We start from the raw sequence: 132,883 nt of genomic DNA on the forward strand, positions 1-132,883 counted from the left end.
TTTCCATTTGTGCAGAGATAAAAAAGTGGCAGAACAGAGTAACACTTGTCTTGCTGGGGTGGTTTATAGGAACGCTGTAACCAGACCTTTGCAGAGAGCTGTAAGAACAAAGGATTCTGGCCCCAATAAGTTTGTAATAATCACTTCCTCCCCTTTAATATAAAAGAAACCTGAATTCTAACCCATGGTTCTTTGGGACACTAGTCGATCATCTTCTTGGGGGTCTGTAGGCTTTCCAAATAAAGTGGTAGTCTTTGCCCCAACATCTTGCCTCTTGATTTATTGGCCTGCCAGGCAGCAAGAAATACAAACGTGGACTTGCAATAGTATTTCCAACAAAGACTTTCTTCCTGCAGAGTACCTGCAATCATCAAAATAAGGAAGTTAACTCTGCTACATAACTCCCATCTTATTTTCAGACTCTGATTTTTGCAAATTGTTCCAATAATATTCATTAGCCTGAAAGGATCCAGTTCAGAATCATGCATTGCATCCAGCTGTCATGTCTATTTTTTCTCCAGTCTGAAAAAATTCCTCAGTCTTTTCTTGACTTTCGTGACTTCCAACGCTTTGGAAGACCTTTGTGGTACGTCCCTCAAATTTTTTTTGGTCCTTATTTCTTCAAGATTAGACTCAGTTACGTATCTGCGACTGGATTACCACTTAAGTGAGACTGTTTCTTCCCGTTGCATCCTTTCAAGCGGCACAAAATTCTGATTTACTCCGTCATGGGAAAACGTTTACTATCATCAGTTAAGCCGGAGTTTTCTAGGCTTTTCCACCATAAAGCATTATTTTCTACCAATAGCGTTCACGAGTACTGCTTGATGGAGTTCAGGTGGGCCTGGCATCTCTGCGCCTATGTTCAGCCTTCTCTTCCTACCTAAAATGACCCTTTTCTTTCCCCATATTCTTCACATTCCTTGTTCTTGCACCAACGTCTGTAGCTTGTCTGTACTTAAAGGCCTAGTTACATTCACCCCACCCACCCGCCGAGTGAGAAGTCGTCTTCAGACGCCTTCTCCCCAGTAGCCCTCAGCCTCCTCCGCACCCTGGTCCCCTTTCTGTCACTCGTTAGCACCTCGCTCTGAACCCTTTCCGCTCCTCCAGTGCAAACTCTCGCGCACGCGTTCAGCGCAGTCTAACAGTCTCAGGGCCCACCGCTCAGCGAACCTGCCGCCGCCCCGCAGCCCGCAGAGCGCCAGCCGGGCGCCGTCCCGCCCGCCCCAGGGGCCCTCGCCCCCCGCGGCGGCCCCTAACGCCGTGACTCCGCCCCCAGCCCGCGCCTCACGGTCCAAACACAGAAGCCCTGCTGCCGCCCCGTAGCGGGGCGCGGGGCCTCTCCCACTTCCAACGGGACTTCCGCCGGGCGTAAAGCTCGGCGCCAACTGCTGCAAAACGCCTCACGACAGAGCTCGGGGCCGCACTACGGCCGGCAACCGCCCCAGCCCCCGCGTTCAACACTGGGCTGTCTGGAAGCCCGGCGAGGCGGCCGCTTGCGAGTTTGCCTTCCGCGTTCGGCCTTCGTTTCCCCGGGGGCGGCGAGGAGCCGCCGCGGCCGGCGGGAAGGTCCTGCGCCGGCGCCTCCCGGCCGCCATCATCCCGGCGTGCACCGCGGCGGCAGGCCGAGCCGTCCGCCATGTTGCGATAGTTTGTTGTTTTCTTCCTGCGGAGGAGCAGGCCGGAGGGCCCCCACCCGCCGGCCGCGCCGCCTCCCGCACCCAGGCCCGGCCAGCCGCCCCCGTCCGCAGTCGTCCCCGCCCCCCGCCGCGCGTCCCCGGGCCCCGGCTGGCCCGGCGGCCCCCCCCCAGCTGGCTTGGTGGGGCGAGGCTGAAGGCCGGGCCCAGCGAGCGCCATGGCGGCCGCCCTGGGAGCGGGCGGAGGAGCGGGCGCCGGAGGTAAATGAACGGCCGCGCGCGGGAGGCGGCGGCGGCGGGCCGCTCCCAGCCGTCGTAGTGCCCGCGGGAGGCTCGGGGTGTCGGGGTCTCTGGTGTCCTTGGCCTCGCGGCGCTGAGGCGTCGGGCCCACCTGAGGCGGCGGGCGGCCTGCGCGGGGGGACGCCGGGCGCTCCCGGGGAGGGTCGCGGCCCCGCTGGGGCCGTCCGGGCGGGCTCGGCGTGGTTCCCGGCCCCTCACTGGACCTGGCTGTGGCGCACGTACCTGAGGGAAGGTGTTTGCGGGGCATTTCGGAGAGTAAGGAGTCTGAAAAAATAACCTCCCGCGACTGCTCTAGTTTACCTGAACTCCTCAGTCGTCTGAATCCGGACCCATTAGCGCTTGGTTGTCAGCGTCTTGCAGAGGGTGGAACTGGGGTAGAAACGGTTTAGATACTGATGCGTTTCCTTCGGGCCGTTTTTTGTCTTGTCTTCCAAACATAGATAAGTTTGACAGAGCACCTCACTCACACCTTACCTGGTTTTTTTTTCAGGTAGAATCACTTTCTGGTTGAAATCACATTTTTGTTGACTGAGGGTTTTTTTGTTTTTGTTTTTGAGTAAAACACTTGGAAGTGAGTTTGCTGATTGTTCAGAAACTCTGATAAAGGGGACCCTTAAGGTGGAAAAGGGTGAACACCACCCGCATTCGGGCGGAGTTCTCATTATTGAAACGTTAGGCCATTCTGCTGTATACTCTTTAGTGATAATGCTGATTTAAGACTACATTGTAGCGATCCTGTCTAGGAATTTTGGCCAGAGTATCAAAGCGTTCCTGTGGCAAAATAGAAAAACCTAAGAGACAGGCGCTGAAATGCGACTTCAGGCAATATGATTCGGTGCTTGCCTTTTTTCTGTCACGTGGTTCCCCCCGCCACCCCGAGGCTTTCTAGTTAGAGTTTGAAAATATTTGCTTTATTTTCCTTATTGGTTACTTGCTGGAGTTTTGTATCATTTTCAAAAGGTAGGTAGTCTGCATACTCCTGGGTCAAAACTGTTTTCATTAATAACACTGATGTAGCTTGGCATGTCTCACTCTTGACTAGTGCAGTTTCCCAGAGGCTGTGTGTGTCACACGTGAAGACCTTATCGTGCTGATGGCTAATGTGATGTGTGCTTCCATATTTTTTCAAATTTCTCATGTTGTGAAAATGGCAAATACCATTGAATGCAGTTGACATAAACAAAAGCTGGTTGATGTCCTCTAATAAGTTTGAATCCAGAAAGTTTTTGCGAATTGCCATTTTAGAGGATTAGGCTTTATCCTTGATGATTTGAAGTTTTTCCTTCCATTTTGTCGTGCACATCTGTTCTCCCATTGTTAAAGCCAGGCTGCTTACCAAGGTTTGTGAGTTGTGCATGGCTCAGCCCCCCAGCCTCAGCCAACTCCTGTCAGCCAGCTCCTCATCCCCTAGGTCTCAGGCTCCCTGGAGGCCTTCCTTGAGCATTCTTCTTTGTGTCTGAAGTATGTCCATCTCTTGCTTATGTGCCGCCCTCAGATATCTTTATTCTGTGGCAACCTTGTTTCTTTATCCTGTGGCAACCTTGTTTCTGGAACATTTGTTGGAGTTTGTGATTGTATTTGGTTACCTGTTTGCTGCTTTTTTAAATCTCTCTTCCCTAGTAGCCTGTAAGCCCCTTGAGGACAGTAATGCTGCCTGTTTTACCTGCTGTGTATTCCAGGTTCCTGGCATGTAGTATATGTTCAATAAACACTTGGCAGCTACCCCTTTCTGTGCGTTTGTAAGTTGCACAGTTAACAGCTGTGTGGCCTTTTATGGTATGAATGGAGTCATGTGGTGGTCCCCAGTTTGCTTTGTTCACTGAATAGTTAGGTCTTGGCAATCTCTCCTGTGTTAGTAGGTGAGAGTTATGTGGTTCCACCATTTATTGATTAACCATATTATGTTGATGGACGTTTCAGTTATATGTCCTTTTTCACTACTGTTGAAGATTCTGCACTAAACATCTGCAGACACAATTGTGATGTGCTGAAGCAAATATTTATGGAGGATTGATAACTCTCGAAGTGGAAATATGGTGGTGTAAGCTGCATATATTTTAAATTTTGGTAGCTATTTTCAAGTTATCCTCAAAAAAATTGGTACCACTTTATCCTTCCAACAGTACTGTATGAAAGGACAGTTGTCCCATGCTTTGAGAATCTTTGATATAAGGCAGGAAAATAGCCTCAGTGTTGTAATTTGTATTTCCCAGATCTGTTGAAATTAATCATCTTTTCATGTATTTATTTTTCTGTGAATTGTTTATATAATTTTTTTATTGAGTGGTTGACTTAAAGAATTCTTTGTGTATCATGTTATGATTATAGACTTTTTTTTATTGTGCTTGCCCTATGAAAAGTGGAAGTGAAGTCCCTCAGTCGTGTCCAACTCTCTCTGACCTCATGGACTGTAGCCTACCAGGTTCCTCTGCCGGTGGGATTTTCCCACCAAGAATACTGGAGTGGGTTGCCAATTCCTTTTGTTTTTTTAAGCTTTTGATTACAGAAGCTTTAAAATTTTACCTTGTGAAAAATGTCACTTAATTTTTTTTTTTTTTTGGCTCCTCCTCATGGATTGTGTGATCTCAGTTACCTGAATGGGGTAACCTGAGGTCGAGGGAGTGAAAGGCTAGAATCATAACTACTAGGTCACCAGGGAATGGTGATCCCCTCTGCCCTCCTCCCGCCAAAATTTTTTTTATATGGACATCTAGTTGATTTACAAAGTTGTGTTAGTTTCTGGTTTATAGCAGAGTGATCCATTTATATATGTATCTGCTTGTTCAGATTTTTCTTGTCACTTATTTTCGTAAAATTTTTTTCCTAACATTGTCCCCATGCCAAGAGTTCCCCTGTGCTTTTAACATTTTATGTCTGTGCTTTTTTATGTTTAGCTTTTATTCCATGTGGAATTTTATTTTGGATGTGGTGTGAATTTAGGGCTTTTAATACAATTTTAATACAATTTATTGAATTATTTCTTTTCTATTTTATGATACATTTAAATTCTCATTCTTTCTTTTGTTGTTCAGTAACCAAGCCGTGTCCCACTCTTTGTGATCCCATGGACTGCAGCACATCAGGCTCCCCTGACCTTCACTATCTCCTGGAATTTGCGTAAATTGACGTCCATTGAGTCTTTGATGCCGTCCAACCATCTCACCCTCTGGCGCCCCCTTCTCCTTCTGCCTTCAGTCTTTCCCAGCATCAAGGTCTTTTCCAGTGAGTCGGCTGTTCCCGTCAGAGAGCAAAAGTATTATAGTGTCAGTATTAGTCCGTCAGTGAATATTCAGGGGTGGTTTTCTTTAGGATTGACTGGTTTGATACTCTTGCAGTCCAAAGGAGTCTCAAGACTCACCTCTAGCCCCATGGTTCAAAAGCATCAGTTCTTTGGTTGGTCATCCTTCTTTGTGGTCCATCTCTCACATCTGCACATGACTACTGGGAAAACCATAGTTCTGACTATATGGACCTTTGTCAGCGAAGTGATGTCTCTGCTTTTTAATACACTAGGTTTGTCATAGCTTTCTTTATTGAATTCTTTCTTTTCCATTTTGTGATGTATTTAAATTCTCATAATTTTAGAAAATTACTGTTTCATAGTGTGTGTTTCTCTATATATATTATAGATTTTTTTCAGAAGTTTCTTGATTAGCTCTGCATTAAAAAAAAATAAACTTCAGAATTGTCACATTCTATAAAAAATTCTGCTGAAATTCTTTGAGGTTGCATTGAGTTCATTAATGCAATTTGGGTTTCCAGGATGTTAAAGAATCCACTTGCCAATGCAGGAAATGCAAAAGATGTGAGTTTGATCCCTGGATTAGGAAGATCCTCTGGAGGAGTAAATGACACCCCCCTGCAGTATTCTTGCCTGGAGAATTCCATGGATAGAGGAGCCTGGTGGGCTGCAGTACATGGGGTTGCCAAGAATCAGACACGATTAGCACACACACAGTGCACCTTGGGGATGATGGATTTTTTTACAGTATGTATTTTTTCATCCAGCAATAAGAATGTCTCACTGTCAAGCTCTTTTTGGTCCATCAGTCATCTACCACATTTTTGAGTATTTCCTCCATGCTAAGCACTGATCTAAGAGGTTGGGATATATAAATATTGGAATAGAAGAGATTGCAGATACGAAAACAGTTTTACTAAGGTAACTTCCAGAGGAGAAGGGATCTCTGCCATCCGTCTAGTCAAAGCTATGGTTTTTTCAGAAGTCATGTACGGATGTGAGAGTTAGACCATAAAGAAAGCTGAGTGCCAAAGAATTGATGCTCTTGAACTGTGGTGTTGGAGAAGACTCTTGAGAGTCCCTTGAACTGCAAGGAGATCCAACCAGTCAATCCTAAAGGAAATCAACCCTGAATATTCATTGGAAGGGCTGATGCTGAAGCTCCAATACTTTGGCCACCTAATGCGAAGAGCTGACTCATTGGAAAAGACACTGATGCTGGGAGAGATTGAGGGCAGGAGGAGAAGAGGGTGGCAGAGGATGAGATGGCTGGATGGCATCATGGATCCAATGGACATGAGTGTCCATAGACTCTGGGAGATGGCGAAGAACAGGGAACCTGGTGTGCTGTAGTCCATGGGATCGCAGAGTCGAACAAGACTTAACAACTGAACAACAAATGGAACTTACCTTCGTAAGATTTTCTTTATGTAGTTCTTCTATATTTCTTGTTAGTGTTATTCCTAGATATTTTGTATTTGTTGTTGTGGATGGTATAATTTTTTTCTCATACAGTATTCTGGAGTTTTTTGCTGATTTGCTATAGAAGAACTGTTTTCTTCTTTTGGTCATTATATATAACTGGCTTATTGGAATTTTAATATTTGATGCTTTAGATTTTCAGACTGTTGTATCTGCAGTCTCCTCTATTTCAGTATTTATGTCTCATTTCTTCTTATACTTTTTGTTCTAGAAGTTTTCATTGTCAAGTCTTTCTATATAATGTTTGGTAGTGGGCTGATGACAGGCATCTTTATCTTGCCATCTTGTTAGGAGTTTAACGAGTGTTTGTTTAATGTTTTACCAGTGCGTATGGGTGTTTGCTGTAAGTTTCTGACAGTTATTGTTTGTTTAGCTAAAGATGTTTGTATTTTGGACTAGGGTTTTGATTTTATTAAATGCTTTTTCTGCGTCGTGATCATGAGGTCCCTTCTTTTTGTTTTTATTTAGTTTTCTGGCTGTGCCAGGCTTTAGTTGCGGCACATGGGGTTTTTGATATTCCTCATGGCATGTGGAATTTTAGTTGCAGCATGTGGGATCTAGTGTCCCAGGTGGCCAGTGGTAAAGAGTCCATCTGCCTGCCAAGCAGGAGATGCAAGTTCAATCCTTGGCTTGGGAAGATCCCCTGAAGAAGGAAACGGCAGCCCACTCCAGTATTCTTGCCTGGAAAATCCATGGACAGAGGAGCCTGGCAGGCTACAATCTGTGGGATTACAAGAGAGAGAGTCGGAAACGATTCAGCAACCAAGCAATGACGTGTGGGATCTAGTTTCCTGACTGAGGATCTAATCGTGCATTGGGAGCAGGTTGTCTTAGCCACTGGACCACAGGGAAGGCCCGTGAGGCCCTTCTTTAATACCTTATTGTAATGCATCTGTAGATTTCCAGTGCTGAATCAGCCACATGTTCTTGGGTTCCCAGTCTTCTGGTTCTTCAGGTCTTGTTCTTTTTGGTGTTTGGCAGCTTTTCACTTCAGGACTGTCTGATCATAGGAGAGATTGGCTTATACTTTCCCTGTATTTGTGCTCTTCTATGTTTTTGTGAGATTCTAACTACCTAGAATGAGTTGTGAAATTTTCTGGATATTGTAAAAATCTGTTTGCTAAATGTTGAAAGAACTCTTGTCTGCAAAGCCATTTGGGTCTGTTGCCTGCTTAATTTTCGGTTTCTTCTTTTTATTATTGGTCTGTTTAACTTTTTTAAATCCATGGGTCAATTTTGATAATTTTTTCTGGAAAAATTATTCTTTATGTTTATATTTTCAATATAACAAATTATAGAGGTAAAGGTTTCAGCTTCCTAAGAGTGGGTGTGTTGAAGGTAAATTTTTTGAAAACCCACGCATGTCTGCATGAATTCTTATTTTATTTTCAAACTTGATTGATATGGTCGCGTCTTCAAGTCTAGCTTTGACTTAGATTCCTTTTCAGAGTTTTGGTGGTACTGCTGTGTTGTTTTCCGGCTTCTAGGTCTGCTCTTGAGAAGTCTGAAGACATTTTCATTCTCTATCATTTGTGTGACCTTTTTTTCTCTTCCTGGAAGGTTTTAACAGTTCCTCCTCATTGTTACAGGATTCATTAGCGTAGGTCGTCTTATGTTTCTTGTACTGCATTTGGTGGATACTTTGGTCTGGAAATGTGTGTCCTTCGGTTCTGGGAAATTATCTTGTGGTACTGTTTTACTCTCTTTCTCTCTGTTCTCACTTTCTGAAATTCTTATTATTGAATTTTGATGCTTTATTTATATACAAAGCATGAGCATGATGAAGCAGTTCATTGAGAATCTTTTGGAAGGATAGGTAGGTACTTTGGCAGTTCACAGACTCAGAAAGAGCTGGGCAGCTCAGGCTGTGCAACATCAGGCGTCAGGGCTGTCTGGGCCCCGGCAGGCTTGTGGCTGCTGGCGGGGCTTCTCCGCAGGCTCTGGCTGCCACTTCCTCCTCAGTCCCTTTTCTTATGGATGCAGCAATGTTGTTCCTATTTGGCCGCAGGAATGTTGTTCCTATTTGGCTGGGTGCTGAGCATCTTCACTGATTTAGCTGCACCAAAGTGTGGGTCTACTTTCCAGATCTTTTGATAAGATTCTTTTGTTTTTTGAGAGAAGCTGTAACTCTGGTAGTTATATATAGTTACATTTTAAAATTGTTGAAAATCAAGTTGATTAAAAAAAAAGACAACGTAATTCAAAGATAGCATGATCCTTATAGGCCATAGGATTCCAGCCTGTAGGTTAATAGGTTAATAGTTGATTCTGCCTTCATGATTTTGTAGGTTCCATGGATTAGTGATCTTTCTACCTAAAGACTGAGGAAGTTATGGCTAGCTACCCTTTAATATTTTTATGTATCAGAGGGTTTGTTACTATGTGAAGTGAAAGTTGCTTAATTGTGTCTGACTCTTTACAACTCCATGGACTGTAGGACTATACAGTCCATGGAACTCTCCAGGCCAGAATACTGGAGTGGGTAGCCTTTCCCTTCTCCAGGGGATCTTCCCAACCCAGGGATAGAACCCAGGTCTCCCACATTGCAGGCGGATTCTTTACCAGCTGAGCCACAAGGGAAGCCCAAGAATACTGGAGTGGGTAACCTATCCCTTCTCCAGAGAATCTTCCCAACCCAGGAATTGAACTGGGGTCTCCTGCATTACAGGCGGATTCTTTACCAACTGAGCTATTAGGGAAGCCCCATTGTTACTATATAGTTGCTTCCTAAATAAACTCAAGAGCATGGTACTTAGTGTTTGGTAGACCTGAGTTTGAATCTGATTTTGCTGTTTCTTAATTTTTGGTTAGTCTTAGTTTTCACATCTGTAAAAGGAGAATGGGGATGGATTAAATGAGAAAATGAATATAGCTAGCTTGTTGAAGTACATTGAAGCTTCTCTTCAGTGCTTCAGGAGTGCTAGACTTATTTGAAGTTTTATTACTAGTCTTACTTCAGTTAGGAAAGAAGCCATGCTTTGCACTCCAAGTATGAAGGATTTTAATACAAGAGTTAGAGGCTTCTACAGCCCTTGGATAGCATCACCGGCTCAATGGCTGTGAGTTAGAGCAAACTCTTGGAGGTGAGGGACAGGGGAACCTGGGGTGCTCATGGACTCCTGGCAGGGGAGTCCGTGGGGTCGCAGAGTCTGGCGTGAGTGGGCGGCTGAGCAGCAGCATCACCCCTTGGTGGTCAGGAGTGCTTAGTCTGAGGACCAGAGCCTGACGGTTCAGAGTCCGTCTGGAGGCTGCTGGAACTGAAGACTCCTGTGGGAGTGCCAGTGGCCAGCCTCAGTCTGCAGCACTGGGTGCTGCCTTCTGAAGGTGTTGAGTCTCAAGAGCCCCTCTGTCACAGCCCCTCCAGCCCAAAGCCACGCATGGTTTTCAGGAGCCCGTTCTGGCCTCTGTGAACCTCGTATCTGTGAGGGGGTGTGTGTCTGTCTGTCCTGTGCCTGTCTCATGAGAGTAATTGAGATAATTGTGACTCAGACTTCTGTGACTGCCTTGCCTCGCGCTCTCTCACTCAGAAGTGCACAGGGAAGGAGGCTCTGGGAAGTGTGTTTCTTGCATTGCCTGCCCTGTTATGTAGAGGGATGGGGACCACGGTCTCAGCATAGCTGTGGTTCTCTCCGTGGAAGGAAGAGCAGCAGCTGCTGGAAGGACTTTCTCCCTTTCTGTGACATTTCTTTCTTACACTCCACGAAGTTAGCAACTAACCATCAGCATTTTAGAAGGTCTCACTTTTAGAAAGAGGGTCTAGATTTTTGGGAAAAGAAATGGGGCGTTGTTTCTTCTAGATTCTAAGTCATGATGGGAACGTTCAGTTGACTGAGCTCAGACCATTTTCCTTTCCCAGGTTCCTCAGGCTAACAGAGGACCTGAGAGTCTAGCTTTTATGGCTTGCATATCAGAAGGCAGCTGTCTTCTTTCAGGACTCACTCTGATTGATTCCCAAACACAGGAAGAGACATTGAGTTGTAAGACAGGCAAACAAATGGTCAGTATGTACCACACTTCAGAAGCAAAGTACAGAGTTTATTTTAGGGAAACCTGTCCAGGGTCCCATGCAAATAAGAGTTTTAAAACAAGACTACAAATTATTTTTCAAGCAACATGATGTGTGGGCTCTTTCTGAAAATTTCCCTGGTGGTTACTCAGAATTTGAGTTATTTTGTAGGACAAATACGCTTACTTTGAAAGTTAGTTTGATTCTTTTTTCTCATTACTATAAAGTTTAAATAAATACTGTTTAAATAAATACTGTTTAAATAAAGGGTGTGGATTTCCTCACCTATAAAATACGGAATTTTGAGTCAGTGATTCAGAATATGAGGTACATGAGAATGGTGTCGAGGCAAAATAAGGAAGGTTGAGAACCTTTGGACTAGAGCAAAGATAGGAACACTTTGTAAAGGGCCAAATGGTAAATATTTTAGATTTTGCAGGTCATAGGGCTTCTGTTGCAATTCTCTGCTCTGTGCTTGTAGCCTGAGAGCTGTAGACAGTGTGTAATTGAATTAGCATATAGTGTTCCAGTAAAAGCTTATTTACATAAATCGGGCAGTAGCTAAATTTGGACTAAAACAGGTGGCAGAACCTACCTGTCAGGGGGACTGTAGTTTGCTGATTCTTGGATTAGACAGTTGGTAGACCCCTGTTCCAGACTAGTATTGTATAAAGTTTCTAATCTTCAATTCCAGGTTCCTGGAAAAGATTAGGAAGTAATAAGAATGCCAAGTAGAGGACTTGTATTCATCATAGAGACCTAATTGCTGTGTAATTGAAAATTGTAAAAATTCCAATAACTGGTTTTAGTCTTGCTGATAGGGAACACTGATTCCCTTAATAGCATGTATGTCTAGTGTAACGTTTGGCCTTGGGGTTTCTAGATTTCAAGACACGGATCACTCTTGCCCTTGGAATCCAGGGTCGTGCTTTCCTCCTTTAAAACTTTGGACTAGTGTGGACGCATTGTGTTTTCTTGGTTGTACTCAGTATGACAAATAGAAACTTAAAAGGACTTGTTTACATTCTGAGAACAGAAGGAGAATGATGCAGAAAATGTAAGAATAAAAACAGGCGCACAGAGTTCAAGGTCAGTTTGTTTCTTAGGGTTTTGCGTTAGGGTTCTTTTTTATCTGTTTTTGCATTCCATACTCCAAGTGGAAAGAAAGGATGTTTTTGTTTTCTGCTTTATCAGGTGTGTGTGTGTGTGTGTTTTTTCCTTTGCTTATTGTGCTTTTGTCCAAGCACAAAGTCACCCACATTTGCAATCATTCTTGTCTCCTCTGGGGAATTACGGTGATTTTGCGCTTTAGGTATTTAGTTTCTCTCAGCAGTGTTTCATAGTCCTTAATTAACAGGTCTTTCTCAATTTTTTATTATGGTTATCCCTAGTATGTATTTCATATTTTTATGTTATTGCAAGGATTTGTTTTTTAATTTCCAATTGCTCATTCCTTGTATGTAAAAGAAAAAATTGTTGACTTTTAAAAACTGATCTCATATTGTGCAACCTAATTCAGTTCACTTACTAGTCTTCGTACTTTTTTTCCATAGATCCCATGTGGTTTTCTACATAGCTAATGACGTTTGCTGTGAAGAATGGTGGTTTTTTTGAGTTCCTTTTGTTTTTCCGTGTCTGGTTGCACTAGGTAGAACTTGGATTACAGTGCTGAACTGCAGTGTCAGGACTCACAGCCCCAGTCTTGTTCCTGATTCTAGAGGAAAGCACTGACTCTTTACTTGCAGTGGTTGCTGTAGTTTTTGCATACGGATGCTCTTTGATCAGGTTGGGCAAAGTCCCTTCTATACTTAAATTTGTTCAGAGTTTTTAGGAATGTGGCTATTCGGTTTTGATTAACTTTTAAATTGATTTTCCTCCTTATGTTGAGATGATAATGTAATTTTCTACTTTGTAATATGATCTGTTACATTGATTTTTTAAAAGTACTGATTTTTGAATGTTAAATGAACCCTTCATTCCTGGGATAAATCCATGTGGTTGTGATGTAGGATATCCTTTTAATATATTGCTGGGTTCTATATGCGAATTTTTAAAAAATAATTTTCATATATGTTTTGTTTTTCTAGTCTGGTTCATGTGCCTCTGCTCTAATCTTTATTTTCTTTTGCAGTCTTTTGGTTTAATTTCCTCTTTTTGCCTAGTTCCTCAGGATTTAAAGTAAGACTGTTGATTTGAGTTGTTCTTTGTTTGCATAGGCAATGAAGTTCCTTCCATGTATTGCCTTTGCTGCATCCCGTAAACTCCGTTACGTTGTATTTTTGTGTTTACTTTCCTCAAAGTATGTTCTCATTTACCTGGTTCTTATTTCTTCTTTGACTTATTGGTTGGTGAAGTGTGTTGTTTAATTTCCATGTACTTGTGAATTTTCAGTTTTCTTTCTAGGATTGATTTTTAGCTTTATTATTACAGTTGACCCTTGAGCAATGCAGGGGTCAGTTGCACCCCTCTAACTGTTCTATCAGCGAGCTTTCATGCCTAAGAATGTTCAATAAATTAATTTTCTTTAGGTAGATGTGTAGTTTAAAATATTTTAATTATTAAAAATGGCTAAAGCATTTATGGGCTTCCCTGTTGGTTCCTTGGTAAAGAATCTGTCTGCCAATGCAGGAGACGTGGGTTTGATTTCTGGGTTGGGAAGGTCCCCTGGAGAAGGAAATGGCAACTCACTCCAATATTATTGCCCGGGAAATCACATGGACAGGGGAGCCTGGTGGGTTATAGTCCATGGACCTGGCTTAGTGACTAAACAACAAACAAACAACATTTGTAATTGTTCTATATATGAAAGTTTAGTAGTTTAAAATATCCTTTTGGGAATCCTTAAAAGAAACAAATTGTTTCAGTATTTGAATGTGTCTGTTTAAATTGAGTAAGACTGACTCATGGCCTCTCTCTCACAGATGATGACTTTGACCAGTTTGATAAGCCGGGTGCGGAGCGGTCCTGGAGGAGAAGAGCTGCGGACGAGGACTGGGACAGGTGCGGACCCCCTTGGGTACATGCAGGGCCCTTGCTGACTCATCTCCTTCTGCCTCTAGGCCAAGCAGAGCTCTTTCCTAAGAACACTGTTAGCTGCCGATGCTCTTTCCTGAGTAGGTCTGTCCTGACTGGGCTAAAGAAGGGCAGGGGTGGGCGTTCCAGGCAGAAGGCGTTGTGCGGAGCTCCTCCCCTGGCTGGCGCTGCCTCCAGCTGCCAGTGGAGCTGTCTGTGTTTATACAGTGATGGTGTTGAGTTGGTGGGCACTTGGAGCTATTTGGAGTAATTCTGTGCCCGCAACAACAGCAGCAGAGCTCCTCCACGTGCTGCGTTGCTGCGAGGACCGCTGTCCAGTTGCGGCGTGTGGTTTCCTGTCGTGGTGGCTTCTGCTGCCGAGCACGGGCTCTCGGTGTGTGGACTTCAGTAACTGTGTCGCCCGGGCTCGTGGTTGCTGCTCCTGGGCCCAGGGCACAGGCTCAGTAGTTGTGGTTGGGCTTGGCTGTTCTGCCGCTTGTGGGATCTTCCTGGACCAGGGATTGAACCTGTTCCCCTCTGTTAGGTGGGTTCTTTACCACTGAGCCACCAAGGAAGCTGGGTGTCTTGTAATTTAGTTCTATATATTTCTGATGACTAGTAAAGATGGAAAAGTGTATTTGGAAATCATCTTCAAACCTACAGGAAGATGTAAAAGTAACACAGAAATTCTTGCAAGGCCTCCTCGATCAGACTTAGAGTTGCTTTGTGTCCCACACACACACTCACCCACCCACACACACACCCCCCCCACCACCACTTTTTTCTCTTCCTGCACCGTTTGACGGGAATTGGCAGGTATCATGCCACTTCTAAATCTGCAATGGTTACCCACGTTTTGTCAGTTGTCCAGATAATGTCCCTTTTAGCAAAAATGAGTTTCTTTTTCTCCTCCTTGTTTCTTCATCTGGAAGAATTCTGTCTTTAAAGGCTTCTGTAAAAGCTCTGTAAAGCCTTTGTGTTTAGTGACTTCTGACTTCTTTGAGGAGGGCGCACCATTTCCCTGTGGGCCGGCCCTCAGTGTGGGTTTGCTGGTGTCTCCTCAGGACCAGACTCAGGATGTGCTTTTGGTCAGGAGCACTTTTTGGTGACACTGTGGCCTTCCTGAGGGCACCTCTTCAGGAGGGGCATGAAGTCATCTAGCTGCTCTCTGCCTTACGTCGGTAAGAAATTCTTCCCTACTCTGTATTCTCTATGGTCCCAGGGAAGTTTTGAAGTGTGTGTATGTTTTTAATAGTTCCATATATAATCTACCTGAAATTGATTTTTTTTTTTAACTTAGAATTTGAAGTGTATATGAAAATAGAGTAGTACAGGGTAGGTAATGTACCATCCTTCAGCTTCAGCAGTGTCAGTATGTAGCACAGTTTTATCTATGATCTCTGCAGTCCTTCTCAAATCTCAGGCATAATTTCATCTGAAAACATACCAGATTGTATCTCTCTAAAAAATAAACAATTTACAAGTATAGCCATGATAGAGTTATATCTTAAGTCGCTCAATCTGAGTGTCTTATTAACGTTCACACTTCGCTGTCTGTCTCACGTATATATAGTTTCCTGGTGGCTCAGACAGTAAAGAAACTGCCTGCCATGCAGGAGACCCTGGTTCAGTCTCTGGGTCAGGAAGATCCCCTGGAGAAGGGCATGGCAGCCCACTTCAATATTCTTGCCTGGAGAATCCCATTGACAGAGGAGCCTGGTGGGTTATAGGCCATAAGGTTGAAAAGAGTCAGACACGACGGAGTGACGAACACTTTTACACTTTCATGTATATTACAAATACATACACGTGCAGTGTGGATATGGTTCTGTGCTCTCTCTCACGGTTTGGTTTGGAGTGCAAAAGATCCATATCCCGTGAGTGCGGGGCTCTGCAGTGCTGCCGTTGGCCGCTTGTTTCTGCAGCAGGAGCTTCACAGAGTCTTGCTGACTGCTTGTTGCCCTGCTGTCAGCCGTTACGCCGTCCAAGTGAGATGCTCTCGTCCTGTCACTCCTCCTGTTCCTGGTAGCTGTGACAGCTCTAACTGTGCTTGGTTCTTTTGAGGTATAGAGTAAGTGCTTGATTCTTTGCTTTTATTTACCAGTTTTCAAAATAATGGGTCAGTTCCTGAGCATCTTCCAGAGGTGTTTTGTTTTTGAACCATTTTGAATTCCTAGATCTAAGTACTGCATGTGCGGTTTTATAGCCCATTATGACTGTTATCTTACTAACGCTGGAATTGCCCCGACGTTTGTTCAGTGGGGATTCATTTTGGCTGTCGTGACGTCAGTTGGCTCTCTGCTGCGATGGAACTGGGTTTTGTTTGCAGTGAGACGGGGCTCCCTTGCCCTTCCCAGTGTGGCGAGCTCTCGCTCCAGTGTTGTTGATGAGCAGTCTCCTTTCCTTTGCTCGTCTTGAGTGTGTGTTTGCATGTGGAGGCTCAGTACCATGTGTATTTCTTTATTTGATTTTGCTAAAGCATAAAATAACCTCTTCCATGTACTGGGTGATAGAGGGTGAATTTTGAAAGCTAGGGAGAAGAAAGAGTCAGGAAATATAGCAGGCTGTATATTCACATAGGAAGAGCATGTTCAAAAGGTTTCCACTGAAGGTCATTTGATGACTGTTTTTTTAACGGGGTAGTGTTAAATAAGCAGGGAGAGTCGATGAGGTGTCCAGAATATAGCAGCCGGTCTCACAGGGGAGCAGTGGTGTCCCAGGATCCAGCTGGAGCCGCTGGCCAGCGTGGGTGGTGCTGGAGCAGTGCAGGTGGGAGGGAGCGGCCGTCTCCTCCGCCTTGGGACATTCTGTTCAGACCTCCATGGGCCAGGCCTATCGGAAGAAGAAGAGCCCCTCCGGAAGAAGAGCCCCTCCAGGGCCGGGAGCTGGCAGGGAGGGAGCAGCTGCGGTGGCCTGGAGTGGGGAGGCGCGTGGAGACTGCTCCAGTGCAGTGTTATCACTCACATCTCTGATTTTGAAAGGCTGCAGCCAGGTGAAAAAAAGTGAAAGTGTTAGTCACTCAGTCATGCCTGGCTCTTTGCCACCCCATGGACTGTAGCCACCAGGCTTCTCTGTGCCTGGGATTCTCCAGGCAAGAGTGCTGACCCAGGGATCAAGCCCTGGTCTCCTGCGCTGCAGGCTGATTGTTACCATCTGAGCCATGACTGCCTGCAGAATACCTGTTTCCTGAAAAGTTTCCCGTGTAATTCTGTCGGTTAGTAAACATGTACCTGCTCCCAAAGGTCTGATTGTCTTCCTCAACTAGTGATCGCTGGCAAAGCCTCTCAGGTGCTGTGCAGTGGAACGCAGAAAGCCGCCTCATCCGTTCGGTACTCCTGTCACTTTCTAAGTACCGCTATTGTCTGTGAGCATTACTGCTCACCCTTTTGGAAAGAGGCGGTTTGGGCCACTCACTCCCATTAACTCGTTGCTTTTGGTGACCCATTGGTGTCATTTTGGTAGTGTTTCATATTTTACAAATTTCTTCCCTTCTGTGCACCTCTTTATAAGGATCCTGCTTTATGATAACAGTGGAGAAGGACATTTAATTTTTGTGTGGTGTGTGCGTAGTAGGTAGGATTTGGACTCTAGCGCTAGACTGTCTCAACTCATCTGGTTTCTGACTTGGTAGCAGGGTGATCTTGGGCCAGTTATTTAACATCTTGAATCCTTGTTTTCACGTGTAAAAAGTGGAGAATGACGTATCTGCTTGATGGGGTTGTGTTCTGGTTACAGAGATGTATGTGTGGGGGGTCGGGCTGCTCACTGCTCAGAAGTCAGTAAACAAGCCAGGCTGGTGGAAAGGCAAGTTTGCTTTACTTCAGGTGCCGGCAGCTGGGGTGGGGAGGGTGGCGGACATCTGTGCAAAGGCCGACTCCTCCCCCCGCCCAAGAAGCAGCGAAGGAAAGCATTTATAGACAGAGTGGTGGTGAGGGGGGTTGCACGCAGAAATAGCACAGTCCTCTCTTAACAGTCATCTTCAGCTGGTCGTCAGCGGTCTGAGTAGCATCATCTTGGTTGTTTTAGGTACGCTTAATCTTCAGTTCTGGGTGTCAGTTCAGTTCAGTCGCTCAGTTGTGTCCGACTCTTTGCAACACCGTGGACCGCAGCACGCCAGGCCTCCCTGTCCATCACCAACTCCTGGAGTCCACCCAAACCCCATGTCCATTGAGTTGGTGATGCCATCCAGCCATCTTCTCCTCTGTCGTCCCCTTCTCCTCCTGCCCTCAATCTTTCGTTACCATTTCTTTGCAATCAGTTCTCAGAATTATGGCAGCTCAAGTCCTGGGTACAGTCTGGTCATTGTGTAGTTAACTTCTCCACCTGGGCTTTTAGTATCTATAAGACAGCTTACAAGATGTGGCTCAGAATATTATCTATAACCCTTGAGAAAGATTCCCCGGTGGCTCAGACTATAAAGAGTCTGCCTGCAATGCAGGAGACCTGGGTTCAATCCCTGGATTGGGAAGATTCCCCTGAAGAAGGAATTGGCAACCCCCTCCAGTATTCTTGCCTGCAAAATCCCGTGGATGGAGGAGCCTGGCAGGCTGTAGTCCATGGGGTCACAAAGAGGCAGGACTGAGTGATTTCACTTCACGTGAGGAAGAGCTAAAGGTCCTGACTGCTTAGTGACTGCATTGTTATCATTCAGTCTCCTCTGACTGCTTTCCTTTGTTTCAGCATTTCTCACTTCTCTGATTAAACTTACTCTTTGACTAAAGTTTTGCACAGGCAAAAGGCGGGCAGAGGGCATGGTAGGGGACGAGGGCCATGTGGTCCTGCTCGGTTTCATTGTGTCAGCAAAAGAGCGAGTATGTGTCCAACGCCGCCTAGAGTGATTCTTGCCGTGTAGTGTATGGAATGGACGTTAGTGACTGCTTGAGCGGCAGTTGATGCGTATTGTTATTTGTGCGGTTAATCTCTCCTCTTGCTTTCTTATTTAACGCTCTTTCTTACTACCTTTGTTAGTCATGGAAACAGCTCTTCATCTCTGTACACTCTGTTCATTTGTAGCTGATACAGTTTTCGTTTATCTTTTAAAAAATGCTCTTGTTTAGGAAAAATAGTCATCAAAGTCACTGATTGCCTATTTCCATCTATTTGTCAGCAAAAGACACCAACACTTTCTAGATTTTTGCTTATGTGATTACCAGCACCTGGTCATACTGTGGTTTTAAAGAGTTCTTCCCAGTTAGTGTCCCCTGGGCAAATGATACTACCTTCTGTTTTCAGTTATTTGAGTGATGCTCCAGAGGGGTGCTTATCCTCAAAGAGGTGCTTATATTTTTTGGGTCATCTAGAGTCAAATTCTCAAAAGCAGTTTTTGTAAATATTGTGACTAGCAAGCGTTTATTTCCTCACCATTGGGGAGTGAATGTAACAATGAAGATACAGAAATTGTATCTGAAAGATGATTAGATGATTTGAGGATTGAAAATGTTGAAAGAAGTCATACATTGTTCTCTGATAACTGTTGTATTTATGCAGGTCCATGAAAGATTTTTTCCATGGGCAAAGTTCTTGTCCCGGATTTGTCTCTGCTGTGTGACCTTGGGCAAATCATTTAATCTGTTGTCCCTATTTTCTTTATTTATAAAATGATGGTATAGGATATATGTAAGGTAACTTAATAAAAGAGATACCCAGTGCATGAATGAAATAATTTGTTGTTTCTAGTTCTAAGAGATAGTACATTGAACTTCTGTTGTAACTTCATATGTGCATTCCAGGATATTCTGTCATTCTGCAGAGGAGCGCACTAGAAGTAAACATGCGTTTTGGGTAACATAGTGCTCAAAACCTAGAGAACCTGTAGAAAGTTGTAACCAGAACCCTTAGGAACAAAGTAACAATTGCAATAACATTGGTGCAGTTGAGTCTCCATTGGCATTTGTACCTAGAATCATAGTCTAATTGTGCTTTCTCTTTCTAGATGTTAGTGCTTAGACATTTGCTTTAAAGGGACATAACTTAATAAGAATAAATACAAAAGTAAGAAAAAAAGGACGTAATTTAGTGGTCGCTCTCTTCTATCAGTTTAAAAATTTTAAAAAAGGAAACAGTGGGAAATGTCTCCAGGTTTCTCATCTGCTAAGGGTTTCTATTTTAATTATGAGAAAACCTGCTTTTGATCACTTCAAAACATGAGCATGCTGACCATAAATTGCAAACAGCTGACGTGACTTCGATGTTATAGAAAAATAATTCCTTTAGTTATTATGATACACTTGAATGTTCTCATAAGCATTGATTTTTCATTTTTAAAGTTTTTGCAGTTGATGAGTGTTAAATGGTCTCCCAGCAGTTTTGGTTTTAATTTTCCTAGTTAATGATACTGGGGCATCTGTCTGTTCCATAGGTTTTGAAAGGTAAGAGAAAGCATAGATATTATGTATGGTTTCTTATTTTGCTCATTGATGAACAAGTCCAAAGAAATGAAGATCTCGTATTGAGGTGAGAAACTAAGATTAGAAGTCTAGTGAGAGCCACTAGTTACAGCAAAGACTCCCACACTTAAAGGATCAGATGTTCCCTGTGTATTTGAAAATGTGTTTTCATTATTAATAAAGATAAAGGAAAAGATAGCAAACTTAATGTGAAAGTACCCTAACCCTAAAGTCCTGGGTAAATTTCCCCAGTGGTCTGCAAACTTTCCAGTGTTTAGTAGGAATAAAACATTGTCATGTCTTTTTTTTTCCCCCCACAGTGAACTTGATGATGACTTACTTGGAGAAGATTTGCTGTCTGGCAAAAAGGTAACAATACAGGACTTCCTGAAATTAAGTGTTATTTAATTGCACTTAATAACCAGTTAGGGTTACTGGAAAGTTGGGTATAGATTAAAATTTTGTGAATTGATTACTATTTATATACACAAAGAGTTGACTGTGTATCCGTAAATTCTGATAACTTGTAATTCAGGCAGCAAATCCTTTGAAGCAAATGCTTTAGTTTCTGTCATGTCAAGGCGTTTTAGCAGGTATTGAGTGTATGAAAGTTGTGACAGAACTACCACTTGCCTTGAAGGAGCTTCACATCTGCTGGTTCATATTTTGAATGTTGAATCTGAAATTTACTTTTTGAGATTCAGAGTAAAGGGTAAAATTATCCTCAAATATGAACTTCTTTGATCAATTAAAACCTTGGAAGCCGTTACCTCCAGTGTGTGTATTTATGTACCACGTGTTTATGCGTATAACGTATCTCTACCAGTATATTTTGAACATTATGAACATACATTAAAAATAGGAATAAAAAGCCAAATATTGAAGTGCAATACTAATTTTTTTGATATTAACAATTTAAAGACACTTGTTATTCTCATTAAATATCAAGCTAGCCTTGTATGCTTCAGTTCAGTTCAGTCGCTCAGTCGTGTCCGACTCTCTGCGACCCCATGAATTGCAGCACGCCAGGCTTCCCTGTCCATCACCAACTCCCGGAGTACACCCAGACTCACATCCATCGAGTCCGTGATGCCATCCAGCCATCTCATCCTCTGTCGTCCCCTTCTCCTGCCCCCAGTCCCTCCCAGCATCACAGTCTTTTCCAATGAGTCAACTCTTCCCATGAGGTGGCCAAAGTACTGGAGCTTCAGCTTTAGCATCATTCCCTCCAAAGAAATCCCAGGGTTGATCTCCTTCAGAATGGACTGGTTGGATCTCCTTGCAGTCCAAGGGACTCTCAAGAGTCTTCTCCAACACCACAGTTCAAAAGCATCAATTCTTCGGTGCTCAGCCTTCTTCACAGTCCAACTCTCACATCCATACATGACCACAGGAAAAACCATAGCCTTGACTAGATGGACCTTAGTCGGCAAAGTAATGTCTCTGCTTTTGAATATACTATCTAGGTTGGTCATAGCTTTTCTTCCAAGGAGTAAGCGTCTTTTAATTTCATGGCTGCAGTCACCATCTGCAGTGATTTTGGAGCCCCCAAAAATAAAGTCTGACACTGTTTCTACTGTTTCCCCATCTATTTCCCATGAAGTGATGGGACCAGATGCCATGATCTTCGTTTTCTGAATGTTGAGCTTTAAGCCAACTTTTTCGCTCTCCTCTTTCACTTTCATCAAGAGGCTTTTAGTTCCTCTTCACTTTCTGCCTTAAGGGTGGTGTCATCTGCACATCTGAGGTTATTGATATTTCTCCTGGCAATCTTGATTCCAGCTTGTGTTTCTTCCAGTCCACTGTTTCTCATGATGGACTCTGCATAGAAGTTAAATAAGCAGGGTGACAATATACAGCCTTGACGTACTCCTTTTCCTGTTTGGAACCAGTCTGTTGTTCCATGTCCAGTTCTAACTGTTGCTTCCTGACCTGCATACAGATTTCTCAAGAGGCAGGTCAGGTGGTCTGCTATTCCCATCCCTTTCAGAATTTTCCACAGTTTATTGTGATCCACACAGTCAAAGGCTTTGGCATAGTCAATAAAGCAGATAAAGATGTTTTTCTGGAACTCTCTTGCTTTTCCATGATCCAGCGGATGTTGGCAATTTGATCTCTGGTTCCTCTGCCTTTTCTAAAACCAGCTTGAACATCAGGGAGTTCATGGTTCACGTACTGCTGAAGTCTGGCTTGGAGAATTTTGAGCATTACTTTACTAGCATGTGAGATGAGTGCAATTGTGCGGTAGTTTGAGCATTCTTTGGTGTTGCCTTTCTTTGGGATTGGAATGAAAACTGACCTTTTCCAGTCCTGTGGCCACTGCTGAGTTTTCCAAACTTGCTGGCATATTGAGTGCAGCACTTTCACAGCATCATCTTTCAGGAGTTGAAACAGCTCAGCTGGAATTCCATCACCTCTGCTAGCTTTGTTCGTAGTGATGCTTTCTAAGGCCCACTTGACTTCACATTCCAAGATGTCTGGCTCTAGATTAGTGATCACATCATCGTGATTATCCGGGTCGTGAAGATCTTTTTGTACAGTTCTTCCATGTATTCTTGCCACTCTTCTTAATCTCTTCTGCTTCTGTTAGGTCCAGACCATTTCTGTCCTTTATCGAGCCCATCTTTGCATGAAATGTTCCCTTGGTATCTCTAATTTTCTTGAAGAGATCTCTAGTCTTTCCCGTTCTGTTGTTGTCCTCTTATTTCTTTGCATTGATCACTAAAGAAGGCTTTCTTATCTCTTGGTATTCTTTGGAGCTCTGCATTCAGATGCTTATATCTTTCCTTTTCTCCTTTGCTTTTCGCCTCTCTCCTTTTCTCAGCTATTTGTAAGGCCTCCCCAGACAGCCATTTTGCTTTTTTGCATTTCTTTTCCGTGGGGATGGTCTTGATCCCTGTCTCCTGTACAGTGTCACGAACCTCATTCCATAGTTCATCAGGCACTCTATCACACTAGATCTATCAGATCTAGACCCTTAAATCTATTTCTCACTTCCACTGTATAATCATAAGGGATTTGATTTAGGTCATACCTGAATGGTGTAGCGGTTTTCCCTACTTTCTTTAATTTAAGTCTGAATTTGGCAATAAGGAGTTCATGATCTGAGCCACAGTCAGCTCCTGGTCCTGTTTTTGTTGACTGTATAGAGCTTCTCCATCTTTGGCTGCAAAGAATATAATCAGTCTGATTTTGGTGTTGACCATCTGGTGATGTCCATGTGTAGCGTCTTCTCTTGTGTTGTTGGAAGAGGGTGTTTGTATGCTTAGTTTTTTTAAAGTCTTCAGTCTGTGATGGCTCCTTACAGTCAGCGGTTACACTCAAGCTCATTGTTGTCTTAGGCGACTGGGTCAGATCAGTTGTCTGATTGTCAGATCTGATGAGATTTTCCTTTTCGTCTCAGTCATAATTCGGTTGATGAAGGTCCAGTCCTGGCAGGAGTGCCAGCCCCGCCCCTGTCCTGTCTCTCCACTGCGCCTGCATCTGCTCTGAGACACAAGCTGCTGTAGCTGCTCTCCTTTCCTGGCCTGCCCCCAAGGCCTGCATGCGTCCTGGCTTTGGCTTCCCCCAGTCTTTCCTTTGTCATCCCCTGTGACTCTAAAGAAGAATTCCTTCTGTTACCTGTAAACCTGCATGGTCAGAATGACTGCAAGGGAAGAACCTGTGAGCATGCCCCTCAGCCTGCCCGTTTGTGAGCTCGGGCTGGCCTCGGGATGCCCATGCGTGGTATGATTGGGCGGGGGCAGACCCTGGGCCAGTCCTCCCATGGGGTGGTCACAGAGGGAGAGGGGACTGTTGTCTGCCTCTGGCTTAGTTTGCACCGCCTTAATGTGCACTCGCTGTATTTGGGAGTTCACATCCCTTAAGGTAAACACATGTTTTCCTTTGTAAGTATGTAAAATGCGTTTGTGAGGGATACCAGTTAGATGCGAAAATGTCTAAATGTAGTAAAATAATTTTACATGCAGTTGGAGCGCTACTCTTGGGCAAGCCTGATGTAGTTTGCCCTGTGTTTCTGTCAGGGAGCCCACCTGGCCCTAATGATTTCACAAGTGTTCACAGCCAGTTTCTCACTCTTCTTGCCCCGCTTTCCTGCCGGCCACCCTGAACAGAATCCTCCCTAGCTGTTCCCCTCCTGCCTGAGGAGACGCCATTCCAGGTCATCGGGACAGAGTAGTTAGGAACCAGTTGTGGCCTCAGGGCTTAGTGTGGCCCTCCATTCCAGCTTTTCAAGTAATGTCGGTGTTTCGGTCATTTTGATCATTATTCTGTGCCTCCTGTGTCTGTTACTCATTAAGTTCAGAACCGACATAGAAAGTTGAATCCTCAGAACTCAAAAAAGTGAGATTTGATCACCATCAGAGCCTACTGCAACATACACTCTTCTTTGTTTGGTGTGTGATTTAATTGATTTTGACCAATATTAAGAAGTTTTACTAAAAACCTGAAGGGAACAGCCTGTTATTGAATGAAATTTTGCTTTATTGAATTGTTATTTTTTAAAGATTTCTTGTGCTTTTATTTAGTGGTCCTGGGCAGCTAAATTTGAGTTCTCCCATAGCAGGCCCGGGCTTCCCAGGTGGCGCTAGTGGCAAAGAACCCACCTGCCAGTGTAGGAGACGTAAGAGACTGGAGTTCGGTTCTTGGGTCGGGAAGACCCCTGGAGGAGGACGTGGCGACCCACTCCGGTATTCTTACCTGGAGAGTCCCATGGACAGAGGAGCCTGACAGGCTACAGTCTGGGGGGTTGCAAAGAGTCAGACATGACTGAAGTGACTCGGCATGTACACGTGCAGAGCAGGCCGGGCTCATCCCGTTAATGGATGACAGGTTCTGTGGGAGACTAATAAAAACTACAGATAAGATGGATATTTTTTGGCTTATATCAGAATTACCTTAAGGAAGAGTAAATAGAGGTATGGTTGAGAAGCCTAAGTTTATAATCTATAAAATGGCAGGAAAAGATTGCTGGTTTATTTCTTTCATCCTTAGGTAGAAAATCAAGTCTTTTTCTCCCCCCTTGCGTGCATGTTGTGGAGGAGTAGTAATTTATATATACCATAGAAATAATTTTAATAAGGTAGGAAAGTGTGAAGTTCCCCATCTTAAATCTAAGATACTGGTATGTATTTAGCTTAACAAAACGTGTCACTTTAGAAATTTGACCAGTTGGCACACTCAGTAGACTGCCTCTGCTTACTCATAATATGAGTAGACAAACCTGTCAGGAACAGGAGAGAGAATCCAAATTGTACTTATTTTCATGTATCCATCTACAGGACTAACCAGAGTTTTATTTTAGTCTCTTATCATTTCAGTTGGGCAATCTAGTTATCTAAAATCTGCTTTTTTCTAAAATTCCACAATTTTTTTCTTTTGTTTACATTAAATTTAATCAAGTCTTAAGGATACCATTTTTTTGGTATGATAAGAAAAAATTGTTTATATCATACTACCAAAGGACTTGTCCTTTTTTTCTCCTTTGTTAGAGTTATAATACGATCCTTATGCCTGTTCCTTCTATATTTACGTGACTGAGCATCTAAAAATTAGTCTGGGTAGTTAGCTAGTATGCCATATGTAGAACCTTGACTGTCACTGGTTATGTCAAACTGAGAAAACTTTGTGAATGGTAAATGTTTTAATAACAAGGTCAGAAATAATCCAGTCAACGTAATTTTGCACTTTTATAACAAGTTTTCTTATGGAAGTGACATGCATTAATTAGATTTCTTGCTTTAATTAGAATCAATCGGATTTGTCAGATGAAGAGCTAAATGATGATCTCCTACAGAGTGATAATGAAGACGAAAATTTCTGGTACTGAATATTATCTCATTAAAAATGTTCTTTGTTTAAATTTCTAGTAACTGCTTTATAATTATAGTGGGATATGAATGATAATGTACTGTATCTTTACCATATGATTATATTCTAATATACCTATATTAATAAACTATATCACTATATTAATATAACTGATGTGGAAGCCGTATGTCTTTTACTACAAATAGATCAACTGTTTAACATCATTGCTGGTCCTACATTTAATAACCTGTTAACTGTGTTGAGTGCAGGTTACAGAAGTTCCAGATAGGTTTGTACTGCTCTTTTAGAGAATTCCTTTATTTGGATGGGGCAGTGGCCTCTGACTCAGTAATGTTGGTTGCAGTTTGATGTTGCTGCTTTTGTTTTCATTGTAGACATTTTTTAATTATGCATATCAATTGGCTAAATTGTCATTTTGGAAATTCCTTTGGACTGTGCTTTTTCATGGCTGACTATCTGGATATAACTGATGTAGTCAGTTTGGGCTGCCATAACACGATATCATAAACTGGTGGCTTGTGAGCAGCAGACACTTCCTTCTCACAGTTCCAGGGTCAAGGTGCCAGCCTAGTTGGGTGTCAGTGAGGCCCCCGGCCCTCTCACTGTGTGCTCACGTGGCTGGTGGGTGTGCGGGAGCCCTCTGGGGTCCCTTTTATAGGGCACTGATCCCATTCATGAGCTTCCACCCTTGTGGACTCGGCATCTTCCAACGGCCGCACCTCCAGACACCATCACACTGGGTGTTAGAACTCAACACGTGAATTGTGGGGGATACAAATATTCAGTGCATGGCAGTAGAGAATATCTTTCTCTTGACTAAGAGCTTATAGTAGTAAGCTCTGTTATAAAAAGAGGAAGAGGTATTTACTATACTCTTGTTAAGTGAAATAATTTTTTAAAATTTTATGAAGAAACATTTTTTGTGAAAATAAAGACTTCTTGTGTATAAACGTAATTAACAAATCCATGCTCTTTATTATTGCGCTGTAGACGTGTAATGGATGGTTTTTAACATAAAGTAGTTTTTGTGGGTGACAGTATTAAATTATTTATTCTACCAGTTATTTGTTTCCCAATTTCATTCTCTGGTATCATTATTAGATTTTGATCTTTTGAATTACGTTGCCCTTGAAGTTTACTTTTTAGGAGTTTTTAGCCATGTAGTATCTTTATGTGTATGTGGAATGTTGAGTTTTTTTGTTAGGATTGTATACTTAATGGGTCCAAACTTAGATTTAGCCCTAAAACCTTGCCCTTTAAATGTTGTTATTATGGATCTTAATTGTTTGACATTTGGCTGTTGTGATTTAACAGGTGGAATATGATTTCTTTTTTCAGTTTTAAAATTGCCTTTGTTTATTTCACTCAGAAATTAGCCAGTTTTTAAAAAATTTGAGGCTAGTATAAACTTGATTTAGTTAAACATTGAAATGTATTTACATGCTGACTTTTAATGTTTTGAATTTTTAAAATACGAGTTTATAGTGTGCATCATAGATTTAGAAAAGCTCTTAAAATTCTATCGGGGTGGGGAGGATATATGTAGACTTAGGGCGGATGCATGCTACATGGCAGAAACCAACACTGCACGGTAAAGCAGTTATCCTCCCAATTAAAAAAAGTGCAATATATGAATTTCTATTTATAGAGTAGTACTCCTAGTTTTGGAGAAGGAAATGGCAGCCCACTCCGGTATCCTTGCCTGGACAATCCCATGGACAGAGAAGCCTGGTAGGCTACAGTCCATGGGGTCGCAAAGAGTCGGGCACGACTGAGCGACTTCACTTTGCTTCACTCCTGGTTTTACTTGGATGTCTTAGAAAATGGATACCACCCTCATTCTGAAAGATAGAATGAAAAGTGGTCTATTTTCAGTCCTGGACTTTGCCAGGTAGACCTGTTTCTCACAGTTGGTCTGATGGTCCTGCTGGGCCCCTGGAGTGATGACAGAGCGGGCGCTCAGTGCGGCAGGAGTCTGGTGCTGGCTGAGTGTGTAGCACATGCGTTTCACTTGTAGAGTCACTCTTGTAGTCAGTGTGCATTGATCAGTCACTGGATTAGCATTTCACTGGTCTCTGATAGTAGTTAACTTACGTGATGATTGAGTTTTGAGCTCCACTCCAGTTGCCTGCCTTTCTGTGTGTTTTTGTCCTTTGTAGTACTCAGGATGTCACGATCAGTCTGACTGCCACGTCAGACATGGTCACATCATTTGAGATGTCTGACACTAACGACCAGTCTGCAGAACAGGAATCCGAGTATGAGCAAGGAGAGGACGAACTCGTTTATCACAAATCGGATGGGTCTGAACTGTATGCTCATGAGTACCCAGAAGAAGGGCAGTATGAAGGCCACGACGCTGAGCTCCCAGAAGACCACATTGAGTACGTGGAGGAGCCCGAGGAGGAGCAGCTGTACAATGACGAGGTCCTAGACATCGAGATCAATGAGCCTTTAGATGAATTCACAGTGAGTCTTTCTCCTTTGTATGGCTGAAGATAACATGGCTGCCTGGGCATAGGTTTCTAGACTGATTTGAAATCTATTTCCCTCCCCTGGGAGGGAGGGAAATTAGACCTTATTATCACTGTCTGCCAGTTTCTTTATCTGAGCTATGACAAAGTTTGTGTTGACAGCTTGTTTGGCCGGAGCTAATGCTCCTTTGTCATTCTGGAAGGCTGCACAGAATTGTGACCTTGAGGATTGCACCCTAAGGAAGAAAACAGCTTTGTGTGGTGGAGATACACTGTCAATTGTTGGAAGTACTTAATGCAGAGCTTTTATCCAGGCTTTAGACAAGATCTGATAAAGTCCTTCTAAGGTGAAAAGATTATTGACCTGCTAAAGACATCTTTAAGGTGCTAATATTCCCGAGTGATTGATGTCCTGCTCATTCATCCTTTTTTCTAACTGAGAACTGTCTAAACATGAATAAAGAGATTGGAGGTTAGTTTAGGAAATGTCACACACAATTTGTTATCTGTAATCAGGAAGCAGAGATGGTGCTGATTTTTATTTCAGAAGGGTGGTTTTAGTAGGTAGGTTTTTTTTTAAGGTTGAACAGTCAGAAAGGTATTAGTGAAAGATCATCTGTCTTAATGATTCATTATTGGGAGAGATTTGTTTATGAAATAAGCACTTAGTGAAATTTCTGTTGGAAGGGCGAGATCTCCATTGATGCAGTGGAATCTTAAGCTTTTCAGCATATTGGGCTCCTGTGGTGCCATGTTGGGGGCTGCGGGGATGGGGTGGAGGTCAGCAGATTTAGGGCAAGAATTCTGCCTTTATGTTTTCATTCAGAGTAAATGATTTTTCATTTGAGAAGAAAATTTGTGTGTGTGTGTAGTTTTGAAAGAGATTGTTTACATGGAGCCTTAGAATATTTAGTTCCAGACACAGTTGTGTTTCCATATCTCAATAGTTATTTTTAAGGTTTGATTCTTTTTGAATGGTTTCTGTTTAGTAGACATAAGCACGAAAAGATGTGTGTAGTTTTGGTAAACAGAATCGTATAAAAGGCATTGTGAGTCCTTGTTCTTTGGATAACTCTGTAATGGTTTGTTTTGGTAATGTGGACTGGTGATCTCTGGTTTACAGTGTGTTCGTATACCGTGTTAAACTGAGACACTGTAGTTTAAAATGCTCCTTAAAAATTAGGCCAGAATCTTTTAAAATTGTGCCCAAGTATCTGCGGGTTAGTATTGTGTTATTTCTATTACTCATCCCTAAGATGAGGTGGTTAGTCATATCCCTTGTAAGTTCAGCATTTCAACAGATCTTTATCAGTGTGGAAGCAGTGGGGCCATGAGAATTGTTGAAACATGAAGCATGGCCCATGCCTTCTTAGAGCTTAGAATTTTGCGAAACAGTCACCTTCTGGGAAGTGCTTGGTAGTACCTACACATGGTCACGGAAGAGGCCCCCCTCTCTGGTGTTCACGCAGAGTTTGTTGTAAAGATTTCTAGCAAGTGAGGAATTTCTCTCTCTTGTTTTCCAAACTTGAGGTTACATTTAGGCTCCTCATTGTATAAAATCCAACTTAAACCATCTGACATCTTGTGCCTAAGATTCAGGTATTGGGAAAAAAATGTGCAAATTCAATACAGTCACAGTACTTTTCTACATTAAAATTAATTTTTTCAGAATTAAAAAAATCTTGAAGTTTACTTAAGAATTCTGAATGTATCTAAATATTTTTATAGAGAGTTATTAAGTTTAAAGGTGAGGTGAAGGTCAGTATCTTTCTGGAGCAGTGTCAGCCACCCTCAGGATATCCAGGTTTATCATCATGCTCTTTCTTTTCTTCCCTGTTTAAGATTACCAGTTTCTTCTTATAGTTATCACAGTGGTAGACATGGGCACTGCCACTTCTTTGCATGGGGAGCGAAAAACACACTTAAGCTGTGAAATACTTCTCCAGCTCTGCAGTGAGGGCCTCTTCCTGTTTTCTTAGGCTGTCACTGGTGCACAGATTAATTAATTATTCATTATTAGGCTAACGGACATATGAGTCGATTGTGTCCCTGTATGTCCCAGAGGTTATTTTAGTTTATTAAATGGTTTATTTAACTGTGATTCGTGTCCTGGTTAGGCCATGTTGACTCATACACTGGAGCTGGAATTGAGCTCTCTACTGATCCTGAGTATGTTCTGTTTGAGTTCACGCAGGCCAGACGGAGGATTCTGTAACTGGGAGTAGAATTATAATATTGCAGAATGTTACAGCCAGCAGGGACGCTTACCTAAAAAGTTGATAGTAAACTGTAGTGTTCTTTCCTGTTGTACTCAAAAGCAGTTTTTTGACTTTTGCTGTCCTAATCTTGAGAGTGAATTGAGATTTGATGTAAACTTGTATTCTTACGTTAGGGAGGGATGTAAATTCTTTATTGTTCAGCAGGGTGCTTGAACATTGTTGGGTGATTTGTACTTCTGAGTATAACTGGGTTTACTTAGTGCCTTTAAAGTTAACGTAGATTGAGATTTTGTAAAGCAGTGTTCTGTGAAAACGGCTTTAGATTGGTACCTTGTGTAACAGCGGATTTTCGTTTCCTGGTGAGAGCCCCGTGGTGTGGACTGTTCTCCCTTGTGTGTTTGCTGAAAATGCTGCCCGCCTCTTGCGGCTCTCTCTGAACTCTGACAGCTCTGCTCTCAGTGAGTCTTGGGCAGCGATGGTTGCTCCTTTGGGTGGGATGGCTGCAGTTTCCTTGGGGAAGCAACTGCGGTATGCACGGGCCGTCTTGAGAGACGGTTGAGGGGCCTCAGGCAGTCCACGCCGTGTGTGCTGCTGCTGTGCTTTGCGGCGAGACTGCTGGGCCCCGAGCGGTGAGCTGCGCAGGCCCCGCAGCTTGCCTGCTTTCCCCCTGCCTTGCAGCTGCTGATGGCTCACTTCAGCTGATGGCCAGGGACGCTGGGAAGTCCAGCTCCCCTGGAGGGGAGCGGTTGCACGTAGTAATGCCTGCAGTTGCTGTTTCTAGCCAGCTTGCCTGTTTCCTTCCCTGTGCTTTTAAGAGCTGCCTGCCTACTGCCATGCTCCTTATATTCCATGTGAAGCTGAGACTGTCCTTCTAATTGAAAGGAACGGCTGATGGAGAAACCAACCCTAACATGCAGTTTTCACACAGCTCCTTGTTGAGCTGAATTGGCCCTACTTTTGTTGTCTTCTGCGGCTAGAAAATAGTTCAGGTTGGGCATGATTCCAGCCCCAGTACTGCTGCTGAGCTGCTCTGTGCAAGCACACGCACGCTTTTTTTTTTTTAAGATTACATCTCCTTGTTGTTGATTTTGAGAAGAGCTGTGTGTCGGGGTCCTCGGAGGTGAAGGCAGAGTCCGTGTCATTGCCTGTATTGACCAGGTTGGCATACTGCACTTTGCTCTCGTTAACACTCGGGAGGTGCCATTCTAGTTTTGTGCTTCGTGCTTTTCTGCTCAGTCTGGTAATTGTCGTAGAAAAGTGTGCTAATATAGCCAAGCATGAGTCATGAAGGTGAAAAGTGCTTAAAAGCCCCAAAGCAATAAGAGAAAAACTTATTTTCTGTTTAATGGCTGTTAGGATGAAGAATACTTGCAGGCTTGTGGGCAACAAGGGATGAAAGAGCAGGAAGACTGTGTTGCTGAAGAGGAATTAGATGAGATTACTGATTCCCAGGTTGATCCAGAAACCGAAGAGGTATTTGTTCATCTTTTTAAAAAGAGTCCAAAAGTTTCCTGTTTTTTTTTTTCTCTTCCATATTTAAAATGAGCATCTTTTTGATGTTGGTGAAAAGTGAATACATCTCCTCTTTGAAGTATGAGTGTAGTTAAGAAAGCGGAAACCGAAATCCCTGAGCTTGCAAGAATCTTTGGACAGTGACTTCTGGTGAGCTGTGGTCTCCAAATAGATGTCTGCCTTTTGGGTGTTAGAATGTCTTCAGTGTTCTATGGGGTGTAGGTAGGAATCTTTTGAAATGCGTAGTATATGTTAGTGCTTTGAAAGAAGTACTGGGATTATCTGAAGTTAATTAGCATCAGTTAAATTTGACCGTTATTCAGAAAATACCGCAAACTCCCCTGGATTTAGGCGCAGTGTTAGGTGTTGGAGAAGCGGATGATTGAGAAGTTGGTTCTGGTGCTCACGGAACTTGCAGGCTAAAACAGGGGAGAGAAGACGAGCGCCCGTCCTAGTGAGGGAGAGGCAGAAGGCCTGCCGAGGGAGGCGCCGGGGCCTGCGCCGGGGCCTCCCTGGCTAGGCGTGTGTCTTGAGGGTGGGTTGGGGTGTTGAGGCTTTATGGAAGAGGTGGCCTGTGAAGCACGTCCGGAGGACTCTGTGCTTTCGGGACAGATTGGGGTGTGCTGTGAGGTGGAGGCCAGTGAGTTTTGTTTCCAACCCTAGAACTTGTCTCATGGGCCAAGTGTGTAAGCCATAAAGCCATTCTGTACTCTTAGAATTTGTTGGTTTAAGATTTTTTTTTTCTTCTTAATGTTTTTTCTCAGTTATTTTTCTTAATACTTCCCCTCTCTTTTCCCTAAGAGATCATGAAAAGTGGTATTTCACTGGCTTAGGTCATTTACTTTAGGTCTTACAGCAGTGCTTTATGAACTCAGTATACAAAGCATTACCCTTTCTTTCCCCTAATACAGTGGGGTGACAGTGTGTGGACATGTACAGACACTTTCTGGGACACAGGACACATCCTTGCTCTTCGCCAATAAGCTAGATTTGATTTTTGTGCTCTCTCTCATTTGCTCTTTGAAATATCTGAAACTTAGAGGAAAGGTAGCAGAGCAGTAGAAGGACCGCTTTGCCCAGATTCTTCAATTTTAGATGCATTTAGCCAAAGGAACTGAGACAAAGCTAAAGGAAATGGTAAGAAGTGGTTCTCCTGCTGATAGCTTCCCTGTTCTGAGAACTGACTCCTGCCGAGAGGTCCAGGGAGGCTGATTTACGCGGGTCATGCTTAGCACCGTATCCTACGTGCTCTTTGCCCAGTGCAAGGCCAGTATGAGCCTCGATTAGGTCAGACTTGTGAAGGGGTGGTTTTGGCAAAAGATGTCTGAGAGAGAGCGAGCTAAAAAGTCATTAAAGGATGGTGTGTGGGTTGGTGGCTGACGGAGGTGGCTGTGGGGGTTAAATGGTGGTAGTGGGTGAGGGGCTGACGGAGGTGGCTGTGGGGGTCATTCGGGGTGAGTAGTTGAGAGGGAAGCTGAGGAGTCTAGCGCCTGTTAGTCAGTTCATGTCCTCTTCATTAATTTGTAATACTTTGTAGTTGGAAAATTAATTCCATTGATTTTTTTTTTTTCCTGTAACTTACTCTTTTAGTATTCTAGGTAGTACTTCTCCTTACTGTGATAACATATTGTCTTTGTAGTATATTTTAGAGTGAGAAAAGGTTTTGTAGGTTTTAATCTTTAGATGATCTCTGGAAATATAAACTATTTTATTGTAAAGCAGGTAAATAATAAGCATTCTAATCGGCGTTACGCTTTGGCTTGAGTGCCTTCTGGAGCTGGCAGAGGGCATGACTTGTAGATTTAGATGTTTCAAACTTCCGTTCCTGAGCTGTATTCATTAAAACATTGAAGCAAAAGTGGGTTATTATTTAAAAATGGTAATCGCTCCTTCCATTTTCAGTGTCTTCTGAACAGAGAGATTGAGGGAGAGAGAGAGGTGTCTTTGGAGGAACATTAATGATCAGTCCCAGCCCTTAAAGTAAATGAACTCGTGACATGTATGAATTAATATGATAATATCTCAGATATATTAATACTTAGGAACGCTTAATAACTGGGACAGAAGTTAGACCCCTTTCTTGAGCCTTATGCCAGTATTGATCTGAGATTAATTAATGCTAGATTTTATATGTATTCAAATAAAATGTTTTAATAATAGTGTGCTAGCTTTAGGCTGACCTACGAGACAAAAAGCTCACCAAATAGTACAAGTTTATTTCTCACTAACGTAAAAAAATTCCCCAAAGTCTTTCAGATCTGGTGTGGCCTCACTAGGCAGCCAGGTGCCCAGGCTTCTTCCAGACTTCCATGCAGTCCCAGGGCTCTGTGCTTGCCATGGTCCACATCCAGGCAGTGGATTGCAGCGAGGCTGAACAGGCCCGTGCCCACCATTGGAGGGACATCCCAGAGTTCTCGAACAGCACTTCATAAACGTCTCATTAATTATGCATTAGTCACATGGCTGTACCTCACAGCAGAGGAGGCTGGCGAGTATAGTGTTTTAGTAGGTGACAGCATGTTCAGCTAAAATTGGGAGTTTCATGGTTAAGGACGTCCTAGGGAACAGGGGACGATGATGATGCTGTGAAAGTGCTGCATTCAATATGCCAACAAATTTGGAAAACTCAGCAGTGGCCACAGGACTGGAAAAGGTCAGTTTTCATTCCAATCCCAAAGAAAGGCAACGCCAAAGAATGCTCAAACTACCGCACAATTGCACTCATCTCACATGCTAGTAAAGTAATGCTCAAAATTCTCCAAGCCAGACTTCAGCAGTACGTGAACCATGAACTCCCTGATGTTCAAGCTGGTTTTAGAAAAGGCAGGGAAACCAGAGATCAAATTGCCAACATCTGCTGGATCGTGGAAAAAGCAAGAGAGTTCCAGAAGAACATATATTTCTGCTTTATTGACTATGCCAAAGCCTTTGACTGTGGATCACAATAAACTGTGGAAAATTCTGAAAGGGATGGGAATAGCAGACCACCTGACCTGCCTCTTGAGAAATCTGTATGCAGGTCAGGAAGCAACAGTTAGAACTGGACATGGAACAACAGACTGGTTCCAAACAGGAAAAGGAGTACATCAAGACTGTATATTGTCACCCTGCTTATTTAATTTCTATGCAGAGTCCATCATGAGAAACGCTGGACTGGAAGAAACAAGCTGGAATCAAGATTGCCGGGAGAAATAGCAGTAACCTCAGATATGCAGATGACACCACCCTTATGGCAGAAAGTGAAGAGGAGCTAAAAAGCCTCTTGATGAAAGAGGAAAGTGAAAAATTTGGCTTAAAGCTCAACATTCAGAAAACAAAGATCATGGCATCCGGTCCCATTACTTCATGGGAAATAGACGTGGAAACAGTATCAGACTTTATTTTTGGGGGCTCCAAAATCACCGCAGATGGTGACTGCAGCCATAAAATTAAAAGACGCTTACTCCTTGGAAGAAAAGCTATGACCAACCTAGATAGTATATTCAAAAGCAGGGACATTACTTTGCCGACTAAGGTCCGTCTAGTCAAGGCTATGGTTTTTCCTGTGGTCATGTATGGATGTGAGAGTTGGACTGTGAAGAAGGCTGAGCGCCGAAGAATTGATGCGTTTGAACTGTGGTGTTGGAGAAGACTCTTGAGAGTCCCTTGGACTGCAAGGAGATCAACCCTGGGATTTCTTTGGAGGGAATGATGCTAAAGCTGAAACTCCAGTACTTTGGCCACCTCATTCGAAGAGTTGACTCACTGGAAAAGACTCTGATGCTGGGAGGGATTGGGGGCAGGAGGAGAAGGGGACTGGGGGCAGGAGGAGAAGGGGACGACAGAGGATGAGATGGCTGGATGGCATCACTGACTCGATGGACGTGAGTCTGAGTGAACTCCGGGAGTTGGTGATGGACAGGGAGGCCTGGCATCCTGGGATTCATGGGGTCGCAAAGAGTCGGACACGACTGAGTGACTGAACTGAACTGAGGGAATGGGGAACAGATGCCCGCCAAGTTGTTTTGGTTTTACTCTACTGTTCTTGGTATTACGCCTTGTTAAGCCATAAAGGAAAAGAATGATTTGATCATACACAAATACCCCAAAACAGTATAAACAAGTTCAGAGAAATGGCAGTATGGGGAAAGAATAGACATATAAGACTAAGAATTAATGTATTTAGTAAAGTTAACATATTCAGTGTGTTCTGTATATACAGACTAGCACTCTTGTAAAAAGAAGGGCAAAAAATGTGAGAAGGTAATACAAAAATAAGACAGATGATTACTAAGTGTATAAAATATATTTAATAAAATTAAGGCAGTTGTGAATTCTAACCTATCTTAATATTGGCAGAAATAAAAATACTGGTCAGGTGTGGTTTATTCTGTTGGAGGACTGTCTTGGAGATGGGAGACAGTCTTCCACGACTCTGTCATGTCTGTGCATGTTTGGGGAGCAGAGCACAGACTGCCCTTTGTTCCGGTCTTTTCAAGGAAAGACGTGTCTTTCTCTGGAGCAGGGGTCAGGCCTGCTTTCTGCTCCTGATGACAGTGCCCTGAACTCAGGTCCCCTCATTACACAGCTCCCTCTGTGCAGGGTCAGCTGGCTCTCTTCGTCTGGTAGCCTGCTGGTAACTGGGGCTCACGGAGCTGGCCCCCACATGACACTGCTGCTGTTAAAAGTAGTCAGTTGTCCTCGTCTGTGACTAGGAGTGTTGTGCCTTCTCACAGCCTATGTGAAACAGTGGCAGGCTTACCTTATTAGCCTGCAAGAAGGGTAAAATTGCAGACCCTTCACTGTTTGTGACAGTATCAAAAGCCTGAAAGTGCTTTGGCTCAGTAATTCCAGGTTAATGAAGTTATCCAAGAGCTAGCCTAAGATGTGCTCAAGGACACATGTACCAGCTGTTTGTCTGCAGCCTTGAAAACAAGTGGGCCCACTTGTTTTCTGCAGGGTTAAATGAATGATGGCCAGGGGGCTACACGTTCCTAAAGGATGCCCTTGCCCTCTTGGACATGGAAAGAGACGTGTGATGTGTGACGCGAAAAGAGCAAGCTAGTGGGGTTTCTCCCCTAGGTCCTCCATAGCTGTGCATGTATAAATGTGTGTGTGTGTGTGTGTCTCAACACGTGTCTGGGAGGATCAGGACAAATGGTGAGAGTGGTCACCTCTGGATGGTGGGATTATTATATATTTCGTACATCAAATACTGTAAAATATTTTGCTGTGAATAAGATAACTTTTGTGAACAGGGAAATACAGAGTGGTTAAAACTTGACCCTTGGTAATTTGGAAGGCAAAGAACTGGGGTGCAGTTGTTTAATTCCTCCTGTGATTTCTAGTTGATATTAACGCTAACTTGAAACATCTTAGTGGTGGTTTTCTGTATGTACATTTTTATAGAGAAGAGAGTAAACTCTCAGCCAGATTACATAGTTTATCTTTTTTATGCTGTCTCTTAAGAGGTATATTGTTTGCTTTTTCTTCTAAGATGTATGTCCCATAGTTTTAAACAAAATATTTCAAAGTATTTTTTAAAAAGTCACGCATTTCTCTTATGCTCTGTCCTTGATTGCTGGTGTGTTTACCTGGTGTGTGTTGCTTGGTTTTGTGCTAATGGAAGCTTCTTCGTCTTGCCCTTTGCTCTCAGGTCTTATTCGTCCTTCTTGGAGGCAGGTAATCTGCTGGGCTTCGTCCTGGCAACAGACATCTTGGTGGTGTTTTCTTCCTCATACTGGTATCACTGAATGTCCCTCAGATAGATCATTGTTGAGAACTTGTATGCGTGGTATTTTTGTAGGTGCTGGGAGTGAGTGTTACATATTATTTCGGGACCTTTTGGTAGGCTTCACTTTTGGAGGGCTGTCCTCCCACCTTTTTCAGTCATATAAATAAATTATATAGTCCTCGTGGGAGAGCAGCAGTTTTATTTTGCCATGTACACCTGTGTTCTGGTGTCTTTCTAGTCTTTTGACTCATGTTCTTGGGATAAACTGTAGGGGTTGGGGAACCAAACCTTTGCACTCCACCCTGTGTTGTAGTGTGCATGCTCTGGTTGCTTTAAATGGAGTGGAAAGCGTATTGCAATTTTTCAGATAACTTCTTTCTCACAGTTATGTATAAGTACACATTAGAATCTGAATTGTGGAACTAAAAAGAAATTTCTGTTGAAAAGTCTATTTTCGATGACTCCTTTTATTTAACTAATGTTCCTTCTTGGTTAATACAAAAAGAATCACTGTATTTGGAACAAGTTAGAAAGATCTAATTATGAAACTGACTCTTGAGCCTTTCTAATTATACAGTCTTGTCAGTGCCAGTGATGCTTCTGTCTTCAAACGTGGTTACAAAGGTTTGCTATTTGATAGTTTTGGCTTGTATAGAGGAACAGGTGAGAAGTTTAAATAACATCTTTGTACCATTTAAATTTGAAATACTTTAAAAATTGTGGTAACATTTACATTCAGTGGTATTTACATCTGAGGTATACAGTTCAGTGTATACTTGAAGATCAAAAAAGATCTTCATGACCCAGATAATCACGATGGTGTGATCACCAACCTTGAGCCAGACATCCTGGAATGTGAAATCAAGTGGGCCTTAGGAAGCATCACTACAAACAAAGCTAGTGGAGGTGATGGAATTCCAGTTGAGCTGTTTTAAATCCTAAAAGATGATGCTGTGAAAGTGCTGCACTCAGAAGCCAACAAATTTGGAAAACTCAGCAGTGGCCACAGGACTGGAAAAGGTCAGTTTTCATTCCAGTCCCAAAGAAAGGCAATGCCAAAGAATGCTCAAACTACCGCACAATTGCACTCATCTCACACGCTAGTAAAGTAATGCTCAAAATTCTCCAAGCCAGGCTTCAACAGTATGTGAACCGAGAACTTCTAGATGTTCAGGCTGGATTTAGAAAAGGCAGAGGAACCAGAGATCAAACTGCCAACATCTGTTGGATCATCGAAAAAGCAAAAGAGTTCCAGAAAAATATCTACTTCTGCTTTATTGACTATGCCAAAGCCTTTGACTGTTGTGAACCACAACAAACTGTGGAAAATTCTTTAAGAGGTGGGAATACCAGACCACCTCACCTGCCTCTTGAGAAATTTGTATGCAGGTCAGGAAGCAACAGTTAGAACCGGACATGGAAGAACAGGCTGGTTCCAAATTGGGAAAGGAGTACATCAAGGCTGTCTATTGTCACCCTGCTTATTTAACTTATGTGCAGAGTACATCATGAGAAACGCTGGGCTGGATGAAGCACAAGCTGGAATCAAGATTGCCAGGAGAAATATCAATAACCTCAGATATGCAGACACCACCACCCTTATGGCAGAAAGTGAAGAAGAACTAAAGAGCCTCTTGATGAGAGTGAAAGAGGAGAGTGAAAAAGTTGGTTTAAGGCTCAACATTCAGAAAACTAAGATCATGACATCTGGTCCCATTACTTCATGGCAAATAGATGGGGAAACAGTGGAAATAGTGCCAGACTTTAGTTTTTTGGGCTCCAAAATCACTGCAGATGGTGACTGCAGCCATGAAATCAAAAGACGCTTACTCCTTGGAAGAAAAGTTATGACCAACCTAGACAGCATATTCAAAAGTGGAGCCATTACTTTGCCAACAAAGGTCTGTCTAGTCAAAGCTATGGTTTTTCCTGTGGTCATGTATGGATGTAAGAGTTGGACTAGAAAGCTGATCACTGAAGATTTGGTGCTTTTGAACTGTGGTGCTGGAGAAGACTCTTGTGAGTCCCTTGTACAGCAGGGAGATCCAACCGGTCCATCCTAAAGGAGATCAGTCCTGAATATTCATTGGAAGGACTGATGCTGAAGCTGAAACTCCAATCCTTTGGCCACCTGTGCAAAGAACTGACTCATTGGAAAAGACCCTGATGCTGGGAAAGATTGAAGGAGGGAGGAGAAGGGGGCAACAGAGGATGAGATGATTGGATGGCATCACCGACTCAATGGACCTGAGTCTGAGTGAACTGCGGGAGTTGCTCACGGACAGGGAGGCCTGGTGTGCTGCAGTGCATGGGGTCGCAAAGAGTCGGACACGACTGAGCGACTGACCTGAACTAACTGATACAGTTCAGTAATTTGATAGATGTGTACACCCAAGTTACCCTCATCCCCGAAGATCCCCCCTTGTTTCTTTCGTCAGTGCTGACTCCTCTCAGAGGTGAGCCATGTCCGTAGTTCTGTGTATTTAGTCTTTCCTGGTCTAGAACTAGCATTGGCGACTCAGCAGGTGTGAATGTGAGCAAATGTCAGGAGGTAGTGGAGGACGAAGGAGCCTGGTGCAGCGCGCAGCCCATGGGGTCGCCAAGAGCCAGACAGGACTTAGCAGCCGCGCAGGGCAGTGATGCTCTGCTGTCTGTCTAGCTTCTTTTGGCCACCATAATGGTTTTTGAGGTTCACCCAAATAGTCATTTATGCCCATAGTCAACAGTTCATTCCGTTTGATGGACATACCTTGTTTGTTTTCTCTTGATAATAGGTAATGTTTGGGTGGTTTTCAGTTTTTCTGTTATCATGAATAATTAAAAGAGCTTATTTTACTTATTTTTCTGTGGATATATCTTTTTTCCCTGTAGCATTAGGTAGAAGTGGTACTCCTGAAACAGGGTAGAAGTATGTTTGATGGTGTAAGAAACAGCCAGATGATTTTCTTGTGTTTGTACCGTTTATACTGCCACCAGTCATGTATGAGTCTCAGTTCTCCCCTTGTCTCTCTAGTGCTTGTATCCTTTTTTGCCTAAAGGCTTCCCCTCCGCGTCGAGTCCCTTAGTGCTGTGTGAGGCTCGGTTGCCGGTGGCGTCCGAGTCTCTCTCTGGAGCCCCCTGTGCCCCATCACCAGCGCTGCGCTGTCTCGGTCACCGTGGCGTGAGATTGGGCAGTGCGATCCGCCAGTTGTGGTGCCCTTTCAGGGTTGTTTTGTCAATCTAAGTCCTCTGAATTCTGTATATAAATTATGTAATTGACTTGTCAGCGTCTGTTAAAAGTCTGGTTGGCCTTGTTTTTGAACATTGCATTGTATTTTTAGTCCAATTGGGGGGAAACTAGCATCTTGATAATCACGTTGCCTGTTAATAACCACAGGCTTCCCTCATGGCTCAGCTGATAAAGAATCCGCCTGCAGTGAGGGAGACGTGGGTTTGATTCCTGGGTTGGGAAGATCCCCTGGAGAAGGGAAAGGCTGCCCACTCCAGTATTCTGGCCTGGAGAATTCCATGGACTGTGTAGGCCATGGGGTCACAGAGAGGCCTGACTGAGCGACTTTCCCTTTCAGTCGCTTACTGATTCTTGGCATTGGGCAGGCCACTTACTACTCCATTGCCTTAGTTCTCTTTTCTGGAAGAGTTACGACCAGTCAGTTAATACAGTTCACGGATCTGGTACGTGTGTACATCCCAGTTACCCTTGTTATCCTCAGAGCTCCCCCCTTGTTTCTTCATGGTCAGTCCTGACTCCTCTCAGAGGCGGGCAGTGTCCTTAGTTCTGTTTAGTCTTTCCTAGTCTAGAACAGGAAAGTTAATAACCACAGTTTAATGGTTCTCACTTGTCTTTTTATTTCATCCGCTTTGCCTTGTTGACCTCCAGTACTGTGTAGAATAGAAACATTGAAGGCATTTGTTTTTGCTTCAGTCTTCATGGTTCAGTTCAGTTCATGGTAGGGGTGAACTACTCAGTATTTTATCAAGTAAGTAATATAAGCCACCAGAGGTTTTTCAGTCAGATTGAAGAAGTTCTTTTCTATGTCTGGTTTGCTGAGTTTTGTTTGTTTTTTTTTTTTAAAATCAGAAATGAGTGTTGAATTTTGTCAGTGCTTTTTCAGTTCCTATTGAGGTAATCTTGTGTCATCCCTTGTTTGTTTAATGTGCATTAAATTGACTTTAGAAACTATGACCTATATTCCGGACTGAGCCTCTGTTTTGCAGATCTTCCCATTAATGTCCTCTTTCTGTTCTGGGGCCCAGTCCAGGGCACCGTGTTGCTGTCCTGTCTCCTCTGGCCCGCGGCAATTTGTGGGTCTTGCCTTGAGGTCCACAACCATGACAGTCTAAAGAAGCGTCCTGCCCGGGTGTCCCGTGGAGTGTCCTCTAACCTGGCCTTGCCTGGTGCTCTTCTCACAGTTAGACTGGGCGGTGGGAGTTTTGGAAAGAATGCCGTGGAGGTTAGGTGTCCTCATCCCGTCCTGCAGCTGTGTGCAGGGCCTCCCCGGCAGTGTCAGCCGTGGGCCAGTGCTGAGGTGGCCTTGGCCAGTGAAGATTGCCGTTCTGTGAGGCTCTGTCTGTCTTGTCTGTACTCTGTTCTCTAGGAGCAAGTTACTAAGTCTAGTCCTCGCCCACGGAGAGCGAGAGGCCTCACCCACGGAGAGCGAGAGGGACGTAAGCGCCACCTCTGGGAAAGGAGAGTGTGTGTACATATATTTGGAGTTCTTGAAGGGAGATTTGTTAAATTGACTGGTTTTTGAATGTTAAATCAACCGTATGCTTCTGGCTAAACCTTCACTTGGTCATGACATATTTTCCTTTTTTGTGGGATTCCATGTGGACAGAGAAGCCTGGGGTGCTAGAGTCCACAGGTCGCAAACAGTCGGCTACTGCTTAGTGATGGAACAATATATACTTTTATTTTATTAAGCAATTTTGTGTCTGTGTTCAGGAAGGAGATTGGTCTCTAATTTTCTTCTCTTGTAATTTTTGCACAATTTATTAATAACTGCTAGTCTTTTCAGTTTGTAAGTTTTAACTCTTGGAATTAGAATCGATTTTTATTTATGATATAGATATGATAGTATAGAATTATTCTCTATCAAATATTTTATAAGCACTAAACACTTGTGGGAAGCTCTCAGAAGCAGTGGTCTCCAGAGCCTTCTATTCCAGAGAGCTGCCCAGTTCCCTGCCCCACCCCCTTAGATGTGGGATGGAATATTGAAGTTTCTTTCAGAAACTGAGATCACAAGTTCATTTCAGAGTTAGCTAATGAATGTAACAAAATATATAAGTCTGGGGCTTGCTGCCTCTTAGAGTTTCTATTTATGTATGTATGTATGGATGGATGTTAAGACTGGTGGACTTGTCTGTTTTATAAAGAACTTTCATGATGATTTTCACATGCATCCTCTGTTAAGCATTACAAATAACATCTTTTAGGTTTTTAAGATAATTAAATAGCTAAAAATCAAACCTTTGGATATTTTTGGCAGTGTCTATATAATGAAGTCAGATATTTACATACAATTTAAATTCTTACAAAATATAATCAGGGTAACTTGATTTTTATATTGTTATCCAGCACTGCCCTTCAGTGGAATTTTACTTGTGAATGGGATATTGTGAATATTCCATTCATAAGTATTTCTCTGCAGAGAAAGTCAACATTATGGCAGATAGGTAAGTTAATTCTATGTCCACGGCCAGAGAAGATGCCCTTTTTTTGAGCCTAGTATTTAGAGGAAGAGGTAGTGACCAGTGGCTGAAAGAGTGAGTCTAACTTAGTCAGTGTTGCCAGGTGACCTATACTTGAGGCAGCTGATGCCAGCGATTTTTCAGTTTCAGCCCAGGGCTTGTATAATCCTTGATGAAGTTCACGTGGAAGTTGACCCTGAGTGTGAACCAGAAGTTTGCATCCTAGGATATTCCGTCTCTCCAAGAGTTGACCTTGTGCCATCCTTTTTGTAGTCAGGCCCTCCCTCCATTCCTAACCCTCGGTAACCCGTGCGGCTTTGTCTCTTGGAGAGTGTCATATGTGTGGCATTGTCGCAGTGTGTCCCCTTTTGAGTGACTCATTGTGCCTTTTGACTTGTGCCGTGCGGCATGATGCCTTTGTGATTCCATCCCGGTTTTTGTATAGTTCCTTCCTCTTCTATTGCTGAAAGAGCGGTCCATAGTTTGGATGTACGACAGTTGTGTATCCATTCACTGGTGTCTCTATTTTTGGTCATCCAAAATAGAACTGGAACAGTTTCCCTGCCGGTGTTCACATGAGCGTAAGTGTTCATTTTCCCTGAGTGCATGTCCGGCAGTGGTGGCGCTGGGCCGTAGACTGGTACTGTTCCTCGATTTGTCTCTGGTAGCCTGTAATATCTGTTTCAGAGAAACAGTTCTCAGCTTGTCTTTGTTATATTTGGATTTCTTAGATGGAGAGTGTGTTTAGAATAAACTGTATTTGTTTCAGTACTGTCATGTTTCACATTAAACTTGTTTGTAAAGTGTTTGAACTGTAATTATTGTTAATGGTTGAATTAGAAATGACTACGGTAATAAAATCTTTGCTTTCTTGGTAACGATTTCTTTTCCTCCTCTGGCCTTGCTGCTTAAAGTGTGGGCTGTGGACCTGCATGTTGGCTTCACCTGGAGCTTGTTGGAAATGCAGAATGTTAGACCCCCACCTGCAGAATCAGAATCTGCATTTTGGCAGGATTCCCAGTGATGAATGTAAACCTTCAATTTGAGAAGCACTGCTCTGGAGATTAAGAGGTGGAGAAGAGTCTTTTGTAAAAGAGCTGACTTTTTGCTCGGCGTGAGTGTAGTGCAGCACAAACGTAGCTGGGCCCATCTCACGCGCCATTCCTGTGTGGTCTCCGATGTTCAGTCAGACAGAAGTGATGGCATCAAACCAGCAAAACAACAAAATGCCAACGTTCTGGTGCTTTAAAATTCTACAGTATACTGAGTATCAGAATACTGAAAGGTGGTTTTGTGATCAGTAGGCTAAAAGTTATAGTTTATATTCAGTATTTTATTTTCAGGCATTGATTCTCTACCATAGGGTTTATAGCAACGAATGTGTGCATTTTTTACACAGAAAATGTTGGGGAAAGAGCCCAAAATGATTGTATCATTTTCCTTCCCTTGCACATTTTCTGGTAAAGTGGTTCATTTTTGTTTCTGTTAAGAGTAAAGGACATGTAAGAATTATGAGTGATGAGCCTGAAGGAGCAGTTTTTAAGTTTGCAACAAGCATAGATTAATCTAGCAGGCATAGGTGCCTATCTTATTACCTAACAGTAGGTCACTGAGACCTAACACGAGATGAAAGTGATTAGTGTCACAAGGGACATGAGTTAATACAGTAAGAATTGTTGATAAATGAATTAGTTTAGTTTGGGACTAGATTAAATAAAATTTTTGTAGGAATCCTGATATAATGAAATACAAGATAAAAACTGGTTTTAGGGACTCGGCTGGTGGCACAGTGAATAAGAACCCGCCTGCCAATGCAGGGCACAGAAATTGCAAACCACTTGCTGCTGGTCAGTTAAGCCCAGGCACCACAACTGCTGAGCCTGTGCTGCGGGACCTGTGAGCCGCAAGTGGCGAAGCCCGTGTGCCGTAGAGCCCACGCTCCATAACAGGACGGGTGTGTATACTGCAGCAGACGGACAGCCCCTGCTCACCACAGCTAGAGAAGGCCTGTGCAGGGCAACGATGACCCCGCACAGCCATAAATAAATGAATAGAAAGCAAACAAACCCAAAACTGGTTTTAGTGTGAAGTGAATGAAAAAAAATAGTCTTCTGGTTGATAGTGGTTGATAGTCTGAACCAGAGGTAGTAACTCACAAACCTGGACAGTGGGATGAAGTAGAAAGGGGTGAGAAACGATGCAGGAAAGATTGTACAGGCTGAGAGAACCAGAGAAGCCAAGCAACCCAACAGTGGATTTGGAGCACTTGGCTGCTTTGAAAGTCAGAGTAGATGGGGTCAGGAGTGCCAGGAAATGTGGGGCCTCTTTAGTGGGAAGGAGTGTGCTGTCATCTAATGGGAGCCACAGGGTGGCTTCTGTGCCTAAATCAGGCTCAGGGACTCTAGGGTTAGTTTAATTAACATACTGAACTTTGTTTAGATCTGAATTAGAGGCTAGGCCAGCACGGGTGTTTGGAAATCACGTTTGTTCTCTTAGAAGTATAAGCAGTTACAGTGTATAAGACTGTGTGTATTAACCAGGAGTAGAGTTTGGATTTTTTCTAACATTGTTAATTTTTAATATTAGAGGTTTTTTCTCGTAGCATCAGTCTAATGTTTCTCATGGCTTTATAAATGGGACATTGTGCTGCATTTTTACATCTTAATTATAAAGAGCTTTTCTGTGTGTGTACACATACGTGTCTGCTGACTGCTGTTCAGCATCTAATTCAGAAGGCATGGGCTCACTTCCCCCTGCTCTTTTGTCTGTCTGCCGTGCAGGGAGGTATGGAGGCTTTGGAGCTGCAGAAGGACGTCAAAGAAGAGTCGGACGAAGAGGAGGACGATGACGAAGAATCTGGACGGCTGCGCTTCAAAACTGAGAGGAAAGAAGGGACAATCATCAGGCTCTCAGATGTGACTAGAGAGAGAAGGAACATTCCGGAAACGCTGGGTAACGTTTCTCACCTGTCTCACACCCTCTCCACTCCCATTTCAACCTCCTCTATAGCACTGTCACGGTTAGCGAAGCAGGTGAAGAGCAGCTGCCTTTATAGACTGCTGGCGTGGTGTCCAGAAGCTGGATGGTCTGAATGAGGCGAGAGCTGAGTTAATGGTGCTGTGAAAGTCAGTCTATAAAACGACTTGTCTTCTGGATTAAAAAATGCTTGAATAAAATGTCTGTTTTTTGACATAGTTTTCCTTTTGTAGTCTGTGACTTAGGCTTGCTCTCCTGCATGCCGTGTGGTTCTGCTGGCTCTGGGAACATGGCGTCCGGGTGGTCCAGGGGCGTCTCGCCTTTCCCAGGTTGCCAGGGCTCCTTTTGGGCCAGACTGGCTTCCTTTTGAGCCTTTTAGTGTCGTGACAGCCGTGTCTCCGGTGTGGGTTTCCCTCTGTGCTGCCCCGCTCTGCGCTCAGGGAGACGAGGGGGCTTGTCTGTCACGTCGTCAGTTGCACGTCGTCATTTGCACGTCATCCTTGTTGCAGACCCACAGCAGGCTGTTGCTTATGAACAGAGCCTTTTCCAGTGGTGACCCTGCCCACACTCTTCTGGAGTTCTTTCCAGTGCCCACTGCAAGGAATAAAGCAGTGGTTCTCAAATTTGAGCAACAGAATCCCCCCAGAAGACTTGTTAAAACACATACTTCTGGATGCACTCTCAGCTGCTCTGATTCAGTAGGTTTAGGGTAGGGCTCAAGAAAGTTGACTTTCTGATGAGTTTGTAGGTAGTGTTGTTCCTGTTGCTCTGAAGTCCATACTTTCAGAACCACTGGGGTACTGTCCTGTATTCTAAGGAGTAGGGTGGGAGGGTGGAAGAACAGAGTTATACCTGTTCTCTGGTCTTGGTCAAAGTAAAATCAGTTACTACCTTCATTACTTCGTAAAACTGTTATTTGTAGCCACTTGCCGTTGGAAGCCTGAGCATGTGTCTGAAATGACTTCTCTGTGAGCACACCACGCTCTCAAGGTGCCCACCATAATGGTAGTGAGCCCGTCTTGCCATGTGACATCCCCAGGTGATGTTTGTGGAGAGATTGACCTGGAGTCTTAGTGTTCTCTATGTCTTTCCCTTCTGGTTTCCTGCTTCTAGCTTTTGGCCCAGGCTCTTCCCTGGACTTTGCTCAGGCTATAGTATTAAGTTGCTTGTTGGTGTGAACCAGTACAGCATAGGCTTCTAAAAAAGAGCTGAGAAGTTGGCCTTGGGTAAAAGGAGATGGAGCAAGCTTAGGTCTTAAAACGGGGGAATGGGAAAAAATGAAAAGTATTGTCAGCAGGAGTGATTGGCCGCGTTACACAGTGAGCACATTGGAATAGGCATCTGAGTCTCGGGCTGGGGTAAGGTGGACAAGGGAAAGATGGCGCCCCTCGCTGCTCACAGACAGCGATGGGCCTGGCTTGTTAGGGAAGGAGAGTGCCGTCGCGGGGCGGGGTGTGGTGAGCGTCCCTTCTGCTTCTGTGTAGCTGGGCTGTGGCTTTATTACATAAGTCTGGGAGCCGTACATTATGTCTTAATAACAGTGTTAGCTGCATGTTCTAAGTGTGTGAAGTCAGCTCTGAGACACCGTTAGGAATGGCGGCCTTGGCTGTCTGCAGCCAGCTGCTTATGGGCTCTGGTGCACTTTCTAGATCACCCTCTCTGCACCCCCAGAGCCCCTGCTCCTCCTGTGCCCTGCTCCTCAGCTACGGTTATCTCGCCTCTGTTCACTTGAACTTGACCCAAGCACTGACAAGTTCTGAAGTGTCCGACTTGCCTGTGTTCATAATTTGTACTTGTTTTATCCCCGCGTCCCTTTCTTTTCAGGATCTTTGCCTTGTTTGGTTCTTCACAGGGTCATTTGTACTTCTTTTGTTAAAGAGTTTGTGTTGCCTTTTTTTTTTTTAAGTCGTTTCTTAGTTCTGTAGTCATGTCATCCTGGGACAGGAGGCTGGAAAGGGTTAGTGATGGGCAGGTTGGCCCTTTAAATATGGGCAGAGAGGCAAGAGTGGCTGAAGCATTAACCGTTCTACCGTTTACCGTTCTTTTAAACGTTAGGAAAAAAGTCTTTAAATGTATTTGTGCCAAATGTGGTTCTTTGGCTAGATAATAGGGCAAATAAAATTGATGCTAAGAAGTGTCTTTTTCTGTTCCCTATTGTCAGCCAGTGTAGGAAAGCTACACTAGGAGAGCTCAGTGTTTAAAAACAGGTTTTCATTTTTCTAGAAAAATTAGGATTATTCCCAGTATAGGAAGGATTTTTCTGTTTATTTTAGAGTTTCATTTCCTAAAACGGAGCTCCCTTGTTTCCTTAACACCCCTCACCCCAACAAAAAATTAATTTTATACAGAAGAAAAATATTCATTGAGAAAGAGAAGATCCTATAGTATTTGGTATACTAGAAATTCTCATGAATTTTTACTCATCACTTTGTGTACTCCTGGTGATAGAAATATCAGTTTCGGGTTTTGCATACAGGCGCTTGCATTGATTTGACTGTATAAAGCTGCTCATATACTCTTTGTAATGGGATTAAAATATCTTGCTACTGGAGTATGTATATCATCTCCTGTGATGGATTTTTCTTGACAATTGATATCTTTTAACATTCTGAATACAAATAAAGGCAGTTGTTTTGTGATACCGTTGATTACTTTTGAGAACACTGCACTCGACAAAGAAGAATGAAATAATGCTCTGGCCTGGGAGTAGTGAGTTTTCTTCAGAATCTGGAAGGGTGTTCAGTCACTTAGTCTCACTCGTATTCGAATGTGCGATGCCACCCCTAAGTGAGTCACGCTTGTGGCCGTCCGGACCATCATGGAGCCTGAGGCACAGACGCTGGCGCGCGTTTCCAGTCCATGCTGGATTAGGCGTAGAATTTTGGGCTGTTACCTAAGCTATGATCTTAAGTACTGAGCTTTTGTCCTCAGCCAGGATTCTGGGAATTAAATACCTTAGACAAAATGTGACATCATCAGTTTTCCCAAGGATACAAAACTGTATACTTAGGAGACAAATTTTTCATTATGTAAAAAGGATCCCATAGGATACGAGGGCTTAATTCTCTCACAGAATGCAGTTGACAAGGGTTTCTAGAACATGCATGTGTAAGAGAAAGATTTATTTTGAATGGCAACGTCAAAAGCCATCTCTAAAACATGGGTGTCACTGACCAGTTACCCTGAAGTGTCAGCACAGAGGTTCAGAGGGGCCACGTCTTTTGCCCTAGGAGATGGACCTCAGATTCTCTCCGGAAGCAGTACCAGTGGAAAATGAAAGACTCTGCTTATTTTAGTTAGGCTTTTATAATTTGTAATCTGTGAGTAAGCTGCTGGGTTTTGCCATATTCTAAGTTTCATTGGGCACAGGTAATACATTAAATTACGTTCCATTGCTTTAGCCTGAAGAACATTGTTGTTAGGCCCACATAATGTTCTCTTGAAATAGTATCCTTGGTTAATTTTGCTTAAGGCAAATGATCTTTGGGGAAAACAGTATTTTTAAATTGATATACAAATTATGTATTTATACAGTAGAATACTCCAGTAGAGAAAAGAAATAAACATCTGCAATAACACATTTTTTTCACCTGTTAATAAACAATTTAAGACCAGTAGTGCCAGCAGTAAGGTAACTACCTTCAGTTTACATAGTAGTCCTTGCATTTGCAAGGTTTTAAAAATTTCTTGATTCAGTTATCTTGTTTATTAAAAAAAAAGAGCCACAACCAAAAATAAAAACCTCAGACTGTCATTTGTTGTTTCTGTTTTGCCAAATAAACTGTATTTTGTAGATATTCTTTATGTGTTAGTTAAAGTATTTTTATATACATATGTTTTTCTTAAGCACATTTTAGAAAGGGACAGCACAATGTAAAACTTTGTTACATTACACTATCTCTTTACTTTGGAATATAGACCTAGTTCAGAAAACACTTAAGTGGAAATTAACATTTCAGGTGAAGTTAACAAATGTAATTTCCATCCTGTCATATTTTGGTGACCTTTTGTGACAGCTTGTCTCAATTGGAGGAATGCATTTTTACTTGCTGATTAAAGATGTCATTTGAAACCATTTTATTACTGGGGATAGTGAAATTAATCTTGACACTTAGAACCACTAGAAAAATAATTGCTGATTCACCGCATAAAATGTGTATGTGAACCTATCATGTAGTCAAGATTAGAATAAAAGTCTGTGCTTGTTAAGAGGAGATTAAATTTTCTTTAGAATGGAGTCTAGATCTGTTTGAAGGGAAGGGGGATACCTTAGAAACAATCTCAAGAAAATGAAATGTGGCTTAGAGATTTTGGAAGAGTTTGGAGATGATTATTAAATCCAAGGTAGGAGAAAAACTGGTAAAATTTAAAATGTACCCTTTGCTGTGGAAGAAGGCATGGGAATGCTTCTTAGTAGGATTCAGTGAAATCTTGAAAGGTGTTTGCTAATAGAGCATATATTATCGTAACTTAGAACTGTATTTGAATGAGTTAGCCTCTTTCTTCTAAGAATTCAGAATAATGTGCCTAGTGAGTAGGGCCAGAAGTTTTGGCTGTTGCCCCACAGCATTGGTCAGAGAGGAGGGCGCCGCTTTGTGGCTTTGCTCTCATTTGCTGTAGCTTCCCTGCAGGTGGTGTGGATGTAGGTTTGCCTGCACAGAGTAAAGTTGTTGTTTTTAAATAAATCGGAAAATCTGACTTGGTGTAGTCCTAAATGAGTTTCCGTTCTTCATGAAACTTAAGTATTTGGCTTGAGAGTGATTTTATTAGTAGGTTTGCTTTTAAAGCAGAACAATCAGTAATTTGTAATTTTTGAGTCTCTGTGCCACTGTGAATTAATCAGTACTTACACTGGATCTGCATAGGCGAGTGTCCTGGTTTAGGACTGGGGTAGCCAGGTCTTGACCAGCATCATCTGCCATCAGTGAAAGAATGTGATGCCTAGCAGATGAGGAGTGGTGATTGGGTTGAACTTGGTCAGCTCCTCCTTTTTAGCTTTCCTCAGCACATTTTAGTGGTCTCAAACGAAAATTCAGATTTGCAGGAGGTCCTTGTATCTGAAGGAAGAAGCGTGTCTTTGTGTCACAGGCCTCACTCACGGGGTCCTGGTGTCTCTGTATCCTGCCCCCGACTGCTTACTGCTGAGGTGGAGTTGGTGGTTGTTGGAGAAGCACGTGCTGATCCTGAGTTTCCTTGTCACATACTTGATTTTTTTTTTTGTTTCTCCCTATAGATCTGATTCCGCCTCTTTGAAGGTATCTAACGCATATGCATCTTTTCAAATAGAGCTTTCAGCAGAAGCCAAAGCTGCGCTGCTTGAATTTGAAGAGAGGGAGCGGCAGCACAAGCAGGGCCGCTACGGCTCCAGGCGGGGAGGAAGGAGAGGAGGCTCGTCCCTGTGCCGCGGCGTGGGAGACCAGAGGAGGGAGAGCAGCGAGAGGGGCCGCGCCAAGGACCACAGGCCCGCTCTGCTGCCCACGCAGCCCCCTGTGGCGGTGAGTCGCTCAGCTCTGTCCTGGGAGCCTGCACGCTGAGAGCAAGTGACAGTTCTCTCTGGTGTGGGTTTTGTATTTTGCATTTGCCTTAGTCTGAGATGAAAATTGAGTAAAAGGCGTCATGGCTAAAGTTTCTTTATAGCCTGTGGTATGATTTCGTTGTTGTTCAGTTGCCAAGCCGTGCCTGACGCTTTGCGACCCCATTGACCGCAGCACTCCAGGCTTCCCTGCCTCTCACCGTCTCACGCAGTTTACCCATGTTCATGTCCATCGAGTCGCTGATGCCATCCACCATCTCCTCCTCTGTGGTCCCTTTCTCCTGCCTTCAGTCTTTCCCAGCATCAGGGTCTTTTCCACTGAGTCTCCTCTTTGTATCACGTGGCCAGTGTATTAGAGCGTCAGCATCCGTCTCTCCAATGAGTATTTAGGGTTGGTTTCCTTTTAGATAGACTGGTTTGATCTCCTTACAGTCGAAGGGACTCTTTAAGAGTCTTCTCCAGCACCATAGTTCGAAAGCACCTGTTCTTTGGCACTCAGCCTTCTTTATTGTCCAGCTCTCACGTCTGTTCATGACTACTGGAAAGACCATAGCCTTGGCTATGCAGACCTTTGTCAGCAAGGTAGTCTTTGCTCCTAACACTCTGTCTGGGTTTGCCGAAGCTTTCCTGCCAAGAAGCAGCTGTCCTCTAATGTCATGGCTGTAGTCACCATCCGCAGTGATTTTAGGGCCCAAGCAAAGGAAATCTGTCACCGCTTCCACTTTTTCCCTTTCTGTTTGCCATGGAGCGATGGGAGCAGATGCCAAAAAATCCCAGTTTTTTAAGATTGAGTATTAAGTCAGCTTTTTTTCACTCTCCTCCTTTATTCTCATCAAGAGACTCTTTAGTTCTACTTCACTTTCTTCAATTAAAGTGGTATCATCTGCATATCTGAGGTTGTTGATATTTCTTCTGGCAATCTTGATTCCAGCCTGTAACTCATCCAGTATATGGTCTTAAAAATCCAGTCTTCTAGTATTGAGGTAGTGAAGACTGATTCTTTGCCAGTACGGACGAAGAAAGAAGCAGTGAGAGAGCTGATGTCTTCCAGGGGTCGAACCACACAGGAACCTTGCTCATCTCTTCTGCTGGTGGACGGGCACTGCTCCTGTGAGCACCATTCTGAAAACACAGACTCTGTTACATTGAGAATATAGCCATAATGGTGTATTTTATAAAATATTTTTTCTTACATACTGCTTACCATAGGTTTTTCCTTAAATGTAGCAGTTTCTCTTACAAATAACTGTCATCTCCTCTCCATAGAAACAGAGATTGTCATATCCATCAAAAATTTTCATAATTTAGGACTAAATCATGTAATTGTCATTTCAGCTTCGTTTGAATTTCTCTGTGTTTCAGAGGTGAGGCATCTCAGGAACAAAGACAGGAAGTGTAGTGGTTTTCTTTTGGTTGTTGTTCTTCCAGTTAACTGTAGTATTTTATAGTTTTTCCTTCAGAAGTTAGTCTTTAAGGACAGATTTATTTAATGTAAATATGTGTTCACACTGTCTATCCTCCTACATTATTAGGTGAGTGTAGGGGAAAATCACACCTGACCTCGGTGTAGAAAACTGTGTTTTACTAGGCATTCATTTGTGAAATAACAAAGTAGAAAAGGTGATATACTACTTTTGCATGAGAATTCTAATTTCAGTGAACAGGGAAGAAAGGCAGGTGGGTTGATCACAGCATAGAGAGATTGATGGTATGGATAGCTGCTCTCTGCTCATACAACCATTTGTTTTTAAGCTTCTCTGATAGCAGGAAGGTGGGTGCTTCAGTTTTTTCCTTTTCTTCCCCATCTTGGGTCCTCGCCCCCAGCTTCCATTGTGTGTGTTGACCTGCCAGCTCCATGATTTTGGCCTCTGAAGGGGGAAACAGGCCAGCTGAGGACCAGTTTCACATAGCTGTTCCTCCAGGATCCTGGAAAAGTAACCGAACTCCCTGCTTTCTTACCCATAGAGAGAGGCTCGACTGGGGGCCCTCAGTGCTCTAGAAGTGTTGCCCAAGTGTCAGTTGACCCAAGTCCCTCCTGACAGCAGCATCGTGTCTGGAATTCGCTAGTGCCAGGGCTTTTCTAGGTGCCAGCAGGCTCAACCTGCTGCCGGCCTGACTCAGCCTGCTGGAGCCGTGGCCAGTGAGCTGTGCGTGCGTCTTGGCCAGCAGTGGTGTTTTGGAGCTGCAGGCTGCTGAAGCAGTCACAGCTCTCCAACATGGCCTCAGCCTTGCTCCGCTTGTGCCCACCTTGGTCCCGGCCGTGCCCCACCCCAGAGCGGTCCGTGTCTCCGGTTCCTTTTCTGCCGTGGCTTTGCTTGTGTCTGGTTTCTCCTTGGTCCATCTGTTGGTGCTGGCACTTTGTTCCTGCCAGTCCTGAGTGTGCTCTGAGAATCGCCTCCTCACCTTTGCAGTCTGTCCTAGTGGACTGCTCTCTGGACCCTTGGGCATCACCTGTGAGCTCCTCTTTCTTGAGGCTCTCTTATTTTGAGTGTCTTGAGATTGGGGTGTAGTCTCTTCTCTTCCAGCGGGACCCCTTCTCTCTCTCCTGTTTCTTTGGCTGCGTTGTTCTCAGGCCAGTTTCTGATCAGAGCTCTTGCTCGGCGACATTGTCCTTCCCGCCATCTGTTCTCTCCGCATGAGTCTGGGTCTCTAGCCTGCACCTCTTGCCAGCTCAGTTTCTTCATTTCCTAGCTGCCCTGGGCTTCTCTGCATGGCTGTTGCCCAGGCCCTAAATTCCCCTTGTTTAGAACCTGTGATCTCCTTAAAAGTCCCTCGCGTGGCCGAGTGAGGGGCCCGCCCTGCGTGCTTTCCCAGCTGAGCTGAGGTTCAGTTTAGCTGTCCCTGTGTCAGCGCGCTGCCCGTGCGGATTCAGTGCTGAGCGGGATAGAAGAGACTGTTCACGCACAGTTGTGCACGCTACAGACACCGTGCGTCAGAGGAGAGCATGTGTGTCCAGGGATTTATGCTAGCTCTGCATCTTCAGGAAAGCCCTCCCCGAGGAAGGGTGGGTTCGGCAAGGTCGTGTACACTTGGGTTTCAGAATTCCCAGACCACGGCTGTTTCTCTCCTTTAGCTCTTGGTGTCTGTGGCCTGTTAAATGGTCCGTCTTCTTCTGTCGCCTTTCCCCTCGTCTGTCACACACTGTTAGTCATTGTCGTCAGACACTGTAGAGGCTCCGGAACGGAACTGAGAAGCCGCTGAAGGCTGGCGTCCTGCCGGGCGGCCAGTGTGCAGGGTGCCCTGGCCGGTGGCGGCCTGTCGCCTCTGCCGCCGTGAGTGGCCGGTTGGATGAGTGCTCACAGGCAGGGCTTGTGGAACCAGGTTCTCTGCTCCTCTGCTCACCGGCCGCTCGACCTTGGAGGGGGAGGGTCACAACAAGGGCTGGCGTCATAGGCCTGTTGGGGGTGAATCACTCCACATGCAGACCTTTCAGCGTGTGCTTAAGACACCGGCGGGGGGAGGAGGCCCAGTGCTCTTGAGGCGGCGGCGGCTGCTGCTGCTGCTGCTGCTGCTGCTGCGGTGGGTCTCCTCCTCTCTCCAGACTCTCAAACCAAGTGCCCGAGATCCCCGACCGCTGGAGGGGTGTGTTCCCACTCTCGCGCCCTCCGGTCTTGGAGTGCTGCTGCAGCCACGCTGGTCTGCGAGTGCGCCTCCAGGCGTGTGTTCCCCTCCGCCGCTCTCAGGGGATGCCATTCCACCCCTCGCCTGGCTCCTTCCCCTCCTTCCTGGTTCAGAGGCCACTTTCTCAGGAACCGCCTCCTCCCCTCTGGGAGCCCTTGGGCCTCTCTGCAGCCTGCTCTCTAACGGGGCTGCCCCTGCACTGCCCGCCGTCTCATAGGCTTTCTGGAGGAGCGGGTCGCCCAGGCAGCTTGTGCTCCGTCCACAGCGCATGGCTCCTGGCAGGCAGTTCTGATGGTTGAGTTGCAGTTTTTCCCTTTTGGAATCCATTCGTTGTGTTTTGGGGCTGCGGTCTTCCCTCCCTGTCCTGATGTTGGCTCTCGTCGTCAGACAGTAGCGATAACCATGAGCAGGCGGAGCAGCTCATTTATCCTGCTGTTCTATACAAGTTGTTACTAATAAATTTATTTCTGAGTCAACTCTTACAGTGCAGTCAGTGTGAAGACTGTAAGGCACTGGCATTTTTCCTTGTAAGCGTTGATTGCTGTGACTTTGTCTCTTTTGGTGGTTTTAGACGTACTCTCCAAGACTAATTCCTCCTCCACAGCCTCAGCCGCCGCCGCCGCCGCCGCCGCCGCCGCCGCAGCAGCCGATCCGCAGTCTGTTCCAGCAGCAGCAGCTCCAGCCCCTGCTGCCCCTGCAGCACCCGCACCACCCCTCGCCTCCGCAGGGGATGCACATGCCGCCCCAGATAGAGGCCCCCCGCGTGATGATGACCCCTCCTCCCGTGACCCCGCAGCAGCCCAAGAACATACACATCAACCCCCACTTCAAAGGGGCCGTGGTGACGCCCGTCCAAGGTACGTGCCTTCTTTGCTGTGGCCACGCTCCAGGTGACTGGCTGGTCCGTCATCACTTCCAGGCCCATAAGGACGCCAGGGGCTCCCCAACTCCTTCCCGCTGCTCTGATGCGCGCTGGCTGGTGGGTCAGGCCCCTCTCAGCTTGTGTGTCTTCTGTCACGGCGCCCCGGGGAGGGCACTGCCAGCGTGCGGCAACGGTGCAGGGCCGTAGAGGCCACTGTGGAGGGCTCTGGGGGGCCTTCCTTGTCACTTCCGGGGGGGCTGAGTGCGAAGGGCCCGTCCCCTCAGGTGCCACTCGCGCTGCTTCCTTTGAGTTCCAGAGGTACACATCCGTCTGTTCATGGTCAGTTCTGGTGGCAGGATCACAGACGCACGTTCCTGGAGCGAGGAGACTAGTGCTAAGCAGTGAATACAGAGCATATCTTCACGCACCTGCTCAGCGCAGCGTTGATGGAGATGCTGCTCTCCGTGGTGTTGGAGATCTGTCGGTGAACACAGCGGTCAGCACTTGCTGTGGGTGTCGTCTGGCGCCTTAGCAGCGACAGTGAGCTGTGAGGATGGTACACGAGGGCCCTGTGTGGCGCGTTGGAGGGAAGCGTAGTGCTGAGGAGAGCACGGGGATCCCGTGGTGGCGGGCCCGACTGCGCTGAGAAGGGAAGACCCGAAGGGGCGGGGCTGCTGGCGTGCCTGCCAGCGGAGGGGTCTTCCAGGCAGAGGGGCCGGTTGGTGCAGGGGCGCCTCTTTCTGATGCGGCTGTGCCTTTTGTGCTCAGGTAACTGAAGAGAGGCCAGGTGACACGTGGTGGAGTGCGGTGGTGGAGAGAAATGCGGAAGCTTGTCATGTGAGGCCTGGGAGCCGTCCTGAGAGCTGTGCTTCTGTTCCAAATGAAGTGGGCTGTGACTAGAGGAGTCTGAGCATAGGAATAGCACCCTCGCTCTATGTTTGACAAGGGCTGTTCTTGCTGCTGTGTTGAGAGGGGGCTCGTGAGGGCGGCAGGGGTGGATACCAGCGGGGAGGTGAGTGCAGTGGCCCAGCTCAGGGGGTGGCAGTGATTGGGCCAGGAGCCAGGCATGCCTCAGGGCGGGACTGATGGATGGGCCGGGTGTGGGCGGGAGAGAGGACGCAGCTACGCAGAAGGAGCTCGAGCGCTGGCGGGCGGGGTTGCCGTCACGGAGTGCTCAAGTCTAGCAGGCTTTCAGGGGAAGGCGGCAAGTCCTGTGCTGGAGGTGCGCCCAGACGCGCGGGCGCACGTGTCTAGGGTGAGGTTGCTAGGGAGCGTGCGGACGAGATCTGGGTGCGAAGCTGAAGTGGGGCTCTGTTGGCATCTCGATGGACCTGGGGCCTGGAGCCTGGGGCTCGTGACATGCCAGCTGGGGGTCTGTAGGGAGGGGGAAGCCGGGAGACTGTGGAGGACGGGGGCTGGCCGTGGGCTGCAGGCTGGGTGCTGGACCTGCAGTTGCCAGGTCTGTGGGGTTTGGACAGGGTGCTTTTGGTGACGTGGAGGCGGTACACTGACGTGGGCTTGAGCGGGAACGGGGTGCAGGCGTGGGAGACGAGTGCATCGACAGGGATGAAGAGTGTCTTGCCAAGGTGGCCGTTGCGGAGCAGGAGAGTGCGAGTGCTGGGCAGCCCCAGCATCCCTGGGGCTGTCGGCCATGAGCTTGGAGAGACCTGGCCGCCTGCATGGTTCTGTCCAGCCCACTCCCCTCTCTGCGTCAGGGGTAGCCTAGACAGCATTGGAGTTGCTGGAGTTAGGGTGTTGACAAAGCAGTAGAGGAGGCATCTTGCTCACAGTGAAGGCCATGGAGTGCAGGATGATAAGGGGCCAGGAGATGCTTGTGGGGTCCTGCAGTTGGGAGGTTAGGGTCATGGAGGGAGTGACACGGGAAGTTTGAGATAGCCTAAGGTCATGGAGAGCAGGTCTTAGGGGCTGGGGCAGCTCTGGAAACAGCAGCTTGACTGCACTTAGTTAAATAGAAAGCCGCTGTTGTACTTGAGAAAGGCTGGTTGTCTAGTTGTCTTCTGTACGCAAAAGATAGAGTAACCCCGTGATTCTCAGCTTCACACAGTCAAAAGGTGTTTTAAAAAATTAAAAAGATGTATGCACACCTTTGTCTGATAGCACCTACTTTCTTTTCAAGGATGAAGAGTGTTTTATCATATTGTAATCAACCAGTTTTGTTGGAAATTTAACTTGTTTTCAGATTTTCACTATTAAAGTTGAAAACTTGGTCCATTAATTCATGGGACAGTGTGGGATATAAATATTGAATGTCAGATATAAAGAGTTCACGGTTCAGCTGAAATGGTTTCTTAGCATCACAGGCTGTAAACTGTCTCCTGTTCACAGTGGGGGAGGGAGCAGGCAAGCAGAAGTGTGGTCGCAATCAGAAGTCCAATGTGCCGAGTTCTTTGCTTGATCATAGCAAGTGAAAAATAGTTTGTCTTAGTGCTCTGTTTTAGAAATAGTTTTGATTATGTTACTTCTGTGGTGCTGATTTACCAGAACTTTTTAAAATTAAAACTAAATGCTGTTGTATTGTTCTTGCTGAGTTCTCCATGGTATCCCGTTGTGTCTGTCTGTGTTTGATCTTCTCTTATAAGCACATTGGTCATATTGGATCAGGGTCCCCTCGCCCGCCCCTGTGACCTCATTTTCCCTCCGTCACTTCTTTAAAGGTGCGTTTCCATATAACCTTCCGGAGTCCTTGTGCTGAGGACTCTGGAGTGTGAAGCTGAGAGGGGGCTGCAGGTCAGCCCTTGCACTGGCCGGCGGAGACCTTCCTGGACGCATCTGGCAGGACATTTTAATGGAGGGTTAGCGTGCTATCATAGAGTGGGCACCTCTTGCGAGGGGATTTTTTTACCTCCCAAATCAAAATCAGTATAAGGCTCATGTATGAAACAGCTTAAACATGCAGGGTGTGGAACTAGCATTTGGCTTTTTCCCTGTTTTTGAAACTATTTGACCACTATTCTGGCAAGTTGATGGAATTGTGCCTCTTGAAACACAAAGGCGGACGACAGGTCTCGGCACGGCAGGTTGTCGAGTAGGGTGTTCTGTGCTACAGCAACCAACACAGATAGCCACACAGTGTGTGCACGTTTTCTATTCTCTGCCCGCTTCACTTCATCTCCCGCCTCCCTCCTTCGTGAGCCTGGAGGATTTGGATATAAATTTGTGTTCGATGGGCGTTGGAAAATGTAACTTGGGTTAGATACCCTGGATCACCTGCATATGGATGCCGAAAACAAAGATTTCTTACGTAAAGGAATAATGTCTTCCTGGTGCGAAGTATTCTAACTCTAAGAGTTCACTGTTGAAGTGGAAGCTTCTGCTTGTGCTCTTGTGCACTGAAGACAGAAGCTCCCTCCCCGCCCCTTTATGGGACTGTGTCAGTCCAAACATGCAGCCTTTGCGGAAGTGGGAGTGGGGTGGGCTGTGTGTGTTGTGCACACAGGCTGTGTTCCGTGTGGCGCTTGGTGTGTCGTGCTCCTCTCCGGGCGGGCTCGGGGTGAAGTCACGTGTAACGAGTGCTGTTTTCCTCACAGTGCCCTTGCTGCCAGTCCCGAGCCAGCCGAGACCTGCGGTGGGACCCCAGAGATTCCCAGTGAGTAGCAGCTGCTCCTTCTGCTCTCGTAGGGAAGAGCACACATTCACCAGGAAATATTAATATGGCAAATACAAGTGGTTCCAGCCAAATATAAGTTTAAGGATTTGTAAATATTGACAATAATTTTTGCAGTAGAAAATGTTTGTTAAAAGCTTAAGGTCAATGGATTTTTGAGAATGGAATTAATTTTGTTTAACTGTAAAATTGTTGAATCAGGATCATCAGTAGAATGCCTTTTGTCTTAAAGAATATGGATTTTGATTTTATTATTGCCTCATGTTAGGTGAGGAAGGGCCTTTGTTATCGTGTGTGTAGAGCCATGCGTGCACTTGGGTGAGTGTGAGTGTGTGTATGCAGTTTTAGGGAGTAATAATAAGATGTCTGCTTGTTTAAAAAAACAAGCTCAAAGGTCTTCATGAGCCATTGGTTTTATATTTTAAAAATGCAGGTTTTCTTTTTAGAGTATCTTTAAGACACCCCTCGCCCCACTTTCCTGTTGTTCCCATAATTTTATCCATTCTTCTAATAATGTTTTAATTAGAAGAAAAATGTCCATTAAATAGTTATCCACTTAAATAAATAAATTTCATTTTATTTGACTTTCTGGTTTGATTTGTAATTAGTTCATAGTTTTATTATATCAGTGAGAATGTGTTCTAAGAACAATTTGAGGGAAAAAAAGGACCACACCATAACATTTTAGTTTGTATTTAAAACAGATATAGTTTTGTTGATGCTAAATAATCTGATTTCCTGGAAATACCTAAATGACCTGTTTGACCCTAGCTTTGATCCTCAGTAGCTACCATGTTTATGTGGGTCATAAAGGAATGTGTAGTCAGATGATTATTCAAAAAGACAGTATTGGATTTAAAGGTTCAGAGTATTTTTTAGGAACTTTCTTGATTTGTAGTTAATCTTTTATGACATCATATTGTTTCTAGAACTGATTCCTACTGGTTTCAGATGCTTTATTAGCTAATTTTTTAAAATTAACTGATCAAGTTCTAAAAACTAGTTATTTTAAAAATTAGGTGACATTTATTGAGTACAGATCCTTACTTGAAACAGGTATCTAAATAGTTAAGATTTATTAATTGCATTACTCAAGGATAAATATGTGTGATTTTAGTCATTAGATGTATTTATTTTGGTAAATAATTTAACTGATAGTTATTATAAAGCACTAACTTTTTTAAAATGTACTTTTTCTTATTTTCAGGGTTGTGAGCTTTTGCATTAGAATCACAATTGATTTTGTGTATATATTTTATTAGGAATGCAGAGATAAAATTTGATGAAAGCAAATGTAGTTTAAAATTATAAAGCAAGGTTGTGTGTAAATATAAAATTAGAATAATCATTTGCAGTTTTCAGCTACTTATAATTTCACTTGTGCAAACATTTGTATCTGATACTAAAAGAAACCTTGTATTACTTGAGGTCATTACAAAGAAGATAATAAAATAATTTGTGAGAAATTAAACTAAAAGTTATATAATACTCTGAGGGTGGTAAATATTACTGAACTGCTCTTGGAGCAATTCTTGCAAGGTGTAATGTTTTGTTCTTATTTTTAAGGTGGATTATGTGTACAGATGATGGGAAACAGGCTAGAGATTAGTCATATGTGTGATATAATTTGAGAAATAGTTACTGCCGTTTAACATGTATCTTTAAGCCCCAGTGCTGGTTCTTAAACTGTGTGCTCAGTCGCTCAGTTGTGTCTGACTCTTGCACCCCATGGACTGTAGCCGGCCAGGCCCCTCTGTCCAAGGAATTATCCAGGCCAGAATTCTTGAATGGGTAGCAATTCCCTTCTCCAGGGGGTCATCCCAATTCAGGGATCGAACTTGCATCTCCTGCATTGGCGGGCAGATTAAGTTACAATAGAGGGTTTTTTTTTTTTAAAGTTCATCAAAATATTATTGGGAAGGAGGCTAACTCTAGGCTGTCTCCTGTTGTTTTACGTACACCAGATTTAAAAAAAAAATTTTTTTAATATCTTAATGAGTATTAATTTGTATATAATTTTAAAGGTTATTTTTCTTTCACAGTCATTACAAAATTTTGGCTGTATTCCCCATGTTGTGCAATACATCCTTGAACCTGTGTTACACCCAGCGGTTTGTATCCCCCACCCCCCACCCTTAATCCCCGCCGCCCTCTGCCTTGTAAGCACTGGCTTATTCTCCATATTGTGAGTCTGCTGCCTTTTTGCTATATCCACTAGCTGTATTTTTAGACTCCACATATGTGCGATTTCATGCAGTACTTGTCTCTCTGTCTGATCTATCTCACTTAGCTTAATATCCTCCACATCCACCTATACTGCTGCGGATGGTCAAGTGCCCTTTTTTATGGCAAAGTACTCTTCCATTGTGTGTGTATATGTGTATACATCTTCCTTATCCAGTCATCTGTTGATGGACTTTTAGGTTGCTTCCAGTCTTGGCAACTGTAAATACTGCTGCTATGGACATCGGGGTGCATTTATCTTTTTTGAGTAACATTATTTTTTCCCTTTTCTACTAATCGGTTCTACTTTGCGTTTTAGTCAGTGTAGATGTGGTTTCATGACCACTCAGTGAGTTTCTCCCGTGCTGAATATTCTGTATAGTGCTAGTCCTTAAACTGTAAAACGTATGAGCACAGGCCCATGAAGCCTGGTTTCCTCCTGAAGAGAGAGTGCTGTTGGGGCTTAAGAAAGCCCCTTGGTGGTTTCGTACTGATGGCAGTGTACCCTGCGGGCTCTTTCTTGGTTCTTTTCGATAGAGAAGTTTAGTCTTTATTTTAATTTTAAACTGAATTCTGCTTTGTAAAGTCACCACACACACACCAATTGATAAAACATGTCTTAGGAAAGCTGGCTTCAGTTTCGTCATAGGGTCTGTTTGGATCAGTGTGCTTTCCTGGTACACAGGAAAGATTTGAATTACAGAATGTGTCAAGTGGAGCAAGGTGCATTTTGATCGGGCCTTTCCCCCGCCTAAACCCCTTTAGTGAGTTTCCATTGCTCTGCTCCTGGACAGCTTCGTACGCTTGCTCGCATTGTATGAGAAGCGGATTCATGTCTCTACAGAGTCCCAGGCATCCTGCGCTCAGTGGAGCCAGCCTGGCCCCGGGCCTCGTGTGCACAAGTGCAAATGAACGGTGGCTCACCGGGGAAGCCCTCAACTTTACTTTCTTAATAGTCTATTTTGTTGGACAGTTTTGTAAAAACTTGAGAATTCTCAATTTAGCACTAGTGTGCCTAGAAACTGTACCAAGTGATAATACCTCCAGTCTTAGAATTCAACAATTAGAACTCTAGGGGCCTGAAGGGCTACAGCCCGTGAGGTCAAGGAGTTGGACATGCCTGAGTGAGTGAGCACACACAAGCTATGCTTAATTTAGCAATACTAATATTTTAATTTCCTGTTAATGAATTTTATTTATAGAATTGAATAAACGTTTTCTAAAAACAAAGATTTGAATGTCAAAGTAATATCATAAGAAAAGGATTCCTTACTTTTGATCATTTTAGAAGCTGCTACTTAAGCTCTCAGCAGTGAGCTGGCGCTTCTTCTGTCATGCTAGTCTCTGTGTCCAGATGGGATTTTTCCTTCATTCCTTCGTTTATGGAATTTAGTGAAGTGCTGTGTAATTTAAGTTTCTGTCTAAAAATTAGATTCACGTATTTAATTTTAGTTACAGATATAGCCATTAGTGCTTTTTTCTCTCTTAAGCTTTTATTCCCAGGACTATTTTATTTTTTCAGATCAGAATTGTGAATCTTTTTTTAAACTATAATATGTCTCAGTTGATAGCACACATATCAGAGAATGAATCGTTTTCATGCTTACTTTCGTATCAGAATATTAATCTGCTGAATGTAAAATGTACCTTAGAAGTAGTGACTGCTTACAAACGTGGACAGACACAGGAAGAGAGCGTGTGCTCAGGAGTTCAGAGTGCCTGTCGGTCCCTCCTCCCTTTCAGCTCCTTCTGTCCTGTCCAGTCCTGCCATCTAGCCACCTACCATCCCCTAGTCTGCTCTTGAAGCATTTGCGTTCCTGCCAGGACCTTTGAGTGGAATTTCGCAGGACAGTAGTGGTTCTCTCTCTTGTTTTGTTTTTGCAGGGAGTGGGGCTGGGGAGACTGTTACCTTTCTGCAAGTAGGCTTCTGTCTTTGTGTCTGTTAGAAGTCTGTTCTGAGTTCCACTGTCTTTGTTTTACACATTGGTTTCATAGATTTCTCTTTCCACAGAAGCTGTCTCTGATGTTTTTGTCCTTTCCTTATCCATAAGTATGGCTAGTCATTTATGTATTTGTCCTCAGAGAGATTTGTTGCTTTTAAAAGTTTGTCCACTTAAAAAAGTAACACTGGAGTGCTGATTAATAACATTTGCAAAAGTGTTGCTTTGAGATTTTGCTAATGTAGTCTCAGTGTCAGGTAAAGCACATGGATGAATTTTAAGTGGCTCATATTGTGGAGATTCTTGACTTAGGGTGTTCTAAAACCTATCCATTCGTTTTGCATTGGTGTCTCTGTCAGGGCTGGTGTTTCAGGGTGGCTAGTTACGGAATCATTTTCATGCTTGCTTGCTTCTTCACGCTTGCATTCTCAGTGCTGGTATTTCAGGGTAGCTAGTTAAATACTGTGTAGTCTGGCTGCTGAATAATTTCCTAGTGACCTTTGTTTCAGTTGAAACTAAGTTATGTTCGGAAAGGACTAGCATGCGGAGTTTGAATTAGGCTTCTTAGTGATTCCTTTGTGAGGTAGACCCCGATACCTGAGGTTGCGATTTGTGTCTCCCGTCTGATTACAGCACCTCATAGGTAGGTCTGACTGCGCTGTGCCTCCATGGAGCAGGGGGCCTGGTGTCAGGTGGTGGTGACTGACACTTCTGGATGCATTTTACATGGCATTTCATGTGAACCATGTTTGATGAGACTGCTGCAGCAAATTGCGTTTCTTTTTGATTATAGCCCTTGCAGATGTGAGTCCAGACTTCATTCCAGCTAGGAAAAAGAAGCCTTTCTTTTGAACCCTCTCTGTTTTTACAACTTGCCTTCAATGCCCTGTAGTGATTAGCTTTTAAGATGGGGAAACCATGATGGGCATCCTCTCTGATCAGATCTGTGCGCAGCAGCAGCAGCTGTGGGAGGAGGCTCTTCCCACTGTCGGACATTGCCAGGCTTCAGCGCAAGAGTGCATTTTAAAATGCAGGTGACATGATACCCACATCCTCCATTTGCTAGTGGGTTTCTGATTAATCATGATTACCATACATTATCATACCATCAAATTTAATCATATCAGTGAATTCCCATCTGCAGCAGTAACAGGAGCAGCTTAGCACTGTGGTACAGCTGTTAAATATGGTGGCTATAAAGCCGAGCGCCCTGTTGACTAGACTCGCGTGTCCCTTCGGTGTGCACTGTGTGTGTTGGGTGGAGATATGGTGGTGGGAGTCCACGCCCATAACTCAGAGGCAGGAATGCTCAGCTGTGCTCAGTCTGAACTCCCTGTGACCCCATGGACTGCAGCCCACCAGGCTCCTCTGTCCATGGGATTTCCCAGGCAAGAGTACCGCAGTGGGTTGCCGTTTCCTTCTCCAGGGAGTCTCTTGCACCTCCTGCATTGGCAGGTGGATTCTTCACACTGTGCAACCTGGGATCCCACAGGAATACTCAGGAGATCACCAAGTCAAGCCATGAAGTCTCAGTGGAAAAACTGCACTGTTTTAGTGTGGTATACTATTTTATTTAATTTTGAGCTAAGTAAGAACGTCACATTGAATTGAGTACCTTTCATAAATCCCGAGATACATAGTTCCATTGTAGAGTAGACTTAAACTTTGAGTATGACTTGCCCAGCTGTAATTTAATAATTCAGCCAGTGAAATACAACAGCACAGACTTTCAAAGTCTTAGAACGACTTCTGTGCAAAGAAAATCTCTGTCCTATTTTTACTGATTTGTCCTTCAAAGCATACCATTTTTAAAATTAATGTTATTTTTCCTGGAGTCCTTGAAGAGCCATAGTTCTTTTCAGATAAATTTCGAAAGTGACCTTATTTTAAAGTGCCTGAAAGTGCTTCTTGCAAAAGACTAGAGGTTTTGTTTTGTTAACTGGTAAAAATGTCGTCCTTTTGATGCACAGCCTGACCTTGCACACCTGCACACAGGGGCGTCATCACTGCCGTTGACAGCAGTTCCATCTGCCCAGACGGCATCGTGTGCTGCCCCTTGTAGGCAGCCCTCTCCCAGCCCAGCCCCTAGCAGACCCTCATCTGGCTTCTTCTCCTGAAAATGTGACTGAATGGAATTGCATGCCTGGCTTCATTGTGGGTCTTGCTTCCTGCACGCAGCGCAGTGCATTTGAGACTTGTTTACCCTTTGGTCACAACAGCCAGGGGCTTTCCTTTCATATGGACCAGCAATATTCCCTTGGGCAGATGTACCCCCGTTAGTCTACCCAGTTGCTGTTTGGCCATTTGAATTCTCTGTGGTCATAGTGGGTGTTAGGAGGGCGGGTTGTGAGCTATACGGCAGATACGTTCAGATGAGAATTTTGAAACAGACTGCGTGCTTTCAGTCCGTGGAGCTGGTCCTGCTGTTGTGCTCAGTCCTTGATTCAGTGAGGAAATACCATCTTCCTGGAGCACGTACTAGTGACCGATTGGTCAGTGGAAAATGAAGAGTATCACTGAGTAATTATAGTATTCCAGATTTTGTGCAAAGCTTGCATTCCACAACCTTAAGAGGGTATCATTTTCTCCACTTTACAGATAGAGAAACTGAGTCTTGGAAAGGGTAAAAGGTTCACGTTCACATAACTGGTACAGGAGGTGGGAGTGGAACCAGGTCAGTCTGAGGCTCTTGATCGTGCTGAACCTTCTCCTTTTCTCTGAAAATATTAAAACCCACCTCAGTGAACCAGAGAAAGATAATTGCATCTGGTAAGTTGAATCATAACCATAATATATAAGATTGTGCTGCTCAGGAGTGCTGCAGTGGAGCATGTACTTTGTATGGTAGGGCCTGTCATTGGGTGAGCTTGTTAAGAAAAGGTAAAGGAGGGGTGAGATGCAGGGATAAAGAGTTTTTCATTTTATGAAAAAAAGTAGCAAATAGTCTTTAGTAGGTTCCTCAGAAGCAGTATTTTGTACTGAAGTGTTACAACTCGTGGTGCCTGCTCCTTCTTGAACCAATAATGTTCCCATGGCACATGTAAGTTCCTGTGGTGGCCCCCCGCCCCATTCAGAAAGCTAGGGCTGGCTGCTATGGATGTGGTGCTTCAGAATGTTTAGAATGCATCTGCAAATAAGCAAGCACCTTCTAGGAAAATGAATGCAGACATTGAAACAAGGCATAACCTGAAAGAAAAAAGAAATCTATGGAAAACACTGAAATAAGAGGATTAGCATTGTGACAGTGGGCTCTGATTTTAATTGTGTTGGGGGTCACCAGTGGTCTGTATTCCTTGCATTTAACCCATTTAATCAGAATTAACTGAGAGAGGCATTATTTAGTATCTGTTGGTTTCTTATATAGTTCTTTGCATTTTAAGTGAGATTAATAAATGAAAACACGTTGAAGCAGCAGGCTGTAATTTATTGAAAGATTCATGAAGTTTCAATGACATTGTTAAGGTATTCAATTAGTCTTACTAAAATATACCAACTGACCCTTTCAGGGAAGCTGATAAGTCACATAATAGCTGTTAGAACCTCTTTATTCTTTGCATTATACGATTAACTTTGTGCTAAGCAATTTATGCAAAGTTTTCATCTTTTTTTTTTTTTGTAACCAAAGTTATCAGTTCTTCCTGAATAGGATTAACATAGATAACATCATATAATTAACAAGAGATGCAAAAAGGAAGTACAATTTGTATAAGAATTATATGAGGAGGATGATAATTTCTTACCTTGGACTTTTAAAGGGATATAAAGGAAAGCAAAACAGCAGTTATTTGAAAAGATTAAGGTAGCTTTTTCTTCCAAATGGTTGAATGACAGTAGTACTAGAAATTCTGTTAAGTGAGGTATTTACAACTCCCTAATAGTCTTAAAATAATTCTGCATTTGCTGGAGAGAATTTATTCTCCTTTTTACTTGTGAAATGATAGACATTATTGAATGAATATTCACATCAAGAGAACGCCCGACTTGGGAACCTTGGTACCTGAGGATAGATTGGGCCCAGGAGAAGCAGTGTGTGAGAGGAGAAAGCTCTTTTAAGCCGGGAGTCTGACAATGTGGGTTCATGTTGTATTTATTGACAGTGGTGGTGTTATTCATTTGCTCATTTGTGTCCAACTCTTTGTGACCCCATGGACTGCAGCACGCCAGGCTTCCCTGTCCTTCACCATCTCCTGGAGCTTACTCAAACTCATGTCCGTCGAGTTGGTGATGTCATCCAGTCATTTCATCCTGTCGTCCCTTTCTCTTTCTCTCAATCTTTGCCAGCATCAGGGTCTTTTCTAGTGAGCCGGCTCTTGGCATCAGGTGGCCAAAGTATTGGAGCTTCAGCTTCAGTATTAGTCCTTCCAGTGCATATTCAGGGTTGATTTCCTTTAGGATGGACTAGTTTGATTTCCTTGCTGTCCAGGGGACTCTCAAGAGTTTTCTCCAGCACCACAGTTCAAAGGCATCAGTTCTCCAGCACTCAGCTTTCTTTATAGTTCAACTCTCACATCTGTACAGGACTACTGGAAAAACCACAGCTTTGACTCTACAGACCTTTGTTGGCAAAGTAATGTCTCTGCTTTTTAATATGCTGTCTAGGTTGGTCATAGCTTTTCTTCCAAGGAGTAAGCGTCTTTTTACTTTCGTGGCTGCAGTCACTGTCCACAGTGATTTTGGAGCCCAAGAAAATGGAAGTCTATCACTGCTTCCATTGTTTCCCCGTCTGTTTGTCATGAAGTGATGGGACCGGATGCCGTGACCATGATCTCCATGAATGCTGAGTTTTAAACCAGCTTTTTCACTCTCCTCTTTCACCTTCATCAGGATGTTCTTTTAGTTCCTCTTCGCTTTCTGCCATTGACAGTGTAACTGGCTAATTCAGTTTAACCCTGTAAACCTGAGCTTCTTCATCCCTTAAAGGAAAAGTGATTGGTTCTGCTGTATTTATGAAAGATACAGTTCGTACTAGGGTTATCAGCCAGGATGTGAATGAGGCTGCATGTAACAGACAGTTCAGTTAGCAGTGACTTAGCAAACCTGGTGTCGTAGTTTTTGCATAAAAGAGAAAGTTCTTCCTGGTTGGTGTAGCAGTTCTGTATTGTTACCTCTGTTGTTAATCAGTTCTGTGTTGTCAGTTTTCCCCTACCCAAGTTTCGGGCTGAAAGAGGAGAAGGGCAGGCGGCAGAGGCATGTGCCCACTGAGGCCTCCCCGTCCAGCAGCCAGCTCATCTTGTCTCAAGGCGGGCCTGCTGATCTCACAGCTGGGCACCCTGTTGTCCCTGCATTACCGAGCGAGAGGTGAGAGTTCATACTCGGGACGCAACTCGTAGGCTTTTCCACACGGATAAAATACATGTTCAGAGTTTTAAGTTGTATAAATAGAGAAAAAGAAAGTGACATGGGTATTCAAGACAGAACAGAAAATGGTGAGGGAAAAATGGTATTGTGAGCTTAATGATACCTATTTGTTAAAGTATTTTATACAGCCGATACTTACTGGTAACAGTCAGCAGCCTTTGGGACCTTCGAGCTGAAAATTTTTCTGTTTAGATATCCGGACTCCACTTCTGTCGCCCGTTGAGGCGAATGGAGGCAGTCAGGGGCCTGTGTGTCTTCCCAGATGGTCTCCCTCGTGTCCAGCACGGGCGGACACCGCCAGAGAGGGCGCCTTGTCCCTGTGCTTGTGGGGCATCGGCCGCTGTCTGTCTGTCTGAACCATCTGTTTGTTTTACCTGCCCTCTTCCTCACTCTGCTTCCACCTGGCCTCTCCTGCAGGCGTTTGTCGTCCTGGAAACGGGCTTCTTCCCGGTTCGTTTATCGTTAAGCTGGCTCTGTCCTGGTGTTGGTCTCTCTCGTTTGTCCTCCTCAGGATGGCTTTCCTCTCCTTTGGGGCCTGTGTGTGACCTGCCACGACCTTCCCTGGCACCTGCTGCCCCCACCTAGCTGTCCTAGGCTCCTGCACCTTGCCAGTGTCCCTTAGTTTCAAGGTTAAGCCCACAAAACCCCTGTCCCCATTGTTACTCTGTTGAGCCTCTTCCAAAGGCAGAGATTTCCTTGTTTACTCAGCTTGAGTCAGCTGTTTCTTTCTAAGCTGTAGATCGCATCTGTGGCCTTCCCTCCTTTTATCAGTGCCTCAGGTTGATCAGATAAGCACCCCTAATTTGTTTTCCCCGTTCAGGCCAGCTGTGGAATCTCCATGGCTGTCTGACTTTTGCCTTTAGAATTTACTGTTTTTCCTGACCTCAGAGCATGCACATGCTCTCCCTCGCTTATATACCCAGAGGTGACTGTGAGACATTGAGACAGAAAAGGGGATGTGAATGGAAGCCCCTGCCCTTGCTGTGCATAGCCCGTAGTCGGGAGCGTCGTGGCTGGGTGCCCGTGTCTGTCCCTGGGGTGAGGCCTGGCTCCGGTGCGTTCCCGCCTCGTGCTCTGTGCAGGGCGGGTGGGCGCTCGGAGGTGTCATGAGCAGGAGCTGCCCGAGTGGAGCTCTCTGTAGTGTCGGCAGCAGAGCCTGGGGGATTGGGTGCAGGGGCTAGGAAGGGCACGGGGGCGCAGCACAGGGGCGGTGAAGCCGGGCTGACATAGAGTTTCTGGTCAGAGGCCCCTGCCCTGGCCTGACCTCCGGGGTTGGGGGCAGGGCTCCGCAGTGTCAGTCCGACCTGAGTTGTCCTTCCTGGGCAGAGTGTGTGGCTATGGCAGGGAGACCTCGGTGAACCCGCCGCCATCTGCCAGGGTGGCACGTGCGTTTCTGGGGTGTCTGGCCCTGGCCAGTGAAGGCGGCATGGCGACGGCCCCGGAGTGCCCAGCGCGGGAGTGTCAGCCGGAGTGGACTGACTCCACAGCCCTGAGCCCTCGGTGGCTCACCTTGGGAAGCTTATTTCTCACTTACACCCTGCTCTGGGCATCTTCCTCTGGACCCTGGGTCTCTCTCCAGCTCCGGCAGGTGGGGAGAGAGGGAGGGCTATCCATGAGAAGTTGTCTTGGAAGCGGGCCGGCAGCTCGCCCCCATCACCTGTGCTCATGTGCCGTCTGCCTGAAAGTGGTCGCGGGGCCATGTGGCTTTAGGATCGTCATGCGTTTTCCAGGGGCGTGGTTCTCCAGTTGGCTCTGCAGCCAGGAGGAGGACACTGGCCTGGGGTGTGCTCCTTCACAGCCGTGTTGGAGGGTACCCACCCACCTCCGTCTATTCTGCAGGAAAGGTCCCTCTTCTCTAACCATAGGGACGTGGTTGCAGGGTGAGGACGCGCGTCTCCAGGTTCGTGTTACCTTCTCTCTAACCGTATGATATCATTACGTGCAGGTCATAGCACGTTGCTTTCCTGAAGTTAGGTTGCGGGGAGCAGGGGCTGTCGGTCTTGCTGCTCTCTGTTCTGACTGCCCTGTCTGTGCTCTGAATCTACCAGGCTCAGGAACCTGGGGCCGGTCGCCGGCTCCTCGGCCAGCATGGCCTGCCTCCCTTTCTCTCCTCCCGGAGGCTCTCAGTCAGTGCAGGAGACGGAGGTTTGATCCCTGGGTTAGAAAGATTCCCTGGAGGAGGAAATGGCAGCCCAGTCCAGTATTCTTTCTTGGCTGGGAAATCCCATAGACAGAGGACCAGGTGGGCTACAGTCCATGGGGTCACAAAGAGTGTGACATGACTGAGCGACTAAGCACAAGCCCAATGTAATCATTAATTATACTAATAATAAGCTAATGCAACTGTGACGTGTTTGCTTATGGTGGAGTGCTGCCTGTAGGAGTGCCAGGAAGGGTGGTAGCGACAGCGTGATGCGCCTCTGCCGTCTGCTGGGTACTCCTAAGTGCTTGCGTGCGCTTCGTTTTCCCCCGTGAGGTGGGTCCTACCCGTCTCCCCTGTCCTATAGATGAGGGAGCTGAGGCCCAGAGTGATTTGATGGTGCGTGCTGGGCTGTGAGATTGTAATGGGAGGGCTGGGAGGCACGGGCCGAGACTGTCAGTCCAGCCCTGGAGTCCACTTTCTCAGTCACTGATGCTTTAGGCTGGAGGATCATTTGGAAGTTACAGTTCCAGGCCAAGAGTCAACTCTTCGCATGAGGTAGCCAAAGTGCTGGAGTTTCAGCTTTAGCATCATTCCTTCCAAAGTATTGCTGCTAAGTCACTTCAGTCGTGTCCGACTCTGTACGACCCCATAGACGGCAGCCCACCAGGCTCCCCTATCCCTGGGATTCTCCAGGCAAGAACACGAGTGGGTTGCCATTTCCTTCTCCAATGCATGAAAGTGAAAAGTGAAAGTGAAGTCGCTCAGTCGAATCCGACTCTTAGCAACCCCATGGACTACAGCCTACCAGGCTCCTCTGTCCATAGGATTTTCCAGGCAAGAGTCCTGGAGTGGGGTGCCATTGCCTTCTCCGAAGTATTGCTGATGCAGAAAGAATTCTGCGGCTTTGTTGTATATTGCTAAAGAACACCTGAATGCTTGTGTGCATGCTGTTAGCACAGGGATGATTAGTAAAAGGGAAGGTTTGGGAGGGAGCTAAAAATCACAATCTGAAGATTCCAAGGAGGGCAAGATTCATAATCCCATATATGTTCAGTTTAATATCAAAAATTGTCCTTAGAAGTTAGAAATATTCAAAATAATCTCCCAGGAAATCTGAAAGTGTTTAGAGACACTCAGGCAGCTTGGAATTTTTTCTGAAAGCTAGCTACATCAGTCTCCTTTGAGGTCATTCTTGTAACTCTGTAACTGCTTCCTTTTAGGAAAGGCTGAAGGGGTTAAGGAGAGGATGTGTGCCCTGCTTTCCGCCTCTGCATAGTAAAAGTCAAAAAGTAGCAAGCTTCCTACTAACTTACAGTGGGGAAAACCAGTGTGTTTCTCCACAGACACTTTGCCCAGTCTGTCATAAGAGAACCTGTGTTTGGGTGGGCTTGAAATCTCCTGTGTGACGGAAGGAGAGAGAGGTTGTAAAGAGCTCCGTTGCAGCAGCCGCATGACCAGAGCTTCATCTGCGGGGGTGAGACTTGTGGCTCTAAGGTGCGTTTATAAACAAAAGGCAGAGTTTATAAATAACCGCAGATGTCAGAGGAACACGCTGAGGGTTTTCCCAGCGTGATGTGAGCCTGATAGGCGAAATGCTGTGAAGTATTGTGACTTCACATGTTAAGTAACAAAGAAAGCCGTGTTTGTTGGCAGGACAGAAAAGTTAGGAAGTTCTTCAAGCTTCTTTAAACTGTGAGCAGAATCAGGGAAGCAAGACAGAGAATCCGCCACTGCTGGCTTCTGGGGAGCTGAGCGGAAGCGGCAGCTCTGGAGTGATTCTTCCACATGTGCAGCTCTTCTGCCTTCCAGGCGTTGACGGTACAGCCGGCAACACTGCAGACCTCATGTGTCCTTCAGTGGCCGCTTGGGACCGAAGCGGAAGTGGGCTGGGCTGGGTGGGGTGCTGGAAGCCCTGGACGAGGGGCTCTGAGAACAGTGCTTCTGAACAACAGAAGTTAAACTTTGTCTCACTTCCTAGGGGGGCCAGTGGGGGTCTTATAAAGTTAGTGAGGTCCCCTGAGTGACGCTGCTCTCCAGCGAGTCGTCCGGAACAGCCTTACAGGACTCTCTCTCTCTCAGAAAACGCTTTTTAGTCTTCCCACCCTTCTTTCTGATACCATCTCTCTATGTCCGTCCTCTTTCGTCAGCTCGCTAGCATAGCAATGACTGATACAGCTAATGAGTTGCGAGTCCTGAAGTGTGCTAACTGTAGTTCAGATTGAAAGCTTGTCAGCAAATCAGTAGTGTAATAGTTCCAACTGCTGTTGTAATTCATCTTGTTCCTGTTTTTTACATGAAAGCTGGCCAAATGCAGTATCAGAATGCGAATAAAAATTTCTAGAGTACTGCTAACATTAGCCTGGAGCACATGATTCATGGCAAAAAGTTGTCTGTGGATGGAGGTGCAGCTGGGGAGGAAGCCCGAGGGGCGGGAGCATGGGAGAGTGTCCCGGGCAGCCAGGGAGCCGCGAGGGATGCTGCTGGGCCTGTGTGACGTGGCGTGTAGAGCTCCACCCAGGAGTGCCTAGGGTTCTGTGGGGGCGCGGGCTCGGGGGCCCACCTTGGCCTGGGCGCACACAGTGTCTCCTGGAGCAGCGCAGCCCCAGGACAGACCACTGGCAGGAGAATGAAGGAGGGACAGGGAAGAGGAAGTGTCTGAACCAGGGGCTTATGAGAGGGCTCACATTTTGAGTGAACAGAAGCACAGAGTGAACATTTTCCTGAAGAAGTCAGGATGTGGACGTTTGTACAGAATGCAATGGTTTCCAGAACTCATGTTTTGCATAATAGTTATAAACTGATTTTCATGTCTGAGTCGGAAAAGTATCATTTTTAGAATCCCCAGATTTAGTCATTTTGATGACTTATATGCATTGAAACTTCCCCTACTGTATTTTAACTTGTTTTTCTTGGGTACTGAAATCTACGATTAAGAAGTAAAATATAATAGTGTCACGTGATTGGATTTCCTTGGCTGTGAAGCTGGGCACGTCCCTCTGCCCTCACCGTGCATTGGGGAGCTCAGGCGGGCGGGGCCGTGGCTGTCAAGTCCGGTCCCCGCCCATCCTGCCTGCGAAGCAAGTGCTTGCGCAGGCTGCTCAGAGTGACTTGACTCCCATGCGGATGGCTGCGGCCACTGCTGCTGCCCCACGGGAGTGCGCTGGAAGCAGGGGCTCTCGTGCGGAGAGCGAGTGCTGGGAAGCAGGGAGGGTTCTCTCTCCCTCTTGTGATGGTGCCCAGGCACGAGCCTCGGTGCCGACTCTGGCTGGGCCTCACTGGGGCCCACCATGCGCGCTTGGGGCTGTCAGACTAGCCAGGGAGGCAGGGCATCGACCCCAAGTCCCGGTGACAGCGCCAGTAAGCCCCCCGGGTCCAGCCCGGCGTCTCATGCCCACTTCTCAGCGCATGGGGGGGTCAGCCAGAGTGAGGGTCTTTCCTGGCACAGCCGTCCTACCAACGACGGGCACTTCCACATCCACGTGGCTTTCCTGAGGCCTCTCGGGGTGCTGTCTGCCCCACCAAACCTGCATCCAGGCAGACCCTCCCCTGGTGGCCTGACGCAGGCCACGTACACCGGCTTACACGTGATCCCTGTGCAGTTATCTGAAGGGAGCTAACATTTCTTAGGATGCCGTGAAGTTGAAAATGTTTTTTTACTTGTCTTCAGATACGTGTTAATGTTTTACTTTTTGTAAGCTAAAACCTCATGAAAAGTACATGTGTTTCATTTTTGTAAGGCTTTAAATTCAGTGATTTCTTTTACCTTTTACACCCAGTACCTCGTTTGAGGCTGTGGTGTAGTTAATGCCTCTTACGTGTCCCTTCTGTGCTGGTCTCTCTGAAACTGTCTCTTGGTGTCCCCTCCTCTAGAGGGGGGACAGGCAGGTACACTCCATGATAGCTCGAGGCAGCAAGCCATATAGTTGAGCCCCCGTTTTACTTAGGTGAGCGTTGCTAATTTGTGTATCACGTTGCACAGATGGGAGGCAGTGTGACAAGTCAAACCTTGTCATAAAACAGAGGGCAGACAATTTTAAATTTTATTTTCTGGGCCACTCCAAGAAAAATGATTTAAGCATTAAAAAAAAATGATTTGACCTTGATTGCCTATATGTTATCATACAGAAAGTTTTGAAATACATTTACACGTGAGGAAGAAGGTCTGTAAAACTACAGACGGGACACTAATGCTGTATTTCATACTTTATTAACAGTTGTTCTTTTTAAGTTACTTGACAAAATACCCACGTAAATGCACACTACATATTTCATTGACTGCACACAAAAATACGAGTCATTTTAAAACGGGGGGAAGGTGGCAGTGGAAGACAGAAGGCAAGTCCGTCGGGATTCCTAGCGCGATTTGACCAGTCAGTATCAGTGTAGGGTAGCTGATGCTGGTGGAAATAGGCTTTTCCAGCATAGTATTGCGTTAGTGCAAAAGAGTAAATATTGAAGAGTATCCATATCACAGCATCATATTAGAAGTTTCAAATTAACATTGTGATAAAAACGTATACATTTATTAGGGGTACAAAAATGTGATGATTTAGTCTGAGAGTATATGGTTATGTATTCTCAGTTATAAATCCGACATTTGTCAGTTCCCGATATTTATTGCTTCAGTTGTATCTTAATTGATGCCTTTATCTAGAGTGAGGAGTGATGTTCCTTAATGTCAGTTGTCAAACATTGTGAGGTGAGAATGTCCTAGATTTCACCCACATAGACACAGACTACAAATGTCATCTTTGCGGCTTTCTGACCACATGTCTCTGTGTCTTTTTATGAAGAGTAATGTTTGTGTCTAAATACAGTTTTGTTGATGTCATACAGCCAATGGTCTTACAGGGCTGTGATGTTTATTCTGGTGTTCATTTTGCATCGTCCTTAAAACGCTGTGGAGAGAGCAGCTGTCTAAAGAGAGAAGGAAAGCACATGCAGTTTGCAAAAGTGTTTTCAGCATTGCAATAGAATGCCACATTTAGAGAGACTAGCTAGTTGTATTAGTAATAAAAGGACAGGAAGATCATTAGAGTTTCACGTTTATGGCAAAGTGATTTTTAAGTTGAGAAATACTTAATGAAGTGTTATTGAATGATAGTATATATAATTAATGAATTTCTGGAAAAATAAAATGTGGGGCTTTCTTAAGTAAATGTATTTTAAAAAATTCTCCATAAATACTTGAAAAAAATGACTTTTTAAGAATCAAGATATAGTTGATTTACAATATTAGTTCCGGGTGTATAATATAGTGATTCAAAATTTTTATAGATGATATTTCACTTAAAGTTATAAAATACTGGCTGAAAAAGAAGTAAGTAATTTTAGGGTTTTTTTTTTTTTTTTTTTGTAAATTTTTACTAGTAACATGTAGTTCTTGAAAAATGGTAATCTGTAAGAGTTTAGAATTTTTTAGCCAGTGGAATCTGACTGTAGTATTTCTTTTTTTTTTTTTTTTTTTTAGTTTTTTATTTTTTAAATTTTAAAATCTTTAATTCGACTGTAGTATTTCTTTTGTAGTCATGTGGTTTCTTAAAACATTTTCACATTTTCCTATTTCATCAGACATGGCTGACTTTTGTTACAGTACACATTCAATTTCTTTTTCTTCTTTTGAAGTAAAGCAACTTCATAGCTGTGGCTTATGGTCCTGTCAGAAAGGTAGCAAAGAGTAGCATGTTTGGGAAGATAAAGGTCAGGAACGCTGGAAGTATACATTTGGTCTTTCAGATTAATGGGCAAGAAGGTCAGTAATTGCGTGGATTTCAGTAAGCTTAAAAATAATATTCTGCTGGTTCTGTAGTACTGTGCAAACATGGAATTAATTTTTAGGTGTTGCATTTTGATGGTTGACTGTTTAATTATGGGAGAGATATATAAAATACACCTGTTTTGTAACATGAGGTTGTATGTAGATGGGGGTGGAGCTGCAGGAGATCAGTTACTTGATGTTTTCAGAGGAAAACTTAACACAGATACACCTTTCTGAACATTACCGCTTATTTTCCCGCCTTCCATCCTGTTTTCCTGCTGTTCTTTAGGGCCCTCCAGAGTTCCCGCAGCACACGCCTGGCCCCGTCCCCAACAGCTTCAGCCAGCCCCCTCGGCTTCCTCTTCAGGACCAGTGGAGGGCCCCGCCCCCGCCCCAGGAGCGAGACCCTTTCTTCTTAGGAGGTAAAGGAGGGTGCGGAGGACGGGAGCAGAGCTGTGTGAGGCCATGTGCCTGGCCATGTCCATGCTTTACCCATGCTCAGCCCCTAGCCAGAGATTCTCTGAAGAGTCAGGTTTCTGTGCCACAGCCCTGCCTGTCATTTCAGAGGCTGTAATCGGACACTAGTGGCATCTGAAATGGGAAGACCTCCCATGAAAGAGGCCATCATCTATGGAGAATAACTAAGGAAGCGATCTGGAAACACAGAGGCAAAATCTAGTGTTCTTTTCAGATACTCACCTCCAGCCACCATGTGTAACTTCTGTCCTTAGCAGCACAGTCCATAAAGCGGATTTCTACAGAGTGCTCTGTGTAACTAGAGGCAATTAACGTTGCAAATCCCCTCAGTTTCAGGTGAGCCAAGGTTCCCGAGCCATCTCTTCCTGGAGCAACGAAGTCCCCCCCCACCGCCTCCTCCTCCCACGCTCCTCAGCAGCGGTCACCCTGTGCCCACGCCCAGCCCCTTGCCGTTCACCCAGCCCGGCCCAGCGTTCAGTCAGCAGGGGCAGCAGCCTGTGTTCCCCAGAGAGAGGCCCGTGAGGCCAGCCCTCCAGCCGCCAGGGCCTGTGGGGCTCCTGCACTTCAGCCAGCCGGGGTCTGCGGCCACGAGGCCCTTCATCCCTCCTCGCCAGCCCTTCCTGCCGGGCCCGGGACAGCCCTTCCTGCCCACCCACACGCAGCCCAGTCTGCAGGTGAGTGGCTTGTGGTTCAGAATCTGAAGGACAAGCTCCACCTTTTCATTCTAGTCTACTGAGACATGGAGAGTGTTTAGAGAACAGAGGTTAGACTTCATGTACTCTTGATTAAAGACAACTTTCTTAATATTGCTTCTTTTCTTAACCATAGGAAAAATGGAAATAGTGATTGTCATTTTTTGGGGAAATAAATAATTGAGTATTAAGATTTTGTAAAGGATGTCCCTATATATTGCTAATGAAATTAGGACATGTTTTGATAATACCTTCACTATCACTGCAAGACTCTCAGGAGGTTAACAGAAGTCAGCTTCTGTATCAGGTCACGTTCCTTCAGTGTGTAGTGGGGAAAACCGGGTTGCTGCTGCCTTATTATTTGAGAGATTTGAGTGCCCTCTGCTGGTGGGTTTTTTCATCAGCTGCTGGAGTGTGCTCTTAGCCAGAAGCTTTCATCTTGTATTTTTAAGTTTCCTCTTAAGGTGTGTAATGATGATATGCTTGAACCAATTGTTTAGAAACCACATAGAATATGTACCTAAAATAAAAACAGATAAACGGTTATTTCTTAAGATGTTAAAGTAAGATAAAAATTTTCTTCCTAAATTATTTTATTAAAAAAATATAATTTGGGAATTCCCTGGTGGACGAGTGATTAGGACTCCTCTGTTTCGCTGCCATAGGCATGGGTTCACTCTGGTTCCACCATCTGGAAACAGTCACCCCAGATGCCGGGGTGACACACCTCTCCTTCTTCTCAGTGCTGGCATCCTCATGATGCTCTCTTTGCCCAGTTAGCTTCTTACTACCATCTTTTCATGGTGGTGAGTATCTTTCGCTGCTGCAGCAGTTGGCACTATCTGGCTGTCCCCAGCGCAGGCACACGTTGGTTCTTTCAGTGCTTGGGTATTAGACACGGTGCTGCAGAGAGCGTCCCTGAGGCTGTGCTTCCTTCCTCCTTAGTTATTTCCTCAGAATACGTTCCTGGAAGTTCAGAATTTGAGGGTTTAGAGCAGATGGAAAATGCCAGATAGTAGCTTTTGGCTTATTACTGCCTTTAAGGTATTAGTATTACTCACCTTCACCAACCAGTCTGAAATGAAATTTAGTGCCGCTTGAAGTTCCTTCTGGTGTTGGGGTCTTTAGGGAAGTGGCTGCACTCGAGTGTGACTAGTTCACACGTGGTAAATGTCTTCTGTCTCTCTTTTGGCCTGGAAGGGGCCGCTGCATCCCCCGCTGCCCCCGCCACACCAGCCGCAACCGCAGCCGCAGCAGCAGCCCCCGCTCCAGCCCCCGCTGCAGCCCCCGCTGCAGCCGCCCCCACCGCACCAGCCTCCGCACCAGCCGCAGCAGCACCACCACCACCTCTCCGTGCCGCCCCCGCCGCTGATGCCCGTGGCTCAGCCCCAGTTCAGGCCTCACATGCCGGCGACCCAGCCTCAGCCCAGCAGTAACCGGATGCAGTGCCCCCAGCGCCCGGGGCTGCGGCACGTGAGTGTCCCGTGTCCTCAGCCGGCTCTGGCACAGGACTTTGGTGTATCTGCCTATTTCTGTAGTGATAGATGAGATTATTGATTGACGCATAACTTTAGGAAAGATTTTTGGGTGATAGTCATCCTACCTTTGCCAGTGGTTTATTACTCGGTCCCGAGGGCGTCCCTGACTCCAGCGGTTTATCACTCGGTCCCGAGGCCCTCCCTGACTCCAGCGGTTTATTACTCGGTCCTGAGGTTATCCCTCACTCCTTGGGCAACTAATGCATGTCAGTGAATTCAGGAAGAATTCATTGAACATCCATTGTTGTCAGGTGCTACTCTAGTTCCTGGCAATAGAGCATTCATTGCACAAGAGAGACGCATTTCCTGCCTTCCTAGAGCTTAATCATGGGGGAGAGCCGCATCAATTCAAGCCCTGTCAGCAGATGTGTGGCTTGTCAGGCGTCGAAAGAGACTAGCCTGTTGCTTTGAAAGTCAAAGATTAGTCATCATTACTGTCTTGTCCCCCATTAGATGCATGCATGCTAAGTCAGCTCAGTGGTGTCTGACTCTTTGTGACCCCATGGACTGTAACCCACCAGGCTCCTCTGTTCCTGAGATTTTCCGGGCGAGAGTACTGGAGTGGGTTGCCATTTCCTTCTCCAGGGGATCTTCCCCACCCAGGGATTGAACCCAGGTCATTTTCATTGCAGGTGAATTCTTTCTTATCTGAACCACCAGGAAGCAAACCTGTGTTTTTCTTTAAGTGACATAGAGACTAAAATGATATAAAAAATTGGAAAGAATTTCTAGATCTGGAAAGAGGGTGCTTTGTAACCTGGACTTCATCTTATAAGCAGAGCGGCAGACGATGCCCCCAGCCTTGAGCTGAGCCGCCTTGGGTACTCCCTAGCTGGCCTCTCACAGATCTGCATGCTCCTCCAGCTGTGAGGTCTGTTGAGAATCCTGAGAACGAACATGACTGACAAGTGTCCTCTCTGATGAAACCCTTCGGGCATCTTTCTCCTCCAGAGTGTAGTTTTTTTAGAGCACTAACTTAATGCTTCATTCTTTGTTCTACCTGGAATTTAGGGGCCCGTTGACCGTGGGGGTGCCAGTAACCCAGCTGACTCCTCATGCAGGAGTTGATTGCTCTGTTGATTCTGTTAAAAATGTCCCCGTCCTGTAAGGCACCTACTGCAGTCAACTGGTGTAATATCCTTACAGAGGAGGCTGTCCACAGGCCGGTGTGGTGCCTTTCCCAGCCCCAGGGCTTAGCTCTAGGGTATGCTGCTACAGAGAGCAAGAGGCATTTATATAGCAAGAAAAGGCTTCCCAGCGGGACAGTGTCCGCCTCCCAGAAGAGCAGTCACCCAGTCAGATTGAGCCCGTGTGCCCAGCTTCTTCCCCTGAGTCTCCAGGTGTGATGAGGATCTCTTGCTTCCTGCGACAGAGCACGGCTTCCCAGAACGTCACCAAGCGGCCAATGCAGCAGATGCAGCCCACGGCTCCGAGGAATAGCAATCTGCGCGAGTTGCCGATCGCGCCGCCTCACGTCATCGAGATGAGCACCAGCCGCTGCTCCTCCACGCCTGCGGCCCAAGTGAAGCCCATCATGAGCACGTCTCCCCCCTCGAGGCCCGGGCTGGGGCCCAGGAACGCGCAGGGGAAGGCCGAAGGGAGAGTCAAGCCGCTTAGCCCTGTGGGTCAGCCGAAAGAGGAAGCAAAGACCGAACCAGAGGTGGGGCTCTTTTTTTCTTTTTAATTAAAAAATAATACTTGGACTCAAACAGGGAGATCTTATAATCAACCTGTGCCTCTTAGGTAAGAGGTAAGTACTTGTTACCTGCTTAGAACACACTTAGCATCCAGTGTGTTCTTCCCAGAATCTTCCCACTTTCTTTTCACCGGCCCCTCCTTGTAGCCTAACCCCATATTCATAGAAGGTAGTTTCATTCTCCCTGGCCCTGTGTTAGATGGTGTTTATGCATCTATACAGTCGCAGTTACATGTTGCACAGTCTGTGTGTATCAGGAATCTTAACAGACGGCTTCTCTAAAAGGCCCAGATGATAAAGACCTCAGGCGTTATAGTCCGGATGGTCTCTCAGAATGGCTTGGCTCTTTAGGGTTAGCACAGAAGCAGTTATAGACGGCTCCTGCATGGGTGGGCACAGCTGTGTGCTGTGAGCACTTTGCGCGAAGAGTCGGTGCTGGGCTGAATTTGGCCCATGGGCCTTAGTTAGCCGACCCCTGACATATACTGTTACGTTCCTGCGACTTGCTCTGCTTTTATCCTGTGGACTACCAGGAGGTAGGACCAGTTTTACTATGGACCTTTAAATAAGATGGGGGGTGGGCGTATTTTGTTTTGAATTGTGTATATTATTGCTGATTTCTAACTAGGTATAAATAGGTAAGAATAAATAAAAATGCACATCAGCGTTCTACGTGATTTCCAATTGAGATGTTATTTGATATAGTTTTGATTGCTTAGTCATGCAGCTTAAAATTTTTAGAATATTTCTTTCCATTAGTACAATTTATTAGCTTACTCCTGGGACAAGCCTCTTCCGTCCATTGGCCTCCTGTCCAAGTAGTGAGTGCGCTTATCGAGTGCTTCCCTGCAGCTTCCCTCTGGGACCCCTGGAGTTCCCTCTGGGCTCCCCCTAGAATTACAGACACGGAGGCTGGGCAGTGGCTCATGTGATGCAGCTTTCGCAAAGCCTGGGTGTCCAGTGTAGTGCAGGCCAGGGCACACCCCTGCACAGCTCACTGCCATCGCTAGCAGAGCGGCTCTGGGCCTGTGAGTCCACGTATCCCATGCTACTGGGTGTATGTGTCAGACGTGGTGGAAGACCTGTATGTGAAAGTTACGCTCATTTTATAGTGCTGTGTAGAACGTAAGAAATAAGTATTGTGGATTAACTTAATGCTGATCGACTTAACATATAAAAGAGTAATGGCACAAAGACTTTCCTCAGGTAAGAATATAAGCAAGTTGTGTTTTCTGTTAGATTGTCTTCTAATAAATTATTGTAGCAGCTGTTACGGTAATGCTTCCAAATCAGAAGTATAAATATAAAGTAAAAATATTGAGCTAACATGTAAAAACATTTTATTAGAAGAAGGGTGACATTATGGTTTTAAAATCAGTATATGAAAAAATAATGTAGATTTACAAAGTGGACTGGGACAATTTAGAAATCTTTGCTAGCAGTTTTATCTTGCTTTTAGTTTATGTAGGTAGTTCCTAACTCACGTATAAATGGATTTGGCTCAGAAAAGTGAGGTCACATACACTTGTATGATGACAGTGGCTAAATAAAATGAGGAAAGTGGCTTTTTAGGCACACTGTTGGTCACATCTGCCCGTCCCTTCCATAGTAGTCGGTTTAAGCAGGCTTCTGAAGACGTCTTCTCTAGAGGAAAATGGGCACTTTGTACATGAAGTGGAACTTGCAGGTGGCCACAGTGTACGTGGAGTGTAAACAGGAGTACAGTTTTTGGTGTGGGCTTTTTTTTTTTTTTTTTGCTTTTTAAAGTCTTCTATTTGTTTTGCTTAGGTAAATGTGAAATGTGATTTCTCTTATATTCACCCAGTTGATAGAATAAAGGACAAGTCTATTTCGAAATATTTCTACCTATATTCTTGGACATACTGTAACTGTTTTTGACTCCTTGGGGAAAAATCCGAGTGGGTGTTAACTGTCCTGCCTTTGAAACAGTGGGCCCTCTGGACCTGTTACTGTTGCCCCAGGATGACCTGGCTCTTGGGCTTTTTGAACGTCTGTTTTCCTGTCTTCCCCTAATGTCCCTTCCAGCTTCAGATTTGCTGTTTGAAGTTAGATGAGCAAGTTGGTCAGAATTGCTTCTGAGATGCAGGTAGCGAGGCCTCGGCTCTGTGTCTTGTGGGTCCAGTGCATGGGCCCTGGGGGCACCAGCAACCTCAGCGGTGTTTTAGTCTTACGGTGGTGGTTTAGTCGCTCAGTCGTGTCCGATTCTTGCAGCCCCATGGAACTGTAGCTCGCCAGGCTCCTCTGTCCATGAGATTCTCCAAGCAAGAATACTGGAGTGGGTTCTATTCCCTTTTTCAGGGGATCTTCCCGACCCAGGGATCGAACCCGGGTCTCCTGCACTGCAGGCACATCCTTCACCGAGTGAGCTGTGAGGGAGGCTTTGGTCTTTTAATTCCAAGCTTGTAAGGGTTGTTTGTTAACAGTGAATTCTGGGTAGATTAAACCCTATTACATTCTCTTGTAAAGGTTCTGTGAGTGATGATATCTATGATTTTTTTGAAAGAAAATTATTACGATTTTAAGCATGCTTAACTTCTAATAAAGTTTCCTCTCTGAATGCTTTTTTTTGAAAATTACTGGAGTTTATAAAGATTCTTTTGATAGACTTGGAGTGGTTTGAGGCTGGCGTATTAAAGGCATCCCTTGTATACCATTAATATTCCAATACTGCAGTTGGCAGCATTTTGATTCTGAGGAGAGTACATGAGTTCAAGGTCAGAGAGATTGACTTGGCTGTTCATTATAAGCAATTATTCTGTGACAAATGAGTTTGAGATCAGACTGAAAATTCTGTACGAAAAATCAATAGTTCTAATCAGGCCCTTTCAGGTCATTTACACCCCACCTTTTGTTGGTCCGTCAGAGAAGAGCCAGATAAAACCTGTGTGACAGCAGGGCCTCCCTGCTGTTGCAGTTTCCATTTCAAACATATTTTGATATCGTAAATGAATAGTTTAATTGATTTAAAGTTGTAAATGAGTGGAAATCTACATTGTTTCATTTTTAATATTCTGATAAGATTTTCCAAATTAGCTTTAGCTGTGCACATTTTTTTCCCTCCCCTGGGGAAGGAGTTCCGCTTAAAGTGTATAGGCAGATTTGAATGGTTTCTTTCAGACCCTGAATTAAAGGGTTTTTAGAAAGTGCCTTTTCTTAAGTTTGTTGAAACAGACTGGAACTGTAGCTCGCCTCGCACTCCAGAGTAAAGCACGTGTGTTTCTGGTTCCAGTTTCCTGATGAAGATGAGGAAACGAGGTTGTACCGCCTGAAGATAGAGGAGCAGAAGCGCCTGCGAGAAGAGATCCTGAAGCAGAAGGAGCTGCGGCGGCAGCAGCAGGCGGGCGCCCGGAAGAAGGAGCTGCTCGAGAGGCTGGCGCAGCGGCAGCAGCAGCAGCAGCAGCAGCAGCAGCAGCAGCAGCAGCAGCAGCTCTGCGCCCCGCCCGCCCCCGCCGCGCCCACTGAGCAGACGCCCGCCCCGCCGCCTGCCAACGGCAACCCGCTGCTCCCCTTCCCGGGGCCGCCTCCGGTCAGACCCAGTGTGAAAAACAGACTCCTTGTCAAAAACCAGGATGCGGCCGTTGCAAACGTTCCACCCAAGACGTCGGGCTTTGTGCCGTCTGGTGCTCACACACAGTATCCAGGACAACAGATGAAGCCACTGAAACACTTGAGACAGGCCAGAACCATACCTCAGAGCCCAGCTCAGCACAAAGTCCTGCAGGTGAAGTCCGCCGGTGGGGAGGGGCCGCCGCCCCCCTCGCAGACCGCTCGGGCCGCATCCCTCCAAGGCCGGCCCCCAGAGGCCAAGCCCGGTGCCAAGAGGACTGTCATGCACCGGGCCAACAGCGGCGGTGGAGACGGGCCGCACGTCGGCTCCAAGGTCAGGGTGATTAAGTTGTCAGGCGGGGTAAGTTGACGAGGTCACCAGGGCCTCTTGGACTCTGTGTTTCTCCGAGTGTGTCCCAGCTCCCAGAGAGTCTGTGAAGGTGGGGTCAGGTCACCCTCTGCAGTCCCATGGGCACCCCTGTCCCCCGAAGTGCTGTGGGAGGGTCCTTGAGATGCTGCTGCCCGCTGGGACCCCTGCCTCAGGTCTCTTTGAGTCTTAGTGGAAAACCAGTGTGACAATTCCTAAAGTCCTGATTTAGGAGTTTTGTAGAATTTTTAACTTCTTTTTGTAGATAATTTATAATAGAATCCTCAAATTTGTTTTAAAAAATTTCCTTTACCACAAAAAAGATAATCTGTTGCATGTAGCTTTAGAGTCAGTGAGTGCCTGTGGGTGGGGAGGGAACAGGGTGTGTTGCTTTTAAGCACCTTTGTCCCAGACGCCATTTCCTGTCTTCCAGCTCAGGCTGGTTGCTCCACTCCCCCATCCCTGTTTGAGGAGAAAGGGGGTCTTCCCGCGGCATCCTTCAGAAGTGGGATGCACATCACTCCTTGCCTCACCTTAGCTCAGAGCCTGCCTTAGAGCGTCTGTGGCAAAGCAGCCTGCCTTTGAAGTCTGGGTAAGCCCAGCGCTGACACGGAGCAGGCTGGCTGCAGATAGGCCCTGCTGCAGGAGACCCTCCTGTCAGCCCGCGTAGAGCGCTGCTGCTCGGCCACTCAGTCGTGTCCGACTCTGCGACCCCATGGCCCGTATAGCTGGCCAGTCTCTTTTGTCCATGAAATTTCCCAGGCAAGAGTACTGGAGTGGGTTGTCATTTCCTTCTCCAGGGGATCTTCCTGACCCAGGGATCGAACCTGCGTCTTCTTCATTGCAGGCGGGTTCTTTACCACTGAGCCACCTAGTGCTTTCTTAACCCTGCCGTGCAGTCTCCACTTACTATGGAAGGTACGCCCAGCCTCTCGCTTTAACTGTCATCAGTTACCCACAAAATATCGACAGCAGGGAAAGTGCGTGTGTGCTGAGTCGCTTCAGTGTGTCCGACTCTGTGACCCCATGGGCTGTAGCCCGCCAGGCTCCGCTGTCCATGATACTCTCCAAACGAGAATACCGGAGTGGATTGCCATGCCCTCCTCTAGGGGATCTTTCCAACCCAGGGATCAAGCCCCTGTCTCTTACGTCTCCTGCGTTGGCAGGCGAGCTCTTTACCTCTAGTGCCACCTGGGAATCCTGTAGGAAAAGTCAGTTCAGTTCAGTCGCTCAGTCATGTCTGACTCTTTGCAAAAAGGGCCTCAAATTCTCAGTCCCTCCAGGGAAGGCAGCACCATTAGAAAGTGGAAGGAGTGTGGAGTCATTTGCTGTGCTGAATTAAGGGCAGCTCGTTCTTAGCCCTTTCGTTAGATGCGTTTCCGTTGCTTTTGTTGCTCAGTTTGTACGCTAAAGATGTGAAGTGTTTTCAAATGCCGTAAGAAAATTCTTGATAGACCAAATCTGTTTTTTCTCTCCTCCATTCATTGTGATTCAGAATGTTGATAAGTAACTGGCCTGTGTTGTATCAGATTGTTCTATCTCTAGGTGAAAACCCAAGTGCTCATCAGTTCCCAGTGCCTCTGTGGCTCCTGCTTCTGGCCTTGTTTTAATCATGGTCTTTGTCAGTGTCCCATGCTTTTACTGGAGCTGTAAACGCAGAGGACGGGCCCTGGGGCCTGGCTGGGAGTAGGCCTTTTGCCTGTGCAGTCAGGTGGTGCCCTGCAGGCCCGTGCACTCTGGGTTCTGGGGGACTAGGAGGGGCAGGGCGCGGCTCTGCTATTACCGGCATTCAACCGATGAACACCTTGTCTTCAGAAGAATTTATCTGCTTCAATTTTTGCTCTGATGGAAAACAGTGTGTTTTTTATATGAGATCATATTCTAAAATCATGCTATATGATTTTACAATACACAGGAAAATAACAAGAATTTTACATGAAAGTACTTATCTGCCAAACGTTGCAGTGGTTTTTCAGCTCTTCTTAATCCTTAGGTTTTAAGTTAACTGCCCAACATGTGTAAATCTGTGAACTAAGACTGTTTTTATTCCAGTAATGCCTCCATATTGGCAAGGCCGCCTTTTCAGAGGATAGTGGTCGCTTGCTTGTATCTCTGGAGTGGAACTGTGTTTCCCTCATGTCCTGGGTTTTTGTTGTTGTTGTGTGTGTATGTGTATATTTTGGTGGGGAGGAACTGTTTATAAGAGAACATACCCATTGCGCAAAAAGGAGACCGTTTAAGTGCTAAAGTAAGTGTGCTCTCATTTCCCCTCTTCCTCCTGCCCCTGCTGGTCTCTGTCCCCTTGCAGGGACTGAGGTGTTGACGCCCAGGACTGTGCTGAACTGGCCGCCCCCGTGAGGGTCTGACGGGGGCTTCCTCTCTGGGAGGACTGACTTGTGTGCTGCATCTGTGGAGAATGTTATTTATGCATTTCAGGTGTATAATTACTTGTTTAATGAAAGCATCTCATTGTCAGTCAGCCCATGTTCTTGTATTTTGCTGTGATTCCAGGCCTTCTTCACCTTCTCTTAGTACTAAAATATATGTTTTGTTCATAAGATTTCCTAGAGAAATTTACTCTTCAGAGAGTTTGATTTCCTTCACTTTTTTAACCTAAAGTGGCATCTAATGTATTAGTTAAATTTTTCTTTGCATTCATTGGTCTCCGTACAGGACACTGAACTATCATGGTACATAAAGCTGTTTAGAAATTATGCCAGTGATTATGTGATCAGAGTCAAAATATACATCTACAGAATTGTTAGGAAAACAGAATTTTCTTGGCAGTCTTATTCTGATATACAAATTGAAAGTATATCACGATTTACGTTAGGGTTCTCTAGGTGAGCTTTTACCTGCGAGGCAATGGTGAATCAGCACGAACTTCTCTTTTTGTCATTTTCTGTATTTCATCATCTCTAATTAAGTAATTTGTCTTTGGATTTTATTAAATTGAGTTTTTTGAAAGGTGAAAGAGCCTGAGTCTTAAGACTAGCTTTTTCAGTCTGTCCTTTAATTAATCATATTGTCTTTAAAAATTATTATTTTAATTCATACTGATCATCCAAGGAGACTCTCTGGTCTTTCTGTCTTGTTCCTCTTTGTTAGAGTTACTGTATTGTGGACATGGGAAGCATTTTCAGGAAGGGCGTAACAGAGAGTCTTTCTTGATGCTGGCTCTCGCAGTCAGGTGGGCAGGGTCACGGTCTGGGTTGAAAGCTCGCAGAGCCGTCCTTCACTTTCTTCGAGGGCGGTCTCGGCATTGTGTGTGCCGCTGGCCATCCTGAGGCTGTGTGTGTGGAGCGTGGAGACTGAGGCCCTTGTCACCAGGGCAGAGTGCACACGTGTGTGCTCGAGGGCGGGGCGAGGTGGGAATGACAGGGCTGTGGGTGAGAGCCGCGGCTGGGTGCTGGCCTCTTCTTTATTTCCTTGGGACCTTTCTAACACAGAGAAGGTACTTTATAAACGCCCATTTTCTTTTCAGAATGCTCCTAAGGCCCCGCCTAGAAACACATCCCATGATTTTATGCCGTATAATAAGTGGTAGCTACTGCTTATCAAGCAGAGTTGCTGCTTAGCATGTATTCACAGCAGCCTTACAGGTTAGCTCTGTTATTTCCCTTTTACAGTTAAGTAAGTTGAATGCCGAGGAGGTCATGTTAGTTGCCCAGGGCCACTCAGCTACTGACTGACTGGTAGAGTGAGGCCTCTGAGTCTTGTGCGTTTCACTGTTTTTTGTAATAGTTGTTTTGCTGCTCCTTCTCCCCAGGTGTTGCTTAGTCAGAAGGGAGCATAGTCTACTGTCTCCAGTGAGGATATGGCAATCAGGGCTGGTTCAGAACATCTCTAGGGGCTTTCCAGAGTAAGGGAGTGGCCACGTTTCATGTCGCTTGCCAGCCCTGGTTGGTGGTGCCCAGTCCTGAGAATTTTGGGAGGTGTTTGAAGGTACAACAGAGTACCTTGAGTGGTGAGTGGTGTCAGGGCTGGAGGGTGAGTATGGAGTGGCCTGGTACATTTGGGTAACCACCTGGCCACTAGCCTGGTATAGTGAATTGAAGTGGGTGACGGTATACCCCGGTGGAGGGTGGCTGTGACTTGCTTTGTGCTATAAATGTGTCTTAGAACATTTCTGTATAAATCACAGTGGGTCAGATTTTTATTTAAAACTTTGGGTTGAAATCATGAAGGGAACTTGAAATTTAAAGAGACCTTGTGTTATGAGGCACATGGAATCGCTCTAAATTTTCATTTTCCCCCACTTATATTTTATTGTCTGGATTTGTTAGGTGAGACTTAAAAAGGAACACATTCACACTGCTTTTAAAGAGGATTACATATCGTCAACTATTGCTTCTAGAATTTAGTGTGCCTCCCCGAATATTGTAATCAACTTAAAGGATTTCATTTGATGAAATGGTTCTATTTTTATTGCTTAAAACATAGGAATATTCTACATTTGCTCACTTCTCAGAAAGCTACTTTTAAGTATTTAATTCTCATAAACCAAAAGAGAGCAATCTTGTTAAATCATGGCTGCAGATGTCCCCTGGTGGACCAGTGGTGAGGACTCCACCCTTGCTGCCGAGCGCCCAGCTTCAGGCCCTGGTCGGGGAACTAAGACCCTGTAAGCCCTGTGGCACGCCGCTCCTCCCGCCATAACTGCTCATGACCAGCACGTAGTCCCGTACAGCTCCTCAGCTACTAACCGAGCACACGGGAAATACAAACTGGTCAGCGTAACTTATGTAGTCACCCCAGCCATGACTTGTGATGAAGCACCGGAAAAAAGAAAGACGAAGCGTGTGCCGGGCGAGATTCAGGAGTTTAATTGGGCCTGCAGCACTGTCTCTCAGTTAAGGGGAAACGGAACCTGTGAGGCGTGTGTATCCGATCACCCGGCCTGCGTGAGCACCAGTGTGACCCAGGGTCTCAGTGTCACCAGTACTGAGATACTCACCTGTGTTACTCATGACTGCTCAGTATTACTACCTTTCCTTTAGTTAAGGGCAGGAAGAATGTGTTCTTCCACTGTTCTTTACTGGAGGGGGAAATGACGACCCGCTCCATTTTCTTGCCTGGGAAATCCCAAGGACAGAGAAGCCTGGCGGGCTACAGTCCACGGGATTGCAAAGAGTCGGACATGGCTCTTCTTTAAGAAAGTGAAAGCAAATTTGGAATTCTGCTGCTTTATTCTGATTGAGGTAATGAAACATTTAAGAGTTGGCCAGCAGATTGAGGAGCCCTTTGTTGTGCCGACCACTCAGGAGGAGGAGAGGCGCACCGAGCGCCTGAGCAGGAGAGCCCGCCGTCCGGGCGGGAGACTCGGAGTGCTCCACACAGGCGGCCCCAGCTTGTGTGGGGCTCTTGCTTCAGGGGCTTGCCCTGAGTTTGTAGATTTGTTCTTCCTCGAAAGTTATTGTCAGGTTTTCTTTAGAGGTGGTAGAAGAGGTAAAATGTGTACAATCCTGACCCTCTTTTGTGGAATAGAGGCATTTTTGGATAAAGTACAATCTCAATTTAAGAGGCACTGCAAAAATAGTACAAGATTTACCAGATTTACTAGAGAGAGCAGTGTCGGTCCACGCTTTGGGGACTCTGGTCTGAGGCGGAGTCGCTGGCAGAGGTAGAAGCAGCCCCGCTCGCTGTCTCCCGCCCGCTCCCCGCCCCATGGTCCCTGTGGTCCCAAGGTCCAGCCGCTGCTCCCCCTCTGCCGTCTCTCTCTCTGCCCGGCCCACACGCACGTGCCTGGGCTCCCGGTACAGCCTCTGCCCTCTCTCAGAGCTGTGTCCCAGTCAGTGCTCCTGACTTAGGCTGGGTTTCCTCCTTGGCTCATTTTTTGTCTCTGAATTTAATTTAGGACAGTTTCAAATGTGTTATTTAAGAAGCATCTGTTGATGGCACTGGTAAGCAAGGTTGCACTGTGTGTGCACGCGTGCTCAGGGGAGTCCCAGCTCTCTGTGACCCATGGACTGTAGCAGGCTCCTCTGTCCATGGGATTCTCAGGCAAGAATGCCAGAATAGGTTGCCATTTCCTCCTCCAGGGCATCTTCCCACCCAGGGATCAAACACAGTCTGCTTGACAGGTGGAGCCGCCAAGGAAGCCCTCTCTAGTGAGCAAAGGTAACGCCAGAAATAGCGCGAATCCCTGTTAGTTCTTCTGGCTGCCTTTTCATGCTGAAATTTATGGTCTGCTCCCGCACTCCTCCACTCCCGTTTACAAGGTGGGATCGTGTCGCGCATCGCATCTGGCTGCTGTGTGGCGAGTCGGCAGTGATGACGCGTTCTCAGGGAGCCCCAGGCCAAGGCAGGGCAAGTCTGACCTTGCGGGTGTTGCTGCATCACGCAGCCAGCTGCCCGACCAGGAGAAGGGCTCAGCTGACCAGCTCACTGGTTTCTGGCAGAAGCCGATTTGATGCCATGGTTTCACGCAGTACCTGGGAGCCGAGAACATTCTAGAGGACGAGGGAAAAGCAGGTCTGGTGGAAGTGAGTCAGAAACGAGGCAGTCAAGGGCAGGACTGCAGCGGGCTTGCGACAGGGAAGCCCTTCTGGCAGGCCCCGCGCTGACACAGGGAGGAGAGCCAGGAGACGCCCTGCCTGGGCAGCTGGGGCGGGGGCGCGGCCGCGGCCTGACTCCCGGCTTGCTGACCGCAGCTCCCCCTCCCTGCCGTCCGTCCCTCTCCGGTAGGCGGAGTGGTGTCTTCTGTCTCCTGACCACTTCCCTGTTAGAGGCGCTGGTGAGTACAGATGGTGGGAAGGCGGAAACTCGGGCCCGAGGAAGAATGGGTCATGTGTCGTGAACAGTCACTTGTTCGATAAAATGTGTATGCTAGACTTTTCTTGGAGGACAAGCCGCTGTATGGTAATACTTATTTTTAAGAATTTTGGAATACTTTAGTGGGAAGAACTGGTAACTTCTAGAGACATGACCTTTTAATCATTCTTAAACACGTGACCTCTTCATTTGGGCAAAGTGGACTATAGTTCATTAGAGGACAGAAGTCAGTCTTAATCAGAAAGTCTGCACATTGATTTATAGGTGTTTTTATGCATATGGTGTTTCCAAGTGAGATGAGTGGTTAAATCAGAAATAGTTCGTCTGTAATTAGGAATCAGGATTTGCTCACCCAGCTTCTTCAGCAGAAAAGGAATCTGCTTCCTCCAGTGACCTGGGTGCCTTCCCTGTCCTCATGAGGAGCAGCTGGCAAGAGTGGGAGCCAGGCCCTCTGCACAGGGAAGTCACCCTGCGCTCTGAAGGAGCTCCTTCTCCGCTGCCCGTCCTGGGAAACTGGAGACGCCTTGTTGGCCCAGCACCTTGCTTTGTTTCTCCAAAGGCCAGTCAATTTTGCTTTTAAGCGATCTCCCCAAACCTGCCTAGTCTCAGAAAGGAGAATGTTGAGAGCGGGAGCATTTGCGTCGCTGTGCTGTGGTAGAGCCCTGCGGAGAGATCGTGTGCCTGCCTCTGGGCCCTTTTCCTTTCTCCAGGAGAGCCCTTGGGCGGTGCCTCTAATCTCAATGGATTTTGTTTCAGTTCAAGGGATGTAGACTGTTAGTGGAATTAGGAAGCGTTTTAGGTTTAAGTTGCTAGTTACACGTTTTGCATGCTTGCCATGTGTAAGGATAATTTATTGCCGAGACTAGGTGAACACTGCACGTGTGGATTGTTCTCACCTTGCATCGTACTGTGGTAGTTTAATTGGGGACTGACCCCGGAGCCTGGAGAACAACGTCATTTCCATTCGCTCCTCCTTTAAACAGTAGTCTCAAAGACAAAATAGAGCCTTAAATGCACTGGTGTTGAGAAACTTTGCGTAGCATGCAGATCATTTATTGCCCAGATTCCGAGTGAGCGCTCTAAAGATCGCAGGCTAGACCCAGCATTGTTGCAGTTAATAGGAACCTGTTCTGTGAGGTCTGTGGGCTGCAGATCAGCAGCGCTGCGATGACAGTGAAGTAGGCCTTATCGGCAGGAGAATGCATAAGAGGCTGCCCTGGGACCCCAGCCACTGTCCTTCCGTGTGTCCCGACAATGTTATCTGTCCTCTCAGCGCGGAGTATCACATGTCTGTCATGAGCACAGAAATTAATTTAATGTCACCTGAAGACATGCAATTAATCTTTTAGAGGTTTTCATAATACCTTTACAGAAAGAGTTGCCAGTTTGGCGGATTTGGATTTTGGGGTTTAGAAGAAGATAAGGAAAATTAATTTTTCATCAGGGTTAATACAAGCTAGCAGGGCCACAAAGGCTGAGAAAAACGGTTGGGGAATTTGTCAAGTGTTGTCACTCTAGAATAATGCTGCTTAGCGTCTGATAGGTGTAATCAAGAGTTGAGATTTCTATAGAGAGGGATTAATCAATTTGCTCACCAGTGAATGCAAGTCAGTGATATCACTTCTTCATGGGATTTAAGAATGAAAATAAGATTTGATCTGTCAAACTGCAGGACGCCCTGACAGTATCAGTCGGCATTTTTATCTATACATTTAAGCCATTTGTTATAAGTAAATTTGTCCTGCTAATGTTGGTGGCTACAAGCCTCATTTTTGGGTAACGATGAAGCTGATAAAAAGTATTCCTTAAGCTTACTTAATTCAGGAAGTGCCTCTTATATTAAAAAAAAACTACTCTCAAAAGGCACTTTTTACAGTATTCATTAAAAGATAAATCATTTGTGGGAAAAAGCCAACAAAATATTTCCAGTTTGGTCTAAGACGGGCCAAACTTCTTTTCTCCTCATCTGTTCTGGAGGAAGTAAAAGAAGTTTAAGATCATGTCTAAACACACTAGTGTGTAAGGAATTTAAAAGGGAACCATGCTGCCCTAGAGAAATTCATTTGCAAGATGGATTTCCTTTCTTTCAGTGGATGGAATCTGCCATGCACAGATGACTAGTAATTTCCTTACATTAAGACAGCATTGTTTCTAAAAGTCCTCGTTTGAATTGACAGTATTTTTAAATTTACATAACTGAGTACTAAGAATTGTGGGGTGTCTTTTCGGTGCTGTTAACTATGATGTGTGGGTTGTAGAAGACTTGTAAGTAAATGGGTGGGTTCCGTTTGGGTTGGTTCTGAACAGTCACTTTTTCTTCTGTGTCTCTGTGTGAGAGTAGGTGTGAAAATATGTTTCTGGCCACAGCCTAGAAATTCGTAGGTTGACTGTTTGCTAGTGTTAACTGGAGTAACTCTGGGATTTAGAATTTCCCCTGAGAACTAGCTTTTCATAGTGCTGTTTTGAAAGAAAATAATTGTTCTCTCAATTGAAAGAAAAGCAGCACTGTCTTTCTTACAAAATAAAAAAACTTGATACTTATGTATAAGGCTTGAGTCCTAAGCAGTGATTTTCAGAAAAAAGTCAAAGCAGCGTATTACAGTAACCCTTCATTTACTTAAAATGATGTGACTGAGTGATGGTCAGCCCCTTTGTTTCCAGCCCTGCTAAAAAGCGTTATGTTGGATGTTAAGAGTAAGCTCCTGCCTACGAGGTCGTGTGAAGTCCATGCTTTGGATCCACCAGGACAGGAAGTCCTGGTAGCACTCAGTGTGTGACCAGTGAGAACAGTAATGTTTATTTTGAAGGAGATGGAGGGAAACAGACCCAAGTGTACTTCTTGTCAACTGGGAGACATTCAAAAAACAGCTCTGTCCATCCTCCCTGGGTAGGGCATGGTGAATGATACCAAGACTCTGGTGATTAAGAACCTAGAGTGCCTTGGACATTGCTGTTTTGAAGTTTCTTCCATCATATGTAGCTATGAAGTGAAGTGAAGTCGCTCAGTCGTGTCCGACTCTTTGCGACCCCATGGACTATAGCCTCCCAGGCTCCTCCGTACGTGGGATTTTCCAGGCAAGAGTGCTGGAATCCTCCTCCAGGGGATCTTCCCAACCCAGGGATCGAACCCTGGTCTCCCTCATTGCAGGCAGACACTTTACGCTCTGAGCCACCAGGGAAGTGACTCCATAGGCAGCTATAGGGGGTATAAAACACTGTCCTGTTGTGAACTAGTAACTCTAGAGCTTGCTCAGGCCTTCCCCCTACTCGTGTGAGCAGATGACAGCCGTTTTTCCTAAAAGTTGGGCTTTTGTCATAATCCCTGCCTGAAACACCCCTGTGTCTTGCTCCTCTGCTCGTATCTGCCTGCTCTGTGCCGATTGTCTTCGATCTCTCTGGTCCTGAGGCTGCTTGGTGACCGGTGTCCCTGTGGGGCTCCCCTTCTCGTGAGCGCTGCAGGACCGGGAGTGCGGATTAGCCCTGAAGACAAAGAGTGCAGTCCCATGGCCCAGGCAGCCTGAGGGCTGGAGGCGCCGCCGTGGCTCCCCACGAGGGCGGGTCGGGGCGCTCACTGCGCCGGGGAGAGGCAGGCACGGTGGGGGGGCCCGCGGGGAGGAAGCAGCGCCCGGCTCCTGTGTCGTCGCAGGCAGCCTCAGAGAGCCCTAGACAGAGAGGCGCTTGTGACACTTGCTGCCTGTGCTTCTGAGCTGTAGATGGAGAACAAGCCTGCTTTAAACTCTTTCTTGAAAGGACAGTAAAAGTTTAGAACTTGGGCTTTCAGGGTTTTTATGTGACTGAATATTGTCAGGCGTGAATTATCAGTCTCTGACTCAAAATGGCAGTAAAGAGAATTTTTATTACTTGCCAGCGTTTGTTGACTCAATGTTTATGTTCTCAATTCCTAGTTTAAAAATCATCAGATCTCTACAGTATTGTATATTTATCCCCCAGATACATATACAGTGTATACGTCAAAACAGGCACACCCTGCTTTTGGTACAAGCTCTTCGTTTTAAATAAAAGTTACTGTCTAGATCGTCTGCGTTTTCAGTTTGGGGTTGCTAAAGAAGAATTTTATGACAGCGCTCCTCATTGTCCGTCGTCTGTAGGGACATCATTCCTCTTAGGGCACTTGTATTAGCTCACTGCTGATTTCTGCAGCCTGGCAGAGTGTTTTGGGATGCCCACATCCCTGCACTGACTGACAGTGGCTCTACCCTAGTATCCTGATAGTGCAGGCTTTCTTCACAGCACTTTCAGAATGACTTAGTTTTTAGATGCCTGGTCTACTGTTTATTGTTTTATTCAGTAAATAGCTCAGTGCCATCTGCATGCACTAGAAATTTTGGCTTGGTGAACAAAAACAGACTCACCAAAGTGCAAATCACTGGTTGCTCTAGACACTTAAAAATGGCATATGCTTTAGTTGTCCACAGACTTCGTTCAGCCTTCTCTCGGGAGTTTCCAGGGAGCCCATGAATGGAGGACTTTCCCATAGAGGCAGCCACACAGAGCCAGCTCATAGACCCACATTTGTGAGAAAGGTAGACGTTAGAGGAGAATCGGTCAGTAGACTGGGGAGCTGAGCTGTGGGGAGGTTTAGTGGCCCAGTGCCTCCTGCGTGTGTGACGCAGCCTCTGGTGGGACCTGGGGCTAGTGTGATGTGTCCACCCTCTGTAAAAAAAAAAAAAAAAGATGTTTTAAAGAACAGCAAAACTTAACCCTTGCAGAGTGAATTTATGAACCATATACTAACATAATTTCAATGGGATTTTAGGGAGATTAATAAGTAATGGATTACTGGCTCTTAACGATCAGGAGTATTTGTGTATATCCTAAAAATTTTCAGCTTTTTAGTATAGAAAGATTTCAAGCATATAAAGAACTGGAGAGAGTTCACACAGCTTTTTCTGACTTCTCAGTAACTTTATGTGGATTGTGGTCCCACTGAACGGCCTGGCCTGCCTTTCTGTGGGGCTTCCGTCTTCCTTTGGGCGTGCTTCTCCATCAGGCTGGAGTGGATCCACTCACCATAGGATCACATTTTAGGCAGTTCCCGCTGACACAATGTAGGGGTGCCCTCCGCTTCAGCTGTCCTCAGCCCAGGCTGGACGTCACTGGAAGAGCCTTAAGATACGCTTGCGTCTGGGCTCCAGCTCAGGACGGTCTGACTGCGTGGCTCTGGACTAAAGCCCAGGAATAGTAACATCTGAAAGGTGCCCAGGTGACTGACATGCAGGTTGAGGCCCTTGGCTAGTCTCAGGCCAAGTGTGACGTGAGCTCTCGGCTTTGACAGATGTCCTTTATCGGGTTGATGAAAGACCCTTCTGTTCCTAGTTCATGGAGAATTTTCATGATCGATGCCCTTCCTGTATCAGTGCAGATGGTCATATGGTCTTTTCCTCCACTGATGTGGTCTGTAAATTGATTTTTGAGTGTTAAACCAACCTTGCATTCCTGGGATAAATCTTACTTGAGTATGGTGTATGATCCACTGAATTTAGCTTGCTGACATTTTAGTGAGGATTTTTTTCATACATATATACACATATTTATTTATTTATGAGGGATATTCTTCTGTGGCTTTTGTTTCTTTTTTGTCTATTTTTGTATCTCAGAAAAACAGGGTTCAAAAAATGAGTTGGAAAGTTGTTCCTCCCCTTCTGCCTTCTGAATGAGACTCTGTAGAATGGATAGTCTGTCTGTCTTAAATATTTGATAGAATTCACCAGAGAATCAATTTGGGCCCCGGTTTTTCTTTGTGAAAGGTTTTTAATGATCGATTCAGTGTCTTCTTAGATTTCCAGATTTTTCTCTTTCTTCTTGAATCAGTTTTGGTATCTTGCATCTTGCCTGGAGAATCCCATGGACAGAGGAGCCTGGCGGACTGCAGTTCACGGGGTCTCAAATAGTTGGGCGCGGCTGAGTGATGGAGTGTGCAGTACATCCCTTATGGAATTTGTCCATTTCATCTGAGTTCCCTGATTCTGTTGGCATAAAGTTGTTCAAAATATTCTTTTATATTTCGGCAAGTGCCACTTTTGATAATCTCTCTTTCATTTCTGATTTTGGTAATTTGTGTCTGTCTGCCCCTTTCCTCAGTTAGTTAAAGGGTCGTCAGCTTTAAGGCCCCAGGAGAGTCGCGGTGCTGGGCTCTCCCTGCCGTCTCTCTGTGTGCCGTGTCCGTGCTTCTCTCTGATCTTACGTCCTTCTCTCCAGCTTTGGACTTGGTTTCTTGTTTTTCCCTAGTTTCTTGTGATAACGGGTCAGGTTCTTGAGTTTAGATCTGTTTTCCTTCCTGATGCCACTGCTTTAGGTGCAGCCCCTCGATTCTGATGTGTTGTATTCTTATTTTCACTCAGAATGCCTTCTGCTCGGTGTCTGTGCTCCTTTCCACCTCCGAGCCCGGTCTCCTGGCCGGCTGCCGTGGCGCCCCGCCCTCGGGCTGGGCAGAGCTCAGGAGGCAGCACTGCCCAGTGCCTGGCCTCGGCCCTGCTCTGCTCAGCTCTTCTCCCTGCTGTCCCCTGTGGTTCCCTGTCTGCCCTGGGGGCTTGTTTAGGCCTCCAGTAACTGATTTCTAGAGGCTCCTCTCACCATTCTGTGGATTCCCAGCTGGTCTGTTTTCGTCCCAAATAGGACTGAGGCTGGAGTCCAGCATGCACGTGGAGACTTGTGACTCAGAGGGGAGGGGTGACTGGGTGCTGTCGGCCTGTGGTTGCTGCGGGGAGCACCACTGTTGAGGGTTGTATCTGCAGGAAGGACATGCTGAGATGTGCCTGGGGGTGGTCAGGAAGATGACCCACTTTCATGAGATTTGAATCGGAGTTAAAAGTTTAAAGCAACTGCTGATGCATACTGTCAGATTTTCATAAGGGTGCTTCTGACAATGGAAAAGGCATGCCAGATGTGAACTATTTTTAAAGTTAAGCAATATTTCATTGAACTAAAGAGAACCCACTTTAATAATTACAGACCTCTTGAGTGGATGCAGTAATTAAAGCTCTTAGATTTAAATTTGATAAAGGCTCTTTAACCCTAACGCCTGTCAGGTGAGCGTGTCCTTTCCTCAGTGGCCCTCATGAGATGGCAGGTGGGTGGTGCTGCCCCTTGGTTGAGCACTAATCGAGGTGGACCCCGGTGCTGGGCAGGGAGGTTTGCCTGTGCAGACACTGACCAGCACGCTGCCTTGTCTGTTTCAGCAGGGAGGAGAGAGCGACGGCTTTTTTCACCCGGAGGGCCAGCCTCAGCGGCTCCCTCAGCCCCCAGAGGCGAGGCAGCAGCCCACCCGCAAGGTGACGCTGACCAAGGGGGCGCTCCAGCAGCCGCAGCACCCTGCGGCGGGGGCCCACATGCATGCGCCCGGCCCGCCAGGCATCAAGAGCATCCAGGGGATCCACCCGGCCAAGAAGGTGCGGCCCAGCCCCATCCCCGGGAGCGCTCTGGGTAGAGGAGCTGGAACGCCCCCATCCCTGGGTTTGAAAGGTGATGTGCTCACAGGCGCGCTTCCCTCCCTTGGCTTCACGGTACGATTCTGGGAGCTCACCTGGAGCCCAGGGTGTGGGTGTCTCCTGCAGCTCGGCGTGCACGGTGGGTGCGGCTCTGCATGGCCCCTGCCCTCCCAGCTGCTCCTCCAGAGGCCCCTCCGATGTTTCTTCTCAATACCTCGTTCACAGATGGGAAGCCTTTGGGGTGAAGTCCCCTGCCTGAGAAGGTGCCCCTGGCCCCGGCCCTTTCTGCACCGAGGGATGCCTTGTCCGAGCTCCGTGTGTGAGATGAGGGCCGCAGCCATCTTCCCAGGAGAGGAGTGTGCGCCACTTCCTGTCATGTCCCGTGGGGCACCCCTCCCCGCAGCTTCTAGTGAGGGGCGTCTTCATAGCCCCCCCAAGCCCCGCTCTCTGCCCCACAGCCGCACACGCGCGAGGACTCAGACTGCTCTTGAGTCCTCCTGGAAGCAGCTGGACCCTGCCAGTCCCTCCTCTGCTGGTCTTGCTGCTGATACTGAGGAGGAGTGTTAGTGTGAAGACCAACCTAGGTCTTTGAAATGTTTAAATCACTTCGTGTGTGTTGTCTCATAAACACCTTCTGATGCAGAAACAGACAGTCCGTTTGTGCTGTGAGAGGCACCGGCGCAGTCACGTTCGTCATACCTTCGGGTCAGAGCTTTAAAAAATGTTCCAGTCTGAGTTTCCTCAAGTCGGGTGTTGTCCCTGGATGTATGACGGGAAAGACCTTAGGGAGGCCTCCCCCGCCCTCCCTCACCGTAGCTGTATGCACAGATAGTGCACTTGAGGGCCTTCAGTCACTGTAGTTGGGGTTTCGGTTTTGCTTTGAAAGCCCTGCTGAGGAGTGTTGTGTGCGGAGGGTAGGGGGCCCCTGCTGCAGAATCTGCCTTTCAGGAGGGATACTGCCGTGGCCTGCAGTGATGGGGAGCTGGCTGGGGGCAGTGCTGCGCAAGTTCACTGACACCCCCCCCCCCCCCGCCCCCACTGGCCTGAACCACAGTGGGGAAGTTCGGGCTCTGGGGCCTGTAAGGACTGACTGGACCCACATCTTTGTGTCAGTCGATCGCCTTTCTGGAGCCTGTGGTCCTGCTGCTTCGTGCACAGCATGACCGTGTGAGCAGGTCGACTGGTACACAAAGTGCCCACCCAGCACCGTGCGTGACACGCAGGCTGACCGAGACTGCACCGCCTCCTCTCCTCCTCTTCATGAGAGTGTGCTGGGTGTTGCGGTCCTGCTTAGACACTCAGGAACAGCTGCAGAGGGTCCTGCAGCTCGTGGTACATTTTGGTGAACTCTGAGTGACGCGCTCGCTCTGTGTCTCGGCAGCTGTGAGCAGACGCGCAGCCTGACCCTGAACGGTTCTTCTGTCTTTACCAGGTGCTCGTGCATGGCAGAGGCCGGGGCCTGGTGGGAGCCATGGGCCGGGGCCGCCTGATGCCCAACAAACAGAACCTGCGGGTGGTGGAGTGCAAGCCTCAGCCCTGCGTCGTGTCTGTGGAGGGCCTCTCCTCGTCCACCACCGACGCCCAGCTGAAGAGCCTGTTGACGTCGGTGGGGCCCATCCAGGTGGGCCACCCTGCGCTTTCGGTCTGCGCCTCCATCTTGCCCTCCCAAGACTCAGTTCCTTAAAGCCCCTGAGAAGAAAGCTGAATGTTTTACCATTGTGCACACTTGGTGTCAGAACTTTTTGCCTGAGGGTTAGAGTGTTTGTAGTTTTTCAGGTGCTCAGAAATTTCATGAACTATTTATTCCAGCTGAACAAATTATCCTTTGAAATCCTGAAATTATCCTTGAATTATTGAGGAGCGGCTTGTCCGTCATTAGACACGTTAAGCTTGTGTCCACAGAGAGCTCTTCTTGGACAGTCTGTCATAGAACTGGTTAATCTGCAGGAACACAGCTGGCGTCAGAGAGCTTATGATGCTTTTAAAAATACAGGTCTTCTGAGTGGAGATTCTCCAACAAATGCTAGTTGAAAACCTGGGATCAGATCACAGTTGAGTAGTGAGCCTGGGACTCTGGGTAGGGATGGGGCGGGGTGGATGGCGAGTCCAGGCTGTGCCCGGGGCCCCTGCTCCTGGCTGGCTCCCGGCCCGTGTCAGGGTGGGAGGTGGTGGCACTCTTGCTCTCCACGTGTGGCCTCTGGTCGGTCTGGGCCGCGCTCCTGCCCCGCGGTCCCAATGAGTCTGTCGTGCGTCCTTGAGCGTGAACCTGTGCTCGGGGTCAGCGCGTGATGGCAGAGCTGCTGCTCACAGCGCTGCGCGACTGGCTTGCAGGAGTTGCAGTTTGAGTGCTGCATTCCGGGGGCCGCTTTTCCATCTGCCTTTCTCCTTCTCCTGTTCTGGAAAGATGGATTAGAGATCACTGTGTTAAAGTTTAATGGAGGACACTTTATTGAAGCGGAGCAAAACTGATCCTGGGTATTTAAAGGCTTCTTTTTATTAGAGAAGAAGACAGGAAGATAAGAGGGGTTACATCAGGTACCCTCAGAATGTTGCCGGAAGGAGTCCTGGAGGGTGAGGAATTCAGCAGCTGCCCAGTAGGGCCTGTGGGCCATCCCAAGGGTCCCAAGGAGCCAGCACCCCTCTCTCCTTGCCAGTCTTAGTCCTGAGGGATGGTGTTGAGGGCCATTCACAGGTCTGTAAGCACTGTGATGACAGAGTGCTAATGTAACAAACTTTGCCAGCATTAGATAGCTGAAGACCAATATTGTTAAGTTTAAATTGTGAGAATATGCTTATAACAAGACTTCGATGTGGTTTAACTTTAAATACACTTTAAGGGGGGTGGTGAGGAGATCTGGGCCTCCTGGCTGCAGGAGAGGCAGCCGTCAGGCCTCTGGTGGGTTGGGCTGTGGCGCCACCTGGTGCCTGCGTGCCCTGAGAGCAGGCGGTGTCAGCACCCAGAAGGCCCTGCCTGGTGCCCACTAGCAGGGGTGTGGGAAGAACCAGAAAGAAGGGCCTGTCCACACGTCCACCATGCCAGGGGTTCTGCTCTTAGGGAAGGGACGGGCAGGCTGGAGCGGAGTGAGACTGCGGTGGCTGACTTAATACGGTGGTGGTTGGGGGCTCCGTGGACAGGTGAGCCTCGTCAGCTGCTGGGCCCTCCAGGACGCAGCGGGGCCGCGGGCGTTGGGCTTCGAGAAGGCTTCCGTCTCGGTCCTGAGTTTGCCACTTCTTGGGGTGCAGCTTCCCAGCCGAGGACGTCCCCCAGGCCCCGCACAGTAATGCGCATGTTGTCTCTGCCTCTGTCCCCGCCCCTGGAGTTACCACGGAGGTGGGGTGAAAGAAACGCGGGGCCTCTGGGCGCCGTGGAGGGAAAGCGTGTGTCCTCGGAAGGATGCCTGTCGTCCTTGCGCGAGGTCTCTGGGGTCGCCTCAGGCTGCCGGCGCTGCTGTTCGGGGGCGCAGGCACAGGGGAAACCCTTGTTCTGGGGCTATCTTGGGTTACCTGCTGAGGAGGAGCCCCTTGGAGCCATCGTGTGAGGCGGGGTTGTGTTGGAGCGTCTCACCTCCTGTGAGGAGCCCTCCTGCCTGCCTTGTCTGGTTTTGACGGACCAGGAGCGTCTGGGGAGACCTGGAGGAAGTCGGGATCTCAGTGGAAGCAGTTTAGTTATTCTGGAGTTGAGGACCTTTGGGGAAGAAAACACTAGATATAGTTACATGTTGCTGGTAAGCCGCTCAGTCGCGTCCGACTCTTTGTGACCCATGGACTGCAGCACGCCAGGCCTCCCTGTCCCTCACCAACTCCCGGAGCTTGCTCAGACTCACGTCCATTGAGTGAGCCATCTCATCCTCTGTCGTCCCCTTCTCCTCCTGCCTTCAATCTTTCCCAGCATCAGGGTCTTATCTAGTGAGTCAGTTCTTCACATCAGGTGGCCAGAATATTGGTGCTTCAGCCTCAGCATCAGTCCTTGCAGTGACTATTCAAGAGAAATGTGGACGTTCCCAAAACTGATATTTTGAGCTTTCGAGAAAACAGGCGTGGCCACACGATCTGAAACTGTGACGGGAAAATTGTTGACCAGAGGCTCCCACACACAGTTCTGAAAACGCTGTTGTAAGTAATTGTCCCAAAAAAAGAGGATTTCAGGCAGAGTGCATGGTAACCCGAGGGCTGTGATCTGTAGGGTAAGTTTGTACAAAATGAGAGCAGAAGAGGGGCCTCAGAGTATCTCTCAACTGTGTCAGAGCAGAAGGAACAGCGCTTATGTTGTGGGTGAGAGGAAGCCCAGATGCTGGAATTGAGGAAAAGACAGACTTGGCGTCAAAAAAGACGATATCTAGTGTAAACGTGAAGAGGAAGCAGCGTGTGACGGAGTGGTCTGAGATGCCAGAGTCGCTGTTTCAAACACCCCATCGCCAACGAGAGGGCCGGGTGACCCGCGTCCGGAATGAAGAGGGCGGTGCCCCTGCACTCCAGCCCAGCTGTGGGCCCAGAGGAGGAGAGCTGGAGTCGTGGCAGGCCCGCCGCCCGGCGCGCCCCAGGGCTGCCCCTGCGGCCTGGCTGCCCAGGGACCACTGTCACTATGAACCTGACGGCTTACCCCTGGGGCTCTGTGTGAGCAGGTTCGTGTGTGTCTAGAACACCAAACATGAGTGTCAGTTTTGCTTCAGTCAGTTCCTGAAGGCGCTGGGAACTGTTGGCCAGAGTAGGGAGAGTAGTGTGAGTGATTTTCAGGGCTGCAGGTTCACTTAAGAGTTCCCCCAGCATTGCCATTTATTCATGCGCACAGGCACGAACACAGGCTCTCCCTAGAAAGAGGAGGAACTTTCCCGAAACAGGGAAAAGAGACCTGGAGTGGTGTGGACGACTTTCTGGACTCTGTCCACTGTCCCTGCGGTGCTGGTGGCAGCTCAGTCCCGGGGTCCTGAGTGGGGTCACTGAGCATACACACAGGAGGCCGCCTCGGGAGAGGCGTCGCAGCCTGCGTTCTGCTGCTTGCAGTAGCACGGGTGCTCTCGGGAGTTGTCTGCAGGTGTCTTGTCTCTGAAAAATGACAAGTATATCTGGGTGAGGCGGACAGTGAGCCTGTCCCCGTGGGCCCAGCAGGTGAAGGGTCACAGAGTGTGGGGTGGAGACAGAGTCCGCCTCTCCATTTGTTCCGGGTGAACTAAAGCGCTTGCTTATTTGGAGATGGGCTGCTGATTTGCAGGATGTATTTTCGGAGTGGAAATTGGTGATTATAGTACATGCCCTTTAGTTTATAGTCTACGGTATCTTTTTCCATCTTCCCAGTAGAGTGATTGCTAATATTTGTCACTTTGGTAGGTCAGAAATGGTTAAATATTGACTGTTTTGGCAGTGTATTAATCTTTTATCTGAAAATAGCCTCTGTATTTTGAAAAAAAAAAGGTGCAGAAATGTCAATAAGGGGGAGGGAAAACATTTTAAGACGATGTTCTTACTGCTTCTGTTGACTGTTGAGAAGCAGCTCACTCCTGTGATTTAAGAATTTCATTGAAAGTTTACGCTCTTTTGATTGATCCTTTCTCAATCAAATTGAGCTTTAAACCAGGAAGATACAGATACCTCAGATGCCATTTTATATGATAAGTGGTAAACAGGAAGCATCATATTTCATTCCACATTGTGAAGTCACCTAGAGGAAATACAGTCTCAATAGGCTTTTTCTCAGAAGAAGAGCATGGTATTTTCAAGATCCAGATTCCATCTGTGAATCGTAGAGTGCCGATAATTATTTGTGCCGTCATAACAAATTAGTTTTCCTTGTCTGTTCCTAATTGAGTGATTTTTATAGTTTCCGACAGAATAAGTCTAGGTGAGCTGTGGTTCTTGTGTTGAGAACTGCCTTGGTGCTGGCAGCAGTTGGCATGAAGCTGTGTCTGCGTGCCTGGTGCCCTCGAGCGCTGCAGCCACGTGGCGGAGGTCGGGGCCGGGGTCAGGAGGCGGGCCTGGCGGGGTGCCTGCTGCGCTGAAAGCTGTGTGCTGCTGGCATGTCCCAGAGAAACTAGTATTGAGCTTTACTTGTCCAGCTTTACTTGGAGAAGGGAATGGCAATCCACTCCAGTACTCTTGCCTGGAAAATCCCATGGACAGAGGAGCCTGGCGGGCTACAGTCCATGGGGTCGCAGAGAGTCAGATGCGACTGAGCGACTTTACTTTGTCCAGTGAACTTAGTGATCAGTGAAATTATCAAGAAAATTCTTGTGCTTCTGGGTTTTGTATCTGACAGAAGAGGTGAATCTGCTATTTGCTGAGCTGGTGTCAAGAGTGCAGGCAGACAAGCCTGCTGGCGGCCGCCCTGCGCCAGGCGCCCTGGGCCTGCTGCTGGTCAGGGGCGCCTGGCGACATGCCGGTTGACCCAACTGCCCCTCCGTGTGGCCGGTGTGAACCTCGGCGCCATGCCAGCTGGGCACTGGAGACTGTTCGTTTCTGTGTAAGCGCCGGAGAGCGGCTTTTGGGAAAGCATTTCCTTAGTGCTCTGCTCGCTGCTCTTACTTGTGGGGTGCTGTGTTTATGGGAGTGGGGGGCGCCTGTTCTGATTCACAGCATCGCTTTCTCAACGTGTTTCAGAGAATTGATGTTTTGGCTAGATAGTTCTGTTGGAGGTCTTTGAACAAGTGCTTTAGAACGAAACCGCCGCATGTGTAAACCCTTGTCAAGGGTGGTGTGTTACTGCTGGCTGTGTTTCTGCCTGCTGCACTTCACTGGACAGAAGCCCAGACACAGCAGACGGCTCTTAGCCGCCGAGTCCTTGCTGCTTCCTTGGGTTGGGTCCTCCAGGGAGCAAGGTCTTCGCCGCCCCCCACCCCACCGGGCACTTGGCTCACTGCCCCAGACACCTGGCCAGTCACCAAAATGCTTGAGAAGGATCAGACTTTGGAGAGTGGGCTGGCTAAGAGATCCGAGTCCTCCTTCGGCGCGTCCCTCCCAAATCCTAGAGTGCTCTGTCGGAGCACAGAGCTCCCCTCATCCTTGGGGCAGGTGTGAGGACCAGCTGTCCGTTCACAGTCCTGGCACTGGTCTCCTCACTAGACAGATCTGTCCACTCCACGCACGCCTCTGGTCTTCACTCCAGAGAGTAGCCTAGGAAATGGTGTTTCACATCCTAGGATATAATTTAAGATGCTACTTCATGCTCCTCGACATTTTAAAGTGCAGAGTGTGAGCAGACAGAACCGAGGGCTGCCCCGGTCCCAGCCGCGCCCGCCCCCCCCCAGCAGCCCCACTCTGTGTGAGGACCTGGGTCTGCCCCAGCGGTCCTCGGGGGAGTGCCGCCCCTCCGCCTCGGGCCCCTGGCCAACCTCATCCCTCCTGTGTGAGTGGGGCCTGGGGAACGTCGCTTGAGGGGAAGGGAGTCTCTGAGGTTGGGCGCCTGCCCCAGACCTGCGTGAGCAGGTGGAGGGAAGGGGGGGCAGCTGGTGGGCAAATGAAGGAGGGTCTTTACACTGGGCCTGGAGGATGCTGAGTGCTGCTTAGGGCGGGGGCGCGGGGCTGTCTCGACAGGGAGCTTGAAGTAGCTAGTTTGTGTCAGGGACCTGTGGTCCGCCTGGACTGGAACCTCGTGTTAACCCCTATGGACTAGCGTGTGCATCACCCCCTGTGCCGCGGTGTTGCGTGGTGCACAGCCCCACTCTGACACGCTTCTGTCCTCTTCCTGCAGAGCTTGCAGATGCTCCCCCAGCAGCGGAAAGCCATAGCCAAGTTCAAGGAGCCAGCGCACGCTTTGGCATTCCAGCAGAAGTTCCACAGGTATCGTGGAGTCCCTGGGGCCAGACGAGGGTGGGCTGGCTGCAGGACGCGGTGCGGAGCGTGCCGTGGGCGGTCCCGCGGGGGGCAGGGGGCTTCACGTGTGTGCTGTGTGACCTCCCGCAGGCACATGATAGACCTGTCCCACATAAACGTGGCCCTGATTGTCGAGTGACCTCCGCGGACGGGCTGACTGGGACGCCGAACACACACTGTGGAACTCCTCCGGAGCTGCGCGCAGAGGCCCCACGAGCCGAGTCTCTCCATCCACAGCCCTGCCAGGCCGTTGTCTGAGACGCCCGACGGCCCAGAGTAGATTCCAGAAGAGCTGGACTTGCGGGACGTGGCAGACTCGAGTCGCTGTTAGAGCGTCCGCGCTCTGTCGCCACCACAAGAACTGCAGTTTGGTTCCCTGTTGTTCTCCAAGTGCTCACAGTGCATGTAGACGTTGTTCCTTGTGACCTTACTGTATGACCGACTCCAGTGACTTAGAGTCAGGAGAGACCATCACCGTCACAGATTCTCAGTATTTTTCACAGCAAAGAATACTTGATAATGGTTGCACTTATCTTCAGTGCAGGCTAGACGAGTGTCTTCTCACCCAGCTTCACTCGCGTTCCTTTCTCAGAAGGCCCTCCAGGGCTCTTGTGGAAACGTAGAGGCAAATTCGGGTGGCGATATCCTGGGAAGAAGGGCGTGCGGGTGGCTGGGAGTGGTGCCAGTTGTGCGGCAGATTCTGCTTCTTGTAAATATTCCCAGAGCGCCAGCCCAGTTCCAGAGAGAAAGCCCCTTTCTACACTCTGCCCAGACACCATGCAGACGCTGGTGGGCACTGGCGTGAGCCCCCGAGCTGAGCGCAGGTTTTGGGGCCCCGCTAGGGGAGGGTAGGCCAGCTGGAAGCTTGAAAGGGCCTGTTTGGTTTCTTCCTCATTTTAGACACAGCCCCAGGAGGCATAGTCACGGCACCGGCTCTGGGATACGTACATGACTGTTGGGAAGCCTGGTCGTCACTGCTGTGATGAGCGTTTTCTTTTTTGAAGGCCTTTTGAGCAGGGGCTGTGCAGTCCTTCAGTGGGCCCGGAGCAGGGGCTGCTCGCACTGGCGTGTGGGCGGGCAGCTCCGGGGCTCGGGGTAGCTTCACGCAGGTGAGACGCTCGCTCCCCGTGAAGTCATCTTCAGCAAAATCCGTTCTGGGCAAACGATGACAGAAGTGCCTTACTGCATTTGTGCTCATGCAGGAGTCTCACTGTTTGGGTTTATTCTAACATGGGCCTGAACTATTGGAGCAAATGATAACTGGGGCATACTCAGACTTTTTAGCTGAATTTTATACGTAAAATTTCCTGTCACATTTATTAGTAGAATTAAGGGAAAGAGACGCCTGTTGCTGGTTAGCACAGCGAGGCCCCTCAGCAGGGCACCCCTTTCTCAGCTTTTTCGTGGGTAGCTGAGATACAGGTCATGTGATCTTGTATCTTCTTGTTTTCACAGTTGAAATTTTATGTTTTTCAAATTAAGTCACCAGAACTGCAGGGGAGTGTTGAGACCCACGAGCCTCTGTAACGCTGACTCCACAGTACGCCACGTGCTAGGAGGGAGCCTGCAACGTGAAGGTGGGTGCTCATGGCCGCTGCTCGGAGGCTGCAGTTCAGGAAGCTGTAGGCACTGGTAGAACACGCTAGATCACCTCTCGCTGGGGGTGCCCGGCCACTGGTGTGCCCGCCCCCCGGCTCGTCTTCACAGGTAGATGCAGGTGTGGGCTCAGTCCACAGAGAGCTGGGCTGAAGCGGCAGCTGGGGCACTGCAGGCGCCGTGCGGGGGCGCCCAGGCCACCTGCCCCCCCGGGCGGCGGGAGGCTCACAGTTACGGGGCTTGTTCAGGGCTTGATGGCGCAGTGAAATGAGCCTGCCGATTTCACCGCTTTTTGAAATAGTCTGAGTGTGCTATGACTTTGAAGCTAAAAATCTGCCCGTTGTCTCCATAACGTAGCTAGGCACCGTTTTTTCTGGTTAGCGATAATAAACTAGCTAGGCACCCTTTTTTCGAGTTAGTGATAATAAACGAATCCTATTTGGGCACCTTGTTCACGGCGGCCCTCATGGCTACCCTAAGGGCTGCTTTTGTGTTGTCTGAGCCCGACATGGTGCCCCAGGATGCGTGTGCGTCTGTAACTGTCTGCACACACCCGGAACACGCTTTCTATGGATAGAACATTCTTGAATGGCCATCGGCTAAGTCGGCCAGGCCTTCCGTCAAGGCCTGGTTAGAGAGGTTCCCCGTGGTCGCCTCCTGACACGCTGGGCCCGTGGGCACGGGCTTTCAGTGCCGGCCAGGCCTGAGGACGCAGCCTCGGTTTCCTTGAGGAAACTGGGAAAGGAAGGAGCAGAGTTAGGAAGGAGCACTGTTGCCGCCTCGCGCACCGCGCAGCGCAGCGCAGTCAGCCTACCGCACGCTGAACCCTCTGGGAAGATCTGTTGCAACCATTATCTTTGTTCTTTATTTATCATGCATTTAAAGTGAGATGCAGAAGCAGTTAACACACTATGTAAATATGGACCTTTTAAAATTAAATCCTTAAGGGAAATGCTTTCAATTCAGCAACATCGTAGCTATTTGTTAGTTCTTTTGTGTTGTCTTATGGAAGTTTAATGGATACAGTTCCATAATGTTGATGTGTTTGTGTGTATATTCGATTTTTATAAAGATGGTAGTAAGTCAATACATTTATCCTGATCTGTGTATTATTTGTTCACAAATTCAAGAAGCCAGTGAATATCATTATATCTCATAAGGTAAAGACTTCAGTGATTATGTGGAGCTCAGGTACCCTTTCTTTTCATATTATCTTGTTTTGATTTTAATGCTGTAATATAAGTTCACTTAGCTACTTACTGAGGTAATCTTGCATTTCCCTTGGTCTGGCCACATCTGTTAAGTCTTACATGATATCCTTCTAAGGGAGAAGTACTAGCTCTTTTTTCCGAAAGCAATGTTGAGGGTTCCGCCCTTTCTGGCCGGGCAGCACCCTCAGCAGGGGCCTGTGCCCTCTCTGCACCAGGGGTGGGGTGGGGGGGTGGGGCGGGGGGGGGGGCGAGGGGCTTCATCGTAACTGTTTCTGACTGGGGTCTTCTCATGATTTGTAAAAGGTCCTGGATGAACAATTGTTTGTGCTCAGTTCGGTAGAGTTTCTGAATTGTGGCAGAGCTTTGGATCCTGCACTCAGGGGTCTTTTTTTTAAAGGGCGTTTTGCTAATGACGCAAGCAGAGCTGTTGCTGGAGGGAGGCTGGGGAGGCGAGCTGGGTGAAGAGGACAGGGCGGAGCGCAGGGAGTTAGAGCATGCAGAGCTGGCTGGGAGCCCGGTCCTGAGCCCGTGCCGAGGAGGAGTCAGCTGGGGCGGCCACGCCAGGGCCGCGCACTCTGCACGAAGTGGACCGCCAAGCTGGCGGACGAGAGGAGGCCCGGCTGGCTGGCTGGTAGATGAGACTTAGGGCCAGGCTGTTCCGAGAACCTGTCACTTCCTTCCTTTTTTTTTTTTTTTTTTAAATCTTTTGTAGTTTTTGTTGTTTGTTTTTTGCTTTTTATCTTTTAATTTCTCTGTTGTTAAATTGAAGGTAAGCTCAGTGTGCTTATGGACCATTGACTGCCAGGGACCCTGATGAGGACAGTCAGGTTTTGGTTGAGTTCTGTGTGCAGAGCGCCTAGAGCCACACATGGGGTGTGGAGCCCTTGAGCCCCCTAGCTTCTTGCCCCTAGTCCCTGGAGTGGCAGCGTGCCCCCCGGCTGCACCCCACCGGGAGCCCTGCTTCTACCCGCCCGTGGTCAAACAGACCATGCTCCCACCTGCATCCCGTCCCGGCCCCCCACCCCAGCCCAGCTCCTTTGTTTCTGAGGGGGTGTGGGGTGCTTGAAAGGCATGATTGATTTTTTTTACAGATTTTTCTAAGTGGCGGTATTCTGAAAGGGAATTAACTAACCAAAGGGGTGGACGATACGAAATGGGACCAGGAGACACCCCTGTCCCCTTGGAGGAAGCCATAGGAATCACATCCATTACAGGGAGACTGTAGATGTTCTACTGTGCTTAATGAGCAGTTAACTTAGCCTTTTCACCTCTTTTTAAATCATGTGAATGATGTGTTGTTTTGGACATCAGTAAATATGAACTCTGCAAAGGCAGTGAGCCTTGACTTACTATTAAATCCTAAGGATTTTGTGTAAGGTTTTTTTGCAACCTGTTTAATTTTCCTCATTTAAAGGGCCCATGGTTCTGTGTCCTGGAACCAAGCAACTCCCTGATTCATATTGGATCCCCGGTATACCTGCTGGTAGTGTTTGATGGGGAAGGGTCTTTGGTTTTACATGTGTAAAAAACCTGGTCTTTTTAGGAAATGTGCAGAAAATCTTAACTCTCTTTTCTGTGCTGTATTTTGGTAGCAAGTCTTTTAATTAAGATGAGGAGGCAGAAGAGGCATTTTTAGTGAGAAGTTGCTTCTTGCTTTCATTTCTAACCAACTAAAATGTAAAAAGGCCTTCATGTTGGTGCTTTATTTTACTAATTTTGAAAGGTATGTAGAAAAGTACAGGCCTTTAAAAAGAAACATGATTGTAGTCTTTGAATTTTAACACTTTCTGCAGAGTGGACAAACAGATGTACTGTTTTAATATATTTTGTATTTAGTAATTTAATATATTCTAGAAAGTAGACCTTTTGACATTCTTCTAGCATGATTTTCTTTTAAACTATTTTTCATTTTAAGGGCACGTAATGGAACCTGATTTTTAAAGGACCGTTTAAGTTCTGTGCTCTCTGCAGTGTTGTCTCAGGGTATATAATTTATGTTTTTAAAGCAACATTTATATGACACACATTTATAACTATTGACCGAAGAGCAAATAACCACTTGTTTTGATAACTCGGCTTTGCTTTTCACAGGTGTGGGATCCAGAATTGTTTTTTCCTCTGTGAGGATTTTAACTCTAAGGCTTTAATTCTGCTGTTTAATTTTCAGGTTCACCAGCAACGCAGCCTGAAATCTGATTTGTTTTTTTTTCCTTTTCATTTTTGAGCTGGTTCTCTTTGCTGGGCTCCCTGTCTGGTCTCACTCCTGCTGCTGAGAGTCTGGGCCCCGTCAGCCAGGTCTCCCACACACCCCTTCCTCTCCTCGGGGTTCCCTGCCAAGCCCACCCCCACTGTCCCCACAAGCATGCCCTTCTCTCATTGTGTTGCCGGCTGACCGTTCTTTCCTCCCGCCGCCGCCTCCGGTGACTCTGTCCTGGCTGCTCTATCCCGTGTTGGCGTTGAGGATTCTACTCTGCTGCCGCGAGTCCCCTGTGCTGCGTCGTCTCACCCTTTGCTTTGACAGGTTTGACTCCGGGTTTGTTCCCCCAGGTCTCCGGCTGGCAGAGTCGCGTCTGGGTCCTGTTGTTCGCAGTCTCCCCAGGGGCGGCGCCCACGGAGGCCGGCCCGCGCCCAGGGCACTAACCAGCCCTCTGTCCCTCCCTCTCCTTTTGCAGGGCCTCTCTTGCGTGCGTCAGTGTTAGTGGTAGCGCGCCTCTTCCTCTGCTGGGAGGTGACGGCCCATCGGGCTCTGTCGCCGCTCTGGCTGGCTGTGACCTTCCTAAGCGTATTGCTAAGTGCCGCGAGCTGGCCTGGGCGGCTCGGCGTGGCGTCTGCAGCTGTGTTTGTGGGGCGCACACTAGGATTGAGGAATCAAGAGCTGAGCGAGTTGCTTTCTTCTGGGTGATCTGCTCCGTGTCTCCACCCAGCCCACCACTCTCACGTTTGCGGGCAGGGATGTTGCCTAGTTTTACCCCGTTTTCCACTTTGCACTAATCACTGTGACAGCTTTATCAGGAATATGTGTGAAGAGCAGTTGTGACATAGTTGGAAAAATGTATTCTGTGTGTGTCATCTATGTGATTCCATGCCAAGAAATGTGTTTTGAACTGTATTGTAATTTGAAGGATGTGTTAATAAATGCCTTGCACTTTCTGCTTTTGTCCGTAGCTTTTATTCTCTCTCCCACTCGGGTTTGGTCCGTCCCACGTCTTCCCCACATGAGCAGAGGCACTGGGACCATCCCTCAGTGGACGGGGGTTGTCCTGAGGCCCCCCAGACCCGCCCCCTCTGGTCAACTCTTGCCCTGATCAGGTGTCCAGTCAGTGGAAGGTCAAGGTGACTGACTTGCTCACAGTCCAGGCCTCATGAGTCTACACTGATGAAGCAGGCAGGCTCACTGTGTTTTGTTAGTTGGAAGTGGGAGACTTACATTCTCCTTTTAAACGTTCTGAAGCATCAGAACTAATCTGTAGCCATTTTTCAGAGGAAATCGGTGATCATGACACCAAAAGTGGGGAAGGTCGCTTGCCATCGCCCGGTGACTTCCTGTTTCTGTCACAAGAAGCTGCATGTGCCCATGTACCCTCGCTGTGTGCCCACCCTCCAGGCACCCTTGGCCCTTCCCAAGTTGCTTCAAACTGCTCATAACTCATGGTCTTTCTTGGAAAATACTTAAAAAATAAAGCACCCCCCAAAAAACATTGTTAAAGGAAAAGCTTGAGGAAAAAACCCCAGAGCGCCCCACACACACAAACACACCGTCACTCCCCCTGCGCTGTACAGGCTGGGCCTGGGCTGCGTCCACACGCGCCTGCCTCACTAAGGACAGAAGGAGGCCTGTCCCTAAAGGTAGCCTGAATCTTAACACCGTTCTCCCCAAGGTGTGGATGAGAACGAGCCCAGGTTTCAGGGAAGGAAGAAGAAGGTGAGAAAAGAGGCTGGTTTGGGGGAACACAGATTAAGAGGAAAGAGATGTCTCACAGAGATCAGTTCATCTGATTTAATGGAGTTTTTAAAGTACCTGGTGATTAAAGACCATTTTCTTCTATTTTAATCCATATTTCATGGATAAGTCACTGTTTTTCTACAACCCGGCCTTTGCTTGGAGTGATGGGGATCTCAAGAAGATGGACTGAAAGCGCCTGGAGATGTCGGGGGGCAAGCGGGCTTCTCTGAGTTGGGGGAGCTCCCTGTGGACGGAGCCTCTGCACCGGTGTGCCCCGTGCCCGGGGCCTGGACGGGGCTGCAGGGGGAGTGTGCGTGTCCCGGGCGCGGGGCCTCCTTGCACACCCGAGGCGCGTAGTGTGTGTGCGTCCTTCACTCCTGTGGAAGGGCCGTTCTCGCTCCGTTCTCATCTGACAGGCTCTTCCTCAAAAGCCTATCTCCTCATTTTCCAGGAAATTACTTACAGTCAAGTCTGAAGGGAAAAGCACGTCGTGCAGTTCTCTAGGTGAGCGCAGTGCTTTCAAATCCTGGCTCCAAGAAGGAAAGCACGGAAAGGAACTTGTCTGCAGCTTGGGTGTGGCTTCCAGACTCAAAGACTTGGTGACGCTCCAGAGCCAAGTTTCTTAGCTGCACTTCCAGCGTCACCTGAAGACGGGGTGAGAGGCGGAGACGTTGATGTTAGATCCAAACGGGGAAACAGACGCCGAGCTGGCCGTGCAGCCCCCTTCTCCCACCAAGCACCCACCTAACCCTCGGGCACACCTGTACCTGGGTGATAAAGGGGGCTTGCAGGTGGGGCGGGGTGTGGGAAGCCTCGCCCTCAAGCCTCTAGGTGAGGTGGGTGGGCCTGGCCTCCAGCGCCTGAACAAGGTCCAAGATCTGGGCAGGGGCACAGGTGGGCGAGGAGGGCAGCGGTTTGGATGGAGAACAACCCACCTGGGCCTGATCCCCGGCTTGGGTCCCCTGCTGGCGGCCTGGTGGGGCGGAGTCCTCAGGGGGGTGCGTGGGGGCCTACCTGACCAGGCCGAGCCCTGCCGCTGCGGCTTCCAGCTTTGAGCCCTGCCCGAGGGTGCAGGCCTCCTGGGATGCTCCAGCCTCGGTCACCGGGAGGGCGGAACCATGGGACCCACCCAGCACCTGCCAGCCTGAGTCCCCCAGGGCGGCCAGTCCTCAGCCCTCCATGCAGCAGACCTGGAAGGGGGCCTGTGTTTCGGTGCCACAGCCCTGGTTCTTGGTCTTGGAGACCAGGACCCCCTCCCTTTCTCAGGGCTACTTGCCTGAGGCCCGAACCCTTGGAGGAGCTACCGGGATCACGTCTCCAGGGCGCCGTCCTCCCCGTGGTCAGCCCGCACCCAGGGTCACGCCCTCTCTTAGGGCCACAGCCCAAGGGTCATCCCTCCCAGGGCTCCCAGCCACCCCCCACTCGGTCCCTTCTGCCGCAGGGCCCCCAGGGCTGCCCCCTTTCCCAGGGTCACAGCCCCAGAATCACATCCTTCCCCCAAGGTCAAGGCCTCCCCCACGACCACACCAAGGCCACACCCTCCGAGTCACCACGCCCCTAGGATCACGCCCCCCGGGTCATGCCATCCCAGCTGGCTGGCCTGACACCCGTTTCTCTCCACCATCACTCTGGACGTTAGGAAATGTCGTTTCCACAACATGATCCGCAAGCAGATCCAGTCAGTCCATCCTAAAGGAGATCAGTCCTGGGTGTTCATTGGAAGGAGCTTAAATTCCAATACTTTGGCCACCTGATGTGAAGAGCTGACCCGTTGGAAAAGACCCTGATGCTGGGAAAGATTGAAGGCAGGAGAAGGGGATGACAGAGGATGAGATGGCTGGATGGCATCACCAACTTGATGGACGTGAGTTTGAGTGAACTCCGGGAGTTGGCGATGGACGGGGAGGCCTGGCGTGCTGCGGTTCATGGGGTCGAAGAGTCGGACACGACTGAGCGACTGGACTGAACCAAACAACGTGATCTGACATGGAGACAGTCCTGTGACTCCCCCTCCTCCTCGGCTGCCCCTTGCGCAGACCTGGATCATGGCCTGTGTGGACCCTTCCTGGACCCTGACCTCCTGAGCCCAACTGGCAGGCCCGCAGGGGCCCAGACGCCCCGTCCTCAGCCCGCCCCCCTGGCTGCCTCCCGCTGGGAACCGGCTCTTTGGCCGCCTTCCCAGTCCATTCCCTTCTTCTCAGGACACTTGCCTGGCATCCCAGCAGTGGGCAGCCAGGCTGGCGGGCCTGCTTTGAATTGGCAGCTGCGGACCTCAGGGCAGAGCCCAGGTGCCCGGGAGGCCCAGCTGCATCTCCCAGTCAGGCCAGGGTTGCTCTCAGGAGGCTCCCTCCCGTCTCCTCTCCTCGGTGTCCACGGCCTCTCGGGCTCCCCTTTCAGCATAAATTCTCCTGCTCCCTCACCACCCAGCCTCCCAGCCCGCCCCGCGGTGCTCCCCTACAAGGCCAGCGCCCCCCCGGTACGGCCCCCACACAAAAGACCCGGGGCCTGCGTGGGTCTCTTCCTCTCCAGGACTTTCCCTTCTGCCCCGGACCTTTCCTTTCAGCAGCAAACGTGCAGGAAACAGCCTCCAGTGGAAAAAAGAAAATGTCCTCCCTGATCTTGTAACCACTTTAAGCAACCGATGCATAATTCTTTCCCCATTTCTGTAAAGCTCTGGTGGCTCAGACAGTAAAGAATCTGTCTGCAGTGCAGGAGACCCGGGTTTGATCCCTGAGTCAGGAAGATCCGCTGGAGGAGGGAATGGCAGCCCACTGCAGTACTCTTGCCTGGAGAATCCCCAGGACAGAGGCGCCTGGGGGGGCTACAGGTTTGTGGGGTCGAAAAGGCTGAAGCATGACACTGTCACTGAGAGAGCTGTCTCTTTTTGCTGCCTTCATTTTCTCTTTTGAAAATTCTCTCTTGAATCCACAATAATCTGGGTTTCGACCCCTGCATTTCCACAAGACTTCTCTTGCTAAGGATGTTCCTGGTACCCGTGTCACCAAGTTCAAGGATAGAGCCTCAGGACTCATCTCAGGCCATCGGCACATGTAAAGCGGTTGATGTCCCTGGTGTCCAGGGCGCCGCCTTCTCTCCATCTCTCTCCTACCCCATCCCACTCCTCTGGGCTTGCCTGATGGTTCAGCAGGTAAAGAATCCGCCTGCAATTCAGGAGACCTGGGTTCGATCCCTGGGTCGAGGAGATCCCGGGGAGAAGGGAAAGGCTGCCCACGCCAGTATTCTGGCCTGGAGAATTCCATGGACTGTACAGTCCAAGGGGTCACAAAGAGTCAGACACGACTGAGTGACTCTCACTTCACTCACCGCCCCCTCTAGGTGGTCCTCGGAGCTGCTTCTTGGGCTCCCGGTGGGGCCTCACCTCCAGCTAAAGGCCGGAGCCCTTGGGTCTGTCCTGTCTCAGTGTCCGGGCACTCCCCGTGAACTCAGGCCATTCAGTGGCCTGAAAGGTCAGCCACGGGCCCCTGAGCACCCTCATCCTCCCGTGGACTCTCTCCTGAACTCCAGACTTGAGCCTGCGTCTCTGCTGAGACACCCAGATATCCAGCTCACACTCGGTCCAGCTGAACTCTGACCTCTGCCCTTCAGCCCCATCTCGGGACACGGCAGCTCATTTCTTGGGGGCGCCCAGATCCCGAACTCCGGCGCCCTCTCTGCCTCCCCCTCCTCTCTGACCATGGTGCACCCAGCGACCGTACCCTCCAATGCCCTTGGAATCACTCCTCTTCAGCCCGAAGCCGCCACCCCAGTGACGCCCCCAACCTCCCACCTGGATGGCCAGCCTGGGCTCCAATGGTTTCCCTGCACCCACTCTTCCCCTCCACTGGCCGTGAGCAAACATCAGCTGGAAATGTCTTCAAGGTGAAGGTCAGATGAGCCCACTCCTCTGTGGGGGGCGCTCCAGGCATTTCTCATCTCACCCAGGCTAAACCCCCCGACCACAGCCTCCAGGCCTCGGGTCTGCAGGTTTCCCGTGGGACTGCGCTCCCTCGTCCTGGCCCTGCGATGCTCTGCCTTCTGTCCACGGACATTGTTTCGGCCTCTCCACGCTCAGGCCTCTGGGGAGGCGGCCACCTTCCGATTGCTGTCTCTGAATGATCTCTCCTTTCCCTTGCTTCCATCATTGTACTCCCCTTACACTGTTACTCTCCTGGGAGTTTTTGCCCCGCTTTCTTCTTTCTTACAATGTCCAGCAGTTTCAGATTGTACTTGAGATACTTTGAACACATTTTTGGGAGCCTGAATTTTGTTGTCCTGACATTTAAAGAATGCTCATTTTTATTCTGGAGGCAGCCAGCCTAAGGGCCTGGTGTCTGAGCTCTGGTCTCATGAGCCTCTTGAGACCTGGTTTCCAGCTTGGTTCGGCCCATCTCGGATGGCCCTTGCTCGGGGTTCCTGTGGCCGGGGGTCTCACACGGGCCACCAGCACGTTCTGCGACATTTCCGCTGGGTCAGGTCTGAACCCTCTGAAAGCTCCCGGGGACCCTCTGCACAGGTTTGGAGTTCCTCCTGTGGGTAGCTCTGTCCTCCCCAGAATCCTGGTCCCACAAATCCCAGTCTGCCCAGCCCAGCAGAACTGGGTCCATGCCTCTGCACTGAGGTCTAGAAAGTTCCTCCAGGCAGAAAGCCTGGGGGTCCTGGAGCCGACCTGTATGGTGACAGCCGGGGTGCCCGTGTCCAGTGCCTGGAAGAGACACCAGGTACATTTTTCCCTGCCTCACACCTGTCAAGGGGCACAGCCAGGCGGTCTGTGGTTGTCCCTTTGGGGTTAGAAGCAGAGCTCCTATCCTGTTGGCTTATCTCTGTAGACTTTATCACTGGGAGACCCAGGTTCAGTCCCTTGGTCGGGAAGATCCCCTGAAAAAGGGCATGGTAGCCCACTCTAGTATTCCTGCCTGGAGAATCCCATGGACAGAGGAGCCTGGCTGGCTACAGTCGCAGAGCCACACGCAACGGAGCGACTAATACACACACAATAGCGCATCCCTTTTGCTTATTTTGCTGATTGCGTGCCCACCTTCACTCTGTAAGTATGTTCTAGAAAGGAAGGGCATGTTTTCTGATTTTTCCCTGATGTATCTGGAGGGCCCAGGATTGTTCTTGTGACTCCACAGCTGTTCAGTTCATAAGTGAACAGGTAGGACTTGTCCCCAGGTGGTACCCCAGGGGCGCCTTGGAATTCAGGGGTCCCGACTTGGGCAGGAGCGGTAGAGCTAAGCTGGGGTCCCGCCACCCACAGACACGTCTTCCCATGTTCAGGGCCCAGAAACCGACGTGGCCTGAGGCCCAGGGACCAAGCAAAGCTGTCAGCCCTTCAGTAGAAAGCAGGTGATTTCTGAGACGGCCGGTGGGGAATCGATGTATGAAGGGCCCTCTGGTCACACTGGACGTCAGTGACTTCTGGGCCTCAGCTTCCACACTCCTCCTCCTGGATTTCATGGTGACTTGTAAACCCCAGGTTTCAGGTTAAAAAAGCATTTTTAATATATGTATGCAAATTTCCATACTGATTTTTATAAAACATGGCCTTATATCTCTTGTCCTTTGTGAAACAAATTTCAGGTTCTCTAGAGAAGACAGATATCTATGGGCTTCCTTGGTGACCCAGTGCTCAAGAATCTGCCTGCCAATGTAGGGGACATGGGTTCAATCCCTGGTCCAGGAAGACCCCACATGCTGCTGACCAATTAAGGCTGGGCCACAACTACTGAGCCTGCGTCTAGAGTCTGGGAGACTCTGCAACGAGAGTCTACTCTGCAACGAGAGAAGCCACTGCTGTGAGAGGCCCGTGTCTTGCAGCGAAGAGTAGTCCTTGCTCACTGCAGCTACAGAAAGTCCTCGCCTCGCAACGAAGACCCAGCACAACCTAGAATAAAAGAAAAGGGAACAACACCTGCAGTGAGCTGAGCACACTGATTGTGAGGTCCTTCTTTCACCCTCGACGTCTCTGAGATGGGGTGTGTCTGACACTTCTCATGGAGGCACTCGGGACACAGTTGCACACGTTGTTAATCTCGAAGGCGTCATCAGACAGCAGCAGGCCTTGACATTTCAGCAAACCACCACTGAGGAAGGACTGTGTTGTTCAACTAAGTCATGTCTGACTTTTTGCGACCCATGGACTGCAACACTCCAGCCTTCCCTGTCTTTCACCATCTCCCAAAGTTTGCTCAAACCCATGTCCATTATGTCAGTGATGCCATCCACCCATCTCATCCTCTGTTGTCCCCTTCTCCTCAATCTTTCCCAGCCTCAGAGTCTTTTCCAATGAGTTGGCCCTTTGCTTCAGGTGGCTAGAATATTGGAGCTTCAGCTTCAGTCCTTCCAATGAATATTTGGTGTCGATTTCCTTTAGAATTGTCTGATTTCATCTCCTTGCACTTCAAGGGACTCTCAAGGTCTTCTCCAACACCACAATTTGAAAGCATCAATTCTTCCGTAAACAGCCTTCTTAATATCCAACTCTCACATCCACACATGACTATTAGAAAAACCACAGCTTTGACTGTGTGGACCTTCGTCAGCAAAGTGAAGTCTCTGCTTTTCAATATGCTGTCTAGGCTGGTCATAGCTTTCCTTCCAAGGTGGGGTGGAAACCCCTGCCTGTGCCCCCACAGGTAAGTTAGGCAGCTTCGATCGGATAACACGTGTAAGAGCTGCTGTCCGCCGGACACTTGTAAGTGCTGGGCACCTGCACTGTGCACCATGTCACTTGTAATCTATAGCACACGCACTCCAGTGTCTAACGTGCGTTGTCAACTCATGTCAGCGACTGCTGGGTCCGAGTGGAGGGCACACTGTGTGCCTCAGTTGTCAGGTTAATGCCATGAAGTCTTATGAAGACACACAAGAAGCTCATGGGGAATTCGGAGCTTTGGAAATCCCGCTTTGGGGTTGAAGATACAGAATCTTACTAAGGGTGGCCCCAGGCGCGGCTGGAAGGGCGGGGCAGGGCGGGGTGGGGAGGGGCTCCCGCCCCCCTTGAGGCTCCTCCCCTCCGCTTTACCGGTCCCCCCGGAGCCCCCATGTGTCCCAGAGTCAGTGCCCTCTCTGCTCCATTCCTCTCCAGACCGGTCCTCAGAGGAGCTGATGCTGATGTGAGGACCGGACAGCCTGCATTCCCTGGGGGCGCGGCGTTTCTCTACAGGGGGACGGCTGACTTCCGCTCTGCCGGCAGAATCCGGAATCTGGCTGCCACCCCCTGCCCCCTCCGCCCCCCCCACCAACCCCGAGTCCCCGCCGCTCGCGCAGACTCACGTGTGCACACACACAACTCAGGCAGCATACTTGCAGACATGCCCACACACCAGTCACAGAGCACACGCTCAGACCCACACACACATACGCACACGAGTACACTCACGCTCAGACGCACACGCTCACACATACGTACACTACGAGTACACTCACATGCTCAGACCCGCATGTTCCTAAGTATGTACATTCACGCTCACAGGAACACACGAAGACACACTCTCAGACCACACACTCCCATATATGCACACTCACGAGTACACACACATTCAGACCCACACGCTCACATGTACACTTGCGTACACGAACATGCTCAGACCCACATGCTCACACACATGCACACTCATGAGTACACACACAGACCCACACGCTCACATGTACACTCGCGTACACGAACATGCTCAGACCCACATGCTCACACACATGCACACTCATGAGTACACACATATGCCTGCGTGCGCAGCCACACCCTCAAACACTGTCATGATACCATGTGTGTTGAGCTGTGTATCTGCACCTTACTAGGGTCAGGGCAAACAGCAGGGCCTTGCCCTGGGGGTGTCTGTCTGCCCTGGAGGGGTCTATCTGCCCTGGGTGTGTCTGTCTGCCCTGAGGGGTGTCTGTTTGTCCTGAAGGGCGTCTGTCTGCCCTGGGGGGTGTCTCTCTGCTTTGGGGTGTCTGTCTGCCCTGGGGGATGTCTGTCCATCCTGGGGTGTGTGCCTGCCCTGGGGGAAGTCTGTGTGCCCTGGGGAGATCTGCGAACCTGGGGACTGAAGTCATGGCTGGCAGGAGGGCCAGGAGGCCCCTTGGCCTGTACCCTTGAGGAGCAAGGGCCCAGGCGTGTACCCCCACCTCCCAGGGCTCAGCGGGGAGGCTGGCCCCCGGCCTGGGGTCAGGGGGTCCACCTGGAAGAGGCTGAGGCTGGGAAGGCTGTGCCCTGCTTGGCACATTTGCGGACAAAGTATTTTTAAACTCATTTCCTTGACCTAAAAAGGCTCTTTTGGGACTGAACACCTAGTCTTTGGGACAGATCCTGACACCGCCTATAAATAGCTTGGAGCACCCAGGGAGGAGGTGATGGCGTCCAGGGGCCCCGGTGTGAGGTCTCACACGGGGGTGCCCAGGGTAGATTTCCTTTATTTTTTCACTATTGTACTTCATTTATTCACTTGTCTTTTGGCTGTGCCGGGCCTTCCTTGCTGCTCACACGTGGGCTGTCTCCAGGTGCGGCGCGCGGGCTTCTCCTTGCGGAGTGTGGGCTCCAGGCGCATGCGGGCGGTGGCCAGTGGGCGGCTCCACGGCTCCTGCGATCCTCCCGGACCGGGACCGAGCTCGCGTCCCTGGCGTTGGACTGCTAGTGAAATCCCCGGGGTGTTTTGAATCGCAGAACCAGAAGAGACGAAATGGAGCCAGGCCCGCAAGGGCCTCCCAGGGCAGGACGAGGGGCTGCAGGGAAGAGGGCAGCCTGGCCGCACCGGCGGGACCTGAGTTCCTGGAATTTACAAACCCGCTCCCTCTCTCAGCGATGGAAGTGTGTTCCTTACACGGAACTAGGAGAAAGGAGCACGTCTACGTATATCCGCAGAGCTCCTCACACCCCGGCCTGTGCCGGCTGTGTTCCGGAGTCCCCGTCCCAGTGGCGCCCGAGACCCCCCACCGTGGGGCTTCCCCTGCCCGTCTTGGCCACCTGCCCCCTTGGGGCGCTGGGGCTTCTTGGCTGAGGGCGGGCAGTGCTCCTCAGATGCCCCTGGGCCCACCCTGGCTGCCTCAGTTTCCCTTCTTACCCTCGGTGCTGCTTCCTCGTGGGCGGGGCAGCAGCCAGGAGGGGACAGTGGGGATCTGGGGCTGCAGTGAGAGCCGGCCCGTGAGGAGGCAGAGAGCTTGGGGCTGCCTGGAGGAGGTGCCTCTCCCTCCTAGGGTGCAGGGCAGTCACTTGAAAGCTGCTGCAGCCCAGGCCATCCTGAGGTCAGTGGCTCCCTCAGTTCAGTTCAGCTGGTCAGCTGTGTCCTACTCTTTGTGACCCCATGGTCTGCAGCACGCTGGGCTTCCCTGTACTTCACCAACTCCCAGAGCTTACTCAAACTCATGTCCATCAAGTCGGTGATGCCATCCAACCGTCACATCCTCTGTCGCCCCCTTTTCCTCCCACCTTCAATCCCTCCCAGCATCAGGATCTTTTCCAAAGAGTCAGTTCTTCGCATCAGGTGGCCAAAGTATTGAAGTTTCAGCTTCAGCATCAGTCCTTCCAATGAATATTCAGGACTGATTTCCTTTAGGATGGACTGGTTGGATCTCCTTGCAGTCCAAGGGACTCTCAAGAGTCTTCTCCAACACCACAGTTCAAAGGAATCAGTTCTTCGACACTCAGCTTTCTTTATAGTCCAACTCTCCCATCCATACATGACCACTGGAAAAACCATAGCTTTGATTACATGGACCTTTGTTGGCAAAGTAATGTCTCTGCATTTTAATACGCTGTCTAAGTTGCACTCAATATGCCAGCAAATTTGGAAAACTCAGCAGTGGCCACAGGACTGGAAAAGGTCAGTTTTCATTCCAATCCCAAAGAAAGGCAATGCCAAAGAATGCTCAAACTACCACACAATTGCACTCATCTCACATGCTAGTAAAGTAATGCTTAAAATTCTCCAAGCCAGACTTCAGCAATATGTGAACCGTGAACTTTCTGATGTTCAAGCTGGTTTTAGAAAAGGCAGAGGAACCAGAGATCAAATTGCCAACATCTGCTGGATCATGGAAAAAGCAAGAGAGCTCCAGAAAAACATCTATTTCTGCTTTATTAACTATGCCAAAGCCTTTGACTGTGTGGATCACAATAAATTGTGGAAAATTCTGAGAGAGATGGGAATACCAGACCACCTGACCTGCCTCTTGAGAAATCTGTATGCAGGTCAGGAAGCAACAGTTAGAACTGGACATGGAAAAACAGACTGGTTCCAAATAGGAAAAGGAGTATGTCAAGGCTGTATATTTTCACCCTACTTATTTAACTTATATGCAGAGCACATCATGAGAAACGCTAGACTGGAAGAAACACAAGCTGGAATCAAGATTGCCGGGAGAAATATCAATAACCTCAGATATGCAGATGACACCACCCTTATGGCAGAAAGTGAAGAGGAGCTAAAAAGCCTCTTGATGAAAGTGAAAGAGGAGAGTGAAAAAGTTGGCTTAAAGCTCAACATTCAGAAAAGGAAGATCATGGCATCCGGTCCCATCACTTCATGGGAAATAGATGGGGAAACAGTGGAAACAGTGTCAGACTTAATTTTTTTGGGCTCCAAAATCACTGCAGATGGTGACTGCAGCCATGAAATTAAAAGATGCTTCCTCCTTGGAAGAAAAGTTATGACCAACCTAGATAGCATATTCAAAAGCACATTCAAATTCATATTACTTTGCCGACTAAGGTCCGTCTAGTCAAGGCTATGGTTTTTCCTGTGGTCATGTATGGATGTGAGAGTTGGAATGTGAAGAAAGCTGAGTGCTAAAGAATTGATGCTTTTGAACTGTGGTGTTGGAGAAGACTCTTGAGAGTCCCTTGGACTGCAAGGAGATCCAACCAGTCCATTTTGAAGGAGATCAGCCCTGGGATTTCTTTGGAAGGAATGATGCTAAAGCTGAAACTCCAGTACTTTGGCCACCTCATGGGAAGAGTTGACTCACTGGAAAAGACTCTGATGCTGGGAGGGATTGGGGGCAGGAGGAGAAGGGGACGACAGAGGATGAGATGGCTGGATGGCATCACGGACTCGATGGACGTGAGTCTGAGTGAACTCCGGGAGATGGTGATGGACAGGGAGGCCTGGCGTGCTGCTATTCATGGGGTTGCAAAGAGTCGGACACGACTGAGTGACTGGACTAAACTGAACTGAGGTTGGTCATAGATTTTCTTCCAAGGAGCAAGCGTCTTTTAATTTCATGGCTGCAGTCACACCTGCAGTGATTTTGGAGCCCAGGGGAAAGTCTGTCACCATTTCCACTGTTTCTCCATCTATTCGCCATGAAGTGATGGGACCGGATGCCATGATCTTCGTTCTTTGTATGTTGAGCTTTAAGCCAACTTTTTCACTCTCCTCTTTCACTTTCATCAAGAGGCTCTTTAGTTCTTTGCTTTCTGTCATTAGGGTGGTGTCATCTGTGTGTCTGAGGTTATTGATATTTCTCCCGGCAATCTTGATTCCAGCTTGTGCTTCATCCAGCCTGGCATTTTGCATGAAGTAATCTGCATATATGTTAAATAAGCAGAGTGACGACAGCAACATACAGCCTTGATGTGCTCCTTTTCCGATCTGCAATCCTTACGATTATACGGTGGAAGTGACAAATAGATTCAAAGGATTAGATCTGATAGAGTGCCTGAAGAACTATGGATGGAGGTTCGTGACATTGTACAGGAGGCAGTGATCAAGACCATCCCCAAGAAAAAGAAATGCAAAAAGGCAAAACAGTTGTCTGAGGGGGTCTTACAAATAGCTGAGAAAAGAGAAACTAAAGGCAAAGGAGAAAAGGAAAGATATACCCATCTGAATGCAGAGTTCCAAAGAATAGCAAGGAGAGATAAGAAAGCCTTCCTCAGTGATCATTGCAAAGAAATAGAGGAAAACAACAGAATGGGAAAGACTAGAGATCTCTTCAAGAAAATTAGAGACACCAAGGGAACATTTCATGCAAAGTTGGGCTCAATAAAGGACAGAAATAGTATGGACCTAACAGAAGCAGAAGATACTAAGAAGAGGTGGCAAAAATACACAGAAGAACTATACAAAAAAAGATATCCATTACCCAGATATCCATGATGGTATGATCACTCACCTAGAGCCAGACATCCTGGAATGTGAAGTCAAGTGGGCCTTAGAAAGCATCACTACGAACAAAGCTAGCGGAGGTGATGGAATTCCAGTTGAGCTCTTTCAAATCCTAAAAGATGATGCTGTGAAAGTTCTGGACTCAGTATGCCAGCAAATCTGGAAAACTCAGCAGTGGCCACAGGACTGGAAAAGGTCAGTTTTCATTCCAATCCCAAAGAAAGGCAATGCCAAAGAATGCTCAAACTACTGCACAGTTGCACTCATCTCACATGCTAGTAAAGTAATGCTCAAAATTCTCCAAGCCAGGCTTCAGCAGTACGTGAACCGAGAACTTCTAGATGTTCAAGCTGGATTAGAAAAGGCAGAGGAACCAGAGATCAAATTACCAACATCTGTTGGATCATGGAAAAAGGGAGAGAGTTCCAGAAAAACAGCTACCTCTGCTTTATCAACTATGCCAAAGCCTTCAGCTGTATGGACCACAACACACTGTGGAAAATCCTTAAAGTGGCTCCCTGGGCGTGGATAAACAGGAGGGCGAAGGTGGTGTGCACTGCAGGCTGCGGGGGGTGGCGGTGGCGACGATGACCACATGGTGGGTGTGGGGGGAGTGGGCTGCTTGTGTGGACGCACCACAGGCTAGTCAGTCGTGATGCTCAGCATGTTCCAGCAGGGAAGGAGTTCTGGGCACGTGGTCAGCGTCGGTCTGCCAGGCTTTTCCTTTCTTCTTGAACGTCTTCCTTGGAGAAGAGAAAGGGCTGAAAAGATGTGTTCCTGACAGCAGTGGCCGCGCTAGGCTATTTGCGGGAGGGACCGGCTGTGGATGAGGACCAGGGGCTCCTCCCACCCCAGTCGCGCACCAGCCAGCCCTGGGTTCGGGGGAGAGGGGTTCTCTTAGTGCCTCTGGCCCCTGCACGCAGCCACAGGGGACGCTGGCGCAGGGCAGATGGCTCAATCCCTTTCCACTGAGAATGTTGTCCATGCAGGGACGGTCCCCGGGGAGGCCACCCAAGGGAAGGGTTCTGGGGGGGGTCTGTCCCTCAGGAGACAGCTGGCGATGGCTCAGGATCTCCACGGGGCCGACCCTGAAGGCTGGTTCACAGAGACTCAGACTCCTTCATCTGGAATTTTCCAGGACTGCAAGGTCATTCTTTTTCTTGAGTGAAGACAGTGTGGCCGAGTCCAGGTGAGGCCCGTGCCTGGGAGGCGTGGTCCAGCCTCAGAGCAGGCATGTTTCTGAGGCGGAGGGGTCCCAGTGTTCCCCACCCCGTCTCCCCAAGGATGGAGCAGAGAGGGGGGTTAATGCCCCCGGACAAAGGGCCACGGCGGGGCAGAGCCCAGCATCCCCCGTCCTGGTGGGAGCAGAGCGCTGTGACCGTGGTCAGTGTCTGTGGCCCTTGCTTCCTACCAGCTTTGCACAGGCCATCTGCTCAGCCCATGGCCTTGGGGACTCCTTTCCAGGCTCTGGGAGCCCCGCGAGGGTCCACATGCCCAGGAACCCAGACCCTCAGGAGCAGGGCCTGGTGGGTCGTACCCCTGGCTGCGGGCCTTGCTCTGAAGGTGCTGCAGCAGGGCGGGACTCAGGGCCCCCAGTCCTGGGAACCCTCAGCCCCATTGAAGGGAGACGAAGGGTCTGAGCCTGGAACAGCCCCGAGGGCCCCGCCCTGCCCCGCCGCCCGCGTTTCCAGCCTCCGCTTTTTCCAACACGGTCACCTTCTCCCCTTTCCTTTTGTGACCCCTGATATCCTTCAGAGCACCCGCCCCGGCCCGGGGCTCAGGGGCGGCGTGAACGGCTGGCCTTCAGCTGGGGCCACTGAGAGTGTAGGGTGGGGTGGGGGTGCTTCCGGCTTCACCCCGACCCGGCAGCTCTCCCCAGGGCCTGCCTGGCCGCCGCCGCCCTCTCCTTGAAGGTGCGTTCGACGTTCGCGGTGCTCACGCCCCAGCCGGCCGGCTCAGCCCTGCTGGCTCCTCCTGGCCACCAGCCCGAGTTCCGCGCCGTGACCAGCAGAGGGCGCTCGGACTCCACGCAGCGCGTCCGTCCCGCCCGCCCGCCGCCCTGCCGATGCTGGACCCCGGGGAAGCTTGGGCGGAGAGGAGGCTGCTCCCGACGACGCACGGCGCTGCCTGACCCAGCACAGCCGCCGCTCCGCTGCCCGGGGCTGTGGCCGGGGGGACGAGAGGCCGCCCGGGAGTCCCGGCGCTAAGTGGAGGGGCCCGCACCCTCGGGAGGCGTCCACGGGAGGGGCAGTGGCCGCCCAGCGCCGGAAGCGACGGGGCGCTGACCCTCAGAAGGATGCTGTCTTGTCCTACGGAGGCTGCGGAATAACAGCGCCCTCAGCGACAAGTCGCAAGGGAGCGGATAGGCCGGTCTCCACCCGGCCACCCCGAGCTGAGGCCTGCGCTTCAGGGCTCTGACACAGCGCCCCCCACCCCAGCCCCCAATCCTGCCTCTGCCGGAGATCCTGTTTCCTGGGCTCCTGTCTGTTGGTCTGGCTCGAGGGTTTCAGCTGGGATGCTGATGACATGGACCAGCTGGGTGACAGACACAGGGACCCAGAGCCCAAAGCTCCTTTCGAAGACACAGGGCTGGTTTCCCTGCCTTCTGGCTGCCTGGCTCAGAGAGGGAAGCCTTGAGCCTTCCTGGGGTGTGGAGAAGGGGGAGCTCCCCGCCTGGCGTCCAGCAGAAAAGGTGTCCCCCTCCCCTGGAGGCAGACACACAGGCCCCGGGACCCAGAGTAGAAGGTTCTGTTTACCAAGCAGCTCGGTCAGATGGGGGAGCCCTTGGATTTTTGGCATCATATTTCTTCAATTTATCTTTTGGGATTTCTGGGTCCTCTTATCTAAACCAGTCTCCCCCTTCTGAGAACATAGCTGCCCTCATCCTGGAAACCAAAGATCCCACTGAACACCCAGACCTTCACACAGTTCCCCGGTCTCCTCACTGCGGCCCAGAGCCTGTGTACAGAGGTGTGGATTGCTGTCAGTTTCTTCTTCATCTCAGAAAATCAAAGCTCAGCCAAGAAAAGCCAAGAGGGTTACCTCCAAATGCAGGCTCCCTAGTTTCTCAGCCGGGGTGGTTTTCACCGGGTGGGGTGAATCCTGCGTGGCTTCTTGCGTCTGCCCTCGGGTCTGTCTCCAGTTTATCTCCAGACTGGCATCAACTTCACCTGTTACAGCAGCAGGTCTTCCTGGATTTGTTACACAGCAGGGAGCATGGCAGCCTTTGGACCCCAACAGAAGGTGCACTGTGCTGGCCACACCCCAGAATCCCAGTGCACCCCGCTGCCGCCCCCCACCTCCATCGCGTGAGTGACAGTGTCAGTCACTCAGTTGTGTCCGACTCTTTGTGACCCTAGTGACTGTAGCCCACCAGGCTCCTCTGTCCACGGGATTCTGTAGGCAAGAGTACTGGAGTGGGTTGCCATGCCCTCCTCCAGGGGATCTTCCCAGCCCAGGGATTGAACCCGAGTCTCCTGCATTTGCAGGCAGATTCTTTACTGTCTGAGCCACCAGGGTTTCCACGTGAGGTTTGCAAAGACCCAGAGAGCACACAGTCCCGGCTCTGCGGGTCGTGTGGCCTCCAGTGCAGCTTCTCAGCCGTGAGGGCCCTGGGTGGGAGAAGGCGGCAGCAGGCAGAGGAGTGAGCCGGGCGGGGGAGGTGCAGGGCACTGAGGGTCCGGGAGACACCTACTGGTTGGAAACTGAGTAATGAGTCTGATAGAATTTTCACATATGAAATTTTCTTTAGCTGTTTTGTTTTCAACCACTTAACGTAGAAAACCCCATCTCAGCTCCCGGGCTGCATAAACACAGGCCGCTGGCCAGATTTGTCCCTGGGGCCGAGGATGGCTGATAAGAAATCCTATGAAGGTCACTTCCCTGGGCCTCTCCACCCCTTCGAGTGGACTGTTCTTTCACAAGGATGGACTGGCCACTTCTCTGCGTCACTGGGGAACCCAGCTCCTCCCCACCACCCCCGCCCCAGGCCTGGAGCTGGCTCACGGGCAGGCCCTGTGTTGACTTCTTGCCACATCTTGCAGCCGGCCAGCATTCTTTGCGTGTCAGCCCACTCCATGCGGAGGTGGCGCTGACAGCCAGGGGTCTCCACCAGGGGAGGAGGGGCCTGTCTCTCCCAGCGCCCCGCTGGCCGCTTGCTCAGATGGATGGGCTCTGGCTTGGTCCCAGGACCCGGCCCTCCCCTCCCCGGATGGGTCTGCAGCGTGCGCGCTCCATGAAGTGTTTGCTTTCACGTTTTGGGGACACCGTGGTGGAAGAATGCATGAGCCGCGGGTGACAGGAGGGGACAGGGGTCCTCCCACAGAACAGACATGGCACAGGGTCTCTGTGACTTCTTTAATTTTTCAAACAATAGAGCACAAAGACAGCAGGTTCAAGTACATTCGGATACGCATGTTTGACAAACAGACGTGCATTTAGCCACAAGGGAGGCGGGCAGCAAGACCACACACACATCTGGCACCAACGGTCGGTCGGTCCCGTCACCCCCCACCATGGAGAAGCGGGCCCTGGGCTGGCGTCAGCCTGCGGTGATCCTTGCCGGGTGCTTGGTCTGTCTACATGGTGGAGGTGGAAAAGAGAGTTCTCACCAAGAAGCTGGGAAGGGCCTGGAAAGGTGGGACCCCCGAGGGGCAGGACCACCTCGCCCAGCCAGGAGGGGGCCTGACCTCTCTCTTACCGCTAATGAGTCGAGGGGTCACCCAGGCCCAAGCCCACGGTGTGCCCAGTTAACTGAACACTCAGACTTGAACAGTCACCAGAGCAGAAACTCCCAGACTCAGCAGGGCTTGCAACCTGGCTGACCCCCTGGAGACCAAGAAGAACCAGGGACCGCTCCTCCCTGGACGGTGAGCCCTGGCCCCCAGCCCTGTCCATCGGGGCCCTGGCCTCCTGAAAAAGCCACGTCTCACCAGACCTGGAGCACAGAGGCCCCCGGGGGCCTCAGGAGTGGCTTTCCCAGACCCTGCCCTGGTGGAGCGGAGGGGGGCCCAGGTCATCGGCTTCAGTCCTGCGCCCCTCGCCCCAGGCCAGCCTCCAGACACGCTTCATCCACTGAGAAGCCCTGGGGCCCACACGGCCCACTTGCCCAAAGCTGGGCCTGTAGGGGCTCACACCAGGGCTGGTAGTGCCCAGTGTGACCGTGGTCTTCACTGGACAGAAGCCCCTGGAGTGACCCGCCGGGGTGGCCAAGCAGCAGGCGTGGGGCACCAGCCACTCATGGAAGGAGGGCTGTGACCTGGGGACAAAGGTCCTCACCTGGCACCACTCAAGACAGCTTGGAGACCTGGTGTGGCCCGAAGACCCCAGCACCCCCAGGCTCTAGGGGTCTGTGGGCAAGGCGGGAAGGCCAGTGGCCACACCGAGCAGGCGGGGAGCATGTGGGTATTGTGTGGCCCTCTCCTTGGGGACCCTTCTGAAAAGGGCACCCCAGGACTTCAGAAAGCAGTGAAGGACTTTCTCCCTGCAAGGCCGGGGCGGGGCACTCCAATCTGGGGCCACCAAGCTGGGGGGAGCAGAGTCAGCCACGGCACCACGGAGCCTGGGGAGGAAGTTCCGGGTGACCGAGCCCCTCCGGACGGGTTAGCCTGTGGGGAGGCGAGGGCTGGCCGGTACCCAGCTCGGCACCGCCATCCTTGGAGTAGAGCAACTTTCACACAATAAATACAAACAGAGCTGAGGTTTCTCCAGTGACCAAAACAAACAAGTCAATTTGGTTACCTGCTTTGGTTACCTAAGCAAGCTGATCTGAACTCGTTTGAGCAAAACATCTAAAGACTATACGGGGAGCTCCTGTTAGCACTAGGTTCCCAAACAAAGAAGCCAAAAAGCAAAGAAAACAGGCTGCAACAGGGATTCTCAGTGATTATACACTAACCAGTCTGTGCGCGGCACATTTTATTTCTATAAAACTATTACAAAATATTCAAAAATACATTTTAGTAAATTTACAGCAGTTATTTCTCAACTTATTAATGCAAAAACATCCTTTGTTTTTCTCTGTACAAACTACAGGCTCCATCCTTGTGGGCTCATCACTATGTGCGCTTTTAAAAAATATTATTTTCTAATAAATTCTTTGAAGTTAAAAATAAGAGTTCTTCCAGTTTG

At 47.8% G+C, this 132,883-nt stretch overlaps 1 protein-coding gene and 1 long non-coding RNA gene across 18 annotated transcripts; both read left to right on the top strand.

Moving 5' to 3' along the window:
• Positions 1 to 1,407: 1,407 nt before the first annotated feature.
• RBM33 (RNA binding motif protein 33) lies at positions 1,408 to 113,860 on the top strand. Of its 17 annotated transcripts, XM_060415227.1 has the most exons (22): positions 1,408 to 1,898; positions 4,970 to 5,159; positions 5,700 to 6,592; positions 13,588 to 13,666; positions 14,743 to 14,859; positions 20,385 to 20,433; positions 25,811 to 25,884; positions 28,053 to 28,362; positions 31,943 to 32,059; positions 46,283 to 46,454; positions 51,765 to 51,973; positions 56,204 to 56,489; positions 60,043 to 60,101; positions 77,831 to 77,963; positions 78,349 to 78,692; positions 79,911 to 80,183; positions 81,621 to 81,908; positions 85,195 to 85,872; positions 99,852 to 100,134; positions 101,533 to 101,721; positions 107,782 to 107,870; positions 107,994 to 113,860. In XM_060415227.1, the coding sequence occupies exons 8-22, from the start codon at positions 28,093 to 28,095 to the stop codon at positions 108,159 to 108,161; spliced, it is 3,558 nt and encodes a 1,185-aa protein (XP_060271210.1). In that variant the 5' UTR covers positions 1,408 to 1,898; positions 4,970 to 5,159; positions 5,700 to 6,592; positions 13,588 to 13,666; positions 14,743 to 14,859; positions 20,385 to 20,433; positions 25,811 to 25,884; positions 28,053 to 28,092; the 3' UTR covers positions 108,162 to 113,860. The 17 variants fall into 17 exon arrangements, with proteins under 17 accessions (XP_060271210.1, XP_060271211.1, XP_042105001.1 ...); XM_060415228.1 differs by lacking the exons at positions 14,743 to 14,859; positions 31,943 to 32,059; XM_042249067.2 differs by lacking the exons at positions 5,700 to 6,592; positions 14,743 to 14,859.
• Positions 113,861 to 115,069: 1,209 nt separating this feature from the next.
• On the top strand, positions 115,070 to 121,028 carry LOC132659781 (uncharacterized). The gene is made up of 2 exons (XR_009600582.1): positions 115,070 to 115,308; positions 116,293 to 121,028. It is a non-coding gene; the product is annotated as an uncharacterized LOC132659781 (long non-coding RNA).
• The last annotated feature ends 11,855 nt before the right edge of the window (positions 121,029 to 132,883 follow it).

This window comes from Ovis aries, chromosome 4 (genome assembly GCF_016772045.2).
Source record: "Ovis aries strain OAR_USU_Benz2616 breed Rambouillet chromosome 4, ARS-UI_Ramb_v3.0, whole genome shotgun sequence".
Taxonomy (NCBI): domain Eukaryota; kingdom Metazoa; phylum Chordata; class Mammalia; order Artiodactyla; family Bovidae; genus Ovis; species Ovis aries.

Coding starts and splice junctions, on each gene's coding strand:
- RBM33 (XM_042249067.2), top strand. CDS start 5,081: ATGCCGTCCAACCATCTCACCCTCTGGCGCCCCCTTCTCCTTCTGCCT. Junction 60,102..77,830: donor TGGGACCCCAGAGATTCCCA/GTGAGTAGCAGC, acceptor GCTGTTCTTTAG/GGCCCTCCAGAGTTCCCGCA. Junction 81,909..85,194: donor AAGCAAAGACCGAACCAGAG/GTGGGGCTCTTT, acceptor TTCTGGTTCCAG/TTTCCTGATGAAGATGAGGA.